The 129600-nt window shown below is 48.7% G+C and overlaps 1 protein-coding gene, 2 long non-coding RNA genes and 1 other non-coding gene across 7 annotated transcripts; all 4 read left to right on the top strand.

The window, feature by feature from the left end:
- The first annotated feature begins 18139 nt into the window (after nucleotides 1-18139).
- LOC106026490 (uncharacterized) lies at nucleotides 18140-37141 on the top strand. Its single transcript, XR_001200122.2, has 3 exons — nucleotides 18140-18613; nucleotides 20071-27029; nucleotides 37018-37141. It is a non-coding gene; the product is annotated as an uncharacterized LOC106026490 (long non-coding RNA).
- LOC111755464 (small Cajal body-specific RNA 16) lies at nucleotides 18652-18838 on the top strand. The gene has a single exon (XR_002790023.1). It is a non-coding gene; the product is annotated as a small Cajal body-specific RNA 16 (non-coding RNA).
- A 978-nt stretch (nucleotides 37142-38119) lies between the features above and the next one.
- LOC106026476 (uncharacterized) lies at nucleotides 38120-39837 on the top strand. Its single transcript, XR_001200103.3, has 3 exons — nucleotides 38120-39358; nucleotides 39501-39569; nucleotides 39658-39837. It is a non-coding gene; the product is annotated as an uncharacterized LOC106026476 (long non-coding RNA).
- Nucleotides 39838-56073: 16236 nt separating this feature from the next.
- Nucleotides 56074-116690, top strand: Sec14l1 (SEC14 like lipid binding 1). 4 transcript variants are annotated; one of them, XM_063242344.1, is made up of 19 exons: nucleotides 56079-56351; nucleotides 58332-58424; nucleotides 85382-85531; nucleotides 85647-85778; nucleotides 86772-86900; nucleotides 87638-87872; nucleotides 89333-89442; nucleotides 92094-92283; nucleotides 94053-94141; nucleotides 95265-95335; nucleotides 95783-95954; nucleotides 96265-96399; nucleotides 98706-98840; nucleotides 101942-102193; nucleotides 102911-103089; nucleotides 103452-103553; nucleotides 114671-114721; nucleotides 115486-115558; nucleotides 116274-116366. In XM_063242344.1, exons 2-19 carry the CDS (start codon nucleotides 58362-58364, stop codon nucleotides 116349-116351), a joined length of 2346 nt encoding a protein of 781 aa, XP_063098414.1. In that variant the 5' UTR covers nucleotides 56079-56351; nucleotides 58332-58361; the 3' UTR covers nucleotides 116352-116366. The 4 variants fall into 4 exon arrangements, with proteins under 4 accessions (XP_063098412.1, XP_063098414.1, XP_003464824.2 ...); XM_063242342.1 differs by lacking the exon at nucleotides 115486-115558 and having other exon boundaries at nucleotides 56074-56351; nucleotides 116274-116690; XM_063242343.1 differs by lacking the exons at nucleotides 56079-56351; nucleotides 115486-115558 and adding an exon at nucleotides 56897-56917 and having other exon boundaries at nucleotides 116274-116690.
- The last annotated feature ends 12910 nt before the right edge of the window (nucleotides 116691-129600 follow it).

The raw sequence follows: 129600 nt of genomic DNA on the forward strand, positions 1-129600 counted from the left end.
GGTTGGCTGAGACCCTGACCCACACCTGAGTCAGTTCTTCAGTGGGATCAGAAGGGGGCGCAGGGAGTACTGGAGAGGCTCAGGGAGCACCTGCTTTCTCTAAAGAGAACCAGTCTGACCAGGGTCCTCTGCAGCCGGAGCTCCTCAGTCTTCCTAGCTTACAAGAAGCCTACCAGCTCTCCTGGTCAGGCTTCCACCTCTCACTCCCTGCTCAGCTTCGCCTCACCGCACCAATCCCCACCCTGTCCAGCGGCCCCCTGAGTGGTTTTTCTCTCCCCCTTCTGCCTGGGCCGCCTAGCTTCCCCTTTGCCTTTCCCCTGAGCAATGGTCCCGGTTTTTTGTTGCTGCTGTTGTTGGGTTGTTTTTGTTTGGTTTGGTTTTTGAGATAAGTGGTTAAGTTGCCCATTCTGGGCTCAAACATGCAATCCTCCTGCCTCAGTCTCCCAGACTGCGGGGTTACAGGACTGTTGTCCCCATGCTCGGCTCCCCTTCCTTTCTTAGGACCTGGCTCAGGAATCACCTCTCGCCCTCTCTCCCTTCTCTCTGACCTCTGCCCACCCTGGGCCCACCCTGAGCACAACCCCACGGGGTCTCCTGCATATTGCATTATGGTTGCCCTGCTCTTCCCAACCAGGTCTGGGAATCCTGGAAAATGAGGATTGTGTTTATGTCACAAGTGTCTGAGGAATAAAGGATTAAATCACAAAGAACTTTGCACGGACCCTCGGCCTTTGATTCAGAATCCTCTCTGCACCCACCTCCTTCCCGTCCCCCCACAAATCCTGTGAGTTACCAAATTCTCTTCATTCTTCCTTCTAAGTGGCTCCCCTTGAAATTTATTTTTTGTACTTTTCCATTTTAATTCACAATATACATCCTTAATATTCAAAATGTTCCTGGTTTCCAAGAGAGACATATTTTCATGTCCTGAAAATAATGTGCATGTTACAGTACGAATAAAAATAAACTTATCCACCGACAGAATGTTCGCCATGGTTATGCCTGCCTATTCTCATACACATTTAACTTTGTGTACAAAATATATCTCATCTTCAGCCACTTTGTTGAAGTTATGGATGTTGTTAGCAGTAGGTGATGTTTAGTTGTATTAAATAGAGCTCATTTCTTCATGTCCAAGTGGGAAAACATGCACACACATACACAGGCATAAAAACGAATTCGTAAGGGCAGTAACACAAATGTTTCAGGCTACCATTAAATAGCTCCAAAATCCTTTCTCTCCTACTCCTGCTAAGCCCTTGGCTAAAAGTATTGCCTTCTCTTTACCAGTGTGGAGAGCAGATGGGGCAGACAGAGATGGAGAAGACCCTCAAAGGCCACTCAGCCAGGAAAGCGAAGCTCCACCACGATGTGAGGCTGGCTGGCTTTCAGATGGTCCCATCCTTCTGTGGGGAGGGCTAGGGCCTCAGACCGGTCTTCAGATCCATCTGGGTTTCAAGATCAAGACACACCTCTGCAAGAGGAGAAGAAAAATGCTCTTTGCACATGAAAATGAGAGGAAGAAATTCTGCGCCCCTGTTCTGGGGCTTTCTTCTGAGCACTCTTGACTTTGACCTGGAGAATGAGTTCATCTCCTCCAAACTGTGTCTGAAAGGCTGGAAGAAACATTTCTCCCTAGAGCAGGTGTGTCCAAGCCTGTTGCCCTGGTCAGCTAGTGATACGACCGACCACATGAGATCAGAAACTTTTCACGTGATTATGTGGTTTTCAGAGGCCTTTTCCGTGACTTGCTGTGTGGTGCTTCCTGGTGGGGCTCTGTGTGTGGGGCTAACACCCCTTCCTGCACCCGATTAAACTTGGGCTTGTTGTATTCTTTGTAAATAACTGACCAGGTGTGGTGGCGCACACTTGTAATCTCAGCACTCAGGAGGCTGAGCCAGGAGAATCGTTGTAGGTCTGAGGCCAGCTTGGGCTGCCTAGCAAGTTCAAGGCCAGTCTGAACTATATAGCAAGACCCTGTCTTAAAAAAATTTTTTAGTAAGTTAAAATAGTTTCAAAAGGAGCTAAGCATGGTGGTACACTCCAATAATCCCAAAACTGTGGGAGGCTGGCTGAGGCCAGAGGATTGCAAATTTGAACCCAATGTGAGCCAGGTAGCAATTTAGTGACACCACCTCAAAATTTTTTAAAAAGGGGAGAGGAAATGGCCCTAGCTTCAGGCTTCACTACTGAAAAAACAGGAGAGTTGGGGTTTTTACTCACATACTCCAACTATATTACATACTTCGTATGTAATCTAAGACAGTTCAGGCCAGGCAAAAGTGAAAAGGCTGGGTGCCCGTGCCTTGGAGGCCAGGCGTTGGGACTTTGGCAAACCTGAAAGGTGTACAGAAGGAAATAAAGGAGACCTTGGTCCCTATGACGAGCGTCGGTGACTGAGCCCACCTCCAGGCTTGCACATGTAGATGAGACACGATCCCTGCCCGTGAGGATCTGACGTGTAAATCATAAAAAAGTAACCCTGACACAATACTCTGAAAATGAAATTAGTGTGCACACACACACCCATTGCTCCACCCCTGTCCCCAGAGTGAGTGTCACAGAATACCGGAAATGTTGGAAAGTCACGCAACAGCAAGAAAAGGTTCAAGTTGGTCTCCCATGGTGCATTTCAAGGTGAGGACCCCGGGGGGGTGGGTAGTGAAGGGCTGGTGCCACCGAGGTGTCCAGACCTTTATTGCCGCTCAGTGCCCTGCAACAGAGGCTTGGTGCCAGGGCAGCCCTGTTAGAGGGGTGGGGAGTTCAGGAGGTGTGGCCATCAGGTACCTGGGGACACCCTGGCCAGAGATGAGGGTTCTGCTCCACCCCACACGCCCCACCTCCCACCCCGCCCCCACAGGCCCTTGCCACACACCCAGAGTGACAGGGCCAGGCAGACTGGGCACCAGGATGGGCCTTCACACCCTGTAAGCTGGTCCTCTGGTGCTTGTCCGCAGGACGGAAAGCTGACCACTGTGGTCAGTACCTCTTGGCTCCTCTCCTGAGCTGTGTTTTCAGTTCCGTAACCCAGGGAGATCACAACTGAAACCTTGTGACCTGAAGTCAGGCAGCTGGGCCAGGATATAGTTCAGTGGTGCAGAGCCTGCCTGCCAAGTGCAAGGTCCTGAGTTCCATTCCTGGTACTCAAAAAAAAAATAAAACATGAAGCCAGGCAGCTGCAGGTTCTCCTCACTGGGGGAAGCCTCAGGAAAAACAAACAAAACAAATCACCAGCCTAAGCGGGACCTGTGGGGCTCCCTGCAAACAGCTTTTACTCTCCATACTCTCTTTCCCTTCTTTCCTCCCCTGGAGGAGGACGAGAAGGTGCTGTGAAAGCAGCCACAGCACCTGCCCACCCACACAGGGCAGCTAGGGGTGGGGGCAGCGGGAGACAGCAGCCCCGTCTCTGAGGTGTGCTGAGCAGTCCCAGACCCAGGAACACACGTAAAATGGTTTTAGGCTGTGCTTTCTCTAATCAACACCTTCAGCCACACTGTCAAATTTCACTTCCCACCACCAGCTACATCTCAGGCCATCCCACTGTTCTTTTCTGATCATTTGCAGTGATTAGAAAACCCCCAGTTTCCGGCCACAGCTTCCCAGATAATGCAAAGCTCAGGGGAGGGGGCGTAAGGAGGCTCCAGCTCTGCACAAGCCCAGGAGCAGCTAGCGCCCTGGTGTGGTGCCATCTTCCCAGGAGATACCTACTCTGGAGATGGTCTCCGTGGACACTGCAGATCAGTCCTCCTCCCTGATGTTTCCTGCGGTGACATTCAAACTCGGGGCAGCTTTGTGACTGAGGACACCGTCAGGGAGGGATGTACTCATTTCCCGTCAGGTTCCACCAGGGTCCGAGCCTTTATAGATCACAGACAGTGATGCATTAGCTTATGGGGGCTGGAGGTCCAGATCCGGAGCCCACGTCTGGTGAGAGCCTCCTGGCTGAGTCAGTGCATGGTAGGATGGAAGGGCCCAGCTGCGGGCAGCTTGCCTTCCATGAGAGCCAATGCCCAAGATGTCACCATCAGTCTGCTTGTCAGGGTGGAGCCCTGACTGCCTCACGGGCTCTGTAAGGTGCTCTGATTTTATACTGTTACAGTGACAATTACCCTGCATGAGTTCAGGAGGCAGCGAACACTGAAACCACTGCAGTGTCCCTCACGTGAGGGCTCCTGTGACTCCTGCCTCTCCCCTGGGCCTTGGCCATTCACACGGAGTGGCAGGAAGCCACGAGGACCCAGTGCCTTTCGTCACTCTGTGCCCAGCTGTCATCTGCTGCCCCAGCCACGTTCCTGCCCTCTCCCTGCTCCAGGGGTCAGGCAGACGCAGGTCCTATGCTCACATAGGTGCTGTCCTCCGAGAGCTCACCATACCCCGTGGGGATACCTGCTCTGCTCCTATCTGCTCCAGAGGCAGGAACCTCAGCTGGGAGTGGCTGCTGGCCCTGCCCGCCTGCACCCCGGTGTTTAAAAGCCACTGTCCTCAGCAGCACAATTTGTAATCGCCAGATCTTGGAAACAACCTAAGTGTCCATCAACTGAGGAATGGATAAAAAAGTTGTGGTATTTTTATGCAATGGAGTACTACTCAGCCTAAAGAATGATCACATTGAGATATTTATAAATAAATGGGCGCAGCTTGAGACCATACTCATAAGTGAAATAAATCAAACTCATCAGTATAAATTACTGAATAGTTTCCTTAGTATAAGAAATGGTAAGAATATATAAAAGTATATGTTAATCATGATTCCCCATTGTATTGCTTTGAAACCTTATAATGTTTTCATTCATTAATTGGAATGGTTTTATTCTGAGTTGTTTGATTTTATTGTCTGTGATGGTATGAACAGTTACTGTGAAGAAAACAAGACATCATATTAGCTAGTGCTGATTTAATATCTTATTTTGAAGTCTCATCAAGCTTTTGTTCTTCTGTCTCCATTGGTTTATCATGTTGTATCTTGTTGGATTTTATTATATATGATAGTATAAACAAAAACTTTTATAGACAAGGAGATTATACAGAAACCATTGTTCATTTTCTGTTAGTTGATTCTAAATACCCTGTAATACTGTCATTCTCTTGAATGGTTTTACTCTGTCTTAATATGTTTGATGCTGTAGTATACAAAGGTATACTCAAATATTTCAAGGAAGGACACACTATGGTAACTACTGTTATGTCAGGCTATCTTGTGGTGAAACACTATGTTGCTTAAATTGTTCTGTTCTAACCTGAAAAAGAAAAAACAAGAGCCACTGTCCTCAGGAGCCCCTTTGTGTAGAGGGGCTCCCTTTCCCTCTGCTGGGATACTGTAGAATCCACACTCAGGACCCTTACAGACAACTCATTTATGTTAGTTGACCATGCAAGAAAAATCCCACAGTCTCCTCCATCTCCTCCATCTTACAATGAGAAAGTTGAGATTTAGGGGCGATAAGTGATGAATCCAAGATAGCACAGTCAGGAGTGTGCATGGGTTAGCCTAGAAAGGTGCCCCCACAGTGTGGGATAGGCCCACGGGTGCCAGGGCCATCCCCGCCTACTACCTCTTTTCTCCAGCCCTTGAGCTGAGGATGCTCCTGGGTCTGTTGTTAAAGAGAGGTCTATTTAGTGGCAAAGGAGGATTTCGTATGTGAAATTCCAGCACCTGCCCATGTGTAGAGCTTCCAGGGGCCAGGCGCGCAGCCACCTCTGCACTGGCCTGGAGCTGTGTACACTTCCGGCCCTCTCCCGGAGTGGACGGCCTTCTGCTGCCATTGAGTCTTCTCACGGTCCTGCGGGGCAGCTGGGACTGTCGCCAGCCTGTGTGGGAAGGGGGAGGTCAGGTCAGTTCCATCTTCAGTGTTCTGGGACAGCAGCTGCCCAGGGCATTGTCTGGTGACAGATGGAGAAAGTGAATGAGAGATGAATACATGATGTCACGGAAGGCCAGTTCACGGTCACTGCCTCCCATGTCCGAAGGGCAAGAATTAACCACTCTGATACCACGAGAGAGTAAAGAATTGAGCCAAGTACAGTGGTGCACACCTGCAATCCCAGCACTCTGGGGGGCTGAGACAGGAGGATGGCCAGGTGACTCTCCATCTGTTAGACATTAGATATGCCAACTCTGTGTTCTCTAAAACTGAAGAATGAATTTTAAGAAACAACAGAGGTTAAGAGTAGGAAATGTTTGAGAGATAGAGAGCTCCTAAGTAACAAGAAAGGACCCCAAAAATGGATTGCCAGGGGCTCTTTTATAGAGGAAGTTTTATAGAGCAAAATCACACAGTGGGTTCAATGTGGGATAAAACTTTGTTCAATTAACAGGATTATAAATTCAGGGCCAGGGATTAGCTCAGGGGCACAGTGCCTGCCTGACAAGCTGAGGTTATGAGTTCAATCCCTGGTGCCGAAAGAAAAATCACAAATTTAGCTGCTTAGGTAATATTGACCCAGAGAGGAAGGGGGGCCACATAGCAAGCATATGTGGGAAAAACAAGGACCTTTATTGTTATCTCTCAGGGAGGCAGGGAAGCCTGGTCATTTTGTCTCTGTCTCAAAGTCTGGCCATCAACAAATGTGCTTCTGGCCACAGTTGTATGTTTTTTTGTCCTCTGTACTGACTCCCCCAGGGCCGTCCCTGTCTGACTGCCTAGAATATTTCTATGTAATTTAGCTGTCTATAATATCAGCACTCTGGGAGGCTGAGGCAGGAAGATGGTAAATTTGAGTCCAGCCTGGGCTACTTAGTGACTTAGCAAGACCCTGTCTCAAAATAAAAATTTAAAACACCTGGGAAGGTAGTGCAACGCAAAAGATCTTGCTGACCACAGCAGGGGCCCAGGGCTGGAACCCAGGACTGTCCCACCGGCAAGGCTGTGAGCTTACCCTTCTGTAGCCTGACTTCCAGGCTGGGGAAACTTTTAGGTACAAGAAAAAAAAAGAGGACTGGGGATTTAACTCAGTAGCACAATGCCTGCCTGGTAAGTGTGAGGTCCTGAGTTCGATTTCTGACACACACACACACACACACCAATAAAGAATAAAAAAAAAAAGATTATGTATTATGGTACCTAACTTCTCCACCCAGGAGAAGCAGGAGGCAGTCCCATTCAATATTTTTGAACAGGCTGGGGATTTAGCTCAGCGGCATAAGCGCCTGCCTTGCAAGCAGCCAGTCATGAGTTTGATCCCTGGTACCGATAAAAAGGAAAAAGACAATATATATATATATATATATATATATATATATATATATATACACATACATATTTTTTTTTGAACAGCTAACATACAAACCAGCATGACCTCAGCCTGGGCATGCTCAGGACTGCTCTGTCTAAGCTGTGAGAGCATCTTTTTCCATATAGATGTGTACAAATTCTCCCAATAAATGCCTCTTGCTTTCTTTGTCCAAGGAGATACTGCTTTGAAAATTATCTGTTAGTACTTTCATTCCTTGCTGCAAGTAATAAGCTTATCTTTATTCTTTTTTTTTTTTTTTTTTTTTTTTTTTTTTTTCTCTTTCCTTTTTACCGGTACCGGGGATTGAACTCACGACTGCCTGCTTGCAAGTCAGGCGCTTATGCCGCTGAGCTAAATCCCCAGCCCCTTATCTTTATTAAAGAAAGAAAGACAGACAGACAGACAGAAAGATAGATTCCCTTCAATCACCCAGCAGGCATTTTCAGAGCCAGCTTCTAGCAGAATCGGGTCTAAGCAAGTCCTGTGGGACCCGAAGCCCTTGCCAACGTGCAGGAGAAGACAGGAGAACACAAGCTTATCCTTCCCCTCCGCTGGGCTTCTATCACAGCAAGGGCCGAGCCCTCTGCAGCGCCCACTGGTGGTGAGATCCGAAGCCTCCCACGAGCAGCAGTGGCATTCTTGTGCAGGCTGAGGAGGCTTGAGAGGGCCAGGGAGAAGAGGATGAATAAAACCCAGCCTTCCAGGAGCTCCCCGAGCCCTTGCAGAGGCTCCACAACGCAGGAAATTCAGACACTCGCCGAGGAACCGACAGGCACAAGCAAGAAGTCATGGAACACCTGCGTGCTACTCACTCTGCGGCTGCTGCGCCTAGAGAAAGAAGGAAACAGGAAAGCGGCGAATCACCGCGGTGCTGACATGTTGTAGGATGCGGTGGGGTTGGAGTCGATTTTCCTTCCAGGCTCCGCTGAAAATCCAGAAGCTGAGAACCAGTGGACGCAGCGTCTTTGAACAATCACGTCAGAAACCTTGTACTTGATGACTTCTCTCCTGAATGACGCTCCAAATGAAAGCAAAATTTTCTGGGCAAATGTCTTTGCTGACATAACTAAAGGAACAAAAGTTACCACTCGATGAGAACATATCTGTGCGGGTACAAAGCTGTGTAGACACTGAACCTTCCTATGAAGCAGGGATAACGGGGCGCTGCCACCCAGGAGAAGCAGGGACAGAGACAGAAAGGTTTGGTGACTTCCGAAGGCATCCCACTGGCTTGAAACTGGGTCAGGCTAAGTCCACACCGCTATGTTTCATTGGTTACACGGCCTCCCAGAAGAGTAGATTAAAATACTTCATCTCCAAGTGGACATCACCTGGCCAGTCATGGTGCTGTCAGATGTTCTTTGCAAGATTAAAAAGTCCTCCCAGTTCTGAGCGCCCCACTGGGTGGACTCACTTCCACAGCAGGCCGGAGAGGAGGTCAATCCCCGTGTGCCCTGGTTACTGGGGTGCCACTGGACTCCGGGCCCCGCTGTGACCCCACCCCTGCCCCAGCTCTCCCACTCTTTCTCTCTCCAACATTTTTTATGAATATTTTCAAATGTGCAGTAAACTTGAGGAAACTCTGCCAGGAACCCCATAAACCCACCACCTAGATTCTATCCTATCCCATTTGCTTTATCACATAAAGAAAACTCCTTATCTCTGATGTCTTTCAAAGAACATTGCTGTCACCCTTTTATATCCTCTGCATAATCCAGCACACCTATAATTAGCTAGAGCTCTACATCTGTTTACATTTTTGCAGGTAAAATTTGCATGCAGCAATTTACTCAGCTCCCAAGTGTTCATTTACTGAGTTTTGCAAGTGCATACAGTGTGTGCCCTAAATCTCTTCCACCATATTGTGACCGTCACCCAGAAAGTTCCACCAAGTCCCACTCCATCTCCACTTCCAGACACAAATGAGGAGTCATAGATGCACCTGGTGGTGAGATCCATGGCCTCACTGTATACGCCATGGTCTGGAAACATTCGTGTGCTAACACACAGGGCTGCTTCTGCAGAGACAGCAGTAGGAGACATTGGGGCTTTTTGCCAATTCTGTCGAGTGGGGCTTTGCTGTCGAGGTGGAGGAGGCTGGGATTTCTTCTACCAGGGACATCATAAGAGTTCTACAGAACTCTATGTCATTTGGGGCCTCCTTAGGCCAGGGGACCAGTGGGGAATGAAGGATTCACCACTCACGGATCTACCACGAGGTGCTACAGTCACCACCACCCCGTGTGGCCAGGAGGGAACAGTATGTGTGGAAACCGAGGATCGGCTCAAACACTTCTAGATGTTTATGTTCCCCGAAGGATGGTGCCCTGGCAATTTCAAGAGCCACAGCCCAGTGAGAGTAAGGTGAGAAGCATTTACATCTCCTGTCCGTGCAAGGCTGAGCTAAGAAATGCACCTGCACCATCCCGGATGCCAGAGGGGAGCCAGAGAAATCCGGAGAGCCCTGGAGGACAGATCTGCCCTGGGAACCAGCTGCACCACAGGGAGGACAGCCTTTTCTCCCAGCCCAGCACTGCCAGGTCTCCTCGGCAATGCAGCTGACCACAGCTCAAAGGGAGTGTGATGAACTAGACAACAAGGAGCAAGATGACTGGGTGGCCATGACACGTGCAGCCAGTGTCTGACACTTCGGCCCCAGCCCAGGCCTCAGCTCCAGCCCTCTCTGGCACCGAGCTGTCTTCTGACGATGCACCCCCCAGCTCTGAGACCAGCTTCCCATCTGTGGGCAGCTGTGGACTGGATGTTCTCTGGGGTCCCACACACTATACACACAATTGGCTTAGAACGCTTTTCGCCTACAGTGGGTTTATGAAGACGCCATCCCATCATGATCTGAGCAGCTGGACTAGATACAAATAATAAGCTGGGTGTGGTGGTGCACCCCTGTAAGCCCTGCACTCGGGAGGCTGAGGCACGAGGATGATTGCAAGTTCAAGACCAGCTTAGGCTACAAAGTGAGCTCAAGGCCAGCCTGAACTGCAAGGTGAGACCCTGTCTCCAAAGGACAAAATAATAATAAGAAGAAGAACCCATGGAACTAATGGAAATCTGAATTCAAAAAATAAGTTCCCATGATTTGTTTGTTCATTTACTTTTCTTTCTTTTTTGTCTTTTGTCTTTTTATCGGTACCGGGAATCGAACTCATGACTGCCTGCTTGCAAGGCAGGCACTTAGGCCACTGAGCTAAATCCCCAGCCCCCTGTTCATTTACTTTTCTAGTATAGGGGACTGAACCCAGAGCCTCCACACTAAGCTACATCCCAGTCTTCTTACATGTTTCCTTTTGAGACTGGCTCTCACTAAATCACTAAGTTGCCCAAGCTAGGCAATCTTCCTGCTTCAGCCTCCTAGGGTGCTGAGATTCAAAGTGTTGGCCACCATGCCAGGTTTAAGTGCATAGTTATAATAATGAGTTGAAGTTAAGTATTTGCAGTAAAACTTACAAAAGCTATGCCACACATGTAGAGAACATGAAACAGCTTTTATTATTTTGGAGACAGTCTCACCATGAACTCACTATGGCTGACCTGCCTCAGATTTGCAGAGATCCTCCTGCCTCAGCTTCCCATATGCTGGAATTACAGATTGCCCCACCACATCTGGCATGAAATAGCTTTTTTGAAAGGCATAAATGGAGAGAGACTCCATGTATATGCACGGGAAGGAACACTCAAGATAAATACATGTCATGTCCCCCAAAGTAATGTAAATATTCAAGGCAGTTCCGATCAAAATCCCAACAGAATTTTTCATGAAACTTTACAAGATGATGATAAAATTCATAAAGTAAGGTGAAAGACCAAAATGAGGAAGACATTTTGAAAATTCAGAATAATAAAAGGCATCCATGAACAACGCCAGACCAGCGGGTGGGTGCTGGCATCTTGCCTTGGGGTACCCTAGCCCCCCCAGCTTTATGGAGTGAAGTCAGGAGGGTGGTGCCTGGCTTTCAGGACCAACCCAGGCCCTACTGACCGGGTCCACTTCATGGTCACCGCTCTATCCTGACAGCACACACGACCGTAGGTTGGTTGCTGTTCACACCACCAAGTAATCCTTCAGAATGGAAAAGAAAGTGTGCCAGAAAGAGACCAAGAAAACTGCTCACATTTTTGAAGGGAAAAAGGAAATGAAAGAAGACGGCTGTGTAGCAGGGTAGAGAGCTTGGAGCAGACTGGGGACCAAGCCACAGTGCTCTTGGCCTGGAGAGAGCAGAGTGATCTGTTGTTGTTTTGTTGTTGCTGTTGGTGGTGGTGGTGGCCGTGGTGTTTCTGGCACAGGGTCTCTAGGCCCTGAACTCTCTAAGTAGCCCAAACTGGTCATGAGCTCATAGGGATCCTCCTGCGTCAGCCTCCTACTTGAATTACAGGTATGAATCACCATGCCCAGCTCTTGTGTGACATTCAAGAAGTGAATTTGGAAGCCGTTAGATGGAGGCCACTCCAGAACCTTTCCTTCCTAAGCAGGCAAACTGAGTGCAACTCACTGGAATGACAGAACTTAACCCTAACCAATCAGAACCCATCCCTAGCTACCATAGCACTTTGACCAATCAGGTGTTTTATCAGGTTTCCCCAGCACCTTCTGAGGTTTCTCCCACGCACTCTTGTGGGAGCCCTGACCCACTCACAGTTTGGCATTGACTGACTCATAGCTCAGCGTTGACTGACAAACTCCTGAAAGTGTTTCCACGCCCGAGTTCGTGCTTTGGCAGCGAGTAGGGCGCTGAGTATGTTGAGCTGGGTGGTGGCCGGTGGCTTTAAAAGCTCATCAGACAGGGGCTGGGGATTTAGCTCAGCGGCATAAGTGCCTGCCTTGCAACCAGGCAGTCGTGAGTTCGATCCCTGGTACCGATAAAAAGGAAAAAGGCAAAAAAAAAAAAAAAAGCTCATCAGAGACACTGACCGGATGCCTGCCCTTTACCCCGTGACACCGCACCAGGTGCGGGACACAGACATGGCTTCATCCAGCCGGTGGGTGAGCGCTGCCCTGCCCAACCCTGACTGCACCTCCAGGCAGTGGTGGAGCCATGATGGGTGGGCTCAGGGCCCAGGGCTCAGGGAAGAGCACCCTGCTCTCCCTGGCTCACAGTTCTCACCTGGAATTTGAAAATACTACTCTCCATATAAAGTGAACATAAGAGCCTGGGGATGTGGCTCCATGATAAAGCACCTGCTTAACATGCACGGGGCCCTGGGTTCTATCCCCAGGGCCACAAAATGGAAAAATAAAATCAAATGAACATGTATAGATGATTTTTTCCAATTTGTTAATTAATGGGGCAACCGTAAGTTTTGTTGCTGTTTTGAGACAGGACCTTGCCAAGTTAGATCAGACTGGCCTTGAGTTCACTTTGTACCCAAGGCTGGCCTCAAACTTGTGGCAATTCCCCTGTCTCAGCCTCCCAAATGCTGAGATTATGGCTGTGCACCATCACACCTGGCTAAGATGGTAAGACCAGTCGACAGGAGAACTTGAAAATCAGCAGAATCTGAACTTGAAATGAGCCAGAATCCCAGTACTTGGGAGGCTGAGGCAGGAAGATCGTTACAAGCTCAAGGCCAGCACTGGCTACAAAGTGAGATCAAGGCTAGACGGAACCACATAGCAAGACAGTCTCAAAAAAAAAATCAGCAATATATACAATCAGGAATGCCACAGTGAATTTGACAATAGAATGCATTTGGCCAGTGCCCTACAGGGCCATAAAATGTCATGTTTAATGCCACTGTGTCTAAAGGGTAGAGACCAATTGCATGTGGGCAGGGAAGAACCTATTTGCATTGTAATGGACATGAATTATTTCAGTGTTTTACTATTTAATTTCCCTGCTATCTGAGGTGCCATAATAGCTTAGCTGAGAGAAAGACCATCAAAGGTCCAGACTTCCATAGGAACAGGTAACCCCGAACCCCAGCCCCTGTGCAGCCTCTCCTGACAGGAGCCATCCTGGTCTGCCCACACCTGCAGGACCAGCTAAGACATCTCTCATCCTGCACGCAGTCACCCAGGGGGCATATATACTTCCTGCTCCAAGCCAACTCCAGGCCCAAAAACTTAGAATTCCTGGGTATGGTGCTGGGCTTCAGCTGCCTTTCAAATTCCTGTTAATTCCTGCTCTAAGGACTGGGTATTAGGTCACTTTCCATTGCTATACAAATACTTGAGGCTGTTTCCTTGTAAGGAAAAGTTCAGTTGCAGAGGTTCAGGAGGGTGGCACTAACATCTGCTTGGCTCTGTTTAGGGCTTTGTGGCACCACGATGGCAGGGGCCCGTGTAAGAACAAACAGCAGGCAGGGCTGGAAGAGGGTCTGGGGGAGATGCCAGGCTCCCTTGTGATGACCCATCCTTGTGGGAACTAACACAGGTCCTGTGAGAACTACATTGATCCCTCCCAAGGCCAAGGGTAGTGCTTCCAGGCCCCAAACACCTTTCGGCAGGTACCACCTCTTAAAGGCTCTGCCACCTTCCAGCACTGACCCGTGGCTTCCAGCACTTGGACCTTTAGGTGCAACCCAACCCAAGCCATAGCAACAAGCAAGTGAGAGCTACGGGCTGGCTGCCAGCCCTCTGCTCCTGGCTCTTGCCACCTCTTCTTCCTCTTGGCTCTGCCCTCTTCCGATTCCAAAACTTCCCTGCTACTTCCCAGAAGAAGATGCCCAGGTCAGCTCCCCTTCCAAAGGCTCCTCCTCCTCTGGCATCTTTTTTTTTTTTTTTTTTTTTTTTTTTTTTATCGGTACTGGGGATCGAACTCATGACTGCCTGCTTGCAAGGCAGGTGCTTATGCCACTGAGCTAAGTCCCCAGCCCCTATCCTCTGGCATCTTTTAAAAGCTTGAACCCACAGTCTGAGGGCAACAGAAGAGAAGTCTGTTGTCCTCAGAAAATGGGATCTGGGCTGTCCCATAGCGTGACAGTAATCAGAGGCCCCCTAAAGTGCCCAGCTAAATAAATAGCTTTGATAGCCAAGAGCCAGCTGCTAACCAGACCCTTGTAACCCAGTGTGGGCAGGCTTTGGTGTACGTGCAGGGTCCTTCTCACAGGAAGTGTAATGGACCATGTCTCTTCTCAGCTACAGATGTGACTCAGCCTGGGAAGTCCCTCCCCAGGCCTCCCCCGGTCAGCCCTGGGGAAGTGGACTCAGCAGACAGGAAGTGGTCTCGGCTTTTACTGGAACTGGCCCATTTTCCTGAGAGACCTAGTAAACCAGAAGTTGGGGAGAGATGTGGGTTAGGGACTAGGAAGCAACGCTGAGGTGGGCTTGACCACTATGATGACCTTAAGGATATCACTGGGCCCAGCAGATGTGGTGGCAGTTGAGGGGCGGGCAGTTTAAAATCGGGTTTCTTGTTTGCAGTGACCTCAAGCAAACCACTTAAGCTTTTCTGAATCTGTAAAACCCAAGCACAGAAGACCTAGTTTCTAGGGCTCCATCAAAAGGAAGGCGGGGCCACGAGCATGAAAGGAAGGAGCCCGAGGTGAGCAGGCGACACCCTCCCTTCCCTTCCTCCCTCCCTTTATCTGTCAAGAACTTAGGACATGTTGGCTCCTCAGCAAAAGCAAGACATTCAGAGCCACTTGGAGGGTGACAGGAATTTGCAGGGGCCCCCCTGGGCCACCCTGAACTACTCAGCTAACAGGGGATAGGAGTTTCATTAAGATGAGTAAAAATCGCTCTGCTGGCTGCAAAGCGGCCCCCCAGCCCCCCAACCTCCCCGGTGAGGAGGCGGCTACTCCTCTTCACGGGCTTGTCCAAAATGTGTCCCCTCACAGTGCATCTGCAATCAGGTGCAGGCTCCTGCTGAGCAGCTGGTCCCTGCAAAGTCCCTGCCCCGGGTGTGAATGAGCTCGGAGGCAACACTTTGAAGACAAAGGCACACACAGACACAGCACCCTTCAGGGGCCAGCATTCCCAGGTCCTTGCCCTCCGACCCTCCAAACTCCAGGGCACCGCATCTGTAGCAGAGACACTGTCATCTCCGCAGCCACTCCCCCTTCTTGGACAGAAGGACACCCACAAAGCCAGATTCCTAGATTTGTTCCTGTGTCCTGACCAAGAAACTCAGAGGAACTGGATCACTCTGTGACCGGCCAGCTGCGTGTATCCCTAGGCTTAACCTAAGTCCCAGTTTTGGGCAGGTTGTTGACTGAAACACTGAAAGATCATTCAGGTTGTTAAACACAGAGGAGCCAGCCCTGGCTCTGAGCCATATCCCTGAAGCTCATACAAACTCCGCCTTCCAGTCCTCCATTACGGGCATCTTTCTGGACCTCACTGTGTAAGTCCCCAGTAAATGCCAAGGACACATCACCCTGGCATGCAGTGCTCCTTTCTTTGGAATCGCAATGGCCCCATCTTGGGTCGGCTTGGGACACTCCCCTGTTGGAACTCCCTTATAGTTATTTTGGGGGTGACTCTAGACAAAGTTAAAAGGCCATACTTGTGCTGGGGTGCAGCTCAGCAGTAGAGTGATGGCCTAGAATGCAAGAGGTTTGGGGTCTGGTCCCCAGTACTGCAATAAATAAATGCATAAATAAGAAGCCACATTTCGGGGCTGGGGATTTAGCTCAGCGGCATAAGTGCCTGCCTTGCAAGCAGGCAGTCCTGAGTTCGATACCTGGTACCGATAAAAAGGAAAAAGACCAAAAAAAAAAAAAAAAGTAAGAAGCCACATTTGCCAAACTCCCCTGTAGCTGAGTGTGACAAACCAAGGTGTTGGCAGGGCTGGTCTCTTTCAGAAGTTCCAAGTTTTAAAAGACATCTGTTTTACTTATTTTCTAGCATAGACGCCATCTGCAGTCCTCAGCTTGTTCCTGTCCTCCAGCTTCAAAGCCAGTGCTCGGCGTCTGCAATCTGCCGTCTTTCTGTTTCACCCCTCACATCTCTGTCCCTGACTCTCTCTCTCTTCTAAGATCCCTGTGATGGCACTGAGCCCACCTGGATGACCCACGGTCACCTCCCATCTCGATGTCCTTAACACCACATCTGCAAACCTCTTTCCTGTGAGGTTGTATCAGCAGATTCCCAGGATTTAGGGTGTGCATACATCTCCAGTGACCATTATCTGCCCAATACAGCACATTTTTTTCTTCCCAGAACTGTAATACTGGCACATCTGTCCCTCCTGACTTTGCAGACAAAGACAACAAATAAACCTCTGGCCATGGGACTCTCCTGATATCAGCATGAGCAAACTCCGCTCAGGGATGCCTGACCCCTCAGGGACATGTGCCAGATCTCCCCCAAGGGCTGTCACTACACTCTCGGGCTGCAGCTTAGCAAGAATCCGGCTGAGGATGAGCTGAAGGGCTCCCAATCCTCAATCCCTCCCCAATTCTGGAGATTCTCCTGTGTACCCCCAGGTGCAGGGCAAAGTTCTGACTGCAAATCTCGTTTTCTCAATGAGGCTGAGGATGGTCACAGTGCCCCGTGTGTAGAGAGAGCGGTCCCACTCAACAAGGACCAGAAATGCTCACGGGAAGATGGACAACAGCCTTGCACCACTGTGTATCTGTAATCTCAGCTATTCAGGAGGCTGAGGCAAGATGATCACAAGTTCGAGCCCAGTCTGGGCAGTTTACAAGACTGTCTGAAAATAAAATTTCAAAAGGGCTAAGGATGTGTCTCCAAGATGGAGCACTGGCTTAGCACGTGGGAGACTCTGGGTTCTACCCCCAACACTGAAAAAATAAAAATTAAAAAACGAGATGTGTAACAAATCACCCTAGGTGGTAAACAATGCATCAGACAAGAATAATAGAGAACTGGGTGTAATCCCAGCCCTCCAGAGACTGAGACAGGAGGATCTCCATGAGTTCAAGGCTGGCATGAACATAGAGAGGTTCTGTCTCAACAAAACAAAACCAACAAAGGAACGAGAGAATTGACGCCGAAGAGGAAGCCATCACCAAACCTGAACTGCAAGGACACGGTCTCCACAGAAGGAAAAATACGTGAGAAAAAGACGGCCAGAATGGGATCTACATGGGGACGAAGGTGACCACTCAGGCCATCAGAAGCACAAGGCAGGGGAACCCTCGCTCCAGAGAGCCTTGAGTGCCAAGTAAGTGCAGAAACTACACGCGGGGTGAGACACATCAGGACAAAGGTGCAGAACGGCCTGCGGGGGCTATGGGTTGTATGTGCATATTTGTGTGTGTGCGTGCGTGCATGCGAGTGTGTGTGTGTGAGCTCTTCTAACATATCTCTCCACGGTACTGAACTCCTTGGGATCGATCTGACTTTTCTCTCTGATGAAGTAGAAACATAGAAAGGAAAAGCGGTCGTTTAGACTCTGGTCTGGGGCTCACACCGAGGACTATGCGATGAAACCCGACCAAAGGAGCCTTGGTTGGTTTCTGACCGGACCCGCGATCCGTGCCACCGCCCAGAGCCACCACCAGGGGGCACGCGTGGACCGTGGAGCAAATGCCTCTAACGTCGCCTGCCCAGGACACCTTCCCGTCTTCTGGTGGTCAAGCGGCAAAGCACGGCGTGGTGACAGAGGCCTGTGGTCTCAGCATTCGGGAGGTTGAGGCAGGAGGATCTTGAAGTTCGCGCCCAGCCAGGGCAACTTAACCATTTAGTGAGATCCGATCTCAGGGTGGGGGTGGGGGGGAATGGGTTCTGGAGATGTAGCTTAGTGCAAAGGCCCTGAGTTCCATCCTGGCCCCCCAACAAAAGAAAGAACGAAAGAAGAAAAGAAACAGGATGTCTCTTCTTGAGGGCTCTCCCCTCTAGTCGGGACTTTCGTTCCCTATCACCCTAGCTCGTCAGCTCGCCGTCCGTGGCCCCTTTAAGACGGCCTTGGAGGACCCAGATTTAAAGCGAGGGACTCTCTAGCTGCTGTCTCTATGGTGACTCGTCACTTCCGGTGAGGTGCGTTTTCCAAGCGGCTCCCGCCGGGGGTGAGGGGCGGGGTGTTCGGCGAATTTGGACACGCGGTTGATCCGGTCCAAGAGGAAACGTGCTCTCGCCTTCCGCTGGCTGCCGACCCTGGCCATCGCGATGGGTGATCCAGGTGGCTCAGCAGAGGCTGCAGCAGTAACCAGCGGCCCTTTGGTCCGGACAGGAACGTCTGCGGCCCCTCGCTTATCAGCTGGGGTCGGACGGAGGATACGGAGGGATTGGGCCACACGCAGCCGCCGAAATCGGCCCGAAGGATGGCGAGAGGGCGCGGGGCCTGCAGAAGAGCGCTGCGTTGCCCTCTGGCGGGTTTTCTGGATCCTGTAAGCAACCAGTGAAGCTGTCCTTTTACGACACCTTTTATTACTCTCTTCCCAGGGTCGCGAAGCAAACGGAAGATGCCTCCTGCTCCTTGGATGGGTTTTCCAGGTGACCCCGGTTTGGATGACCTAGGTATGTCCAGCCAGGGATCAGTGCCCTCAGGTGGGTGGATGGTCCGGGGAAAGGCTCCTGTGTGACTGACCCCGCCCCGTGGTGGGTGCAGCCTCGTACCAGGCAGCCCCACCCTGACCTAAAGTAAATTCCCAGCGGAAGTTTTCCCTGGGTTTTGAATTTGCAGTAACAGGTGTGAACATTCTAGCAGCAGTTTGATGATCATGTATGATACTGCAAACAGGACCTGCCCTGAGAGAAGAAAAACCTTTTGAATCTGACAGCAAAGAGTTTCCAATTCTGTAAAGAGTATTGATGTCATTTGCATCCATCAAATGCTGATGATTTTGGTCAGGCACCACACCCCGTTGTTGGGGATACAGATGTAAATAAAACAGTCACAGCGTTCATTCTCAGGGAACAGTAGTTCCAATGGAGACACAAGGTTAAGTGGTCACATGTAAAAGGATTAAGTCAAGCCGAGGTGAGTGCTCTGAAAGAAAGCACAGTACTGTAAGATCCATGTCACAAAGAGCCTGGTGGAAATTGGAAAGCTTTCCTGAGAAGACCCTTAAGCTGGATTCTGATGGATGTATAGGAAGTCGCTGGGAAAACAGGAAACAGAGTGTGTGAAGACCCTGTGGCTAGCAAGTGGGGCTGGTGGAGGAATTGAAGGAAACCGTTGTAACCCAGAAGGCAAGCCGGAGAATAGTATAAAATAAAGCCAGAAAGTGGCTGCCCACCTCCTACCCAGGCCCTTTGTGGACACAGGCAGAGACTGCTCCAATTCTGACAGAATCCTAGTAACAATTTCTCCTTAGTAACCAGCATTTGTCTTCTTGGCCATAGTGGACAGCCTGCTCCTTCATGAAGCATCATTCCTTCCCTGGCTGTCCACTTTATTGTCAACACACAGATTGAGACATCACATCCTCAGCCAACTCAACTACCTACAGTGGCCACCTTCTATGACAGACAGCTTGGGAGGGATGTTAATGTGGTCATCACTGTAGCTCAGTAGTAGAATCTGTGGTCAGCATAGGCAAGGCCCTGAGTTCAATCTCCTGACATCAAAAAAGAAAAGAATATACAGGTGTAATGGTGCTGGCCTTTAATTCTGGCTACTCAGGAGGCAGAGGCAGGCTAGTCACAGGTTTGAGGCTGGCCTAGGCAACTTAGCAATACCCTGTCCCAAATAAAATTTTTAAAAATACTGGGAATGTTGCATAACGTCAGAGCAAGCACAGAGACCTGGGTTCAGGCCCCAGTGTCATGAAACGGGGAGGGAGCCATCAGTGAATCCTGTAAAATGACAAGAAGGTACATTTCAAACAGGACCCATCACAGGGCTTCTTGCACATCACAGTGTGGTTGAGGTGAATTTCCAGCTCGGGAGAGTATTCCGCGGTGCTGAGTCTTCAGTGTTCAGACTTGGTAACAGGAGAAAGACTGATGAGGTGTACTTTGTTTGTTTGCAGGTCAGTTTCCTGGAAGATTAGTGCTGTGCTGCATGAAAATCTGGTTTCATTTCTGCTGGTTATGTGTCATTGTTTCGGCTTAGGGCCTTCCAGGTTGGTTGGTTGGTGGCGTCTTTCCTCGAGACACAGGGTCTTATGTAGTCCAGGCCCGCTTTGAGCTCATCATGCAGCCCGGGCTCGCCTCAGACCCACAGTGGCCCTCTTGTCTCAGAGCTGAGATTGCAGCGTGCAGCGCTGCGCCCAGCTTGCTTTAATGCTTCACCACATACTTTTGCTGGAGGGCTGTGTTAAGTGCATATAAATAAACTTGGTCCAACCCCAAGGTTTGTGCAATCTGATTCCTAAGCCGTGTGGCTTCCACTGCTGAGATACACACACAGCACCAGCTGTTTTGGAGAGTGACTTAGCCACCCACAGTGTAGGCCCTGAAGGCACTCTGTGTCTTTAGGGAACGTGAACTGTTGGGAGATGGCAGTGCGTAGGGGCAGATGGCCAGGATCTTGGGACAACCCATAGGGGTGCCCCCATGTTTCTGGGTGATTTTAATGTTTCCCTTCCGATAACAGCGGCCAGGAAATGACTGTTCCTCTCCACCTGGTCCTGCTATGCTGTAGGGTGGTCACTGACAGCTGCCCCTACTTACTTGGGTGCATTTCTGACCTCACGGAGCCTTGAGCTTCAGCCCGCTGGCCATGCACCCAGTGTCACCAGGTGACTGCTGCAGGACTAAGCCATTCCCTCCCCTGGGGACCTTCGGGCTGTGGTTCTTTGGTGGTCACTCTGTGCTGCCTTTGTGCTGTCCCCATCTCTTAGTCCCTATGCACCCCTCAGCAAGAGGGGTCCTCAGCAAGAGCAGAGCCACTGTCACACCCCGTTTTGCACACATCTGAGGGAATATTATTGTCATCATGACTAGGGACACGGCATCAGAATGCCCAGTCCTTTATGTAAATAAAGCAGATGTCTCTGGCTGCGTGTGGTGCAGGTTATACCACTTCGGGCCATGGGTGTGTCACTGTTGGCCAGGGACAGTAGAATGAGAAGGTCACCTGGGTTTCTGGCCTTACTATGTGTGTGCGCGAGGTACCTGCCTGTCCTCGCCCAGCTCTACCCCAGGCAGGGACGCTGAGTACCACTGAGGTCAGCCTTGGTGGGTTTGACAGTTGTCCACAGCCAGGACCTTTGTAGAGAGGAGGCCTGGCCCCTGAGGAGGCGCAGAGCATAGCATTCAGTTGGTGCAGAGAGGACTTTGCCCAGGCCTTAGGCCTGGCTTGGTTAGTTCTTTATCACATGCCTTAAGAGTCCACGCCTGTTGGAGGCTGGTTTTTATGGTTGGTTGTTTTTTTGTCTTTTTGACACACAGTCTCGCTATGCAGTTCAGGCTGGCCTCAAACTCACAAAGATCCTCCTGCCTCAGCCTCCCAATTGCCGGGATTACAGGAGTGCACCACCACACCCAGCTGGAGGCTGTTTCAAATTGAGCCATCAGCACCCACCGTTTCTACAGGGGTTTCAGGCGCACGGCCCAGGACTCATCTGCTGTGAGCCTTTTGGCAAATCACTCCCCACTGGGGGCCTCGGTTCAGTAAAGTTGGGTCAGTGGCAGTGCAGAGGACTCCCACCGACGGGCACTTCTGAGGGCGTGGTGAGGGATCCCATGAAACACCGAGATGGGCCCTGGGCCTGCGTGTATCCTAGGCACCATGTTCTGGGTGTGACGTTCATTATTTCAGTCTGTGAGATTCTCTGGGTGCTGCAGTTGGCAAAGTCCGAGGGTCTTCACAGACACCATTGTCCCCTGAGCCACCAAAACCAGTCACCATGCTGGAGCTGCTACAGGCTGCTGGGTCTTGCCCTCGGGTACAGTGAGCAGTTACCCCAGCCTGTGCCTGCCGGGCTAGAGGAAGAATGCATGACAATTGCCTAAATCACCTCAGTGTCAAATGTGGTATGAAAAACAGCATCACTGGTATTTCTGGACAAGACCTCTGAGGGCCAGGTCAGGACTCCCCATCCTGCTTGGGATGTTTTTCCTATGTGCAGAGCCTTGGCTCCGGTGCAGCTGCCCTGGGCACTGCCAGGTCCGCCCTTGGGGCACCTGAGTCCTCGTGTAGCTGTGGGCCCCTGTGCCAAGGTCCCTGAGGAGCTCTCAAAGTTGTCGTTTAGTGGTTTAGTTTCAGTAGGACCTTGACTGGGTGTCCGACCTTTTGGCTGGCCTGAGCTGCAGTGAGTTAAGGGGAATTGTCTTAGGCTGCATATAAGACATGATTAATGTACATAAGCAACAAATCTTCCTTTTTAGAAATAGTCTTACTGCATTTTTTACTTAAATTTTTTATTTTTGCTTTTTTTTTTTTTTTGGTACTGGGTATCGAACTCACAACCTCACACTTACCAGGCAAGCGCTTGAGCCACTGAGCTAAATCCCCAGCCCCTTGTTTACATTTTTTTTTTTTTTTTGTCTTTTTCATTTTTATGGGTACCAGGGATCAAACTCACGACTGCCTGCTTGGAAGGCAGGCGCTTATGCCGCTGAGCTAAATCCCCAGCCCCTGTTTACATTTTATAAAAGGACAAGGGCTGGGGGTTATAGCTTAGCAGCACAGCGCCTACCTGGCAAGTGTGAGATTGAGTTTGATTCCTGGTACCAAAAAAGGGCAAGCACCCATGGGCCACTGGAGGCCACCCCTACAGTCAGAGGTCCCAGAGCAAGTGGTGACTGATTGCAGCCCTAAGAATCCTCACAGGATGCAGATCGAGGGTCCAGAGCCCAGCCGTTCCTTACTGTCAGTCCCAGTGTCCTGAGTCCTCCAGTTGGGCAGGGGCATCCCAGGGTGGAAGAGCACCTGCATCCTTGTCCTCTTAGCTCTGCTGAAGTTGTACTGAGGTGACTTGGTACCTGTGACACTGTGACAACTGCTTCATTGATTCTCCCACACGGTAATGGGCTCTGCCTGGCGTCCCCGGGGTAATGGGGGACACCCACACTGCTCAGGAACTCTAGGAATGCTCTCCACCTGTCCCCTGCTTGGCTCCTGCTCCTTCCCCAGGGCCTAGGCACAGTGACAGTGACTTGTGTGCTCTAGAGAACACACGCATGTTTGAAGTTGGCTGCAGTGTGTCTGTCTGGTTGGTGACTTTGTTCCTCTGGATTATGAGATGATGATCAAACTCACGACTTAGTTTGCCAAGCAGGCGCTTACACCACTGAGCTAAATTCCCTGCCCAAGAGTCCCATCTTTTAAAGGAAATAGCACCTTCTGTGGTGAGAATTGATCATGAAATCTGAGGGTGTTTGTACGTGTTAAGATCACTGCAGGGCACCAACGCGTGTATCAGAGGAAGTGTAAAAAGGAACTGCAGCACTCGGGAGATTGAGGCAGGAGGGTCACTGGACTACGAAGCGAGTTCCAGGCTGCCTGAACTGTATAGTGAGACCCTGTCTCCAGAAGACAAAGAAAGAAAAAAGGAACTACAGCATGGTTCCAAATAGGAGTTTGAGCTTTTCCCTTTGTCCACTAGAGGATGTAACCTTCCACCACACTGCTTTTTGGTAACCTGCTAGACAGTGTGCCTTTGATATTTTTTTTTGCTTGAAAAAAAAAAAAAGAAATTCAAGACCTTTTTTCACCAGAAAGTTCTGCAGCAGATTCATCTGCAGGGTGGGGCTGCTGAGGAATCCGGCAGCAGGTTCCAGTTGTGCTCAGCTCCTGGGAAGTGCGCACCAGATCAAGAAACAGCCGTAGCCAGTCTGGGCACAGGCACTTTGGGACAAGAGCACGTTCTATTTCATCGCTGGGCAGGGCCCCTCCTGACTGGTGCCTTAGTCACCAGAGGGTTTTCCTGCTGAGGAATCCGGGACTGTACATAGCAGCATGTGAAGTCCCCGCCTGCGGGCTAAGGCTGCAGTGTCTCCGGCTGAGAAGGGCGCTCCTATCTGAAACTGCAAGGTGCATATCTGGATGAGCAAAGTTCACACAGAGCCTCCAGCCACTGACTTCCCATTAGGAAGGTGCTGTTGAATAAGCAAGCAAGTAAGGACGCTCTGTCTTTTTTGGAGCCGGGCTCAGCTTTCTGGTGGATCAAACAAGTGTTTCATTGAGCCCTCATTGCTGGCCGCTCAGATGACAGACTGAGCAAAATAGCCATGCTGGCTGCCCTCAAGAAGGAACCACTGTTCCTGCACAGAAAAGACACAAAGGAAGTCAGAATGTGGAGGAAAGGAAAGCAAGCAGGCTGGGAGGAGCAGTTTCAGATAGCGTGACCAGCCAACACCCAGGGAGGCGACCTGCAGCACGATTGTAAAGTCAGGAAACAAGGCTTAAGACACAGAGGAAGGACACTGCAGAGGGGCAGCCCGTGCACTGGGCCATCGACACAGAGGGCTTTGGCGGGTGTTGGGGACAGTGGTAGGGTACTGAGTGGGTCCTGGGTCCTTCCATGGAAGACATGACCTCTGGGCGGGGTTGGAGCCCCTACTCCTGAGAAGCGGGACGTGGGAAACGGCTTGTGCATGTGACAGGGGACATTCCCGGGACAGCTGATGCCGCATCCCAGCCTCGGCCTTAGTACTGTGTCCACGAAGCCAGAGCCCCCATCTCCCTCGTAGAGGGCAGCCTGTGTCTTGTCACCATCTTGTCCATTTCTACCTTGAAGGCAGCCCTTGCAATGGGAACACTGCACACTTCGTTTTTCTTTTCTTTTCTTTTTTTTTTTTTTTTTTTGTCTTTTTCGTTTTTATCGGTACCAGGGATCGAACTCAGGACCGCCTGCTTGCAAGGCAGGTGCTTATGCCGCTGAGCTAAATCCCCAGCCCCACACACTTCGTTTTTCAACAAAGAATAGATTTGTTTCACTGAAGGCATTATTTAAATTGCCAACAGAAAAACTATAAATAGTGTGTTCTATAATCTTCATAAGGGGAAGCCTGTGTGAGCTCTACATGGTTCACAGAAAGCAGTTATTTGTTCTGTTTATCTTCCGAGATCAACTGTGCAGCTATGGCAGGAAACTAGTTCTGTTATTGCAAATGTACTTAAAGTAGATCTGAGTTAGTCCTTGGGAGGTCGCTTGTCTCCAGACAGTTGGCTGTGGACAGTTATGTAATAGTTACATAACGCGCTCAGACCTCAGCTACTGCCGGCAAAGCCTCTCCACTATCGCACTAAGTCAGCACAAGACTCCTGTAAACCCCTTCTTACCCAAACGAAGGCCTGGATTTTCAGCATTAGCTCCTAGAGGGTCACTTGGTTAGCAGGGCTGTTCCTGTCCCTTGGCTTTCTCAGGTCAGATCTGTGACAAGAACCTACAGGAAAGGGCTGGAGATTTAGCACGGTGACAAAAGTGTCTGCCTGGCAAGTGCAAAATCTTGAGTTTGATCCTTGGTATCAAAAAAAAAAACAAAAAAAAAAAAACCCTGCAGGAAAACTTGGGGGATTTTTTTGGATTGAACCCATGGCCTTCACACTGAGCTATAGCCCCAGCTCTTTTTAAATTTTGACACAGGGAGCCAGGCATAGTGACACACACCTGTAATCCCAGCACTCTGGAGGCTGAGGCAGGAGGACTGTTGTGAGTTCAAGACCCACCTGGGCTACCTAGTGAGTTCAAGGTTAGGCTGAACTGTATTGTGAGACCCTGCCTCAAAACCCAAAAAATTTTTTAAAATTTCTGAGTCAGGGTCTGAGCTGGGCTTGAACTTAAGTTATGCTTCAGCCTCTCTGAGTGCTGAGATGACAGACAGATACAGACTGTACCACAATGTCAGCAGTTGTCATCTTACATGGAAAAGCTACGGGCAAGGGGTTGGGGATTTAGCTTGGTGGTATAAGTGCCTGCCTTGCAAGCGCGTGGTCGTGAGTTTGATCCCTGGTACTGGTAAAAAAAAAAGAAAAACTATGGGCAGAGGCTGGTTTCAGGCGCCACCACCGCTGGACCCTCTTCACCCTTCTGCAAGTTAACAGGGAAGATAAGGAGAGCCCAGAGTGAAATACAGGCTTTATTTCCCCGGACTCGCCATGTGCTTTGTTCCTGATTTTTTCCCAGCAGCTCCTTCTGACCTTGTGAAGGGCCCATTGGCCGGCCGCCTTTTGACTCATCCTGGCCCTCGCCTGCAGACTTCCTCTCTGGTGGCTTCAGACCTGGCTCCCCGGCCAGCCTGCCTCTGCTCCCCCACGCTTCGAGGACACCAACCGCAGCCCCCCACCACCACCACGGCCCCTTTCTGTTGAAATTGACTTTCAGAGTTCACTTGTGATGCAGGCTCAGGGCTTTACCCACCGCCCCCGCAGCAGCGCACCTTTTCTGGAGTCCCTCCCTCCTATCCCCTTTGTCACTTTGCTTTTTCCTTTGGCTTTGAGCTCTTGCTGACTCCTTCCCACACTTCCCAGTGGCCTCACAGCAAGGCCAGTCACATTAAGTAATCTGTCCCAGTGTTTTAAGAAGTGCATGGAAAGTTTTCCACAGTTTCACTATGAGTATAAGGGGAACTGCCCTAGCACACCAAGTCCCAGGTTCATTTTATTAAAGTTTGAAACAGGATTTCACAAAGTTAGCTAGACTGGATTCCAACTCAAAATCCTCCTGCTTCAGCCTCCCAATGTATGGGATTACAGGCACGCACCATTACACCAGCCAGGCCAGTCTTTTGCAGTGCCTTATTTGGACCAGGCAGAGCCACTGCCTGAGTTAAACCTCTGCCTAGGAGGTCCATCTTGTGTTTCGGGTCTACTGCGCAGAGGAATCTGAGATTCCTTGTTAGTCAGGTTGGGTTAGTGCCTGAAAGGATCTATTTCTCACAGTCTCCCAGGACAGTCTCACTGAAGGCAGCCCTGTGGCTTTGGACAGGTTGGACACCAGCCGTCCTGACCACTGGTCTACTGAGGTGCACATAGACGCAGTTCCCCATGCCAGTCACAGTTCCTGGTTCTCTGCTCCCCAGGGCTTGTGTCCTGCGCAAGGTAAGTCTGAGGGTTCTTGTTCACACGGATGCAGGGAGGAACATCAGAGACCTGCTCTCTGTTTAGTAAGATGAGGCAGTGTTAGGAGAAATACAATTAACAGCAAAATTTCCCAACTCAGGAAGCCCTCCCTAGAGGTCAATGAGAAGAAACAGTCTTACTGAGTAAGCATCCAGCTAAAAGGTGAGGCAACCTGCTGAAAAGATTGTGAAGACATAAAGGAATCTCCCTCTTATGTGCCCGGGCAGGTGGGCAGGACGCTCAGTGGGTCTCACCTTGCAGTCAGGTTGAGCCCATCTCTGAGTGCCGGCAGTTCAAAGAGAGGGTTCTGGGGTTCTGGAGGAAATGTTCCTGATGGGCGAGTCTGAGAGACTTATTTAGCCACTAACGCAGACCTGTGATCTCAGCACTCTGGGAGGCTAGACAGGAGGATTGCAGATTCAAGCCCAACCTGGTCTATTTAGTAGCTTAGCAAAAATCTGTCTCAAAACCCTTAAAACAGCTGGTGATGTAGCTCAGGATGAAGGCTTTGGGTTCAATCCCAAGTATGGCAAAATAACAACAACAACAAGATTTATAAACATCTGGAAAGAACTCAGAATTTTTGAAAGGAAAGAGTTGGTCATATTCCTGCTACTCTACGGGAAATTCTGCTGGAGTCTTTCTGCTTATCCTCACATGGTATGATTTCAATAGCAGTTAACCTCTGTCTGGGCCTCAGAAACAGTCCTGTCCTAGCCCTTCCTGACTGACTACCTTTTGACACTGTGTTCCCAGACACCATGAAGTGGTCAGGAGCCGCTGCTGGCCTGGCTGCCGGAAGTGAGGCCTGTGTCGCTGTGACTGGGTGGTTTCTCATGGGAAGTACAGTCCTTCCTGATGTGACACTGCCGGCACAAACAAGATGACAGATTAGATGTGTCTAATTTTATCCCGGGAGGAAGGAGGACAGCTGTCATGGAGCCTCTGCAGGAGCTGCTTCACCAAGAATGGTGGGCTTCAGAGAGGCCCTCCAGCAGGGCCTGAGTCGCCACCCCAGCAGAGGTGCTGAGGTGGCACCAACTATGAGTTGGATTTTATCCAATTGCAACAGACTGTAATACTCTTACTTAAAGTTCTGAGTTAGTTTTGCTCCTCCAGGGCAGGGTGGGAAACCCTAATTACCAAATCTGAGTGTCCATGTCCTCACTTGTGATATGGACTGCACACACCTTCTGCAGTGGTCAGGAGATCTCAGAAAGACAGAATGTGTAGTGCTTACCAAAGGGCATGAGGTGGGCCTCCATAAAGGCTAGAAGCAGGCCAGGAATATAGCTCTGTGGCACAGTGCTCATGTGCAAGGTCCTGAGTTCTATTCCTATTAGTCAGAAAAGCTAGAAGCAAAGGGTTGGGGTGAGACTCAGTGGAAGAATATGTGCCTAGCATGTGGGAGGCCCTGGGGTCCATCCCCAGCACCAACACAAGAAAGAAACATTTCTACTAAAAACAAAAACAAAAACCTCCCCTTTTTTGCTTTTTTTTTTCTTTTTCCCTCCTTGGTACCAGGGATCGAATTCATGACCTCACGCCTGCCAGGCAGGTGCTTATGCCACTGAGCTAAATCCCCAGCCCCATCCTCCCCTTTTTTTGAGACAGGGTCTCCATATGTATAGTTCAAGTTGGCCTGAAACCCATAATGATATTCCTGCCTCAGCCTCATTAAGGTTGGGATTACTGATGTGCACCACCATTCCTGGTTTAAAAAGGACACTTTTGGGCAGGGGATTTAGCTCAGCACTCTAAACACCTGCCTGGCAAGGACAAGATCCTGAGTTTGATCCCGGGCACCAAAAAAAAAAAAAAAAAAAAAAAGATTAAAAAGGACACTTTTATCTGTCTGATTTACACAGGAAGGGACTAGGAAGGAGGGTCCAAGAGTTCAGTGGATGGGACTGGGGATTTAGCTCAGGTGCGCGGTTGTGAGTTTGATCCCCAGCACCAGAAAAAAAAAAAAGAAAAGGAAGGAGAAAGCAAAAAAGTGCTTCTTCAAAATAACTTTTAGATACCTCGTCAGCACAGGGCTGTCAAATGTACACAAATAAAAGCACAGGGCATGTGGCTTAATTTGAAATTTGGGTGAACAGTGAATGATGATTTGAACTCATGACCACATGCTTGCCATGCAGGTCCTTACACCACTGAGCTAAATCCCCAGCCCCTGAATAATTCTTGTAGTAATAAGTAAGTCTTAAATACTGCATGTGGCATGCCTATACAAAAAACCACATATTTGAGCTGGGTGTAGTGGCACAGGAGGAGGCTCAGGAGGCTCAGGAGGCTGAGGCAGGAGGATCATGCCAATTTGAGACCAGTCTAGGCTACAAAGTGAGGGCCAGGGGTTTGGCTCAGCAGTACAAGCACCTGCCTGGTCAGTGTGAGATATAAGTTTGACCTCCAGTACTAAAAAAAAAAAAAAATAGCTCAAGGCCAACCTGAACTGCATAGTGAGACCCTGTCTCAAAACAACAACAACAACAACAAATATATATATATATATAATTCAAAATACAACTGTTTGTCTTCCTGTTTCATCTTCCTTAACTCTAATTTAGTGGCACCAAAGTGATCTTTCAAGGTTTCCAGGGCAGGATTGCCTTTGGCATCCCTGCCAGGCCAAGACAGCTCAATATGCTGCTCCCCTGAACAGAAAGGGGCACCCCTATTGCACTTTACCTGCGCCCCAGCTCCTGGAAAGGAGCAGTGGTGGAGAAACAGCCCCACCCTTTCCGGGCTTTAGAAATCCATTCCATGAGCCCCCCAGACGCCCTGGGTGCTGGCTTGCTTAGAACCTTCCAGATTCCCACTCCTGGTCTCTAAGTGACCTGAGCAACCACTGTCCCCAGGGACCCTGGCCCAGCCTCGGTGTGGGCAGTACACAGTCCCTCCAAGGGGCCCTCCCAGGAAACAGGCGTGCTCCCACCCACCTCCCTTCACCCATTCTGGGGCACCAGCTTCGCCCAGCCCTGCTCACCCCTCAAATCCCTCAAGTTTGCAAGGTTATTGTGTGGCAATCCTGCCCCCTCCCCACCCTCTCTGTCTTCCTCTCCCTCCCTCTCTGCTCCTTGTCCCTCTTCATTTCTCTGAAGGTCAGACAAGGTCAGCTTGGGTGTGGTGACCTGAAGTTTTAGCAGGGTGACTTATACAGAAGCTCCAACACATCAGGGCCTCCTGCTGAGTTTCTAGTTAACAGCAGGAAAACCAGCCTCCCCTACTCATCAGGTGGCATCTCCTTTGTGTGCTTTGGAATTTTCAGTCTCAAGAAGGCTCCAGGCAATGCTGACCATTGTGTATCCCTGCATCCCTGGTGCCCCGCAGGGGGCCCTAGTTTGCATGCAGTGTTTGTGAAAGAGACAGTAAACAGAGGCCTGTGACATTGGGGAGTCCTGCTCATGGCTGAACTAAAGCCAAGCCAGCTAAAACCAAGGGCTCAGAGAGGTCACGGCTTGCAAACCTTTGGTGCCCGGTAGGCTGGTAGTCATCAGACTGATGGGCTGAGGGCAGAACTCAGGCGAAGTGTTTGCTTAGCATGCAGGAAGCCCAAAGCACCATAAATGCATAAATTATGCTGACCACTCTTTTCATCATATATTTCCCATTCTTCTGTATTTTACAGAACATTCCAAAGGGTGAAAGGGGGTGAGGTTACAGTAAAAGAGTATCATCTTCTCTGTCAGACAGGAAACTTTTAAGTCACTGGGAACCTGCAAATTAAACTGACAAAAAACAGATTAGCTAGAGAAAAGACCAAGTTTTTTATTCAGTTACACAAGCATTCATAAAAAAAAGTGATTCTATGTATGCAACAAATGTGGAAAAAAAAAGTGATTCATGAAATGCTTAGAATTTGGGGCTTGTATAGTCCACCTTAGTAAAGGAGGGGGACTTTTTTATTTCTTTTTTGTCTTTTTTGGGACAGGGTTTTTCTATGCAGTTTAGGCTGGCCTTGTAGCCTAGGCTGGTCTCGAACTTGCAACGATCCTCCTGCCTCAGCCTCCCGAGTGCGGGGATTACAGGCGTGAGCCACCACGACTGGCGAGGTGCGGGACTTTTTAACATGGCAGCTATTTCAGTTTGTGACAGTATCTGTCTCAGTGATTTCTTATCCTGCTGAGTCCAGTGATAAGTGATAGAAGTAAAACTTCTAAAACATTGCAAGGAAGGACTTAGGACCCTTGGACTCGGGAGATTCTTTTTTAGGCAGATAAAGGGAATTTAAAGAAGAAATGAAAAGGAGAAAAAGATTTCCTTTGCCTTATTCCGGATACCTTTTCATCCTCCATCTACTTTTTCCCTTTTATTTTATTTATTTATTTATTTTATTTTATTTTCTAAATTTCTTTGGGGCCGGGATTAGCACTCAGGGCCTTGTGCATACTCCACTGAGCTACACCCCTGGCCTTTAAAAATAAAAACAAGCTAATTTTGCTATGAATCAAGGAAATTACCCTGGACTTCCCTTCCTCCAGGGAAGGGGAAGTTGAAAAGTCTTTGGGTCTCCTCCCACTGTACCTTTACCTCGTCCCCTCTGTCCCTCCCCGTCCCCCTTCCTGTCCGTGCTTGCCCGTGGCCCACGGCAGGCCGCCATGTGTGTGGGCAGCAGTGACACCTGGGTCACTTGAAGGAGGTCACCTGTCTCCTAAGGCGTGTAATTCACCACCTAGGAGGTAGCTTCTGTGCTGGAGGAAGCAGCTGATCCCCAGAAGCATTTCAATGACTGCAAATTCCAGGGCAGGATGGAGAATCTTATTTATTCTTATTTATTCAGCCAGGCACCTCAGACCCACGGGGGACAGCACAAGCTGCCCACAGGAAACAGCTTCCGCCTGAGCACCAATTTACCTTCTTTTCATCTCGTCCTCGGAGCAGACTGCTTATCTCTACTTGGTAGATAGGGACACTGGGAAGGAGCCAATAGATGCTAGGCTTTGCACAGGGAAACTCTCTGGATCTAAGTAAAAAGTCACAATGCCTGCCTGGCAAACACTAGGTCATGAGTTCAATTCCCGGTACCAAAAAAATAAATAAAAGGGCCTGGGATTTAGCTCAGTGGCCTAAGCACCTGCCTGGCAAGCACAAGGTCGTGAGTTTGATCCCTGATACCAAATAAAAAATAAATAAATAGAAATAAAAAGAAGCCGGGTGTGGTGGTGCATGTCTGTAATCTTAGCACTCGGGAGGCTGAGGCAGGAGGATCACTGCAAATTTAGGACCAGCCTAGGCTACAAAGTGAGCTCAAATCCAGCCCAAACTGCATAGTGAGGCTGTCTCAAAAAAAAAAAAAAAAAAATTACACAAGGACTCCATACCTATAATCTCAGCTATTCTGGAGGCTGACACAGCAGGATTGTGAGTCTGAGACCATCCTGGACAATTTACCAAGACACTGTCTTAAAATGAAACATAAAACAGGCTGGTTACATAGTTTAGTGGTTAGAGGACCCCTGAGTTCATTCCTAGTGCCACACACGTACACATACCACACACGTGCATGTGAGTGCATGAATGTCGCTGTCCTGTGATTTTAAATGAACAAAAAGTGTAGGGGCTGGGGGCTGGGGATTTAGCTCAGTGGCATAAGCACCTGCCAAGCAGGCAGTCATGAGTTCGATCCCTGATACCGATAAAAAAGAAAAAGACAAAAAAAAAAGTGTACAAATATTAAAACTATTTTAGGTACAAACTGTCTAAATGTCCATTTGTGGTTTTCCCAGTTAATGAAGACATGGAAGGAGAGGAGATTGAGAAGGACCAACAAGCAGGAAAGAAACAGAGACATGTGCAGTCCAGATCAGAAGACACACAGGGGTCAGGGAGACACCCAGTGGGGAAGAGGCCAGCCCTGGCTTTCCCGCTCAAGAGAGCCTGGCCTTATTTTACAGTGCAGCTCCGGCTCAGCTGGTTTTCAAGCTCTCCTGGGAGCATATCAATGGTGTCAGCAACACCTAACGCGACTTCAGGAGTGCACTCAGTCTCCTGGTTGCAGGCCACAGTTACTGAACATGATGGTTTGGCGTTGACATTTATGTCACAGTTTGAGGCCACCTCTACCATGCACACATGCTATCAGATATATGTGCATATGCCTATTGGGTGTGTAACAGGAAACTAAATGCATTTTTAAAAAAAATTTTTTGGCCAGTACTTAGCATTGGACCCCTGGCCTTTGCACTAAGCTGTGTCCCCAGCCTCTTTATTATTATTACTATTTGGGACAAGATCTCACTAATTAAGCACCCAGGCTGAGCTGGAACTTCCCATGCCTCAGCCTCCCAGAGTGTAGACATGCCAGGCTCAATAAAATCTTCTGGTGATAAAGAGTGGGCACTGGCTGAGCTTTTCTGCTGGTTGCGTCTAGAGCCGTCCTTTCCTGGGTTAAACCAGGCAGCCACAACCCCCTGCCCGCAGGAGGGAAGCCCTGATTATGGGAGCCAGTACTACAGATAGTGCAGTCTCCTGGAGATGATAGGAGCCAGAGCTCCCTCTCTGTTCCTCCACATAGGGACCAGTGGCATGAACCAGAAGGACAAGGCATTTTCGTATTCCAGATGCACTGCTCATCTCAATCCTGCTATAACTGTGCTCGCCCCAGGGAAAAATTCTGCCGGCTCGGTAGGAATTGCCTCCCTCCAAAAGAAAATGAACTCAGATGAACCATTCAAACATGCATTTGCTCTTCGCTTCCTGAACCTTTTATGTCATTTATTTTGTTTTTGGTGCTGGGATCGAACTCGGGGCCTTGTGTGTGCTCATACGTCCTACCACAGAGCCCCACCGCCATCCCAGCTGTCTCCTTTGTGCCCAGCTGTGGGATAGACACAGCTCCCCGTACTCTGAAAGGAACACAGTCCCTGAGTTCTCAGCGCCTCCTCGTTTCCACCCTCACACAGATCCAGCCCCACGCCAGTTTACAGGGTGTCAACTGCAACCCTGCTTAAAGGCCTGAGATGGTAATAGCATAATACTCCTGCTTTTAGAAAGTGAGGTCACAATTTTTTGGAATACACTGCATCCCCTGGGCTTTGTAATTTCGGTCTTTCCGTACAAACAACACAATAGTTGGAACTAGCTTCAGGCCAACAGCTCAGCAGCTCGCTATTGTCCTGTTACCCAGAATAGAGAGTGCCCTTGTTTACTTGGCTTTCAATGGAGGAACATCCTTTATCTTCCTCGGAATGCATAAAACTTCCTGTTGCAGAACTCGAAGCCTTGAGTGGTGACTTTTCCTTCTGGAACAATCTGGCCAGTTGACCGAGTGCTGGGAGCTCTGGAGAGGAAATGCTTTCCAGGTTGCCAGGTTTCGGAGAACAGGAAGCCACCGCTGTTGTGGCCCTGTAAGAAAACAGTCATCTCCCAGAGTGGGATTCCTCTGTCCCCTTGAGGCCCAACAATTGGTTGTGGAAGTGGCCCTGGGAACAGACACTTGCCAGGGTAACAGTGGCACTCGGAGAGCCGGAGAGCCGGCAGGGGATGTCACAGATCTTTAGCCCTGGCAGATGTCTGCTGTGGAAAACAGAAGCCTGATGCATCCTGGACATTTAATTCTCAAAATAGCCAAAACTTGGAAGCAACCGAAGCCAATCAATGAAGGAAATTATGGTCTAGCAGTACAGTGGAAAAATGCTTACTATATTTTGATGAGGGGAAAAATGGGTTTCAATACACTGTATGATTCTACTTTACAAAGTGCAAAGTCAGGTGACAGGGAGAGATGGCAGAAAAGTGTTTCTTTGGAGGAGAGATCTGCAGGCTAGAAAGGGGCAGGAGATGTTGAACACTCTTTATATTGTTCCACAAGGCAGTTAATGGGTTTGTGTGTATAGAAATACACCTAAAATGTGTGCCATCAGTGTCATTTATAAAGAAGAAAACACTGTGTACATATTGTGTGGTTTCCTTTACAAAGTTTTAGAACAAGCGTGGTGTGGTTATGCGCGCCTGTAATCCCAACACGGGAGTCTGAGGCTGGAGGATCACTGAGAGTTCCAGGCCAGCCTGGGCTACAAAGTGAGTTCAAGGTCAGCCTGAACTGCATAAGGAAACCCTGTCTCAAAAAAAAAAAAGTATAAGAATAGGAAAGCTAGGCTACAACTTTATTTACTTAGACCCGCCTCACCTTGTGGTTTTGTGCGATAAAATCCTAGGAAAGACAGAGTCCCTGGCAACACACTTGGGATCCCTTCTGTCTCTCTCTCAGACAGAAGCTTTCTTTCTCTCAGTAAATACGTTCTGCTCTTAACCTCTGTTGATCCTAAAATTCATTTTTCGATTTTAGAAAACACGAACTTGTTCTGGACATAGTAGGTCAGGAGTTTCACCCCCCTGTATCACTTTCATGACATTCTTTTAAAAAGTATTATGTATCCTATGGTTCGGAGTTTATGTTGGAAGTATATATGCAAAGAGAAAAGACCTAGATGGGTACCTGTGTTCATGTCCTAAGGCTGCCATAAAAAATACCACTCAGGGGCTCCAAACCGCACACGTGCTATTTTGCAGGAGTCTGATTGGGTCTCACCGATGTGTGACCAGGCTTGACTACCCTTGGCCTGCCTAGCAAATCTAGGCGAATCTCTTTTAAAGTTGAAAGGGTTTTGGCCCAGACAGGACACTGTAGCCAGGAAAGCCTCAACCGGAAGCAGGAAGCCCCATCTCCCCCGCCCCTAGGAAGTTACCTGTGACGCCATCTTCCCCCTTAGGTTCCACCCCAAACCCAGGCTGCTTACATGCCATCCATGCCACGTGGCCCCCGGAGAGATCGCTGGATGCCAGCGGTGGCGGGTGCCGGTCATCTCTCTCCGTCTTCTCAGAATAAAGGCCACTTTTTGTTTTATACTTCTCATCTTTTGGAAATAATCCTATCAAAAGTTAGCTGAGGGGCAACCCTAACTCACCTGCAACCTTGGCTTCCTTTTCCTTGTGCTCTAACTTACTCACAAGTTTAAGTTTTAGGATGTGTTATAGTAAGACGCTAAAAATTAAAATAATTGATCAAAAGATAATTAACAAAAATAGTTACTTAAAAAGATAGTTATTAGTAATATTGTCATTCTGTACTGAGCTCATTACCCTAGTAACCAAGCACCAACCACATAGTTATAAATTAACTGACCACGTTGTTCTGCTGTTCTGTAATGTGTCATCCCCCCCACCTTAGTGATCTGTGTGCAATGTCAACTTTTGTTCCCCTTGTAAGAGACAAATGATGCCGTGTCAACCATTGTTCCCTTTATGAGAGACAAATGTTCCTGGAATTGGCAGACAAAGGGCTATGAATTGGCTAACCACCCACTGTGAGATGCCTCTGACCTCAAGCAAAGGGGAACAAAGCCCACCTTATTTCTGTTTCTTATCACTATGTACTTAATGATCAATGAGCTAATCATAAATGAACTATAAAAACCAGTCAAAACTCTAACTCAGTTGCACAGCTTTGCAAATTCCACCTGCACTGTGTCGCTGGGCCAGCTAAATAAAAGCGCTTCTTTTAAAAAAGACGTCTTGCCCCGTTTGTCATCTTGGGGTCTTGCCCTGTTTTTCATCATGGGGCCCTGTTTTTTGAGTAGAGTACAACAGGATGCAGACATCTTTATAAAGTGGTCCATAAAAATTATCAGAGGTCACTGTTTGAGACTGAACTCCCACAGCGGGCCCACACAGATTAGACTAAACACCAAAATGGAGTCCCCTCCTACCAAATTTCACCTCAGCAAGCCAAAGCCCAGTTCTTGTCTGACCTGAAAAGTCAGAAGAATGAGAGACAGCAAATTTTTTCCTCAAAGGTCACCTGACCAAACAGTGGAGTTCCCGCTGCCTTTCTGACTTAGTCCTTATAAAAAGTAACCCAAAGTATCTTGATGTTAGTTATTCTTTTACAAGCCTCTTTGTCCCTGCCTTAAAACAATAGTAACTTTGAAATGGCTGATACACCTTTTTTCTTTTTTTGAGACAGGGTCTTGCTATGCAGTTCGGGCTGACTTTGAACTCACTATGTAGTTGAGCCTGGCCTTGAATTTGTGGTGATTCTCCTGCTTCAGCCTCCCAAATGCTGGGATTACAGGTTTGTGTCACCATGCCCTGTGCCTTCTTTTACCTTTTCACTTTTTGCAAGTGGGTGGATTGACCTTGGGGGCTTAGCCTTGCAAGGCAAGTACTCTCCCTTGCACTGAGCTGCATCCCCACCCTTTACACATTATTTTCTGTTGTTTTTTTATCTTTAGACATGGGTCTCATTAAATCATTAAGTTGTCTAGGCTGGTTTGAATTTCCAGTTCTCCTGCTTCAGCTTCCTGGAGTGCTGAGATTACAGACCTGAACTGCCATACCTAGCTTGCTTCTGGTTTTAGTCCTGCTTTCTTTAGCCTTTCTCTGTCTGTTATAAAACTGAATTTTTTGTTCGCTTGTTCCGTTTGATGGAGTAAAAGGTCGCTGGAGTCTAAAACCACGAAATGAAGCCTGCTGACATTGGTAAACTGGAATTTTTGTCCTTGGAAAGGGGAAGTTACTCTGCACACTGCCAACAGGGGCCCTATATAAGGCTCAGAATTATCCTTTCTAAACTCTAACATTTTCCACTATCCCTGTTTACTTTTGGTATCGGGGATCCAACTATGACCTCATGCTTGCCAAGCAGGCACTTATGCCACTGAGCTAAACCCCCGGCCCGTCTTTTTTTCTTATCTGTATTTGTAAACACATTTCCAGAAATACACATGTTCTTTTTGAGGTGGGAAAAGTTAAACCTCAGTTGACTATTCATTTATTTATTTTGGGTTTTCGTTTCTTTTTAAAATTTTATTTACTTATTTATTTATTCATTTATTTTTGAGATGGGAGCAGTATACCATTCAGGCTGGCCTCGAAGTAGCTCTGGATGGCCTCAGATTGGCAGCAATCCTACTGCCTTAATGTCCCAAGTGTTGGGATCACAGGTGTGGCCCTCTGGGCCTGGCTGAGGACACCTTTGTACACTGTGTTCATGTACCACTCAGTACGTCTCTGAGCAGCTGACAAAGGACCTGGGATATGTTTAGCATTCTTTTTTTTTTTTTTTTTTTTTTTTTTTGAGAGAGTCTTACTATGCAGTTCAGCATGGACTTGAGCTCACTTTATAGCCCAGGCTGGTCTTAAATGGAAATAATCCTCCTGCCTCAGCCTCCTGAGTTCTGGGATTATAAGCACGCCCAGCAATTATGTTTAACATTTAAAAAGCCCTTTAGGCTGAGGCAGGAGGATCATGGTAAATTTGAGGCCACTCTGGGGCACATAGTAAGATCCTGTTTCAAACAACAACTACATATCCTTCAAAGGAAAAGAAAATCCCTGTAGGGCATATGGATAGCTCTCTGTAAAGCCCCTGGTCTATCCTCACACTCCGAAAGCTAAAAATATATAAATTAGAAACCTTTTGCTTTCAGCAAATCACCTGTTACCTCCACCCTTGGAAATGTGCTTTTTTCAGGAATGTAGTCATTTTGTCCAGAAAAGCATGTTTCCTGCTTCCATTTTTCAAATGTTGAAGTTTTAAATTTTGCAGTAAAAGAATGCTTTACTATAGAACATGAAAGCAAATGAGTTTCGCTTTGAGAATAAATATTGGTAATTTGTAGGTAATGTCTCTGAGTCCCTCTGTGACACCAAGGAAGGTCCCTTGGGGCGTCTCTGAGAAGTGAGCCCCACCTCAGGCCACAGGTCTCCAGAGCCTGGCACTTCACCCTTGAGGTTCACCCTCTTGCTTGTATATGTGGTGGGACATAGGCTGAATGCAACCTCAAACACATCTGCTGCCGCAGACTGGATAAAGAAGTGGCACGGGGGCTGGGGATTTTGCTCAGCAGCATAAGTGCCTGCCTTGCAAGCAGGCAGTCCTGAGTTCGATCCGTGGTACCAATAAAAAAAAGAAAAAGACAAAAAAAAAGAAGTGGCACGTAGCCAGCCAGGCGTGGTGGCACATGCTGGTAATCTCAGCTGCCCAGGAGGCTGAGGCAGGAGGATGTGAGTTCCAGGCCAGCTCGGGCTACGTAGTGGGTTAAAGGCCACTCTGCACTACATAGCAAGACCCTGTCTCAACAACCCAAACATCAAAAAAAAAAAAAAAAAAAAGAATTGGAGATATAGCTCAGTGGTAGAGCCCTTGCCTAGGGTGTGTGAGGTTGTGGATTCAGTCCACAGCACCAAACTTTTTTTGAAGGAGGCGAAGAAACACTTGCCACGTTGAGTGCCTCTCACTGGTAACTCACCCTGAACACTGCTGAGCCTGGCTGAGTTTTCAGTCTTCAGGACAAGCAATGCAGGTTAGGAGGGGGATAGCTCCTGCCTCCCCGGTGTGTCATGTGTGTGTGTGTGTGTGTGTGTGTGTGTGTGTGTGTGTGTGTGTGTGACGCATCTTGTTGCTTTCCCCTGGTGTGGGAGCTGCACGTTTTATCCTGCTCTCAGGCCTCAAAGACTCCCCAGGCATCGCCTCTGTCTCGCAGAGCCAACTCCGGCTGCTAAACGCAGGTGCAGGTAAGGATCTGCACAGGGCACCTGCGGAAAGGAGCTGCCAGTGCCCTGCGTGGAGCTCTAGAAGTGTCCACCTGTCCCTTCCCTCCAGGCATAGACTTCAGACAAACCATTCGGGCCACAAGAAGCAGGAACCCGAGTCTCCTCGAAGTTCCTGCTCTCAGAGCTGCTTTATTCCTGTCTTCAGTCATCCATTTCGAAAACCAGCCCCGCTTCCGGTGCTTTCCTGGGCTTCGCTGTCCACTGGTTACAAATAAAACTGCTAACTACAGATGTGGGTTTTTTCCTTTACAAACCCCAGCCGGCGTCGGTGGCTGTGGGTTTTGTTCAGAGCTGGGGCTCTTTTAGTTGATCCTTGGCGACTGAGCTGGGGAAGGGCGCTCAAATCCATGGCTACGCTGCTCCAGGCCCTCTTAGGGCTCAGAACTCGGTTCTCAGCTATGCAGGGGCTGCGGAGGGGTCTCAGGGGTTTTCTTCCTGGCTTCTACTTCCTGCTGGTGCAGCCTACCTCCAAGAAAGGGGACTTTTCCGCACTGGCGGCCCTGGGAGTTACTGAAACAGAGCAGAGTGTTCCCTTGCTTTCAAAACACGGGGAACAAATCTGTTTCCTACATGGAAAGGAACAAAGTCAGCACTGAAAGAGGTCGTGGGAGATGTTTTCCAAGTGCCTCTGAGTACTTGGCATGAGGAAGCAAGAATACTCATATTTAAAATACTCCTTTTTGTCAAGGCTGACTTGAAGTCGGTTCATTGTTTGGTAAAGAAAAGAGCAAGGAATGAAGAGCTTTTTAAACATTACAAAAATTCACATTAGGGCCTGAGGTGTAGCTCAGGGGTAGAACACTTGTCTAGTACATGTGCGGCACTGGATCTGGCCCAGGCATTGCAAAATAAAAAAGCAAGATGCGTATCAGTGTAAGCAGTTAAGCCAGTTGTGGTAGGGCAGCATGCCTGTAATTCCAGCACTCAGGAGGCTGAGGCAGGAAGATCTAGAACACCATGTGTTTGAGACCAGCCTGGGATACAGAGCAAATTCAAGGTTAAGCTGAACTATAGAGCAAGATGCTGTCTGGAAAAATAAATCAATAAATAAATGAAAGAAAGAAAGAAATTGATGTACTCAAGGAAGTCCTAAGTAAGGCAGAACTCTGAGACCTGCAAGAGTGGCCTGAGCCAAACCCAGCCCTGATCTTACATCTGGGTAACACAGAGAAGGGCTGAGCCAGGAGGGATAGCGGGGGCCCAGGAGGACAGGGGCCAGGCTGGAAGGCTCTCCAGGGAAGAGGCCTGAAGCTGAATTCTAGGGACAGGCCTGGGCTCAGGGTGTGTTCAGTGGGATCTCAGAGTTTGCTACCTCCTCCCTCCTTCTCTCTCTTTCCTTTTCTCTCTGAGACAGAGTCTCTCTATGTAGCTCAGGCTGTCAACATCCTCTTGCCTCAGCCTGCCATGTGCTGAGATTACAGGGATACTTATATTTTCTTTTCTTTTTTTTTTTTTGAGGGTTAAGCCTAGGTCTTTCATACTGGACTATACCTTAGCCATTTTGTTTGGTCTTATTTTTATTTTGGGATGAGGTCTTGCTAAATTGGTAAGACATCAAGTCTGGGTTTGAACTTTTGTCTTTTTTAGACAGGGTCTCACTATGCAGTTCAGGCTGGCTTGGAGCTCACATTGTAGCCCAGGCTGGCCTCAAACTCACAATTCTCCTACCTCAGCTGGGGTTACAGGTATGGACTTGCCAAATCCAGCTTCATCTGTTTTCATATTATGCTTGCAGACGTGACAATTAACAGACCAAAAACCAACCAACCAACCAACCAACCAAAAAACACATGCTAAAAATTTAAGACTTTTCATTTAAATTTCACGGTGTTCGTTGTTTTTGTGGTGCTGTGGATGAAACCCAGGGTTTGCACATGCTGGGCAAACTCTCCCACACTGAGCTACACCCTCAACCCTGTGCAAGGACATTCTTAAATCAATAACAGGATGCTCAAACAATCTTGGAACTTCGCCAAAAGGCTTTTCCACAACCTTTTTCTCGGATCCCCTTTTCTCACAGGAGCCATCCCGCAGGATACTCAATGACTGGCATCCTGGCCTCTTGGCCTGCTGTAGATGGGAGTGGGGGCTGAGGCTGTGGGTGGGAGGATTTGGGGGCCAACACCCATCTTTATACAACTGGATCTGAAGCCTTTTGATTCGCTGTGGCCAGCTTTGGGTGGCCAGCGGGTTCTTTGGGGTGCGGGCTGCTCAAGCCAGCTGAGTGTAGAGCTATACTTTGTGGGTGCATGGCAAACGACCAGTCGACCAACTGGGCTTTCATCAAGGAACTGCTGGAGAAGACCTGTCTCTCTTGACCCCAACCATCTCCTGTGGGAAGGAATATCCAGTCAGGATAAGGGAGAAGACAGGCTTTTGTTACAGGGGCATTGGGGGACAAGGTTACTTTGGGGACATTTAGGTCTCTGAGACCTCCCCATTCTCACCTGTTAGATGGCTGAATGATTTGGCCTTTTATGACGGACCGTGGTGGACCACAGCACCCTAAGTACAGGACTGGCCTGACAGATGGCCAACCTCCTTGCACAAGGCAGGCACTGGAGCCCCTCTGAAGCCAGCACTAGGGGCAAGAGCCTTGGAGGCCAGCCGCATTTCATCTGACTCACTTCAGGGCTGACTTGACGGCAGGAATCATTTGTTTTTTCCAAGCTGGACCCACTGAGCAGGCCGTGCCAGTGCCCTGGGGCTGGGGACAGGGGCACCCACAGCCACCGAGCTGCTCACAGCTCTTTGGAGGTGGGGGCAATGCTGCTTTTTCCTGTTCTCCTTCCCCCCCAAGCCCTCATACTAGGCAGTCTCTCAAGATGGTCTGAGATTTCCTGGTTTTATCTACCATCTTCTCAAAAACTCACACCCAGCCATGTGCCCTCTGAGAGTGAAAGAGGCACTGCTAACAATGATACTCAGTCTGCAGGCGTAAACCAAGACTGTCTCAGGACAGCCAGGCTGTGTGTCACTCACCCTAATTATAAGGCATGGAGAGAGAGAGGAAGGAATGTGCCTCATTAATGCAGCCTCTAACCTCCACCCAGCATAAGGCTGTCCTCTGAGCCTCACACATCCCCGATGACAATAGACACTTTTCTGTTATGTAATGCACTCCTGGGCGTCACCAAGTCCCAAGGTAACCCAAGAACAAAGCATGCCAAGCTGCCTATCCAGGAATGCCATGTAACATAAGGACAGTCCCTTCCCCCAAGAATGTGCTTCTCTGAAGTCAAGGTTATAATTCTGCCTCCTTCCCGTAATTGTGTTCATGTGCATGCAGGCACGGCCGCACCTTGAAGCTCCTATCTATATTTAGCGCCTCTTAGCATTGCACGCCTAGACAGTATTTCTTTTATTATTATGTAGGGAGCGCAAACTTTGACTGGCAAGGAACTCCCAGGGGGCGTAAAATGGGCAAGAAATAACAGGCACATTCCAGTAACCATCCACCATCCTCAGCAAGAGGAAGACAGCCCCGGCCTTGCTGGCTTCCCAGATCTACAGAGCTGGTGTAACATCCAGAAAAGCAAATGTAGCTGGTGTAACATCCAGAAAAGCAAATGTAGCAAATGTAACATCCAGCGATGCACACGTAGCCTAGAGAGGATCATCCTGAGGCCCCCTGTCCTCAGGAGCCCAGCTTAGTGCCTGTAGAGGACACCTGCTGCTTTCAGGGGTGGGGAGGGAGGGTGAGTTTTCAATCACAGCTCTTGGTCAGCACTAAATCAAGCTGACAGTCAGCTGAGAACAAAGGAAGAGAAGCTGGAATCCCCGGGCTGAGGGGGAGGATAGGAGCGCTCTGTCAGGAGAAGAAGCAAACTTCTTCCATCCACCTACAGTAGAAAAGAATGTGTAGGTGACAGGATAATTTACGCCCTGAGGAATTCAAACTGTCATCACGCATAGCCACAGGTAACTGACAGTGTCTTTATCCCTAAGCAGAAGGCCACAGTGTAGCGATGCTAAGAGGCCCTTTCACTCCAGCAGCTCACAGTTCCGTTAGGTACCCATGCCTGCTGACTTGCACTTACGCCTGCTCACAAAAGCTGTGGTTGTTAAAAAGTTAGAGCCTTTCTAGACCCCTCCTGCTCCCGTGCTAGGGAAAAGGCAACCACTTAGAAGCTCAGGGAGCAACTTCAGGAATCTGGCCTTGGGCTGAGCCTCCATCTGGATTTGTCCTTCCTAAGAATTTCTTCGAATGTACTGGACACCATTTGCCTCATCTGTTTTGTTGTCTGGGAGGTTATCGATCGGTGATTAAAGATAGCAAGCATCTTCCTAACATGTGAAACTAGAAGGATCCATGAAACAGGTACCCGGGGAGTGGACCGTCCAGTCGCCTCACTGAGCTCGTCCTGTGCCGTCTCTGACGGATGAGGAAGGAGGATACAGCTGCATGGCAGGCACTGTCATAGCTAGGAGGCACCCACAGTCTTAGGCTGTACCCACTTCTCTTTCTTCCCAGTGCTGGGAATCAAACACACACCAGGAAATTGTTGTACCACTGGGCCACCTGTGCAGTCCCTGCCCCAGAGTTCTTGGGCCTTCTTGCCTGGATCTGATTATAAGTCTCACTTTACCCCGTGGTAACAGGAAACCTGCACGAGTTCAGAAGTGTGATTTAGTGTCAACTGATCACAGGTTCCTGTGGAAGACTGTCTCAGAACTGACTGTGGAGGGGGCTGCAGGGACAGGGCATCTGGGGTGCTGGCGTGGATGGCCACACATGGTTTGGCCCCGGGGCAGAGCTGAAGCAGCCACCTCCTGGCTTGTCATCTCTCCAGGGGCACCAGGTGTGACAGGCCATGTCGGGTGTCCCAGAAGCCTGCCTCAGGTCTGTATTTCCAGCCAGTTCTGTGGGCTCTGTACCCCTTTTCAAACTCCTGTTGGCTTGAGTTAGCCAAAGTGAAGTGGATTCTGCTGTCAGCAACTAGGAACCCCTGGCTAAAATAAAGCAAAGGCAACAGAAAACAGGAAGAGACATCAGAAACCGGCAGATAAGTCCAGAAAGAGCCGAAGGCAGTCAGCAGATATTTCTGAGTACATGTCACCTCTCTCACAACTCTGAGGCTTCATTACATATTCCCATTTTACAGACGAGGAAATCAGCCCCGAATCATTAAGGGGGCTGCAGAGAGCCTAAGACTGCATTCCCCACTACCCTTCCTCCTGATCCTTCCCACTGTGAGAGCCCAGGCATTAAAGTGGGCTGAGTAATGCCACCATTTCCTCATCTGAGCCCAGAAGGTTCGAGCATTCACCAGAAGAAGCAGACCGTACCTTAGAAAGCGCCAACACTCAGGAGGCCCCTACGAAGAAGATGTGATTGTAGGAACTGTGTACTTACGGTAACACTCTCTTTGACTTTCTTTTAAACAAATAGTAGGTGTGCTGCTTTTGTAGCCATGTATTATTCTGGTGCCACCAAGCTGCCTTGTGTAGGAGAGATGGGAAGGCAAGAAGATGAATTGTGGCTGGGATTGCATGGTGGGCCGACACGTGATTGTTATTTTCTCCTTGGCATTTCCGCATGAAACATGTTTCTAAAATCAGCACGTGCATGTGTTCCTTTCAGCTACAAGCAAAAGAACCCCTGGTACTGAGCTGCTCAACAGGGGTACTAAAGAGTTCACAGGCCGGGAGTCCAGTGCAGAAGAAGGCTCCAGGCACGGCAGGAGCCACAAGGTCACCAGAGACCCGCTTTGTTCTCCTCTCCCTCTGCTCTCTGCAACCTCCGCCTCTCTTGGAGGGTGCAGCATGGCCGTGGCAGTCCCAGAATCAGAACTGTTATGAATCTCAGAACAATTGTCAGATGGGCAAATGATGGAACATGCAAGAGTCACACAGGTCATTGCCGTTTGCCATTTAAAGAGTGTATGAGCGAAGTGAATTCAGCTGCCCTACAGGGGCTCTCTGGGAATTTTTAAGACCATCTCAAGGGATGACCAGTCCTGGGAATCGAACCTAGACCTTAACCCTGAGCTATATCTCAGGCTTGCTTGCTTTTTCTTTTTTTGTCTTTTTCGTTTTTATCGGTACCAGGGATCGAACTCACGACTGCCTGCTTGCAACGAGGTGCTTATGCCGCTGAGCTAAATCCCCAGCCCCACTTCTTGCTTTTTTCTTCTTTCTTTCTTTATAAATTTTGAGACAGAGTCTTCCAAAGTTGCCCAGGCTGGGCTTGAATTTGAGAGCCTCCTACCTTAGCTTCCCTGAGCACTGGGATTACAGGTGTGTGCATCACCACACCCAGCTTCAAATATATTCTTGTTTGCCTGTACACTGGAGAGTGCAGCCATCCAAAGAGTCATTTGGATTTGACGCTGGGTCTTTCTGAGCAGGACGACATCTGCTTCCTGTCATATCTTATATGGTTACAGGAGATGGGATTTTCACCATGATGAACAGATCTTGAAACTAGGGAGCTAGAAGAAGCTATGACACCAACAAAACCAGAAAAAAAAAGCGGAGTCAGCCAGGCTTGTGATGCATGCCTGTAATCCCAGCACTTGGAGGATCGATGTGAGTTCAAGGCCAGCCTGAACTGCGTAGCAAAACCTTGTCTCAAAAAGACAAATAAATGCTTAAATAAATAAAAATGGAGTTAAACAGAAAGAAATGAATGCATTGGAAACACCCTGTATGCTCTAGAGACAGAGCAATAGGTTCAAATCCTCCACCCTGGACATAATTTACCTTTTCTATGCCTTGGTGTTTTCGTCTACGAAATGGGCTACTATGAGGATCATGCAGTGGGCCTGATACCTCTGGTACACAGTGGGAACAGTTATTTTTGTTCTTGTGGGAGCTTCTAATCTGTAGGAGCTGCTAATCTGTAACTAAATTAAATGGGGAATTGCATTTGGATGTCACATGGGAGGAGTGTAAGTGTTCTGAATTATTAGTAGGGGTGAAACATTCATACCTCCTCGTGCCTCAGTGTCCCTAGGTGTGCAATAGTTCAGCATCCTAACAGTGGGTTTCCTGCCTGGTCTCCTGAACACTAAGAGGCCGGTCCTTTATAAAAGAAAGGAGATCCAGCGCTGGGTGGTGGTGGCAGCGGGCAGCGGGGTGTGAGTGTATGTGTGTCATTGAAGTGGGAGAATAACAAGTTCAAGCCCAATCTGGGCAACTTAATGACTTAGCAAAGCCTTGTCTCCAAAAATCAAAAGGGCTGGGATGTAGCTCTGTATGAGTGCTCTGGGTTTAGTCTGGGTTTAGTAAGAGAGATAGATAGATAGAGAGAGAGAGAGAGAGAGAGAGAGAGAGAGAGAGAGAGAAGAGAGAAGAGAGAAGAAGAGGGAAGTGGGAAGAGGAAGAGGGAAGAGGGACAAGGCAAGAGAGATTTGGCACAGGGAGACAAGGAAGAAGGCAGGAGAGACTGCAGTGATGTGGCCACAAGCCAAGGAACACCTGCCACCACCAGAAGCTGGACAGGGCTCCTTCTCTGAGGGAGTTGTGATAGAGTGCATTTCTATTGCTATATGCCATCCATCTTGGCATTTGTTACAGAAGCTGTAGGGAGCCAATGCCCCAACTATGGGTACTTACTGAGCTTTGAAGGGTGAAGGCTCCTGTTCTCTGCCATAGGGAACTTTCAGAGAGGGTCCTCATATACTCAGGGTACAGAGGAAGGTCACGTGAGTCTGGCTTTTGCGTCAGTGTGGTTACACATTTCTGGGGAGCAGGGAAGCGCCTGACTCCTGCATGTCCTGCAGGAAGCTGGAGGCTGTGCAGTGCCATGAGCCCAGCACCTGACCAGAGCCTGTCATGGGAAGCAGGGCCAATGGGCACCTTTAGGTCGTGTTATCTGTTTACATTTTAGCATTTTAAGGTTGTGTGTACTGTCTGACCTTCAAGGCTCACAGACTATGGTGTCACACTAATCAAGAAAACTGGTTCCTATCACAGCCCTTGGGGCCCTGGAAATCCAGGCAGCAAGTAATTAGTGGAAGACAGTTTACTAAGAAAGTCCCCGGTAGCTTGTCAGCCTCTCCATATCAAGAGCTGAACATATGAAGGTTGGTCTTTTAGTTATATCTTCCCATTGGTCTTTTAAACAATTTTTAAGTCATTTTTCCGTTTGGGGAAGACATAAGATAGGGAAAGGACTTATCTAAATATAGAAGATAGTAACCAACCAGAAGGGTAGGCAGGATGATAATAATAATCTCTGCACACAGAACTCTCCGGAGGCAGAGCTGAAGGATGCTCGACTGTGGGAGGTATTTACAAAATGTTTTCATAAACATTTTCTTATCCGAGATTAACAACCTGGTGAAACGTTTCCTGACACCAAATTCCATCAAATTCCAATAAATTTTTTTTTTTTTTTGCCTGTGGAAGAGAAAAACTCTAAACGCTGCTGGGGGACTGGGACAGGAGATGGAATTGTTGGCGAGTTGTGAAATGAGCCAATATGCACCTCCTGGTAGGAAGAACCTTCAAGGGCAGAGTCATGGACGCCTGCCTGTAGGCCCCCAAACAAGGAATGGAGCTGAAACTGGAGGGCATTTGGGGTCTGAGTTGTCCTCTCTTTCATCCAGGTGAAGCAGGAGGGTGCTGGCCTCTGATGGCCTTGTGTATGTGCCCTGGTGGTCCAATCTCTGTCCACAGTACTGAAGGTGGCCCTCATAGTCAGGCTTGGGAGATAGCGTTCACTAATCAAATTCAGATTATTCTGCTCCCCCTCCCCGTGCAGTACTGGAGATTGAACCTAAGACCTTTGTACCCTGCTACATGCCCGGCCTTTTTAAAACTGTTTCTTGGAGGTACTGGGAATTGAACTCAGGACCTTGCACTTGTGAGGCAGGCACTGTGCCACTAAGCCATATCCCTGGCCCAAATCTTTTGTTTTGAGACAGGTCTTGCTGCGTTGCTGAGTTGCCCAGACTGGGCTGAAATGTGTAATTCTCTTGTCTCAGCTTCCCAGGCTGCTGCAATTGCAGAATTATGCTACCATGCCCAGCGGGATGCTGCTTTTTATTCCTCCCTGTCCTCCTTGGGTTTTTTTGTTTTATTTATTTATTTACTTATTATCCTCCCTGTCCTCCTTGTTTATGTAGCTTTCAGTCTGTCCCTTATCAGTGCTTCATTCTTTCCTGGAGGTCCATTAAAAACAGCAAGCCCAGCTCCACCTCCAGCCATGTGACCAGCAGCAGGCCAGCCTGGTCTCCTGTTGGATTCCCATCCCTAAGTCCCTATCAGCATGCAAAAAAAGCATGACACAGTGCACCAGGGGGCACAAAGTGAGAACTCCACATTATAACACAAAGCACCAGCCAAACCGACCAAGGCTGGGGTTGGCTATTTTCAATTCCCAGAGCTGGAAGCTAAAAAGTTTTGGGTTTTCCTTTGTTAGCTTAAATCTCATCAGATGCACAGTGTACCTCCCACTGCAGAATTTCTCTGCCTAAGTCAAGCCGCTTCCCCAGGCTTGCTGTCCTTGTTCAGTGACGCGCTATACAAAGAGCTGGCTAAAGGTGGGGGGGGGGGGGAGCAAGAACGTCATGCCTAGGGGTGCTTCGAGACCCGTGGAATGCGCTCAGAAAAAAGGCTTAATTGAAGGCTCTTTCAGTTCAAACCAACCGATATTTAATCTTTAATCGTTTTTTTTTTTTTTTTTTTTTTTTTTTGGTACTGGGAATCAAACTCAGGGCCTCACGCTTGCCAGGCAGGCGCTGTGCCCCTGAGCTATATCCAAGGTCCCTTTAGTGGGATTCATTTTTTTTTTTCCGGTGCTGGGGATCAAACTCACGACCTCACATTTGCAACCGAGCAGGTGCTTATGCCGCTGAGCTAAATCCCTGGCTTTTCTTTCTTTTTTTTTTTTAATCGGGACTAGGGATCGAACTCATGACCGTTTGCTTGCAAGACAGGTGCTTATGCCGCTGAGCTAAATCCCCAGCAACTTAAACCCCTGGCTTTAGTGAGATTCTTAAAAATACCATGTTCTATGACAAATAGAAGGAAATAAATGGATGGCTATAGTCTCAGTACTCAGACAACTTACAATATTGCAGAAGAGACAGACCCCGTGCTTACATAGTCCACTTTAAGGCGACATACCATATAACGGAAGTGGAAGTGCATGGACCAGGGGGAAGAGGAGGAAGAGAAAGCTTCAGGGAGCAGGGGTGTGCGCTGCTCCAGAACCTGACATCTTGGATTTTAACTGTTTGTGTGTGCTATATTGTAGGCTGGTTACCTTTGGAAAAATTTGCTTTTATTTTAGCTTTGCACTGTAGGGGATCAAATCTAGGGTATCCTGCATGCTAGGTAAGGGCTCTACCACTGAGCTACATACCCAGCCCAGGTACCTGTTCTCCTCCCATGTTATCTTCCAGTACTCTGGTGCTCACCACGGTGTCTGAATGAGGCAAGGTGTTAACTCAATGCTGATTGAATTAAAAAACGAATGAATACGTGAACAAAATTGAATGGAGATGAAAATAAAATCATTCTGGACAATGCATGGGTGGGGACAAGATTTATAGAGGAACAGCTGGCTTTGAAGCTCAAATTTCATTCATCAGTCAGTATTGTTTGGAGCAAGACAGTGAGTTCATTTTTTTGTGTTTTTGAGAGAGAATTCTGCTGGTACTTTTAGATAGGGAGAATATCGGACTTATAGGAAGTTTTGTCTCTCTCTACACTGAAGTGAAGTATGTTAGAAATATCTGAAGCTGGGTGACAATGCTTGCAGAGATGGCTTCTTGGCCCCAGGTTTTCCCAGTGTGGGAATGACGCACTGTACTAGCTCAAGGCCACTGGAATACTGCCAGGGCTCAATTAAGAAATTGTGCCTGTAGGGTAACCTACATTTTCAGTACTTTTCCAGTCTAAAAACCTTGCCAGATGGCCCATGTCAGGAGACTGTGTCATGTTTTGCAAGGCTGCTTTTAACTTCTCTACAACCAAGAGAGGAAATGTTCTCTTCCAGAAGCGGGCTGTGCCAGTTTATCTAAATAGTTGACCCAAGTCTTTGCATCACTCAAAGGAAAGTTCAGCCTTGTGTCCTGTTCTTTAGCTGTGGTGGTCAAGAAGATGGGCCGGAGGCTGACACTGTAGTGAGACCATCACTCACTTCCATCATCTATCCTGTGGTGACCCTAACCCTAATGCTCAGGTGCCCCGACTTCCCAGATTGTCCTCTAAATGACCTCACCATTGCACTAAGAGCAATGGGCAAGAAGTGACTGAGAACCCAGTAATAATGTCCCCAACATTATCAGCCCTGTTGGGAAAGATGTCACCTGCCTTAGTGCTTCCTGTTCTGTCATGCTGGTATTCTGTTCTCTCATGCTGGTGTCCATCCTGATGTCAACCAGAGATGACATCAAATAGATGACAATTTCTGATTCAGGCTGCTTACAGGTGACTCAGCTCAGCATCCCACAGGAGCCAGAGTATCTTGCTGTGAATATTGGAACCTAGGGAATCCTTGGTCTCTGCGCACAGATACCTGATAAGTAGGGGCTTTTCAGAGTATCCACCAGGACTTCCATCTGCCAGGTCAGAGTTGGCAGTAGGCTGATAAAGAATTAATCAATAAAATGCTGGTCAAGCTAGGAGAATCACAAATGTGAGCTAGCTAGGGCAATTTAGAGACTTAGTAAAACCCTGTCTAAAAAGGAAGTGGGGGGGTATAGCTCTGTGCAGAGATCCTGGATTTAATCTGTATGTGCAAATAAATAAATAGATAAATGTACTGATTAAGGTATGCGTATACTCAAAATATTTGGGAATCCTCTCCTAGTAATGTGACCAGCAAGGGAATGGGTGGGGGCAGCCCAGTCACAGGGGAAAGCACGGTTCTCTTCTCTCTGCTGCTGGGCTGCTCACCCACTCAGCCTGTACTCCCTCTGCCTGGTACCTGACGAATTCACAGGTTTGGTGGAGGGAGCTGCACAGCATTGATTTCACTCTTTTCATTTCCGGATGACATGATGAGCCCAGGAATGGAGGCAGGAGCAGTACTGCTTGAGCAACCCTTGCAACCCACAGAAATTCTTAGGCTGCTGCTGCTTCTCTTTGTAAGAAGGCTGCATTCCATCCTATTGACTGAGTCTTCACCCCATCTTCCTGGTGTCCATTCCTTCCTCAACCTTCTGTGGTCTGTTTACTGCTCCTGAATCCTGGTAAGTCTGTACACACACACACACACACACACACACACACACACACACACACACAGACACACACACACACACAGACACACACACACACACACACACACTGCCTCCAAAGAAGCAATCTTCAAAGCAGGTTTGACCTTCACCCTTTCTTTTCTTCTTTCTTTCTTTCTTTCTTTCTTTTTTTTGGTACCAGGGATTGAACTCACAACTATGTGCTTACCAGGCAAGTGCTTGAGCCACTGAGTTAAATCCTCAGCTTCTCCCTTTCTTTCTTTCTTTTTTGTCTTTTTCCTTTTTATTGGTACCAGGGATCGAACCCACGACTGTCTGCTTGCAAGGCAGGCGCTTATACCGCTGAGCTAAATCCCCAGCCCCTCTCCCTTTATTTCTATGACCTAACTCAAGGTAGACGATACTAGCAAAGTAGCAAGACAGAAAGAGTTTCCAATAATTAGTTCCCATGAATGAAAACTCGTTATGTTCCCAGTAATGAGACACCTGCACCACTAAGGTATCAGGACTGTGGTCTAAGACTTCCTGTGCAACTTTTTAATCCAGAATTCTTGTTCAGGGAGATTAGTTCATAAACCCATAGTTCAATCCTACTTTGTTTCAGGAAATCCACAAAAAAGAATTTATTTCAACCAAGATTGCTCATCTTGGGAAATAACCCCCCACCCAGACTGATAGATTGCTCTCCTGGGCAAAGAGCTCACTTATCAAGTAGCTGATTACTTAATTACTTATCATGACTCAAGATCTCATTGTATCCTCCACGCCTGAACCATTAAATAGCAAGCTTGGCCCCATCCTTTGAGATCCCAGCAGCGATGGACCTGCCTTGGACTCTGGAGCCACAACAGCCAAATCCGGAAAGAACTGCTTAGACCCTAGGCTCTGACATACCAAGAGTGTCCTCACCTGGGCTTTGGTTTAGTAGGTTGCTCTGGTTACAGTTACAGGTTACGGCAGTTGACAGTGATCATGGGAGTGCTTTACCAGCCCTGGACCTCGTTCACATCAAAGGGACTTAAACTTCTATTTTGTCACTTTTACTTTGGGATTTGGTCACTGGCAGTCAAACCTGACCCCAACACACCTCCCTCTACCTCCATCTGTGCCACAGCCAACCTTATGACTCACAGTGGCTGGCCCATAGTGAGAGCTTCTTGCACACGTGTGAAAAGCGTGAAGACTGGGTGTCTTCATGTAACTCGGGCACACTGATCTGTAGAAATTCTTATAGATGTTGGATACCAGCCTGATCAAACTGACTTGAAAACAATCAAACAGAAGCCATGAGTGTAGTTCAGTGGTAGATCAACTACTGAGCATGCTTGAAGCCTGGGTTCATTGTCTAGCATCACCACCATCACTATCACAAAAAAAAAAAAAAAAAAAGAGGAATCATAAGGTACACATCTAAGTTGGGTGTGGTGGCACACACTGTAATTCCAGCACTTGGGAGGCTGAGGCAGGAGGATCATTGTGAGCCTGAGGCCAGCATGGGCTACAAAGTGAGCTCAAGCCAGCCTGAATTGCATAGTGTCTCAAAAAAACAAAACAAAACAAAAAACAAATAAATAAATGGAAATTGGTTCATATATTTTAGAGCTATAGCTATTTTTTAAGACTTTTTATAAAATATCTTTTGTAATTATAGTTTAGTTTTTTACTCTGATAGTGATAAACTGTATCTTTTGTTCAAAACTTTTTTGCATGAATAATTTTTTGGATGGATAATTTCAAGGATATTCAAAAGTGGATGGAATAATATAATGAACTGTTATCAACTTGTAGCAAATCTTGGTTCATGTATACTTTTGTATTTCTTTCTCCATCTGAATTATTTTGAAGATAATCTCATGCATCATTTGTTGGAGAGCACTGAAGCTGAGTACACATGCAGGGCTGTGGTGTGGCGTGGGCCTGATTGAACTGAGAATGAGGAGACCCTTCAGGGGGCAAGACAGGCCACAGCTGAGGCCCCTGGAGACTTTCTAGATAGTTTTCCTTATTAGCATCGTCTGTTGCTCTGAGGGGTCCTTGAGCCCCTCCCAAGGTCCTACTCAGATTTCCTCCATCGTCCACTCAGCTCCTTGCTTGTTCTGATTAAATACGGGCTGCCCAGGGTCAGTCACCTGGCCGGCTAGTAGAGTTATGAGCTCTGCCGAGGATTTCACTCCTCTGCAGCCCTAAAGACCATGCCGTGTGTCTCATTCTTTGAGCCTTCGCCGTGCACCCATTTGGGGGATTGGAAGTCTAGGTATAGACCCTAACAATTATATCATTTTATCCCAAAATATTTCATTATGTGTGCCTGAAACAAAAAGCTGGTTTAATTTTTTTTCTTGGTGGTGCTAGGGATCAAATATCTCTAATTAAAGCTAGTTGGAGCTATATACATCTATGTATCTTTAAGGAATACTGAATATAATTCTATTATCTAAGAATCAATAATTTCTTTTTTTTTATCAGTATCAGGGATTGAACTCACGACTGCAGGCTTGCAAGGCAGGCGCTTATGCTGCTGAGCTAAATCCCCAGCCTCAATAATAATTTCTTAATACAACTGTTTGTTCAAATAATGCTTAAATTAGCCTATCCAAAGATATTTTTACTAAGCCAGACGTGAGGCTCCATTCCAGTAATTCTTGGGCTCTGAGAAGGTGAGGCAGGAGGATCACAAGTTTGGGTCCTGCCTGGATTATTTAGCAAGACCCTGTCTGGGGAAAAAAAAGAAAAGAGAAAAAAAGGTTATGTATATAGCCTTGTGTGAAGACTCTGGATTCGATCCCCAGCATCAATTTTTTTTTTTTTTTTTTTTTTTTTTTTTTTTTTTTTTTTGGTGTTGTGGCTCGAACTCTCGATCTTCTGCTTGCCAGGCAGGTGCTTACACCACTGAACTAAATCCCTGGCCCTCATATATGTTTCAAAAAAACGTTTTTACTATTTTATTTCTTCAAATCGAGATGGAAATAAAGTTCATATATTTCAATTGACTGATAAGTGTTTTTCTTTAAAGTTTGAAAGATCATGTGTCATAATGTATGGCTCAATAAATCTTCCATTTTTTTTTTATTATTTGTTTGAGGGCACTTTTTAGATTGTTTTCCACGGTGTCATTTAGCTTGTACCTTTATTTTCTATTTCCTGTTAACATGTGACTGTGTCTAAAAGAGACTTAGTGGAGATGCATTTTGGCAAGCCCATTTCACTGCGAGGTTTTTTGTTGTTCCAGGGATCAGATTCACAACCTCACACTTTCTAGGCAGGCGCTAATGCTGCTGAGCTAAATCCCCAGCCCACAAGCCCATTTCAACGAATGCTGTTTTTTCAAGGCTACCAGGAGGCTCATCTTACGTGAGCTGTGTCTTTTTCAAAGCATCTTTTGAAGGTGGATGTGACTTGCACACAGGCAAAAGTCAGTCAGACTAAGTTTAGTAAATGAAGGTGATCAAGCTGGAAAATGACGGTTTGAGTTGAAAAACAAGATGCGATCAAGTAATGAATGATTTGCTTGTGTGGCTGGTAAACAGGCCCTGAAAGGAAATTCCAAAACAGTTCCAAAACTGTTGTATGCAATGGTCTGCCTCAAACATACAGCCACCCCGAGTGACTCATGTGAATGGAACAACAGTGACACTGACGGGGAAACTGTATGTTGGTCACGGAAACAGCTTCGCCGTGTGGGTGGAGGTGCCAGGTGTCCCTTCTATGGACCCCTGGATGTCTCAATATGTGAAGTGACACAGGCTTTTTCAATGGAGCCAGGACTGATGCTCTTTTGCTGAAACGCGAAACTCCACAGCAGCTCATTGAAGACTCACGCTTCCTGTCTCCGTGCCACCGCACAGCCTCGGTCTACAATAGCTGTCCCGATGGCTGACTGAGATCGGTGCAGTCTTCCCCTTCACCCTGGTCTTTGCTTCCTCTCCATCCCCCTGCGAGTCTGTGGTCAGTGCACGTCAACAAAAAATGAGGAAGCTCAGGGGGACGCTCCTGAGGCAGAAGAGTCCCGGGCAGCAGCGGAGCGGGGGAGCTGAGGTACTCGGTGGGCTCTCGAACTTCCCTGTCCCAGCTCTCCCGCCAGCACCTCAGCTCTTTGTGCCTCGTCCCCCCCCCTCGCGCTTGGTACCCGCGAGCCCGCCCTCTCGCTAATGCCCCGCCCCATGACGCGCGCAACTGGGAGGAGCCACGGGGCCGCCTGCCGGTCCTCTGGCTGGAGCCTAGGTGGCTCGGAGCAGACCTCCTCCAGCACTTCTCCCTTGCCCTCTGGAGATGCGCCTGCGCAGTTCAGGTCCAACCATGTTGTTACTCCTTCCCTCCCTAGCAACCGCCCCCCCTCCCGCTTCCACCTACTCTGCCGCGTCTGCGCACGCGCGCTCCTTCCGGCGCTCGGCCCCGCCCTCCCCGTCACCGTAACAACCATTCCAGCCCTCTCCGCGCCCCTCTTTGCTCCAGTCCTAGCACCCCTCCCCCGAGCCGGCGGTTTAGTGGCGGCCGCCGAACGGCGGAACGGCGAGGACACCGCGGAGCCGCCGCCATGAGCGCCCCCCACCGCCCCGAGTCCCCGGCTCGGCCTTTCTGACACGAGGTAGGCGCGCATCGCCGCGGCGGGCTCCGAACGCGCCCCCGGCCCCGCCCGCCGGCCCCGCGCCCCCCGCGCGGCCCCCGCATTCTCCTGGCCTCCTGGCCGGGCTTTGCGGCCCCGAGCGCGAGCCGGAGCGGGCCTCGCACCCCACCCCGCCCTGCCGGGCCCCCACTCCTTGGCGCCCGCCCCTAGCCGCGGGAATAGTTGGGGTCGGCGGCAAGCCCCGGCCCACCTCTGCCGCGATCGGCCGCTTGGAACCCCTCCGGAGCCCCAGAGCCTGAGGGAAGGGGGCCACCGGGTCCTGTGCTTGCTAGATGTTGAAGTAGGACAGCCCTGGTTCTGGATGCCACTCGGTCTTGGTCACTCCGGATGCCCGCGCAGGGTGTTTACTTGAACCTGAGCATCCTAAGCTGGGAACTGGCCGGGGTTCAGAGAAGTGGTGAATTAGCAGGTTCTTCTATGTAGTCGCTTTGGGCTCCGCCACGCAGTGGAATCCGGAATGGATGTTACAGTTTCTTCAGCGAGCATCACGCGTTCTCGCATTCTCTTCCTACTCCTGTCTGTACCCGGTAATCATCCTCTTATCTAGCAGCTGCCTTAAAATTAATTTCCCAGTTAAAATTTAAAAATCTTACTAGGTTCCCACTTTGTACCAGCATTTTGTACCGTTGGCAAAAGTAAACACAACCTGGTCCCTGCGCACCAGGACGTGTAAGTCCCAGAATCAAGATTAATGTAGGTTTCCTTCTAGTCGAGTTGGGAGGACAGCTTGGAGTTTCGCCGAGATTTTCATTCACCATGTTAGAGCTGGCCGCGTTTCAAGATCCACAGTTCCAAACCTTGGTTTTCACAGACGGCATTAGGGAAGAAAAGTGGTTTGCTCCAAGTCGCTCTGTTATTCCTTAGTCGTTTTCTGACTGGAATAGTTTGTTTTCCAGCATAACCTGCACCTTCCCGAGAGGTATAGAGAAAGTTCCAGATCCGTTTAAAGTAAACATCGTGGAAATGCAGTAGTACAGATTAGCAGTTTTGTGAAATAAAATACATCGTCATCATTTCTTTTTTAGTTTTTTACAGCTATGCTTTGGGATCTTTGAGGATATTCACTTTTGTACTTTTGAATATCCTCTCGCCATATTCAGCATAGAATAACACTCTTAATGATTAACCTCAGCAGAACAGGTAGGCTCACTGGATTTAATTTGTTCCTGTTTTTTTTTGTTTTTTTGTGTTTGTCTTTCTTCCTCATTTTTAAATAAACAAGAGTCCCAGATAACTCCAAACACCACTGTGCCTTTTCAGAAGAATCCACGTAGGCTGGCTCTGGAGAGTGATTATGTAGTTTCAGTAGCGATTCTGTGCATGTAGGAGTGGGGGCAATGGCTGACTTAACAACCGTCACTGCTGGCAGAGGCCTGAGAATACAGGGCCCCCCTTTATCCTAGGTGCTTGGCCCCCCTGCCATTTGAAGACAGTCTCTGGTATTGTAGTCTACGAAGAAAACAAGAAACAACAGTTCCCTTTAAAGCTAGCTTTCAAGACAAATTTCCATAATTTGAGACAACAGTAATTTTTTTCCCCTCTAACTTTCATTTTTGTGTATTTTCCAGAGCTAATATCTGAATGTGTTATCTTTTTAAATTTGACTCTTAGTATGAATTCTTCATGAGAAAGTGATTAGGATAATAGAACCCTAAAAGCACTTTATTGCTGGACAGTGTCAAATCATTTAGCCCACTTGAGCGGACCAGGGCTGCTGTGAGGCGGGTGGAGTTTGCTTTCCCTCATGGAACGTGGGCTTCTTGCCTGGTTTTTAGTTGGTTTACCAACTCCCCTTGCGCCTGTGTATTTGCGTATCTCTTGATTTTGGTTTTGTGTGGTGCATTGTGGGCCTGTTTCACTCTAGAAGATGGTGATGTGTAATGCAGGTTTAATTTTTTTCCTGTATCTTGCTTATTGGTCACGTATGTTTATGTTTTGCAGGTGTGAGAGGGTTGCTGTTGTACTGCAATCATGGTGCAGAAATACCAGTCACCCGTGAGGGTGTATAAACACCCCTTTGAATTAATTATGGCTGTAAGTACTCTATGTATTTTGCTTTACTCTCTGGCTTCTTATTTTTTTCAGTATTAGACTTTAATTATCTGTAAACTTACATTCATTGTCTCCATTCACTGAATTCTGTTCTTATGCTTATAAACTGTATCTAGACTATGTAACACATTTTTATTTTTTAATTAATTGATTTTTTTGGTGGTACTGGGGATTGAACTCATGACCTTGTGCTTGCCAAACAGGCACTTGTGCTGCTGAGCTAAATCCCTGGTCCTGTAACACATTTTAAAAATACAAAACCTCTGAAAATCAAAATCTGCACTTTTTAAAAAAAGTGCACATCAGAGTAATGTGTGGATTTGTGTTAATTCTCCTTTTGAAAACACAGAAGTGGGATTATGACTAAATACTTCTTGTGAATTTTGCTGGTTTTCTTTGGTTTTTTGAGACAAGGTTTCACTTTGTAGTGCAGGCTGACCATGAACTCAGGATGTCCAAACTGGCCTTGAACTCTGGGCTATCCTCCTGCCTTGACCTTCCAAATCTTGGGATTAAAAGGCATGCACCACACCTGGCTTACCGTTTTTCTTTGTTAAAGTAACAAAGGGATGTGAAGTGTGTTTCTTGCTTCTGCTGCTAGTTTGAAGGGGAGCTTTGGGCATAGGTGGGTGTCTCAGGTGTTTTCAATTACTTTTAAATCCCTATAGAATATTCTTCCCCTTTTGTGTTATTAAGGAACTATCTGTCTGTCTGTCTATCGTTTCTAAATCAAATTTAGTGGTTCAGGTTCATTGTTGATCTTCTGGAGAAATTTGATTCCCATCTTGTCCAATTTGGTTTGCAGCTAGAATCATGGAAAGAATTTAAGTTTCTGAACTGAGGCACCACCATACATGTGATTCATACAGGAAAAATGCATCTATTGTGAACATGCATATTATTAGACAGAACACATACCTGTGTTACTAGTGCTAAGACTGGGAGCAGAGCATGAGCAGCCTGGTAAGAACTCGTGCTCTGTGCCTTTGTCCCCACCCTGTCCAAGCTGTTGCTCACCATGACAGTGTGTCCCCAGCCCTTATCTTCACCCTCTCCAAGTGAGCCCTGATCTTGTGTTTCAGCGTCAAAGATGACTCGTGCCTGTTTCCGTTCTTTATATAAATGGAAACTCAGGTGTTTTGGATCTGGCTGCTTCTGCTTAGTATTATGTTTATGAGATTTGTCTAGATCAATGAAGTCTTGAAAACCAAAATAATGGGCTGGAGATGTAGCTCAGTGGCTCAGTGCTGGCCTAGCATGCACAGCACTTTTTAGCATCACAAGAAAAAAAAATTCAAATCCTGTCAAGGTAACAAAGGGACGTTCAGTTACTTTTAAGATCGAAGTATAATTTTATACAGTGAAATACAGTTATTAACTGCACACTGTCAACTTTTTTTTTTTTTGTCTTTTTCATTTTTTTTATCAGTACTGGGGATCGAACTCACGACTGCCTGCTTGCAAGGCAGGTGCTTATGCCGCTGAGCTAAATCCCCCCCCCCCCGGTCAACTTTTAACAAGAGTCACCCATGCCTTTAAGACAGAGCATGTTTTCATCCTTTGGCCAGAAGGTTTCTTAACCCCTTCCCTGTGACCTGTGAGCCGTGTTTGTGTGTGGGATACGGACATTTCTTAAAAACAGGTCTGCCTTGCCTTTCAGTAGGGGTGTGCAGTGTTCTATGTAGTAACTTTTATCAGAAGGGTGGTTTCCTATCTGCATTTTGCCCTGTGTGGATTTGGCTTTGGCCATGTGCAGCCAGTTTGAAAGGGGGTTTGTTAGTGGTGACACATGTGGTTGATAGGAATCACGCAGAAGTGGAGAAATTCCAGCTGGGACAGGCTGCAGCCTGGCAGTGGAGGGTGGTGGTTCCTGGCAGTTCTGGGGCTCCTGCAGCAGCTGTCCCTGGGACTTCACCCAGCAGGGCCTGTCGCACTCCATAAGCAGAGCCTTTTTGTCCTGCCACCAACTGGTTTCTCTGTTCACTTGAGTTTCCCCTCCCCTGTGGCTTTAGCTCATGTGCTTTCTCAGCTGGCCGGAACCCTTCTGGCTCTAGTTCAACTTTGTGGCATTTCTTGTGTTCTCAGTTTCTAGGTGACCTGTTCTGGTCATGTTTCCTAGTTGACATGTGGGAGAGCTTCGTTCTGGCTCACTTCTTCCCCTGGACCTGGTGAGGGCCTGGAGGACTCTCTGAGGGGCTTGCCTGACCTTTGTTTATTTTTGCAGGCTGTGGGGAGGGGGTGAAGAAGTGTCCTATAGGGCAGAGGGGCAGGTGACCTGTGAAGCAGAGCATCTTGTCTGCCTGCTGTGGAGGGTCTGACACAAGGATCCGGCTGGCCGTGGTTTCCAAAACCTTACATATGATTTGAAAATCAGGAGGTGTCCTAATAATTCACAAACTGGTCTCTTATCCCCACACTAGGTTTAACAGGGAGGCGTTTTGATTGTGTAATGTTCAGCACTTCCTTATTTCTTTTACTGTGTTTGAAACTGAAGTTTGCATTGCCAATTCTGTGCGCTAACTACAAAAGAATGCAAAATTCAGATTGTGAACTGACCCTGGTCTTATAAAATTAAGCCGTTTGCAAATTGCTTTTTAAGTAGTGTTAATTTTTTCTTAAATTGTTGGAAAATATTTTTAACCTGAAACTGAAATATGTTACCTTCTCCTTCCAAAACTAGAGTGTTTGTGAAGCAGTTACGATTTTTGAATGATGTAATTTGTCACCCCCCCCCCCTTTTTTCCTTTTTTTGGGGAGTATCAGGAGTCAAACTCAGGACCTTGTGCTTGTCAGGCAAGCACTGTGCTGCCGAACTATATCCCTGGCCCTGGCCCTTTTTCTGAAGGTAATTGTGTGGTGTAACATCCTTACTGCTTCACTTTTTTTTCTCATTGAGAAAAAACAATAGTGTATTAGAATTACTCTGAAATGTCCTTTATAGTTCATTACTCACTGTGAAGAAGTACACAGTTAAGGTGAGGGCAAAACTGTAGGTTTTAAAAAATTTATCATTATTATTTTTTTGGTACCAAGAATCAAACTCTGGGCCTTGTGCTTGCCAGGCATGAGCTATGGCCTTGACTGAAGTATTTGTGACAACCTCAAAAGGGTGCTTCAGTGATTCCCAGGGCATTGCACAGTCTAAAGGAGTGTCTGGCAGGTTGTAGGCATGCAGTAATGGGCAGGTGCGTGTGAGTCCTAATTTATGTGAGTTCTAATGGGTGACAGGTGGGGAGAAAATGAACTGACCCAACTTAATGCTCTTTTTGGTATTTATTTTTGGTCTTTCTGAGACAGGGTCTTGCTGTGCGTTTCAGGCTGGCCTTGAGCTCACTTTATAGCCCAGGCTGGCCTCAGACTTGCAATGATTCTCCTGGCTCAGCCTCTTGAGTGCTGAGATTACAAGAGTGCGCCGCCATACTTGGCTTTTTTTTAACAAAAATTTAATTATAATTTAGGATTGACAGAAAATTATTTAGATAGAAAGCGCCTAATGTGACTAGTTAGAGTCAAACACGTGAATTGCATCTCGAAGGATTTGATGCAGATTTACTGTTTGTTTTGGAATCAGTAGTGTTAAAAGTCATATTCTCATTAACTCATTTGAATTAATGAATGGTATTTAAGCAAGCAAAACTGAAGGGGAGGTTTCTAGCAGGTGTCTGCAGGATTTCAGGGTAATCCTTTAGTTAGATATTGGCACAGAAGAAGAAAGCTAGGCGGCAGTGAGTAGGAGAAATTGCTGAGCTCAACCCTGCTTTGAGGGTTGAAGCATCTGAGACCGAGGAGGTAAAACTTGCACTTTTTTTTTTCTGTGGTACCAGGGATTGAGCTTACAACCTTGTGCTTGCCAGGCAGGTGCTTATGGAAACCCTGCACATTTAGTGGCAGAGATTTGATTAAGTTTAGTGTTGTTTTTATCACCCTGTGCACCTTTTCCCCCCCTGGTAATGTGTATCCTGAAGCATTTTATGAAGGCTCTTGTCCATAGATATCTTTAAATCTTTTTTTGTTTTTTGGTACCGGGGATTGAACTCATGACCTTGTGCTTGCCAGGCAGGCACCTGTGCCACTGAGCTAAACCTCTGGCCCATCTCTAAATCTTGTAGCATCAGCCAGATGTATTTCATTTCCCATAGCTGCTTTTCCTGGCTTGTGGGGAGGAGAAATGAATCCAAAAAGGCCACTCCAACTGATTATGCCTTTAAACCGTTTATGGTCTCCCTGGGCTCTGGGGTGTGCTCCGCAGATTGGGAGCTTAGAGTTGGAAACGTACCTCCTAGTTGCTTGGTTGGAGTGTTTTATCCTGAAATTTCTAGGGTAAAATACAGGTTTGAAAGCTCAGGCACTTGAAACTTAGAGTGCAGCCCTTTCTTCCCGTTAAGGGTTCCCTGGCAGAGAATGATTGAAGGGAAGGCCTGAGAGCCCTCCCTGGCTGATCTTTTTTCTGCTGGGAGCAGCTGTCACTTTGGTAGGTTGGACACATGGTAGAAGAGGTGCTTGTGGTTTCTGTGTGTCATAGACCTCGAATCCTTGTCCTTTTCCTTTCGTGTCCAGGCCTTTCATGAACCTCGTGCCTTCCTTCCCTACCTGGCCCATCCCCGAGTCCCTGTTCTCTCAGTCTTGATGTCTCCCAAACCCCTTCTTCCTCCCTGTCCCCGTTGGGTCTGTGTAGCCCGAGGCCGTCTCTCAGCAGTTACCTGTTAGTTTCCTCCCCGCATCACTGGACCTCAGGTCTGCACCCCAAAGCAGCGTGTGCACTCTCCACTCTGCGGAGGTGGTTTCCTCCTGCCTGGCCTCTCACCTCTGCACCGTTTTCCCTTTTCTGCAGGGCCCTGCCTGCCTCTGTTGTGCCTGCCTGTTGCACAGTATTCCATAGATGGTGTTCCGTGCTGTCCTGGGCTGCCCAGCCTTCCCTTTGTACTCCCGTTCCTCAGATGGTTGCCTTTCCCCATCTGCCTCTCCAGCTCTTGTTCCTTTTGCCTGCCCCACTTCCTGACAGCTTTGCAGGCGTGCCTCATGTTTCTTCTCTTCCCTTTGGTGTGCTCCTGGTTTTTAGTGCTGGGATGGAACCAGGACCTCACACATGCTGGCGAGCGTGCTGCCGCAGAGTTCCACCTAGTGCCTGACGTGTTCTTGATGGTGTGGCAGTATTAGGAATTTAGGGCTGCAGTTATGCTTGGTTTTCTATTTTAGGTCCTCAGTGTTATTCTGCAACTGTTTTTCCTGTTTCTCCAGGCAGTGGATTGATCCTTAAAGTGTTGATACTAAGTACATAGGTAGGCAGATGTGTGTGATCAGTAGATTTCTGTTTTTCACATGGACTTTGAGTATAAGGTCTTTGTGTTCATTTGGGGTTTTTTGGGGGGTGATACCGGCGATGGAACTCATGACCTTGCACTTGCGTGGCAGGCACTTGTGCTGCTGAGCTACCCACCCCCCCCAGCTATAAGGTCGTTCTAAGTGGAAGCTTAGATGTGAAAAGTAACCGCAGTCCAGATTTCAGGCAAGAAGTGTTTCCATGGAAGACAAGTAACATGCTTTGCTGTTTGGGTTAGTCAGTGCCTCCTCAGAGGGCAAGGCCCTTTTGTGATGAAGTTGTTGATTTTTTAATGTTCTTCATAAATTATGCAAAGCCTTACTGACAAACACTAAGAGGCATTTAAGAGGTATGTTTTTCCAGGTTGAATAACTGAAACACCTATTTGGCAGCTTAGTTGTTATTAAGTGGCATAGTAAACAAAACTTGCAGTTTGCTCTCTTTGTCCTCTGTTGCATTTTGTTTTCTGTTTCTTTAGGCTCTTCCTTTTTCCATTTGGGTCTCATGTCCTCCCACTGAGGGCAGACAGAGAGAGGAGGAGAAAGGAGAAAGAATCTGCTCAGAAACAAGGGCAAATCTGGGCCTGGCTCCAACTAATTCCATCCGCTGGTAACTAGGCCAGTGACTGGCCAGGCTATGAGGAAGTGATAGAGTGAAACACACTCCATGCATGAAGGCAGGTGAGGCAGGGCCTGAGCACGTCCTCCCTGTGCCTCTGTGTCGTCCTGCCCTTTCCTCACCTCCTAATCCCAGGTGCAGGGAGTGCCTTTGTATGTAGCAGAGACTCTGCTGAGAGTGCATGCATGTTTAAGATGAGGTGGGCATTTATTTAGCTCTTGCTTCACCCGTGCCAATTTCATCTGTAAAACACATACAGAGGGCTGGGGATTTAGCTCAGCAGCATCAACTTCTGCCTGGCAAGTAGGAGGTTTTGAGTTCAGTCACTGCAACCAAAAACAAACAAACAAACCCAAAAAACAGATAAGGAGACCGGTAGTCTTCCTTATGGTAGCCTGAGGTGAGCTTGCTCTTCTTGAAGTCCACTCTGATTTTATGCTGTGAGCCACTGATATGCAGAAGGTGCTTGGGATGGGGTGCAGAGGCCTGAGACTGGTGCTCCCCATACAGCTGTGTCCAGATGGCTTTCGTCGGCTAGTTGGGTGCTGGAACCATCCTGTGTTCCCTTGTCTTAGTCTGCGTGGTGGACCACTGTCCTCTCCTGCTGTTCGTTCTCCCGTCCTCCCTTCCTGAAAATACTTTGAGCTTTGTGTTCCTTTCTCCTCCTCCCACTCAAGTCCCATGTGTACCAGATTCTCAGCATGCTGTAGTTAGCATGAAATATCTTTATTCTACCTTAATTTTGTCAAAGGGCATCTTCCTCTCATTTTAAATTTCATCTCTGTGCCTTTCTGTATTTCTGTCTCTGGTTGGTGGTTAGGCGTGGTACCAAAATACACCTCTTTTGGCTGGGGGTGTAGCTGAGTGGTAGACCACTTGCTTGGTGTGAGGGAAGCCCTGAGTGTGACCCTCACTGCTGCAGGATGGAGAGAGAGAGACAGAGACAGAGAGAGAGAGAGAGAGAGAGAGAGAGAGAGCACGCTTTTTCTTTTATTGAGCTATTAACTACAGTAGACTTTTTTTTTGAGGCAAAACTCAGTAGGTTGGAAGGACTTTTTCAAACACAACCCCATGTTATTATCACACATAATAAAGATATTAATAATTCTTTATCTAATAACATACCTTTGTTAGTATTTTCTCATTTGTCTTCAGTCTTTGTTTGTATAAGTTATTTAGATCTTCGCATGGAGTAAAATCATTTGCATTTATTTGCTCAGCTTGTTTCTTAAGTCTGTTTTTCTCCACCATTCTCCTTCCCTTTGTTTCTTTTTCTACTATCGATTTGTTAGAGGAACTGGAACATTTGTCTTGTGCGCTCACCTCAAGCTTTTGCTGACTTAGTTGTTTCTTCCCGCTAATGGAGGAGAAGCCCAGGCCTCAGTGTAGCCAATTCATCACTGGTTCTATTTAAACACCAGCGGGGGTGGGGGTGGAGTGGGGGGGTGGGTCCTGACATGGTGGTGGTTAAAACTAGCTATTTCTCTTTTGTTCCCATGATGGTTTGAGGTAATTTTGCAAAGAAGATGCAAAATATCTTTTCCCAAATTAAAGTGGGAGACCCATTCTTTTTAGGGCGCCTTTTTAACCCACTGACTTGGACCACCTACTGTATTTCATCCAGAGAGGAGTGAGGTATTGGCAGGTTTCTGTGTAGTGTATGCCTCAGGTGCTGGCAGAAGTGTGGCCCAGGGCTGATGAGTAGCTGGTGTATTGTAATGGGCTGAGTTCTCCAGTCGTGCTGGTCGGTCCCTAACCCTTATTGGAGCTCTGAGTGGGAATGTTGAGCAGTGCAGGGCAGGATATTCCCATGGAGAAATCTGTAGGGACAGAGTAAGTTGGGGTCTATTACAGTCAACTTACTTTCTCTCTCTGTCTCTGTCTGCCTGCCTCTCTCTCTCTCTCTCTCTCTCTCTCTCTCTCTCTCTCTCTCTCTCGGTTTTTAGCTTGTAGAAGACTGACATAGTTCTAGTGGAATTTACTATTAATTAAATGCCTGTAATGGCCAGGAAACAAGATACACAGCTGGGGTCCTTAACAGCAAACTCTCTTAAATATCATAAAACAAAGTGTATGTCACCTTGTGATTGTCTTTGAAAGGTGCATTTTGATGTTAGGAATACTAGCCTTTTTGTTGTTACAAAGAAAAGTCTGACCAGATGTAGTCCTGGCTGTTGTCCATAACTGATAGTCCTAATAGCTGTTGCCAGTTAGAATTCCCTAATCCTAGGAATTCAAGGCTGCTCTAGGCAACAGGAGACACCCACCTCAAAAAACAAAAAAGAAAAAAAAAAGAATGTGTCTGCATATTGCATAAACTTGTACTGCCCTGTTTGCACAAGAAGATTTGAGTTACTGGTAAGGCACCATTTATACATGTCTTACATATTTGGGGTTTTGTTTTGTTTTTGGTACAAAGGATTGAACTCAGGACCTTGCACTTGCCAAGTAGGTACTTACGTTGCTGAGCTAAACTCCGGACCCATGTGTTATATATTTGATAGATGGCTTCATCCTTAGCTTTCTTCCTCTTGCATCTCTGGATCTCTGGTCCACTCCTTGTGATCTTCGTAGCTTTTTTTTCATCGTCTTATAACCTTGTCCTCAAGTAAAGATGGATTCTTTTCTTTCTCTCTAATTTTACTGTTGGGGACTTCCCATTGTATATTTTGTATTTTATGGCTATAATAGGCATTTAAGAAGTAGTTAATGCTGTTTCAGAAATAGTATCAAGTTTGCTTTCCCCTGATGGCTCTTTCTGGACAGCCTCATTTAAATGTGTGCCTTCAGCTCTCACTTGAGAAATCAGGTACAACAAAACCTTACTCAGTCTAGATGCTTCTCAGGAGCTTCTAGACCTCACCTTCTAGCTGTGTCCATTTGACTCTTCCAAGGGAGATTTAGTACCTCGGACACAGAATTTGCCTGCTCCTGCTGAATGGATCACACACACACCCACACACCCACACACCCACACACACACACACACACACACACACACACACACACGAAAACCAAATCCGTGAAATACCCCACTCCAAGCCCTCTGGGTTTCTGTTTGACGTCATGCACATGCACTTTACCTTTGTACTGGGAACCTCGCTCTGGCAGCCAGATGAGCAGACTAGAGAAGTGTCTGCTCTAGGGGCTCCGGCTCTGCTCCTCTAGTCTTGGTGGCTTCGCCCCTGATTCCAAATCCTAACCTCATCTCTGTCCAGCAAGATCTGCGAATTGTAGCTGAGCACTCCGCTCACTAGTGTAGTGTAAACTTGCGAAGTGGTGGTGCGCTGCCTGAAAGACGAGTTTCCTGTTCTTTAGCCTGGTTCCAGAGTGCTTCCCCATTGACCTGCTGTCCTTCTCTGCAGCCTCATCCCCATAATCACTAGCAGGGCTGTATTTGATTTGTTCTGCTTTTTTGTGTACATATGTGCTTGCACTTTTCAAGCATACCATGTTTTCATGGCTTGGCGCCTGCCTGCCAAGTACTTCTCCTCCTCCTCCTCCCCTGACTGGGCCAGGTGCTGCTGCTCCTGCTCAGAGGCCCCTTCGCTGTGCTCCGAGGCTGTGGCGGCCTCCTCGCGGGTCACTGCGCTTTCCTGTGTTGCCTTCTCTCTGCTGGAAGGGTCTTGGGTGTGAATCAAAGCACCTTGCTTCTTATCCTGAATGTGCATGAAGCTCTCAGAAATAGATTTGTCTGAAGAATAAGTGAGTCTTGGAACTCCTGCCTCTGTGTCCTACATTACTTAGTCTGTGACAGTCTTGACTAGCGGTTCTGCTGACATGTTCTTTGATTAGACTTATGCACTACTTGGATCATGTTTCAGAAATTGCATATCATGCTTTGGGAGTAGAATAGAGATCGTGTTAAGTGGACTGCAACTTAATGCTTGTAATTAGTATGGCTGCCTAAAGAACATGTCCAGCATTGTGGTGTGTGTGTGTGTGTGTGTGTGTGTGTTTTTTTTTAACAGTACTGGGAATTGAACCCAGTGTTTTAACTCCGTAAGACGGTTTTGCTGTGTTGACTATGTTGAGTTCAGACTTGCCTGCCATAGTTCAGACTCCCAGAGTGCTGGGATTACTGGCCTGTGCCATCATGCCTGACCTGACTTGGTGACCTTCTTTCCCAGTGATGAATACAGAGGATATCAGAATGACCATTTCTACACTTCTGCTGCAGAGCATAAAGTTTATTTGAAGTAAAGTTCTTGAGTCTGATAGAATGATAATTTTCTAAGATTTATCCAAGTTTAAACCTGAGAAGTTGGCTATTAAGTGATTCTTTTTGCTTAGTAAGTTATTCTGTGACTTGAGGTAGTCCAATCATAAAATAAATATTTCTTTGCTTCTTCCTATTTTAATACCTGTGTATATATTAAAAACCAAGGCCAGAACTAAACGCTACCAGGTATATATATATTAAAAAATAAATTGATTTAGGCTGGGGATTTAGCTCAGCAGCATAAGCGCCTGCCTTGCAAGCAGGCAGTCGTGAGTTCAATCCCTGGTACTGATAAAAAGAAAAGAGACAAAAAAAAAAATTGATTTAGGTAATTGTTGGTGCATTGAAGGATTTATACTACTAATATTTAGAAAGCTCTTCTCCAAGTACCTGTCTTTATTTCAGTTTTGTTTTTCTTTGTGAAACAAAGTCTCACTATGTAGCCCAGGTTGGACTCGACCTCACAGTAATCCTCCTGCCTCAGCCTCCTGAGTGTTGGGATTACAGAAGTGTGCCACCATGCCTGGCTTTTTTTTTTTTTTTTAGTGCTTGGGTGGAACCCAAAGCATCATGCATGCTAGGCAAGCACTTTATACTTTTTCACTGGGCTGTTTCTTCAGCCCTGTTTAAAATTTTCTAACACAGATTTAGTTTAGAATGCAAATTTTAACTATTCTAAGTTTTGCTTCTTTACCAAATCGGAATTTCCTTTCCTTCCTGCTTCTGTGCCTCTTTTCTTCCTTTCTTCTCTTTCTTCCATCATCCTTCTCTCCCTACTGAGGGGGCAAACCCACAGCTTTTTGAACATCAGTTGAGTGCTCTACTGATGTTCCAGCCTTTTTTGTGATTTGAATAATAAATGCTTCAAGGTTCCTGGTGGGTATAATACCACTTGTATAATAGTAATTTAATAACTAGGATAGGATACTTTTCTGATAGATTAAACTAACTTCTATTGTCAGCCTTGTGACTCCATGGAGCTTTTTTTCTGGTTCGTGAAGCCAGATAATATTTCCATAGCTCATTGGATTCTTTTATGTGGGCAAACACATGGCGTTTTTAAAAAGCTGACAGCTGCAATTCCCTGAACACCAAATGCTTTTCTAAGTCCATGAATTTATCTTTCACAGATAAATGCAGAGCTCATCTAACTCCAGCTTGATTTGAAGAAATATGCAAAACTATTTTTTGTCTGAGATATATTTACGATCAGTTTGTTCTTTATTAGATCAAACATTTTATGAGTTGAGAATGGTTTTTGAAAGTCATGGCCTAGGGCTGAGGATATGGCTCAGCAGCATTAGCGCCTGCCTAGCAAGCACAAGGTCTTGAGTTTGATTCCTGTATAAAACACACACACAAAAGAAACAAAGAAAGTCATGGCCTGTTTTGGATCTCATTAGATGTTTTTCATCATCATACAGTTGTTTTCAATACTAACTAAAACACATGAAAAACAGAGAAGAAAAGTTTCTCATAACAGTGTGCATAGTCTTGTTCGTGTAGGACTCAGGTAAGCAATTGAGGTACACGAAGTATTTGACATTCAAAGTGATTGACAGAGATCAGTATAAAGGTCTCTTTAAAGACATGTGCACCTGTCTTTTCTAACTGGTACCCTTTAGTTCTCTAACAGGAATTGACCCGTGTTGTATTTTTATTTTGATAGCAGCAACAGCAACCAAGAAAACAAACGGCCCCAGGTCTTCTGGCTTCCATCATGTTTATGGCTGAGCCTTAGCAGATAGCAGTGCTTTGCTTCATGTTTTGTTTTGTGGCTCCCAGATGATGTTGTTTTAATTTTTGAAAGCAAATACGAAAAAGAATGGAGGTAGAATTGTGTGTGATGAGTGTGATTATTATGATGTGTTGCGCCAAGTATAGCCCAGGTTGCTTCACAGGCTGTGCACTGTACAGATGAAGATTTAAATAGAGAAAAGTGGTGGGAGCAGTGAGTCATTAGCCAGCTTCTCTGGAGCAGCCCTGCCCACTGCCAGGCAGCTGTGCCCTGCCACTCAACTCCATGGTGCTGAAGGAGAAGGTCGTCGGCGCCCAGCTTAGCTTCCCCTTTAAATGTATCATTAGATGGTGTCTCCTCCTGTTTTTTATTTTTATGATGAGGTCTTTCAGGGCTCTTTACATTGCCCCAGCTGGCCCAGAACTGGGCGCAGGTAGTCCAGCTGCCTCAGCCTCCCGAGACACTGCTACCTGCCTTCACTTTGCCTAGCTTGTTTGCACCTGTGTAAGTAACATAAAAATAACCAATCAACACCAAAGGTTCACGAAAACCTTTTTCTCTTAAAAGTGTTTTTACATTACCCCAGTTTGATAAGTGATTTTGGAGTCACAGAGGTTTTTGTGTACTTCAATCCAAATCACCCAGGTTCTTAAATTGAGTTTTATTTGATACCCAACCTGTGATGGAAACCACCAGAGATGGAAAGAGGAAGGGGAATAAACGTTAGCCGACCTGTGTTAAGTGGGAGCAGTTTGTTGGCGTAACTGTTTTCAAATATGCATGAGGAGCTCTTCTGACACTAGATGGACTCTGAGGAGTCCCCAGAGAGGAGATGGGGACTCAGCTCCTCCCAGGCTAGGGTATAGGTTCATTGACTTACAACACAGAAAGGATTCACAGGTGTATCAGTGTGAGACCTTAGAAAGGGTTAGGAGGCAGAGTTTAGTGCACACTCGGATAGAGTGTGAGGCCTCGAGAGAGGTACGTTTTGGTCTGGGCCTGAGGGCCTCAAGACATGTGGGATGTGTGTTCCTAATGTCTGTTGGTACCGCCTGGTGGGCTAGGTTAGGATGGAAGCCATTTCCCGGTCTGGAAGGTTAGAGTGTGCTGCAGACTTCTTGTGCTGCTTCCCTGAGGTTAGAGGTCAGGAAGGAAGAGGGCAGCTCACAGGTGCAGAGCATGGACCGGTTTCACAGTACAGCTCAGCTTAGGCACCTCTGAGTCACTCCCTTTCACAGACACGAGGGGATCTCGCTCCTCGAACATGAGTAGATGGGAACAGATCGGCGCAGTGCCCCACATACCTGCAGCCATTACCACAGCCGCGCTGCTGTGTGTTTTGTGTGTTGTGGTGGTGGACAGTGGCACAGTACAGTTGGGAATGTACTGTACTTGTGTGTGTGTGTGGTTTTTCATGCTTTATGATGTCTGTCTGTGTCGGGTGTAAGAGACTATGTTGGATTTATGACTTACAAATGTTCTCCTGGAACCAAACTTGTCCATTGGTCAGGAACTCACTGTACTTGCTCATTGGGTCTTTAACACTCTAAGAGGTTTTTTAAGTTTCCTGGAAGACAAAATTTGTGTCCTAAAAGCTGCAGTTTTTCTTAAGCGTGCAATTTTAAAATTATAGTTGCCCTTGTCTTCTGTCTACCTATTTCTTCTGTGGAAAGTGCAGTGAAGCTGGAGGTGAGCGTCTGTTGGCAGTCACTTTAATTTCGGTCTCTGTGACAGGTAAGACGGAAGAGGACAGTAGGTGTGGCAGTGCTCTAGCTGCTGCTGGATGCAACATGTCTGCAGGCATTCACACGTGGCATTCACACTGTGTGCTTCAGCTGTAGTCAACAGACGGGGAGAGATTAAAGAAAATCTGTAGTCTCCCCATCTTGTTTTCTTTCTCATTCTAGAATGCTTTATAAATGATGGTTCTCAGCTTTAAAAATGTAAAACTTTTAAGGCAGTTTAGTTTGAGACTCTTAGTCACGTACCAGGGAGGCAGAGAGCCGAATGTTGCTGGGGTGGCCAGTCTGTGAGCAGAGCACCAGTCTGCCACCTGGGGTCCTGTCATTTCCTGGGTGCTGAGCACAGCTCCTTCTGCTGTGCTTGTTCTGTAGCGTGCAGTGCTCTACACTCAGAGTGCCTGGTCTGATGAGGGAGAAGATGACGTTCCAGCAAGGGGATCCTGGGCCACTGAGGCCACCTTTTGCAAAACACCTAATATACAGAAGGTCTAAGGACAATAGATAGCATTTGAGGAATGCTTAATATCTCACTAAGCTGTTCATAATTAACTTTGTGGGTAGGCTCTTCTTTTGTCCCCCTTTACAAATTTGGCAACTGAGGTTTAAGGTGCTTGCCACAGGACCATGCCTGGTTGGTGAGAGCTGACTGCATGCATGCTGCAGCCTGGAGCAGGCCCGTGCCAGCTGCCGACTGCCGATGCCCTCCTCAGCATTTCCAGACAGTGGGCCTGCAGCAGGCAGACACATGCTCCGTAATCCCCTGGGGCCACTTTGCAGTGCGTTTCCCTCCCTCTAACCTCTTGCCCCTCTGAAGTGTCTGGTCTGATCTGGTTCCCTGCCGCGCAGTAAGAAGGTCACCGCAGGTTCTCAGTCTTTGTGTTCTCCTGAACTGGAGGCCAAAGCTTCTCGGCAGTGCAGCTGGGATTTCAGTCAAGGTCCATGGAGAGGGCAGGCTCTAATTTACTCTTTTTTTTTTGGTCTTTTTCATTTTTATCGGTACCAGGGATCGAACTCACGACTGCCTGCTTGCAAGGCAGGCGCTTATGCCGCTGAGCTAAATCCCCAGCCCCTCTAATTTACTCTTAAATTGACAGTGCTGAGAAGACACTTGGCCAGCTCAGTTGTCTGCAGGGTAATTGTCTGGGTGAGGATGGGAATGGTGGGAGGGGTTGGATGGAAAGCCGGTAAGATAATGGGTTTAAGATAGTGTGAGCTAGATAGGCATGGCAGCAGTGGCACACCCGTGTACTCCCAGCTCCTCCAGAGCTGAGGTCCGAGGATTGTGAGTGCCAGGGCAGCCTAGTGATTGGTGAGGCCCTGTCTCGGAAAACGCTATGGACTGGGGATGTAACTCAGCACTGGAGCTCTGGCCTAGCATGTGTGAGGCTTGGTACAGTACCACCCTCCAGAAAACATAAGGCCATAGAGCTGGGTGTGCTTGTGGTACACAATTGTGCAGGATGGCCCCAGAAGGCTTTTGTCCGGAGAACAGTAGATGACTCCCCTTGGAGCAGTGGGAGTTGACATTTATCTGGGCCACCATGGAGCCCAGCAATTGTGCTCCTGACATGAATTCTTTCTCTTCCCGCTAGATTGTGTTTCTTCCTTCTGTGGCAAGTGTTTCCATTCGCATCAGCCTAATTCAGGGCTACTTGCAACCGGAAACCATTTTGGAGAACATTTTGTTAACCCCCCTTTTTTGTTTTCTGAAAACTCTTCCCAGGTTGCTTCAATGCTGTTTACATTCAGGGCCATATTTTCTGCTTCTAGCAATGGAATATATAGTGTAGCTAATCAGTGAAGTAGCCAACTCATTGCTTGTGTTCCCTGTGTTCGTGTTATAAAGGTAATATTTTGGTCTCAGCGCCTAAATTGAAATCATTTTCCTATCTTCTGTTGGCCTTTTCCTTACAGAAGGAAAGAGATCCATATGCTGTTATTTATACTTAACTCATTTAAAAAAAATCGTTGGTTGGCTAATTCTTTATCTTATTTTATTTTGAAGCAGAGGCTCTCTAGGTTGCCCAGGCTGGGCTTGAATTTGTTATCCTCTTGCTTTAGCTTCCTGAGTAGCTGCGGTTACAGGCATGGGCCACCAGGTCTGGTTTATAGTTGTCTAATTATAAACTTAAAACTACTGGTTTCCAATAGAGCTCTATGAGATTTACATCTTATGTTTTTAGCGTCATGAAATAGTAATTGTCATTTTAGTTTGGTGAACACATGGATTTTATTGGTGCATTTCCAAAGTATAGTAGGAAAACTAAATGCTAATGAAAAGCTTAGAGGTGTGCCAGGTGTGGTGGTGCACTCCTGTAATCCCATCACTCAAGGGGCTGAGACAGGAGGATTGTTGCAAGTTTGAGACCAGCCTGGGATACAGAGTGAGCTTGAGATCAGCCTGAACTGCATAGTGAGACCCCCATCTCAAAAAGATAAAAACAGAAAAGCTTAGTAGTGTGTGTGTATATATGTGTTTTGTTTTTGAGACAGAGACTCACTATGTAGTCCAGGCTGGTCTTAAACTCACTGTGTACACCTTGCTGGCACTGAAGTCTTCCTGTCTCAGCCTCCATGCCCAGCAATAGGTGTTTTTAAGCTATTTGCGCTACATGGCCTCTCTCTTGTTCAGAGCTCAGCTGGCTCCTGGTCTGTTGGACTGGCAGTGTCTTTACTGTCTCCTCTGTGCTTTCTGCCCTAGAGGAGCTGGCGTAGAGCAGACACAGCTATGTGTGTGGAGTGTTGTGCGTGTTCTGTCAGGGCTGGCTGAGTACTTTAACTTTACCCCTTGAACTGTGCTACGTGTTAGAGACAAAGATACTGAAGCTCCGTGAGCTCAGCTCTCCCCAGCGCGTTGTTGGTGGTGTGACCAGTATGGGAAACCCAGTCTTTCCCTAGCATGTGCTCTGAAATCAAGTGCTCCCTGGCTGCAGGGGGCAGACCCATTCAGAGCCCGGCCAGCTTCAGAGTTTTCATTTTAAAATGAGGAAAAACCCTCATTTCGTAGAAAGATTATACCTATAAATGCATCCATCTATGAGAATTATGTTGCATAATTATGGTGTAATGGACTCTCAGGAATACCACGTTGGTTTGGTAATCTCTCTTCTGACTTGTTTCTTGTCCTCAGGAATGCTGTTCACGGGGGCCCCTCATCCTGCAGTTATGCACCTGCTTTCCGTTCTGTTTTCGTTTTAACATGAATCAATCAGGTTTTACCTTTGGCCAAATTATTGCTTGATGCCTTTCCCTGCTCCCCCCTTCTTTCCTTCCTCCCTTCCTCCCTTCCTTCCTTCCTTCTACTGAGAATTAAATGCAGGGCCTTTGCACTGAGCGTCTCCAACCCTTTTCATCTTTGAAGGCCTAGGTTACTAAAACGTTGAGTGGTCTCAAACTTCAGCTCTTGCCTCATGGCCCAGAGTCCTGGGATTTCAGGTGTGCACCACCACATCCAGCTTTTCCATGTGTGGTAGATTTAACGTTTTAGAGAAATGTTAGGTTCATAGACAATTCAGAGATAGTATAGAGTTTTCATGTAATTCATTTTTTTCCTCTTACAATTTCCCCTATTTTAACATTTTGTGTGGTGTGTTTGTCAAAGTGATGAGCCAATATTAATAACATTATTTTAAACTGAACAGTAAAAGTAGTTTAAAAATAGTTTTCTTTTTGTACTGGGTATGCATGTGGGTTTTGACAGATGTACAGTGTCGTTAGCATTGCATAACCTTATAAATAATCATAGTTATTGAAGAATAAAACATTTTTTCTTAAATTGAAATGTATTTTTTCAAATGTCACAAAGTTATTAGGACACAGTACTTTACAAGATGTTTGGAACGAATAAAACAGTTGCTGCATCTCTGAGGGTGCTGTGAACCTTCTGACTGGAGCCCCATGTGACAGTGCCGAAGGATACTGGACCCATAAGAGCCGCTCGGAAATGTCTGGACTGATTTCTTTCCAGATGGTGAAATCCTTAGAGCAGGGAGCTCCCAGGCTGACATTGAGACCGCAGGCCTGGGGTTTTCAGAAATAGAGCAGACACTTAAAACTATTGTGAGCCCTATTTTCCTAATAGAAATTCACTTGCAGAAGATGCAGTTAATCAAGCACACCAGATAATCCTTTGAATTTTATTTCAAAGTTTGGTAATGTCCGGTCAGTCTTTTAGTATTAATAGAAATTTCCTAGTGGTCGTGCCTGACAATTCTTGAAGAACAATATAAGTACTTCAAGGTGAGATTTGTTGAAGCAGGGTTTCAGCTGTGCAGGTAATGGCTGCTTACCAGCCTAGTGAGGTGAGGAGGAGTCCTCTGCTGTGGCTTTACCTGGGTCAGCCTGGAGCATTTTATCCAAGGTGAGACTGAGAGAGCATCCTGTTATAGCCAAGTGAAACTTGCTAATCTTTTAGAAGATTTAGGTGGTTATTTTTCTTTGAGCATAATTCTTTGTTTTCATGCACATTTTGTGCGTATGCCCATGGTTCAGCTGCTTGGGACTGTGAAACTCTGCTGAACACAGTGGAGTATTGATGCACACTGAATTACACCCTGAGAGCGTGGATCAGGGTGGCAGGACGCTGTCCTGCGTGCGGACACACCCGCTTTCCCTGGGAGTGGGAGTGTGCGGGGCGGCAGAGCCCACGCCGCGGCTGTGTGGGTGTCCCCTGTTCTCTGCAGGCGCTGGCCTGGCCTGCTGCTTCTTGTGCCCACCTCTCTGTTTCTTTGCTCTTTGTTTTGTTTTAGGACCCAAAGGGCCAGTAAATATGTGGAAGAACATCTCAAAGTGGCTAGAATGGTATTATAGCAGTTATTTATGCTTGTAGGAGGAGACTGTCAGTGATTTAGGTTTGAGGTCTTCCCTGCCTTGCCTGTCAGGGCTGTGAGAACACTGCCCTCCTACATGGAGTCCTGCACGGAGTGGGGATCGCACTGTGTTTTAGGAAGAGTCCAGGAGAAATGTGTCGTGTGATAGTGTTTTTTAGAGTTGTTGTTGTTTGACACTAAAAATGCCTTACCATGGATGAACTGGGTTGATGACCCCTCTATGGAGCCAAAATGTTCTGGTGAGGAGGGTTTGCTGGGGCTGGAACCCAGGGCCTCATGCGAGCTGAGCCACATGCCCAGTTCCAGAGCGGACACTTGCATAGGTGAGGCCTTTTAACTTGGAGGGAGGGTCCATTGGTGCTGTGTTAACTGCTGTTGCCTGCTAACCCAGTCATGTGGCAGTGTGTGAGGGAAGGTGGACAGGGCAGACTCACTGGACGCAGCCACCTTGCCGGGAAGTTTGAGTATTGTAGCAGAAATGTAGAAATTTCTTTCTCTTGTCCACTAGCGCAGAGACACTGTGTTAGAACTGTTGTGCAGCTGGGAATGTAAATCGTTGCCTGCCTCGCCTGTGGACATCCGGGGTTTGATCCCCAGCCACACAAAGCAGCCGTAGCAGAGGAATGGGCATGGGAACAGGATGACCAGCATCTTGGTGCGTAGCGTCCCCTTAGTCTCACCAAGGCCTCCTGTTCCTCTGTGGGAAACACCAAAGTGGCTCCTTTGTAAGGTAAAACTGGTTTGTGCCACTGTGAAATGGAGTGGGCTCTGGGAAGGAGAGATGGAGAAAGAATGTGCTCCTGGCCAGAATGCCTAAAGTGCCGGGAATTGCAGACATTTCCGACATGACGTGTGAGCGCACATTTTCCACCTGTGTCTCGCCTGTGCGGGTCCCTTCCGCGGTACTCGGATCACTGCACCGCTTTACCCTATGCATACTTGCTAGCGGAGCGTGCCCTGCTCAGGAGTTCTCAGGAGCTCATCCACCATGAAGTCCTTGGGAGCCAGTCCTTCAACCTGACAGCCCCACAGGCTGATTTCAGGGTTCAGTCTTAGTATTTCAGGCCGTCTTACCTCTGATTTTAAAAGGGTTGTCAGTATCATGGAATTTGAGATCTTCTAAGTTCATAATATAAACTTAACATGTGTGATCGTAGAGGAAATGACTTGGAGTGTATCAGATTTTTATGTGTTTCTTTAATTTCAAAATAGCACTCATTTTTCATTGGTTCTCCCCACTAGACATCCCAGAGCTGGTTCAGCTCTCACTGCCCGGCAGAGTCCTGCGGCTTCCAGGGCTGCCCGAGAGCCAGCTGGTCTGGGAAAGGCTGCTGTGGTGGGGCTTGCAGGAAGTATTTGGATGCATAAAATGAGTGTGCTGTAACTGGATCATAACTTTTCTTCTTTTTTTTGTCTTTTTGAGACAGGTCTCACTATGCAGTTCAGGCTGGCCTTGAGCTCACTTTGTAGCCCAGGCTGGTCTCGAACTCACAACGATCCTCCTGCCTCAGCCTCCCAAGTGCTGGGATTACAGGCATGAGCCACCATGCCCAGCCAATGATTTTTTTTTTGGTCTTTTTTGAGACAGGGTCTCTCTATGCAGTTCAGGCTGGCCTTGAGCTCACTTTGTAGCCCAGGCTGGTCTCGAAATGGCAACGGTCCTCCCACCTCAGCCTCCCTCCAGTGCTGGGATTACAGGCGTGAGCCACCAAGCCCAGCCATAGCTTTTCTTTAAAAGAGCTCAAATTTTATGAGCTTTAGTTTCTATTAATACTTTATTAATTGTGAATTCAAGTATTCACTACTAGCATAGTTGTTTGAAACTTCAGTTTATCAGGGAGCTGAACAAAAGTGTCAGTAGTTTCTCCTACTGGCCTTCTGTCAGGGAACAAGAGGTAGGGCCTCAGCGTCCTCTGGGGCCTGACCTGTGGTGTCCTTCTCAGGGTCTTAGCTGTTGTTCCTCTGCTCTGGGTTGCACAGTAGAAATGACACGGAAAGCTGCTCGCATCCCCTGGTGCGATCAGCCTGCCTCTGAGTGAGCCGTTGTCTCAGCCAGCTCTGGAAGGCCTCTCTGGAGTTGTCTGAGTTCTGCTCCCTTGTCTTTGCTGTTGCTCCTCCTAAAGGGCCTCCTTTGCTCTGAGCTCCTTCTCTCTCTCTCTCTCTCTTTTTTAACTTTCTTGGTGTTGGGGATCGAACTCATGACCTCGCACTTGCCAGGGAGGTGCTTATGCCGCTGAGCTAAATCCCCAGCCCTGAGCTCTTTCTGCTGATGTCTCTCTTGATGGCCCTATATACATGTGCTTTCTCAGAAGAACCTGTTAAAACCAGTCCAGCCAGAAGTGGTTTTCCCATGGCTTAACCCCGGTTAGCACCAACACATGGAGTTCATGTGTGTCTGTCAGTCACTTTTCCCACTGTCGGCTCCTTTTACTGTGACTTCTCTGATTAGAACGTGTTCCTGTGTCTACACAGCACTGTTCCGTTCCTGGGGTCCTTCCCATGGGCTTGCCTGTGACTCTTCCCTGATGATCAGTGAATCATAGAACTTGACGTTTGAAGGACTAGGGTCAATTTTCCACACTTTTTCTTTTCTTTTGTTTGCTTTTTTTTTTTTTTTTTTCTGTTTTTGAGACAGTCTCCTTCTATAGCACAGGCTATCCTTGAACTCATGACCATCCTCCCATCCTCTGCCTCTTGAGTGCTGCGATAAATGCCCAGTGGGTTTGTCACATTTGCTTAATTTGTTGAACATTAGTTTTTGTGTGCCCTGGTAATTACTAAAAAGAGATTCGAGGCCTAGTTTTGTCACGGCTGATTCTTAGCAGGGTAAAATGCGATCTGCTTAAAAGTGGGTTTGGTGGCTATGTCTAGTGCCACAGACTGGCTCAGCTGTATGGAAGACAGCTGGCTGGCCTTGCTGGCTAAGTTGGGGATGAGCATGGTTCAGTTTAAAGTTGGTCCTTTAAATGAAGTTCCTTGGCAGAATGCAGCATCCAGCTCATTAATTCTCAAGCTGAAACGCCTTCACTAAAATACGGTTTTATTTAGCACAGTGGTAGCTTTTAATATGTCAAAATTGCATTCAAAAGTTGGTTTAAAAAACTGAAAATACTGTTGCCAGGCTTCCAACTGTAAGCTCAGAAATCTCTGAACGGGGAAGAGCAGTGGGTGTAGGAAGCTGTTTACCCAGAAAGCAGCTTTCCTCCCTGGGCAGGCTGATAAGGCCTTTGGTTTTTATTATTGAAACAATTGTTGTGTTAGGCAGTAAACAAGTGATTACAGTAGTTTTCTCTTATAAAAGTAAGTTTTCTTTTAAAATGGAGACACCGAAGTATATTCTTTCTGCAGGGGTTCATTTTGTTTTAGCCTGTCTTGATGCTGCTTCTGTGAGTGTTTTGGGTGTGTTAGGGAACGATTGGATCATATCACAGAGTTTTCAAACTGTTAAAGCCCTGGGAATTGCTGCTGCTCTTTTGGCAGTGCCCTGAGCCTGGGAAACATTGAAAAGCGAGGTTCTCCTGTGCAGAGATCCAAACGAGAAGCCTGCTGTTGTGTTCTCGGGCTCACAGAGTCTTACGAGCCCAGAGTGCTTCCTGTGAATACCCTCACTGCCGCCTCCCTTGGGGGCTGCTGGCTCTCTTCTGCAACCTAGGAGCTAGAGCTGGGGACAGAGCTGGAAGAAGGCGGCTGCCCTTGTCCGGCCCACCTGGGCTGATTCATCTCTGTGCAAAATGTGGTGTGTTTTATTTAATCTGTTACATGCTAAAGACAGTGAAAGCTGTAGGCGGTTCTCTTGATTTGTAGTACTTTTTATTTCACATGGGGACTTCTTTTTCTTAAGCTTCTATTTTCCAAAGTTGGGGAAATACCCTGGTAGAAAAAGGCAGTGAACATCTGTACACATTTCACTTAGATAAACACGTCTCCTTTCTCGCGCTCATGCTGTCTCTGTTTCTCTCTCTCTCTCTCTCTCTCTCACACACACACACACACACACACACACATACACACACACGCATGCACACACACACTTTTTTAAGTAGAAGCATTGGAAAGCAAGTTGCGTATATTGTGCACTTTATCCCTAAATACTGAAGTGTGTTCTTTCACATAATTGGGATCAGTATCCCACCCAAGAAATTTTACACCAATAGGGTGATACGTTACTGTTCAATAAACAACACGTGGTCCCCTTGCTTTGTTCCATGTAAAAAACTAATGGATCATTGGTTTGAGTAGCCCTGTCTCTTAGATTCGAGACATTTTCAAGCTTTTTCCCCCATCTTTTAAGACTCTGACCTTTTCTCTCCTCCTCTTCCCCCTCCCTCTTCCTGTTTCTGTTCTTGCAAGGCTGCACGGGTCATGTGTGTCTCAGTTGCCCCCTGTCAGGTTGTCGGACTGTCGTATCATTGGTCCTTTGTCCAGTCATTTGGTTTGGGAGGTGCCTGCTCAACCCTTCCATCGTAGAGGGACCATGGCCTCTTTGTAATTAGTGGTCTGCAGGATGGCAGCCTGCGAGAGTGGCACAGCCTCTTCTGATCACCTTTGAGTGGTGCCCATTGATGATTCTTGCTTACATCAATTCCTATACAATGTAACTGAAAAGTGGTGATTTTTCTTTCTCTTTGTCTTTGAGACAGGGTCGCACTATTCAGTTTAGGGCCTTGAACTCACAATGGTCCTCCTGCCTCACCCTCCCGAATACTGAGATTACAAGCATGTGCTACCATGCCTGGCTGTAAAAATGGTGATTTTTAAATTCTGTTGTTCCTTTTGTGTTTATTAAATGACATTTGAGTACAACACTCAGAGCCTCAGGAGAGGTTTCCCACATCCAGCCACAGGGCTTAGTACTTATTGTTTCCTCCTGAACTCAAACTGTGTGTGTGCAGCAGGGGCCAGTCTTAGTGCTGGCTGCAGGGTGACTGAGCTCCTCCATCCAATTCTTGTGCTAGGGCTTTCTTTTTTTTTGTACCGGGATCGAACTCACAACCTCATGCTTGCTGGGCAGGCGCTCATGCTGCTATGCTAAATCCGGCTTTCTTTGGCTGGGTCTTACAGCGCTTGTGCAGTTGTCCTGAAAGACCCCTGTGTGTGTGTGGGCGGGGTGGGGGGGAGCTTGAGCAGTTGAAGCTCAGCCCCTCCATCTTGCAAAACTAGCACGTCAGTCAGGAGGCCTACCTCACTACAGTTCCCAAGGGTCATTATCGCTGCCCTCTTGTGGTCATAAAAAAACAGCCACTTTACTCCCTGGCAACCACCGAGTTGGTTCTGCTTCTCTGATTTTGTCTTTTCAAGAATATTTCAGCAGAAATCTGGTTGCTGCCTGGAACCCTAGCTGAGAATCTGAGTCAGGAGGGTGTCAGGTTCAAGTGCAGGCTGGGCAGTGTGACACATGGGCAGATAGCTCAGTTCAAAGATCCTGGGTTCAGACCATAGCACTGACAAAAAGGAAACAGAATGTTTTTGTAGACCAGAATCGTGTGATCCCAGCACTCTGGAAGCTAAGGCAGGAAGATTTTGCGAATTTGAGGCCAGCCTGGGCTACATAGCAGGTTCAAGGCCAGCTTTGGCTACATAGTCAGATCTTGTCTTAGAAAAGTCAACAACAAAACAAAAAGCCTTCATACATGTAATTACCTAGTATGTAGTTGTTTGGGCTGTTTTTGCCCAGAGTAATACTCTGGAGAGATTCATCCAAGTTGTGCAATAGTTCTTTTTCTTTTTTATTTGAGGCAGTTTCAAGTGTAGTTCAGGCTGACCTTGAATCCATTATATAAGCTAGGCTGGTCTTTAATAAGAGAGCAATCTTCCTGCCTCAGCCTTCAAAGCCTTGGGTTACAGGCATGTGCTCCCATGCCTAGCCGTGGTTCATTTTTTTTCATCAGTGAGTAGTGTTCTGTGGTGGGGATGGACCACGGTTTAGTCATTTTCTCGTTATTTCCATATTGGGGTTATCTGTGATGAGTAGGGCTGCTGTAAACAGCTGCGTGCTGGCTTCTGTGTGAACATTCTGGGGTTGATCCCCAGGAGTGCCCTTGCTGGGTTCTGTGCTGATGCTGTGTTTCAGGGGTTTCCCCCATATACCTACGCTTTAATTGGGAAGGTAAGTGAATTACGTGTGTGTGTGTGTGTGTGTGTGTGTGTGTGTGTACAAGATAGGTATGTATGTTGTGTTTATTTTCTGTCTTGAAACCAACCAAAATTTTAGTTTTATTGTGCTACTTCACTATGATTTCTTTTTTTTTTTTTTTGTCTTTTTCTTTTTTATCGGTACCGGGGATCGAACTCATGACTGCCTGCTTGCAAGGCAGGCGCTTATGCCACTGAGCTAAATCCCCAGCCCTCACTATGATTTCTTAACATGAAGCCAGAAATATTAATAAGGTGCATTTTGCTGCTCCTCTAATCTCAGTCTGTGAAAAGTCAGGCCGTACGTTCTCCAGTGCCAGATCTTTGCATACATGTCCTCTTCTTGTAGATCCTGGTATCCCTCAAGGTTTCCCCAAGGCACACCATCAGGGAGGCTTCTGGAACCCACCCTTGGTGCCAGAATGCCACGTGTACTCTAAGTGTATTTCTGAGTGACACGCTACTATTTTCTCAATTTTTCTAGAAGGAGAAAAGTCTTCTGTCCTTCCCTTGGGTCCTTGTTAATCATTAAAAGCATATGCGTACAAATGCCCTGTGCCCAGCTGTTGCAGAGTGTATGTGCCGCTTTATATGTCTGTGATAATCTAATCGGCAGAGTCTGAGCGACCCTGTTTCTCCTCCCATTACCAGTGTCTGCTGTTACTCTGTCTCTTAACATGTGGACAGGTCCATGTGATACTTCCTCTTGGTTTGAATTTGCATTTCTCTAATAGCTAATTTCTCAAACGGCCATTCCCTTTACATACTTACTTGCCATCTGCATATGGTGAAATGTCCTGTCCTGTCCTTTTGTGCATTTTCAAGTTGGATTTAACAGTTGAATTTTTTTAAAGATCTAAAGTATATCATAAAAATTCACTATCTTAACCTTTTTCTCTCCCTCGTTTATAATTTTTATTTTGATGCTGCGGCTTGAGCCCAGGACCTTAGACATAATCATAACCACTCCAGTGCTGCCAACTATACAGTGTTAACTGTTTTCTGTGCATGCGGGGTGTCAACCAGTGTGGTTTGTGACTATTTTCTCCCAGTATGCTTTTCATTCTTTAACAGAGACTTTAGCGAAGTAAACGTTTTTAGTTTTGTGACATTTTATCTGTTCCTTGTCTGGATTTGAATTTTGGTATGAGGACTAAGGATTCTTCGCTTAGTTATAGAAGTAAAAATTTTCCTGCCTTTTTTTTTTTTTTTAAAGTTTTATAGCTGTGGTAGTGCACTGCGGTAGTGCACCTGTAATCCTAGCACTCAGGAGGCTGAGGCAGGAAGATTGCTGCAAAGTTTGAGGCCAGTCTGGGCTACAAAGTGAGTTCAAGGCCAGCCTGAACTACATAGTGAAACCCTATCTCAAAAAAATAAATAGTTAATAAAAAAGGTTTATAGTTTGTGTGTTACACTTAAGTGAATGATCCAGTCTAGGTTAATTTTTTTTTTTTTTTTTGCCTGATAAGAGGTTTGGGTCAAGGTTTTCGTTTTGTGTTTGGCCTGGCCACCTTTTCTTCATTGTATTCTTTTAGACCTTTGTAAGGAATCTTTTGTGCAAGCAGGGGATGTGGCTGAAATAGAGCATGTTCTCAGTGTGTGCAGGGCACTGGGTTCAATCCCCAGTACCAAAAAGGGAAAAAAATCAGGTGGGGGTGCTTGCTTGAGTCAGTTTCTAGATGTTCTGGGTTCTAGTCAGTTGATTTATAGCAATGCCATGCAATGTAGCAATGTGTAGTGAGCCTTAGTACTTACAATAGTGAGTTTCCCAGGGTTTTTTTTTTTTTTTTTTTTTTTTGTCTTTTTGAGAAAGGGTATCACAATGCAGTTGAGGCTGACCTTGAGCTTACATTGTAGCCCAGGCTGTTCTCAAACTCACAACCATCCTCCTGCCTCAGCCTCCCAAGTGCTGGGATTCCAGGTGTGCACCACCACACCCAGCTAGCCAGTTTGTTCTTTTAAAAATCAAGCTATTCTAGTTCCTTTGTTTTCCGTGCAAATTTTAAAATAATTGTACTTTTAATGACAGAAGATTTTTCTTGGGATTTTGGTAGGAATTATGTTCAGCATGTGTATGTGTGTGGACAGAATTGGCGTCTTTTGAAATTGCCAATGACACAGAGTGTCTGTTCCTTTTGAATGAAAGCTACAGATTTAAGGCACAGTTGCGATGCAGCCTGTCGCAGCCTGTCGGCATCTGTTGAGAAATGTTTTTATTCTGTTAGCAGTGATAGATTAGCAGGTTGGGGCCTCACTCACCTTCTCTTTTTTGCTTTCTTTCTTTCTTTCTTTCTTTTTTTTTTTTTTTTTTGGTATTTGTTTGCTTTTTGACCCATAGGCCTATGAAAGGAGGTTCCCTACATGTCCTTTGATTCCAATGTTCGTGGACAGTGACACTGTGAATGAATTTAAGAGTGACGATGGGGCCATCCACGTCATTGAGAGGCGCTGCAAACTGGATATAGATGCACCCAGGCTGCTGAAGAAGGTAACTGGGAAGAGCATGGGAGTAGGTCGTGCTCCCCCAGGCACATGAATCTGTACTCAGGCTTCTGTGCAGCTGGATATTACTAAGAAGCCCCTTCTCTGTTTCCTTCTTAAAGATTGCAGGCGTTGATTACGTTTACTTTGTCCAGAAAAACTCACTGAATTCTCGGGAACGTACTCTGCACATTGAGGCCCACAATGAAACGTTTTCTAACCGGGTCATCATTAATGAGCACTGCTGCTACTCTGTGAGTACTGGGCCTGGGCAGAGGCTGGCGGGCACAGTGGCTGCAGCTGCTGGGCTGCGCTGACCTCTGTGGTAAACAGTGCGTCTCTCTGTTGGAGAGGGCAGTTCTTCACCAGATCCCGTCACTCCGTTTTGACTGGTGGGTTCAGCAGGGTAGCAGGCTTGCTTTACCGGAGAATTGTGGATTGCTTTGTTGTGACAGTTAAGTCAGCCAAGTGTTACTTGGATTTCTTTTTTAAATCTGACTTCTAATGCTTTAGAAATGTATTTTGAAAGGCCAACATGCTGTGTCTCTAGGACTAGAACTCATCTTACCACCAGTGTCTCCTCAGTGACTAGAGTAACCTGCTAGGTCTCTGTGTCTGCCTTTACCTGAACCTGACGCCACCCATTTAGAGTTTGTGTCAGTTGGTGTCACTTCTCAGCTCAGTGCCCTGTGGCCTCTCCCTAGTCCTCACGGTCTTTATAGCTGCTGCTGAGGTCCGAGTTCTGTTCTGCTCACGTCCCTGCTGCCCCTACTTCATTGTGCCAAACCGCCGCCTCCTTGTTCCCTGGACACAGGCTTGCTCCCCTGAGGACTCTGTCTCTCCCTCCGTCAGCCTTTGCTCCAGTCTCCCTTTCCAGTAAAGCCAGCCTTGTCCCCTTCGGAATGGTACAGCCTGCTGTGATTCCCACCGCCAGTCCTCTCACGTGCTCCAGCCCCACCCCCTTTCCATACTCACCTTTTGTGATGGTGGCCAATGTCTGCCTCCCCATTAGACTATCCGTGGCACAAGGCAGGGTCTGCGTTCCTAGTGAAGAGAGCTGCTTCCTGTGTGGAGGGAGGGAGTGAATCTCTGGAGAGTGTCTTAGGGTTATGATTGGGACTTTTTAGGGATTTTGAATTCCTCCGTGTGATTTTTCCATCTGCTCTCTCATGATAGTAGCATCATTAGTCGGGTACTTGAGGCGCAGACATGGCTGTGTGAGGGCGTGCCTTTTTCTGTACCTGCAGGTTCATCCTGAGAATGAAGACTGGACCTGTTTCGAGCAGTCTGCAAGTTTAGATATCAAGTCCTTCTTCGGTTTTGAAAGTACAGTGGAAAAAATCGCAATGAAACAGTATACGAGCAACATTAAAAAAGTGAGTCTCTTGGGATTTTATGGCAGGAGGGGGCAAGAGTTTCTCCAGGAAGATCATCTGAGTCAGCTGTCTTTTGGAAAGTTGGGAATGAGTCAGTCAGGGCTGCCCAGCCATTTCCAAAGAGGAAGCGCTTTGATCCCTGCCCCTGCCTCTTCCCGACATGAGGGTCACTGGTGGCATTAGGGAGGCACAGGGAGGTGGCTCCAAGCCCCAGCATTCTGCGCTCAGCCTTGCTGGGTGCAGCTGAGGTGGGAGCGGGGCACAGCCGCCATCTGCGGGGCTCCCTTCTCCCATCCAGGTTTATCATATGCACCCCCCCCAGGTGGTTCACGGCCTATCAGTGTGGGATGATGGGCTGCCTTCAGGACAACCCTTTGATTTTCAAAGCCTTACATTTGAATTTGGATTGGGCCATAAAACATGTCGAATAGACACATGTATGGTAAATCAGGGTTTTAAATTAGCCATATGAAAATGCGCTTACTGTGTCTTAAAGCTTTGGAGGAAGGAAAGTAAAATAATTAAGAAAAACAAAACGGCCCTACCATGAAACCTGTCATGGTTTTTTTTTCCCCTCAGCCGCTCTGGGACATGAGCCCAAAGCCTCAGGCTGGCAAAGCTGGTGCTCTGCTGCAGAGCCCCGTGCCTAGCTGCCAGTATTGGGCAGTGTGCTCTGAACCCGTGAGTGGTGAGAGCCGAATGCTGATTGTATGCTCACCCTCATGCTTTCTTCTAAGGGGAAAGAAATCATCGAATACTACCTTCGTCAGCTAGAAGAAGAAGGCATCACCTTCGTGCCCCGCTGGACGCCTCCTTCCCTTGGGCCCTCTTCAGAGCCAGTGTCTGCGAGCAAGACTCAGGCAGCGTCCTCAGCTGTCGTCCCCCCAGATACTGGCCTCAAGGAGGGGCTGAGCAGTGAGGCCCTCAGCAGCCCCGCCGCAGTGTCTGAGCCCATGGCGGGAACCCCTGACGGTGGGTCTGAGAGCTTCTTTGTTCTCCAGCAGGACACAGGTCCTTTAGGGTCATCTCCTCCCCCCATTGCCTGTCTTTGCTTCCTTGGGACAGTGGATGCCATATGGACAAAAGGCCACCTCTTGTTTCTTTCTAGGTTCCTTGTCTTCAGCTTATATAACATACACATTTATTTTTTGTTAGATTTCTTTGTATAAGCAGGAAAGGTTATTTCTAGTTAATCTTTCATTGAGATTAGAAAATGTTTTACATGTATATTAGCCAAAAGTACCTTCAGTAAACTTAAAACAATCCTTTCAGTATAGAAGTCCGTCATCGTTAAACTCTTTGTTCACTTACTGTGTGCCAGGTAACATCAAGAGCACGTGATGCGTGTTTATTTGGTAGCAGGTCCTTTTAGGAGGGAATGTGTAAGCTCCTCATCCTTACATTTGGGTACAGAGAGGTCGTGGGACCCACATAGCCAGTGAGTGGCAGGACTGGATTGTGCCCAGGAGGTCTGGTTCAAGCACAAATCTTTCATTTTTATTATAATGTCCCATTATAAAGACTTCAGAAAACATGGGAAAATAAGAAAACAAATTCTGCCACTTGGAAATTTTGTTAAAATAGTGGCGGTTAATTTTTGTGTTCTCTCTGTAACTATACTGTGCTGTTTTTCTCTGCTTTCTGTAGTTTACCGTTAACTTGGGGCGGTTGGGAGGTTTTATTTTTCACCATGTGAAGTTTTCTTTGTTGTATTTATTTTCCTGCCTTATCCTTCCATTTTATGTTACTTTATTGTGGTAAGATTTCTTGTGTTCTTGAACATAAGTAACTTTTTTTTTTTTTTTTTTTTTTTTTTTGTCTTTTTCGTTTTTATCGGTACCGGGGATCAAACTCACGACTGCCTGCTTGCAAGGCAGACGCTTTATGCCGCTGAGCTAAACCTCCAGCCCCGAACACAAGTAACTTTTTGCACTACTGAGCACTTAACCTGGGGAGCATTGAGCTACATTGACAGCTCTTTTTAAAACATTTTTTAAAAATTTTTGAGATAGGGCCTTGCTAAGTGGCCCACACTGGCCTTGAACTTGTGATCCTCCTGCCTCAGCCTTGGGAATAGCTAAGATTTATAGGCATACACCACTGTGCCCACTTTGGCTGTTTAAGATAGATTTAGATGCATTTGTAGTACCTGTTCTAACCATCATTCCATCACAGATGGTATTATTATTGCAGACAGTGGTAATGAGGGGAAGGTGGTTGAGTCAGAAAGCTTACCTTGGTTTATCAATTTATCAGTTTCTTGGCCTCAGCATCTGTCAGGCTCTCAAGGGCAGCTGCTTGAAGCCTGGCTCACGCAGTATCCCCTCCCTCCTGTCCTCCGAGACCACTCGGTGACTGCACTGAGCAGGATTCTGTGAGCCGAAGATCCAGAGCTCTGCATTGTAAGTAATGCTGTGTGATGTACATTCCAGACAAACTAGATGCAGACTACATCAAAAGATACCTGGGCGATCTGACTCCACTTCAAGAGAGCTGCCTTATCAGACTTCGCCAGTGGCTCCAGGAGACCCACAAAGGCAAGGTGAGTGTCAGGCTCCAGGTACGACAGTGATGTCTGTGTGGAACCCTGGAATCTCTCAGCCGTTCCTGGTTACCAGGAGGGGTGACTGTTCCTGCCGCTGCAGTGAGGCATGTCCCTTCCCACCTGAAGGTCATGGCGTCTGTGGCCTTGGAGTCCTCTTAGCTGTTACGATGCTCTCCCTTGTGTAAGCAGCTGTAGCTTTTTCAGCTTTACTGAGAATGGTCTAGCTGAGAAATAGATGTGAAGTTCAAAAAATGTTACCTTCAGGTATTCAGACATTTTAATTTTAAGATAGTTTGGAAGGGATTCAGAGAGTTTTCAGAGAGTAGGAGTATTTGAGCTTTAATTTGAGGTCTTAGGTGAGATTGTAGCCTTGAAAGAAGTGAAGTCTGTAAGGAAATCCTTACACAGCATGCAGAGGCTTGCTAGTGTGTCTCGCTCGCTGTAGGTGGGGTCCAGTCCAGGAAGGCTGGGTGTCCAGGCAGCTCGGCAGTCCTGAGAACCGCTAGGGTGGTGGTCAGGAACCGGCTGCTGAGTGCCACTGAACTTGTGGTCGGCACTGTTCTCAGCCCTTCACTGAAATCTTCTAAAACTTATAGCCCTGGAGGTGAGTGCTGCTGTATCCCCTCTGCTTGGAGGCACAGAGAAGTTAAGAAGTTTCCCTGAGGTCCTCCAGCTAGAGAGTGGTGGGGTTGTGATTTGAACCCAGCACCATGTCCTTAGTCACTCCTGTGCCTGGGTTCCTCTGAGACCCCACGCTTTGAGCTGTGTTGCTAGGAGTGGCAGAGTGAGCAGGCTCCTGTTCCTCTCACTTCCTGGCAGCCTGTGGTAGAGACGGTCTTGGTCTTGTTCCTCAGGGCCCAGCCTGCCGATGGATGGTAGCGGAATCTAGAAAGGGTTCAGTGCGTCAGCAGCGTGGCCACACCATCCAGACCAGCATGCCTCGTAGTCTGTAATAAGTTGGACCCCGGTATAAGATCTAAGGAAGCAAGAGACTGAAATTTGGGGAGCAAAGGCTTTATTAGACCAGGCCTGGTGATGAGTCTTCGGGAGCCAATTTGGAGACTGCGTGCCAGAGACTGAAGGGAGGACTTTAAAAAGAGGCTGGGGGGCTGGGGATTTAGCTCAGCGGCATAAGCACCTGCCTTGCAAGCAGGCAGTCGTGTGTTCGATCCCCGCTACCAATAAAAAGGAAAAAGACCAAAAAAAAAAAAAAAAAACAACACATAAACATAAAAAGAGGCTGGAGGAAAAGGGGGCGGGGGACAAAAAAACCTGCAGAGCCATCAAACTTGTTGACCCGAATCTGGAAACTGTATAGCTGTCCACTTAGTTCTGACAACCTCGGGAGCCTTTGGCGTCTTTTGAGTTACTCCCATCCTGCAGATAAGAATTATCTGCAATAGCATTTGGAGAAGCTGAAACTCAAGCCTTCACAAGGATTTGGAACTTAACCCTTTTGGTGCATTAGGGTTAAGCCACAATATTTTCCTGTAATTTCTCTGAAGCTAAGGCACATTTTATGACAGACCACCACCGGGTCAGGAAGAGGCCACCAGAAACCCCAAATCTTTATGGCCTAGCCTAGATAGATAGGTAAGCGGAGAGGGGAGGCAATAAGGCACCATACAGAACAGAAAACGGCGGTTATGTTTTTCTTTCTTTCTGGGAGGGGGATCAAGGTCAGGTAAGGGTTATGCTAATAAGCAAATCTCCCTGCACACAAGCAAGTTACTTCAAACAAATGTAAATTAGAGGGCCAGCCTAGTTTTCTTTAGCTCTTTAGCGGACAACAGAGGCGCCTAACAGTGATTAACAACCCTTGTTAGCTCGTTTTAGCACCACTTCTGTTATGTAGAGGGCAACAATGGTTATCATATCAATTAGGTAAGGTTTTACAGTTCTTTACAGAGGAGAGCGTTGCTTGACATATCAATTAGGGCATCGAAAGGGAAAAGGAAAACACATCCATAAGCCGTGTTTCAGGTTTTGTTATAATACACGTATAACGAAGCTATTTTCTTAGAGTACAACATAGTCCAACATAGTCCTTAAACCGAGTGCAGCACAATACAGAAGAGAGCTTCCATCCTAACAGCTCATCCCTGGAGCAGTGCACAGGGCTAGGAAATTAGCCTCTGCTTTGCTTTGCTGAAACTAAAGGGAATACTGTAAAGATTATTTACACTAATAAAGCTGGTTCTCTCTCTTTTCTTTTTTTTTTTTTTCTTTTTGTCCTTTTGAGACAGGGTCTCACCATGTAATTCAGGCTGGCCTTAAGCTCACTTTGTAGCCCAGGCTGGTCTCGAAAATGCAATGATCCTCCTGCTTCAACCTCTTGAGTGCTGGGATTACAGGGTGCACCACCATGCTTGGCTAATAACGCTGGTTTTCTAAAGCATCAGGGAAGATTTTTTTCTGGGAATAGATGTTTTTTATTTTGATAGTGCTGGGGATTTCACGCAGGGCTTTGTGCATTGCTAAGCAAGCACTCTCAGCTTCAGAATCCACTCATTTTACAGTGAAACAGTGCAGCTCACTGCTGAGAAGAGGTGGGAGCTGTGGAGTTTTATTCCCTTAGCAACTTGGTATTTTCCCTTGACAACTCTGAACATTTCACACTGCTTAGAAGCACCTTCTCCTCTTCCTAGATCCCAAAGGATGAACATATTCTTCGGTTCTTACGGGCTCGGGATTTTAATATTGACAAAGCCAGGGAGATCATGTGTCAGTCATTAACTTGGCGAAAGCAACACCAGGTGGACTACATCCTGGACACCTGGACCCCGCCACAGGTCCTTCAGGATTACTACGCCGGAGGCTGGCATCACCATGACAAAGGTAGGGTAAACCTGACATCTCCGTGCCTCTGTCATTGTCTGTCTTGGGAGTCACTGAATACCCTGAGATCTCCTGCCATAAAATGGGTGTGAGGCTGATGAGTGCTAGCCTCCTAACTGAGGACTTGAAGCTGTCCCCAGTGAATCATCTGGTGAGAGGTTTCTTGGGGGTGGCCAGCAAGGGGTTGTAATGCTTCACTTCCTCTTTTAGGATTTACTTCACCCTGAGGCAAATGACTTTGCTCCTTTCTTAGTTCAGTGGAGTCTTGTTGGACCAATTAAACCAAAACCTTAGAAGGTAATTTTTTCAGTGACACTGTTAATAGAGGAGTTTCAGTAGCTTAACCTTCACAACTGGAGCAAAATGTCCAGCCAGGTTTCTGTATCACAACCATGCAGAACACAGTTCTGCTCTGGAGAGTATACAGGCGTAGATTGAGGAAGGCACCAAAGATGAAGGTGTTCAGAGATCAGCTGTATACATTATGTACCAGGCCACCTTGCGAGAGTGCTTGCCCTCCCATGGGGTCCCTCTCCTTGTGCTTCACGGCTCGATGGGGCAGAGAGGATCTCATGTACAGAAAAGAGGTGCCCTCTTTTGTGTCTGAACAAGTCATTTCAAAATGGAGTGGCTCTGACTTGTCTAGCTTCCCTGTCTTACATGATTGCATTTCTCCAGATTAATTGTAACTTTATTAATTTTTATTAGAAACCTAGAATTTATATTTATTCTATCTCCTGATCCAGTCTTCAGAAGATTAGAAAGTTTGGTAGTGAAATGTTGACAGGTGTCTTACTAAATGTCAGAAGAAACTTTTTGTAAATTTGCTTTTCTGTAAGATTTGGAAGCACAGAAAACATTTTGCTTTGTGTAAATGAAGCTAAGGCCAGATCATCCTCAGAAGTGAGACTCACCAGGTGGCAGGCCACCTGGAAAGAAGCTGGGTGTTGGTCCCCCACCAGAATGGATCTGCTGCCCTGTTTATCTCTCTGCAGCTCCCTGAGGCAGGAGACTAGAGAACACTGCCTGGGGGGACAGGGTCTGTCCTTTTTTTTTTGGTCTTTTTGAGACAGGATCTCGCTATGCAGTTCAGACTGGCCTTGAGCTCACTTTGTAGCCCAGGCTGAACTCGAAACAATCCTCCTGCCTCAGCCTCTCAAGTGTTGGGATTACAGGCATGTGCCACCATGCCTGGCTAAGAACATTTTCACTTATTTTGGTTCTTAGTAAAAATTGAGGAAAACTAGTAAAAATTGAGGAAAACAGTAAAAATTGAGGAAAACTTTTAAAAAGTCTTGATATTAACTTTTTAGTAACCTGTGAAGTAACAATCTTTTAACTAAGGAAAGCCATTTTCAAAGAGTTCTGTATTCATGAAGAGCATGTGAGCAGCCCCTCCCCTGCCGCTAGGCATTCAGCGCGGGCTCAGCACCCAGCAACTTTGGGCCCCACAGGGAGGTGGCGCTGTGGCCAGGCGAGGCTCCCCTCTCCCAGCAGGTCTGCAGGCTCCCGCCCTCCCCAGTGGCCTGTTTTTCTTTCCATATTTTGTTGGAGGCAAGTGCTAGACACTCACCCATGTGGAAACCAGTTGCTGCCTGTCAGCGTAGCAGAGAGCGTCTGGCTCACCCGCAGCACGAAGGAGCAGGGGGAGCTCTGCCATGCTCCCCACATGGGAGCTGGGCCCACAGCCTCACAGGCAGCAGCAGGCACTCCCCTGCCTCAGTGGGGGGGGGGTGCTGATAACAGCTTTTCTCGCTCCTCCCCTGCAGACGGGCGGCCACTCTATGTGCTCAGGCTCGGGCAGATGGACACCAAAGGCCTGGTGAGGGCCCTCGGAGAGGAAGCACTGCTGCGATATGTGAGTTTTCTCTGGGTACTGGGCGCAGGCCAGCTTGGCCTCCTGTTCTCTGCCAGCAGGACTGTGACCCCACGAGGGGTTGCTGTGACAAGCCGGCCCTCTTGCAGTGAGAAAGGAAAATCTACTGATCTATATATAAAAATTTAGAAGGCACAGAAGTTATAAAACTGTCTTCCGACACTGTGGAAGACTCAGTGAAGCAGTGTGTCTAGTCGAGATGTCTGCTGGGAATTCTGTTTGAGCTTCCATGTCCCATACCTGGAGTCTGACCCTCTGGAGAGACTGCTTTCTCCTGGCACTCTCCCTGGATGCCAAGGGTCTCTTCTCTAGTCGCTGACCTGTTGCTCCAGACTTGAGGCCACCCCGTGCCTTCCCCAGGCTTTTCTGTGCAGCCTCCATCACTGCACCGCAGTGGAGTTCTGTACCCAGAGAAGAATCCACTCTTGAAAAACAGACATGTAAACGGACACATCCACAACCCCACTCCTGGAACGGCCGTTGTTGGTGCTTTGAGCTGTCTTCTGTTAGGTTTCTGTCTCCCCCCGCCCCAGCACTGTGTGTGTATGCACATGTGCACACTCAGATTTGAAGACAGGGAGTTCTTGCACAAGGAGGCCTTGTCACTGTCACTGTGAATGAAAGGCCTCTCTAGAGCCTCACTCAGGCTGTCCCCACACTGCCCTTCTCAGGCGGTGCTCTGGGCCAGGGTGTCCCATATTTCACTCCTCCCTCTTGCCCTCCCAAAGCGTCTGTTCTCAAGGCTCGGAGCTGGAGTCTCATTCTCTGGTCACCTGGGGACTCCCTGAGCTGACAGAGCTTCTGTGCCAAGTTGCAGTGTTTTCTTCTGAGAGTAAGCTTGTCTTCCATGGCAGTGATGCCTGGCGAGTGACGGTTCCCTTGGTGTGCACGCGCCCCCCACCCCCCATCTGCTGTATGAGTGCCCTGTGCTCTCACAGCTGACCACACCTTCTGAGGCCAACCCTGGCCTAGCTTTGTTTATTTTTTCATTTTTATTTTTGGTAATGGGGATTGAACTCAACCTCGCGCTCACCAGGCAAGTGCTTGAGCTGCGGAGCTAAGTCCTGGCGCACCCCAGCCTGTCTTTACGGTTCTTTCTGTGCAGGTACTATCTATAAATGAGGAGGGGCTGAGGCGGTGTGAAGAAAACACAAAAGTCTTTGGTCGGCCAATCAGGTAGGTAGAAGGTTTTGCTTTTTCCTTTCAGCTTATTAAGGATATGAATTAAATGTTTCCAGTTGATGTTTTAAACCAATCTGGTAATTCCCCATTTTCTGAGGTGTTCTAAGGCGAATTAAATGCCAGACATGCACCTGTGGACAGCGGGTTGGGTTAGCAGGTGAGGACAGGGTTTGTGCCTCACTCACTGGCCACTGAGCACCCCGAGGGGCTCTGCTGGCTGGCAGGGAGCATCAATCGCTTTGCTAGTTCAGGACTGGTCCTGTCACATGGAGTCCAAGTGTTCTGTACAAGTCTATATAAACAGAGCTCAGAGCACTGTGATTACACTGGGATGAATTTGGAAACGGCTATAAATGACTTTTATAAAATCAAAAGAAAAAATACAGGCTACTGCTTGCCAGGATGCTGTCTGTTGAATAAGACACATCTCCACACCCCTAGCTCCTGGACCTGCCTGGTGGACCTTGAAGGTTTGAACATGCGCCACCTGTGGAGACCCGGTGTCAAGGCCCTGCTGCGCATCATCGAGGTGGTGGAGGCCAACTACCCGGAGACGCTGGGCCGCCTCCTCATCCTCCGGGCTCCCCGGGTCTTCCCTGTCCTCTGGACGCTGGTGGGTTTGATGCTGTTCTGCAATGACCGTTAGCCATTTGGAAATTAGATACTCGTGTGTCTACATGGCCATACTTACGACCATAGCTCTTAACTAGTTAGGAAAAAACAAAACAAATGTGCAACGACATGAAAATTTTCAATTTTAAAGCAAGAAATGAAGCTCAATTGTCTTTGTCTCCTAATGCTGTGCAAGTAGACTTTATAGGAAAAGTGCATTAAATCCAAACCCCACACACATAGTGCCATAATTTTGATCTTTAAAAGTCAGCAGCAAAGCATGTTAACAATTTTTTTCTGATTGATTTCAGGTTAGTCCATTCATTGATGACAATACCAGAAGGAAATTCCTCATTTATGCAGGAAATGACTACCAGGGTCCAGGCGGCTTGCTTGATTACATCGATAAAGAGATTATTCCAGATTTCCTGAGTGGGGAGTGCATGGTGTGTATCAGGCGGGGAGTCGCATGTTCCAACATTTGGGGAACTGATTTACACACTAGTTTGCACAACTTTTACTTTGAGTTACCTGTGTTAGTTTTTATTTTCTTGTCGGTGACCTGTGTCCCAGGGTTGAACGGAGTGGGCTACTCCGGTAATGTTGACGGCATGCAGTCTTTGTGAGTTACGCACTAAGTGAGTGCGCCTGGAGTCCGAGTATAGCTTGCTTTGCTCCGGAGCCCAGGCGAGCCACTGAACGTGTGAGCTGCACTCCGTTCCAACCCTGCACAGTGCACTGGGGACTGATCCAGGGCTCAGCTTCTCCCTTGACAGTACATGAGCCAGGATAACATTTTTAAAGTGGGAAGTGGGAAGAGCCTGGTTCTCTTTTCTGAAAGTCTGAGGTTCTAAGACAATGAGAGGCTGGGTATTAAGAAACTGAGGCTCTGGGTCACCAGCCAAAGGCCTGCTCCCCCAGACTGTTGTACGGTGAGGCAGAAGCAGAGAGGCTGGGACGGGGAGGCTTTGCCACCCGCGCACAGCTGCCCCTGTGAGGCAGGAGATGGGCGGGATGGGGGGCGGTCCAGCGCGTGCGTCAGAGGCGGCTGCCACCTGCCCTTCGGCCTCAAGTTCCCCTTGGAGGTGTTCACACGCTGGATCTGACTTGTTTCATTGCTCCAGCTAAGGAATTGGATTTCTAGGGCAATCTTGCTAAAAGGTTAAGGGGTTTAGAAAATGTAAGATTTTAACTCTCAGTTTACCAGTTCTGCTTTAAAGAAATTGCAGTCATAATTGCAAGGTAGAGCAAAGAACAAGTAAATTACAGGACTCTTAATTTAGCAAGTACCTCTGAGATTAAACCAGGGGGCCAAGTTGGTTGAAACACAAACTGCTCTTCTTGGACAAGCTAGTTGCCCTGGGAGGGCAACGGTGGTGTGTCACTCAGCCTTCCTCAGAGGCCTGTGCTGCTGCCCTGCGCTGGACTAGTCAGCCCGCTGTCCCTGTGCTGCCCTCCGCAGGCGACCTCTGTGCAGCTCCCCAGCAGGTCTGCTTTCCTGTGGCCCAAGGGAATTGAACTGAGGAGTGCTGTCATTGTCAGGACTGTCAGGACGTTTTCCCATTCCTGCTGTACTGGGAGCCCAGGACCTGCTGTTTGTTTTTTATGAACTCGAGCATGAAGTCATTGAATCAAGGTTAATTAGGAATTTATTATACATAGAAATTCTAATTCAACTTAGCCTATTTCAAATTTATTGACTGATTGATTGGTTGATTGTCTTTTTGAAACAGGGTCTTTTTGTGGTTCAGGCTGGCCTTGGGCTCACTTTGTAGCCCAGGCTGTTTTCAAACTTAAAACAATTGGGCTGCCTCAGCCGCCCAAGTGCTGGGATTACAGGAGTGCGCCATCACACCTGGCTCTTCAAATAAATTTAAAATTGTCCTTTATTAATTTTTAGATTATATCATAGGTCAGTTATTTGACCTGAGTTACATGTGAAGCTTTAATCACTGGCCATATGTGTGTGTATATGTATGTGTGTGTATATATATATCTGTATATAAAAAACTGGTACTCAAACTCAGGACCTAGCACTTGCCAGGCTGGCGCTGTGCTACTGAGCTGTATCCCTGGCCCTTGGTTATGTATCTTTTATTTTTGGTCTTTTTGAGACAGAGTCTTGCTACGCAGTTCGGGCTGGCCTGGAGTTCACTTTGTAGCCCAGGCTGGTCTCAAACTTGCTACAATCCTTCTGCCTCAGCCTCCTGCATGCTAGGATTATAGTCATGTGCCAGCCTGCCTGCCTGATTATTTATCTGGAGCATAATTTCTCTTTCCTTTTTCACCTCTGGTGCCAAGGATCGAACCTAGGGGCTCGCGCATAGGCATGCACCCTACTTCAGAGCCACATACCCAGCCCCAGTGATTCCTCATAAAAATAATTCCTGTAGTTGTTGGATATAAAACTCTTTCCTTCACATGTTCCTTTGTAGCACAATGTAAATTCCTTTAATTCTCCTACAAAATGGCCTTAGTGATTGAGTCCAGTACTTTGTGCATATTAGCATGAGTTCTGTGGTAAGCCATTTTCAACTTATCCTCATTTATTCAAAATAAAACACATGTACTTAAGTGGTTTTTAAAGTGTCTTGCTAGGCAGTACAGAATATTGTATTGTATGCCCTTGCTAGCGTTTTCCATTTCTGAGCTGCTTCCGGGAGCCAAATGCTGGGGTGCGGTGCTGCCCAGCTGCACTGTGTTCAGAGGCGGACTATTGGCAGAGCATTCACCGCTGTGTTTGCATTTCCAGTGTGAAGTGCCAGAGGGCGGCCTGGTTCCCAAGTCTCTGTATAGGACTGCAGAGGAGCTAGAAAACGAAGACCTGAAGCTCTGGACCGAAACCATCTACCAGTCTGCGAGCGTGTTCAAGGGTGCCCCGCATGAGGTATTCTGCGAGGGCCCCCCCTCCCCAGGGCTGTCCCACCCAGCAGCCGGCCTGCTCTCCAGCCTGTGCATTTAGGTTTAGACCCAGGTGATGTAGTGTGGTAAATGTTGATGTGGAAGAGCAAGGGTCTGTCAGAGTGGAACAGAAATCACTGTGTTCAGTCACAGAGTGCCTTGAAGGCAGCTTGGTCTCGTGATTTCTGTTTTACCCTTGACACGGATACAAAGAGCACATCTTTCCATGCGGGAAGGTTGTATTCATCTCCATAGCTCAGTTTAGAAACAGTGCTGGTACAGAGTGTCTTTTGCTGGTTTTCTTTTGACGGGGCTCTGGCTGTGTGTATCTCCTGAGGGACTGCTGACTTCTGTCCATCTTGAGGATTGAGGAGAAGTGAGCACAACTCTGCTCTGTCTTCTTGCAGTCACACTGTGGTGTGGAGATGAGAGCATTCCTGGTGACATCATCACGTGTCTGTCGTTTCGCGTTGTGTGTGACCTGAGGTGTGAGGACCACAGTGGCCTCCTTCCCTGAGCTCAAGGGCAGGCTCATGGCTGCTGGCCGCTGGCGCCAGCATCAGTGCCTTGCACGGAGGAGGCATTCACAGCGCAGTGCTGTTTCGACCCACAGTGGTGGCCAAGACCCGACCCTGACTGCTTCTGCCAGGCCCCTGGTGCAGCCACCTGCTGCCCCCCATTGCTGGTGTCTTTCTGCACAGCTGACTCTGCATTGGGGGTACTTGGCTGGGCAGCACTGCCGCTATGGGTTGAACTGCGAACACGTATTTGAGTTGCCTTCCTCAAGGATCTCCTAGGGAGAGTGAAATTTACGTAACTGTCCTGAGAATCCTTCTATTAATTTCTTTTTAGGTGAAAACCGGCAGGGAAGAACAGTTGTTTGTGACTAGATAACCATCAGTCTTGTGTGTTACAAGAGCTTAGCAGTGTAGCCTGCCTCCTGTGAATTACAGGGCACCGTAAACCCCGGAGCAGGAGAAGGAAAAAGACTTGAGCCACTTCTTGGGGAATGAGGAAAGCACAAATGTCACCGTGTGACAGCTGAAGGAAGCCTGACATCAGTGTCCCCATTGTGCAGAGGGGCAGAGGTCTTAGGAAGAACCTGCCCCTTGGGAGCTGCTTGGCTGAAAGCACTCAGTGCCACACACAGTGCCGCCTGAGAGGCCTGCCGTGCCTTGCTGACTGCTGCTAGGGGCTGGGGTGTCTGCGCAGCTGGCTGGCGCAGAAGGGCGGGGTGGGGCGGAGGCCAGTGAGCCCAGAGCTCTGCCCAGCACCTGCTGCCGCGTCTTCCCTGGGAATCTTTGGGAGCTGTGGCTTTGATCATGCTGCTGGGAAGCCTTGTGTTGCTCAGGGTGAAATCCTGGTTGGGTTGGCACTCAGCACCAGGTGCCTCCCCTCCCTTCTGCCCCCAGCTGTGGCTTGTCACTTCCTTCCTTCCAGTCAGATTTTATGGGTACATTTTAGGTATAATAATGATCATGTTCAGTTTTCTTCCCCTGGTACCAGGCATTGAATTTACGACCTTGTGCTTGCCAGGCAGGCACTTGTGCCACTGAGCTAAGTCCCTGGTCCAGTGATCACATTCATCATGTAGAATTTGTACCTCTAGATGACATAACTTGATTTTTTTTCTCATTCCCCTACCATTTCTTCAATCCTTTCTTCCTTCCCCAGTTAAAAAAGCTTTATTTCCATTTTTTGCTTTCCTTTTCTTTCCCCCTCCCTGATTTTTTACTATTTCACAGTACTTATTATACATTTTGGTCCTTCTTTACACTTGGTTTTTCGCACCAGAGAAACAAAGTGATATTTGCACACTTGTGTGTCAGGTTTATTTCACTTAACAGTGAAATAAGGTCTCAGAATGCATCCATTTACCTAGAAATGTCTCGAGTTTGTCCTTTGTGGCATAGTAGTATTGCTCCATTGTATTCAAAAACAAAAACAAAAAACCATGTTTATCCATCCACCAGTTGATGAGCATTTAGGCTGTTTCCACGATTTGGTTATTTCCGATTGTGCCGTGCTATATACATGAGACTGCGTGGATTGCAGTGGTCTGATGTTTTTAATTCTTTTGGGAAGATACCAAGATGGGAGTAGTGGGGGTGAACGGGACCTCCAATCCTAGATTTTTGAGGAATCTCCACATTAATTTCCATAGTAGTTGCACCAGTTTACACTCTCACCAACAATGGAGAAGAGTTCCTTTTCCCCACAGCCCCTCCAGCATTTGTTGTTGGTCGATTTCCTGATACTAGCCGTGCTTTCTGGGGAGAGATGGAATCTGTGGTGTTTTAATTTGCATCTCTTGAATAACCAGTGATCTTGAACACTTTTTCATATATTTGCCATTTCTGTTTCTCCATCTGAGAAGTGCCTGTGCATTTCAGATGCCTGTTTTTGGATTGGGTTTTTAAATTTGGGGTTTTTTTGAGTTCCTTATATCTAGGTAGTGATCCTTTGAGGAACAGCTGGCAGACATTTTACTCACACTGTGGGCTGTCTCTTCCCTCTGTTGGTGGTTTCTCTTGCTGTGCAAAAGCTTTCCAATAGAAGGAGATCCTGGCTTTTGGCTGGCTCACCCCTTTCTGCCCGCCCGGCCAGTCTGCTGCTGCTCCCTTAGGCAGTTGGCAGTGCTCCCGCCCAGCTTGTGTCCAGCACGCGGCCTCACCACCTCTGCCTGTCTCACCTTGCCTCATCTCTGCAGGGTTGCTGCTGTCCTCCTGCTCAGAGCAGGCCACCCAGTCTCTGTGTGCAGGCCCCAGGGCTTCTGTCGGGTCGGGAAACCCCATTGCTTAGAATGCCGGCTGAGGTGATGCAGGCTGAGCGGGGCCACGAGGGGTGCTGATCACAGAAAGCGCAGAGCTTGATGTGTGCGTGACACAGCAAGAACTGCTCTTAGAAGCAGGAAGAGCCGGTGGCGCTCGGCTGTTTGGGTGACCTGGGTGAAGAGAAGAGAGTCACTTGCCGCGATCCACGCCATCCCCACCCCACACACAGGTCTGGGCTGTGAAGTGCCTGCGAAACAGCCTGGCGTCTGCGGCCGGGCCCGGCCTGGCCAGCTGATTGCTCTCTGCTCTGCAGATTCTCATCCAGATCGTGGAGGCCTCTTCAGTGATCACTTGGGATTTTGATGTGTGCAAAGGGGACATTGTCTTTAACATCTATCACTCCAAGAGGTCGCCACAGCCGCCGAAAAAGGACTCGCTGGGTGCCCACAGCATCGCCTCTCCAGGCGGGAACAACGTGCAGCTCATAGACAGGCTCTGGCAGCTGGGCCGCGACTACAGCATGGTGGAGTCGCCGCTCATCTGTAAGGAAGGCGAGAGCGTGCAGGTAGGGCCTGCTGCTGGGTGCAGCGGGGCTGTGCTGTTTGGTCAGCAGGCGTCTCCCCACGCCCCTGGCTCCTGGAGGTGTTGCCTAGTTACTGGGGTGAGAGACCTGGGAAGCTGGGTGAGTCTTGGAGAGAAAGACTCAGGCCTCACAGGGCTGAGGCAGAACTCAGCATTTGCTGAGGTGCGTGAATCTAGACAGCGTGCGACAGGGAGGAGAGGAGTTCCATGTGCACGTAGCTCGGTCCCAGGTGACGTGTGTGAGACCCACTTTGCCTGTTCCTCTGGAAAGAGTGGCCCTGCACAGATGCAGCGGGGTGAGCATTGTGGTGCCTATGTCCTAGTAGGTGGCTGTGTAAAGTGCTGTGCACTCGTGTCTCATGTCCTGGCCTCTGTCTTGAGTGCTTGTGCCCAGCCTGGCTGCCCTCCGCTGCCTCTGGCCTTCATAGCAGCATGGGACCTGGCGTGTTTCTTCCTGGCCTTTGTCCTGAGCCAAAAGCTACAAGCTGTGGGGCCTTGCAGGTGATAGGGACATAGTGCTCCTGTGGCTTCCAGCATATGGAAGGACACTATCAGATCACTTCCTGATAATGAAAGCCACAGGTCTGTAACCAGGTGGACATGGTCACGGGCGAGACTCAGAGATTGCTCCCATGATCCTCGCAGACCATTTTAAGATGGGGACTGGGCAAGAGGTGCTCACCCGCCTTCCTTGTTCTAGGGCTCACATGTGACCAGGTGGCCGGGCTTCTACATCCTGCAGTGGAAGTTCCACAGCATGCCAGCGTGTGCGGCCACCAACCTGCCACGGGTGGATGACGTGCTGGCCTCGCTGCAGGTCTCCTCTCACAAGTGCAAAGTGATGTACTACACCGAAGTGATCGGGTCCGAGGATTTCAGGTACTGTAGTAGGTGCCCAGCTTACAAGACAGAGCAAGAAGTGACATCGGAGGCTTGGGGCCCTGGCTCTGATCAACAGGGATAGCAAATTGTGGGGGCACTGGAGGAGCAGCTTTGGGCTCGCTCATTGGCTTTGGCCTTGCACTGTCGTGGGAAAGTATCAGAGGGATGGAACTGACTTCACCTTTGGTTAGCACGCGTTGTCGCCCCTGGAGGGTATAGGAAGCTGTGTCCTGCAGTGGGACAGTCGCGGTCCATCTCCACTTGTAAGTGGGGATGAGGAACAGAGCAGGGTGGTGTGGGTAGGCAGGTGGCTCATGGCCGGGTCCTTACACCTCGTCCCACCCCTGTGCTGTTTGCAGAGGTTCCATGACCAGCCTGGAGTCCAGCCACAGTGGGTTCTCCCAGCTGAGCGCCGCCACCACTTCCTCCAGCCAGTCTCACTCCAGCTCCATGATTTCCAGGTAGTGCTGCGAAGCCTGTGCCTAGCGGTCAGAGGGGACAGCCGCGCCTGCTGGACAGCCCGCCGTGCTCTGCCTGCCTGCCTGCCTGCCGGCCTGCTGGCCACCGCAGGCAGCGTTGTGCAGACTCCTCTCGCCCTCTAGATAGCAGAGGCTCTCCAGGTGGTAAATGTAGTCATTTGATCCCAAAACTATCTTGACAGGAAGTTTTAACTCTAACCCTCATGTTAACTCAATAGCCATAGATTTTGTATACAACGTGCACAGAATCAAACCAGAGCACAAGGGCTCTCCTGAAAGACAAGTAGTTTATATGCTGGTTAAAAGATCGACTTCATCTCAGATGATGCAAAAAATTTTTCCAACAAACACCTTGCCCACTAGTGAGTGACTTACTCTGATGCCCTGCAGAGACGAGCCCACCTTCTCCCTTGGGACGGAAGCCTCGGCTGCCACCCTGAGCTGCATTGCAGTCCTCTCAGCTCCCTGTTAGCGTGGTCGGTGGGTTCGTGGCAATCCCCAGGTTCCTTTCTTCTGAGGACTCGGGCAGCCCTAGCTGGTCTACCTGCTGCTCCTGAGTGGGCACTGGTGCCTCAGGAGGGGCTGCCGGGAGCTCCCCATGACTCCAAGAGAACACCACCATCATTAAACATTGCTCTTCCTCGTTCCCACATCTTGTAGTATTTTCCAAACAGCACTCTTCTGTCTGTGGACCTGGGTGGGGCGCTCTCCTTCCCTCTGGGTGCTGCTCTCCTGCAGGGAGGCCTCTGCCCACTGCTCATCTTCCTCCTCTGCCTGCCAGCCGCTCACCTCCTTGGCCTGGCCAATTCCCGGCCGCTCTAGGAGGGCATCTTGGGAACAGTGTGCTGTGTTGGCTGTTTCTGATCTGCGGGCACCGTGCTTGTTAGCGACCTGGAAGGGTCCCACAGTGCCTCGTGGCTGGCGGAGCCCCTGCTGCTTTGCAGGTGTGCGTGTGTGTGTGTGAGCGTGTGGCAGGAGGGTAGAAGTGTAGTTCAAAGGCCGGGAGTTTAGCTCAACGGCGTGCCTGCTTGGCAAACTCGAGATCATTGAGCTTGATCCCTGGTACCAAAAAAAAAAAGAAATGCAGTTTAAGTGACAAGGGAGTCTTCATAGAAGCCAGCCAGACTATGAAAGGATTTTCCCCTTGTGTATTCTCTTCACCTGCCAGTGACAGAGCCTGCTGTGTCCTGTGCAGGTCTTCATTTTTTTTCCTAGCATTTTACAGGACGAGCAGATTATTTACAAATCTGTCCAGAAGTTGCATAGGGCTGCTCTCCATGTGCATAGCAGGAGCGTCCAGAAATGTGTGCCAAAGCCTGCAGGGACATCACAGTGAGCACCTCACTCCTAGAGTGCGTGGTCTTGGCTGCTCCGAGGCATCAGATGGGTGGGTGGCCATGTGACTGGAGAGGTCCGTGGAGCGTACCCATGCCACAGGTGTCTGGTGTGTGTGGGGAGAGACTGCGCAGCCCTGTGTCAGTCAGCTGAACCCCTCTGGCTCCCTGTACCCTGAGACACAGGCAGGCCTGCCCCGCCCGCCTCGCTGCATGGTTCTCATACAGAGCACGCGCCCATCGGCCCCAAAGCCTTGCTTCTAGAAAGCACGGCAGGGCCGGCTTGCACGGCTGCTCTGCTTCTGCTAGCGCTTCCCATCCCCAGGTTCTGAGGACCTGAAGATGGTCCCTTCTCTCTGTCTCTCTGTCTCTGTCTCTCCTCTCCCTGTCCTCTGTCTCAGATGGCGATTTTGCTGACAGCTGCCAAGAAAATGCTTCACTCAACAGTCCACATGTGCCCAGAGATGTTTCTAGAACTCTTTGAATTGCAGCCATGTCCCCACCCTATGCTGAAGATCTGTCCTTTATAAGTTGATTCGGAAGTGGCACTGTTTACCCCCAAAGAACTGAGGCATCTTTAAGAGTTCAAAGCACACGACCACACAGATGCTTGCAGGGTCCCTGAGGAATGCGCCACCTTGTCCTTGCAGGAGCTGCAGGACGTGTGTGACCTGATCTTGTAGTCCGCCGTGTCTTTTGTGTCCTGCCACTTTTTAAAAGATGCTGCTGTCCTTCCCCTTTTTCAGTACTAACGATTCTTTTGGTTTTCCCTCCTAATACTAGCATCTTAATTCACTTTCCTTCCTAAATTCAACATTTGTATATCAAATTCTGTAAATGTTTTGTAAGCATATTACCTCGCTCTTGGTAATATAATACTGATAGTCTTTAAAAGATTTTTTTATTGTTACCAATAATAAATGTGAACTGTTTAAAGAGCAGTGTTTTTTTTCCCTTTCTATGAAAATGTCCCATAAAAAGTTTGAAATTGATAGGAGACTGCAGAGACTGTGGGACCAAGGGTCCTGCTGAGGCCAGAGAACAGGCCGTGGCCGCGCAGGCACTGTCCGGCTGTGCAGGTCATGATTAGGGCTGTGGGTCCTTCCCGCACAGTGCGTGGGCCTAACTCAGCTGGATCAAATAGGAGTGCGCTGCCCTGATACCAACACAATGTTCCTGTAATGACAAAATGGCTTACGTTAAGCACAGCGCTGCCGCAGATAAAATCGTCAGCTGTGGGCCCACCACAGCCTGGGTGCCTTGTCCAGCTTCTCTGTACCTGGGGCCTGCAGCAGCAGAGCCCCCAGGCTCAGTGGGGTGGGCATCACTGGCTTTCAGGGTACAGAGACTGGCAGCTCTTCCCACTGGAGACTGAGGTCACTCACTGTTCTTGTTGAGATCTGGCCTTTGTAGGGCACAGCCAAGGGGTCCAGCCAGCACGAGTGGAAAGCAGAAGATGCCTGCGTGAGTCCAGGTCGGGGGTTCCCTGCCTTGGCAACACCCAGACACTGCCTGCTGCGGAAGCGGGGCAGTTCCTGTGCTCTGCTGTTCCTGCGATGGCCAGGTCAGGCCTGTCTCTCCAGCCTCTGCTGGTGGTCACATTCTCCCGGCAGAGCTGGAGGCCTCCCGAGTATCCCTGACCAGCAGCCCAGCTCTTCTGTCTTCAGAAGTTGGCCACCTTGAAACAGTGACTTGAATGACACCGTGCTTCCCACTGGACCATCAAACCTTGCGTGTGGTCACTCGTGGCAGAGTGTAAACCTCAGGTCGCCTTCCAGCTCAGTCAGGAGGTGGTGTTTTCACTAAAGTGGTCAGGAACCAGTGATGCATGTTGCCTGGAAATTGACGGTTTGGAGAGCCAGGGTTCTCATGGTAGCTTTTCCACACAAGGGCCAGGGACGCCATGCTGAAGCCTGTCGACTGCTGAACCTATGCTTCAAAGTGGCAAATGGCTTGTGTTTCGTTTACTACCACAATGCTAATATCCTGTGAAGAGGGCTGGGAGTGTAGCTCAGTGGTAGAGTGCTTGCCTAGCATGCACAAGACCCTGAGGTCAGTCCCTACTACCACCCAAAGAAGTCCTGTGACATCGCTGATAGGATCTCCCCAGGACCCCCAAACAGGCATAGTTTCCAGGGAAAAGCAGAGGTCGAATACTGAAATGTCAGAAGAATGGGCGGTGTGGCCCAGGGTCCGCGTGGGGAGCTCCCCACCTAGTGTGCGCTCAGCAGAAGACCCCAGAGCCAGGCAGCCCAGGTGCCCCACCTTGCACGCCCACCTCCCATTGCCAAAGCACCCCACCCCCCTGCTGAGGCACACACCCCCAGGGCGACAGTAGGGGGAGCCCCAAGCCAGAGACATGCCCCTGAGCCTCTTCATTCTGAAATCTTACACTTCTGCATAAAAACTGGTGTAGAAATAGAAAAGTCCGGTCCATACAAAGCCACAGAGAAGCACAAGCAGGTAACACCCCTGCGATGCAGAGCAGACCTGCTGACAGGTAATGGCTGGCTTCAAGCAAGGCATGGTGGCACCACCTAATCCAGGCTACTTCACAGGCTGAGGCAGTCTGGGCAGTTCAAGAAGACCTCACCTTAAAACGAAAAGCCAAGGTATTTTAGAATCAAGGGAGTTGGGCTGGGGATATAGGCAAGTGCAAGGTCCTGAGTTCAATTTCTGGTATAAAAAGCGGGGAGGAGACTTGAAAAAATGAGCCATAAAAAGCATAAGTGAGAATTAGAAAAACTCAGAAATGAGATGACAGAACTCCAAAACTGGAAACCAATTCAAAACTCATTTCAGAAATTAAGACTTAAGGAATCAAAACCCCCCAAAAGAGCAGATAATGCCAAGTGAAAAATGGGGCTTCTGTAAATCACAAGGAGAGAGAAAAAAAGACTGTCAGTATTGAAGATGGACCAAACTGTGTGGTGGTGCATACCTATAATCCCGGCAGTCTGGGAGACTGAGGCAGGAGCATTGCGGGTTCCAGTGCAATCTGGGCAACTTAGATCCTGTTTTAAATACAAAAAAAAAAAAAAAAAGAAGAAAAAGAAGAAAAATGGGATGTATCTCAGTGTGAGGGACCTAGGTTTAGTCCCCAGTATCACACACGCAAAAATACCAAGAAGATCAAACATGGATAATACTGCAGGAGCAGTGACCTGAGAATGACTGAAATCGGGAAAGATTCTGGTAAAGGAACTGAATTTTTTAAAAAATCAGTTGGAGCGGCTACAGAGGGAAAAGGAACCTTTCAAGGACAGAAATTTTAGGCCAGTAGCAAATGGAATAATTACAATTTGTCAACAAAAGACCAAGCGTTTTATATCCAGCAAAACTGATTGGAAGGGACCCTGGTGGCACTGCCGGGATGCCTGGACTCAGGCAGTGTCCCTCCCCCAGTGCTCCCTGGGACTTTCAAGCTGGCTGAAGAGGTCTCAGAAGGAAAAGGACATACCCCTGACGGCAGGTGTGGGAGGAGCATGTTCCATGGAGGCATGGGCTTGTGCCATCTGCCTTGGGTGGTTCCTGTGTCTTTGGTATAGTAAAAAGATACAGTGTTGTTTTGGAGTGTGTGTGTGTGTGTGTGTGTGTGTGTGTGTGTGTGTGAGAGAGAGAGAGAGAGAGAGAGAGAGAGAGGGAGAGAGGGAGAGAGGGAGAGAGAAGAGAGAATTAGTTTGCCTTGGAGGGGGTACTGGTCGCTGTTTACCTGGGCCACTTTCCGTCCTGTTCCCAGGTGCTCACAGGAGCTCAAATGCACCGCGTGTGCTGTGGCCAGGCTGGGGACTGATGCACAGTCAGCTGCCCATGACCCAGTGGTCCCCTGGTGCAAGGGCCTGAGTGGCCGGCAGCCTGAAGGGCCCGTGTGTAGTGCTCCTCCCTGGTGGGCTCTTCCTCAACTCACCAGTGTCCTCTCTCCTCAGCTTCTGGCTTCAGAGGGGCATGAAAGCCCATCTAGGTGTCACCCTGGTTTGAGCTTGGGATACCCTCAAAGGCCTGTATGACAGGCTCTGTCCCCAGGGTGGCACTGCTGGGAGGTGGTGGAACCTTTCAGAGGCAAGACCAGGAGGATGCATTAGGTCATGGGCAGGTGCCCTGCAAGGGGGTAGTGGGACCCCCTGGCCATGGACGGATGGTGTAGCTCTATGGCTCCAAGACACGATTATGCTGCCCCACCACAGGGCCTGAGGTACTGGATCAGAACCAACCAAACTGTAAGCCCAAATAAACCTTTCCTCTTTATAAGTTAAACTACCTCAGATATTTCGTTAGAGTGATGTGAAGCTGCCTGACCTGGGGGAGGGGCGACCTGTTTCTGGGTGAATTCAACTGTACATCCACAGACCGAGTGAAGCAAGGTCCCGCCCTGATAATGGAGGCCCATCTGGACAGAGGTCAACAGAATTCTGCCTGACTTCCTCAGACTGGGATGCCAGATGTTTCCTCCCCTTTGGACTTGATCTTTTGGCTCTTCTGGGTCCCAGGAAAGCCCATTAACATCAGTCTCAGCTAAGCCCTACTCTCCTCTGACTTATCAGCCCAGTAACCGCCAAGCCATCTCCAGCCTACGCAGTAGTCACGTGTCACAGCTTTCTGGTCAGCCAGACGCTGCAGACAGGATGGTGGTCCTACAGGCCCAGAACGGAGTGGAAAGAGTCCTGTGACCGAGTGCTTAACCCGAGCTGAGCATGTGCGGGCCCATCTCCGGCACCACCCGTGTGAGCCGCCTGGACACCAGCGGCGGCCCAGCTCAGCACGTTTGCGATGCTGGGGGAACGAGCCTGGTTTCGGGTAAGGATGGCGCACACCATTAGGTACGGGGCGCGGTACCTGACTGTGGTAATAGGTGACGTTCCTGGCTTATGTTTTACCTTTTGTTGTTAGTTCAGAGCACCCTTCTGCTTAACTAAAAATAATTGCTGTACAACAGTTGTGCCAGCAGCAGCATGTGCACGCGTGCGGACCCTGTCTCTTCACCTAGGCCTTGTGTGTAGTGCACCGCGTTGCTCATGCCCGGGTCACCTGCCAGGTCAGTTTCCATCTGGAAGGGGCGTGTGAGTGTGTCCACATACTGTGCCTCCCTGAAACTAAGACAGGGTCTTATTGTAAGGATTGCTCCAACAAAGATGCACTAGGGCTTGTTTTCAGGGGATGTCTTAATTTTTTCCATGTATAAAGTTCTACATTTATTCATGTACAACAATCTACATTTATTCAAATACAGTCCTGTCCTCTTCTGGAACCCTATCAAAGCTTCCCAGACGCCAAATTCCAGGCTGGATTTCTCGCATCTCCATTTCCTGTGGAACCACTGGCCGGGCTCTCTCATCCAGCCACAGAGCTCTCTCTTCTCATCCCTGCAGTCTGAGCGTACTGTGTTGGTGACAGAGTCAGCAGGGGTTTTATACCATGAATTCTCTGCCCTAGTTGTGACTTCCTGCAGGCTGGCTTCACTAGGTCCATGTTAAATCAAGACTCAACCGAAGACTTAGGAGACAGGAACGGCAACAAAAATTAAGACAGCTAAGAATGAGTCTCCATGCAGAAGCTACAAAACCTGCAGGTGCCAAAATTCTTTATTTCATACAAAGGCACTAAGTGCGTGATTAGAGCACATAGCGTGTTGATTTATGAAGATTTGGAGTACACACCACTGCCTTGGTTCACTGTGGAGTACACACATTCACACGCTGTCTGTGCTCGGATTGGTCATTTGGCAATAAGTTCATCAGTTTCCATGGATGTCCACCTCTAGTTCAAGGTGCTTGCTTGTGTTTTACAACTACTTAATTATAACTTACATTTTACATTATCATTTAAGTATTAATGTCAATAATATTTATTCATATTTAATTATACTTTAGTAATGTTTTATAATTCAATGTGTCTGTCGTGTATTGCAGTGAATTACAGGATGCATCCGCCTGGCCCATGCTCTTAACTGAGGCTTATTTTGGGGGTAGGGCTTATATTAGGAGTGCTATGAAATATGCTTATTTTCCAGGTAGGCCTTAATTTTGGGGAACTGCAATATGCACTTACACATCATGTTGGTACCATTTCTGTGGAGACCCTAACACAAGAGGTGTGCACTCATGTCCTGGAATTGCAAAGCCTTTGATTGTTACAGAAAACAAAATGTTCGAGGTGGGGGGGTTGGGTTCCCCCATCCGAAGGCTACTCCTGGTGGGACAGAACTCTAAAACTGGAACAGTGGGACAGTGAAATCCAGCAGCTTGACTGGAAGAACTCCCTGGACTGCACCGGTGACTCCTTCCTCCTTCCGGCCAGGAGAAGATGTTGCCCTCAGGGATGAGGGTGCTTCTTGGCACAGGATAGGTGAAGAGCCCTTGCCACTTATCCAGGCACAGTGAGGGCAGAGATGGAAGCTCCCTGCGGTGCCTTGGGAAGCTGGGTTGTTAGGACGTGGCCAACTCAGGGGTTGCTGGGGCCCTAAGTACCACCCAGGATACTAAGATCAGATGCCCTGACCCGATCCAGGCCTCCACAGAGGACACAGGCCAGTGAAGGTGAATTGTAGGGACATGTGCCATTTTGAGGGTGTTGGATCCCCAGATACCACTGCAGCTCTGTAGAAAGCACAGCCCGATGGGACTCACACAGCTCTGGGCCTGACCTGTGCGTACCTGTGGGGTGGCCCCCTGGGGAATGAGATCCCAGGGAGCATCTAGGGCAGGGGGGCAGCGATCCCCGTGGAGCCAAACCACTGAGGGAGAGGCCCACAGAGCAACCTGAGACGGAAAAGCAAGATGGTTTTATGAAATGTTCTCTTCCCTGCTCAGGACAGGACATGAGATGCCCATAAGGCGGGGAACTAAACTGTCACCAGGCTGCCCTCCAGCCCAGGAGCCCGTGGGGAGCAGAGGTCTGATTGCTTGCTGGGGTGAGCACCATCCTGGAACCAGGGTAGGGTGAAGAGTGGGTGTTGGGCCTGGTGGCCTCCTCAGCCTCTCCTTTCTGCTAGACCAGGCTCTCTCAAGGTGAGCGGCGCATAGTGGAGAACACTGACCACTAGGACGGGATCTCGTGGCTCTGCCTCTGTCTGGGGCCCAGGAAAGCCTGGCACAGGAAGGGTACCCACGCTGCCTATGGAGCCGTAGCTCCCCGAGTGCCTGACTGCTGGGCTCCAGGCACCCCATCTTCCAGCGCCTCTTCCGTTAAAATGTGGCGAGGAGCCTGGCAGGAGGAGCCTCGGAAGCTAGTCTGGAGTCTGATGTGCTCGGTGTTAGCAGGACTGCTTTTAACTTACGATTTTAAAGCAAAACACTTTCCTGGACCCTGAAAGAATCATAGGCCCTGGTAGGAAAGAAGCAGGGATAGACAGGTACAGGACCCCACAGCCACCCAGGAGGGAAAGAGAGGGACCCCTGGGCCCTATAGGACTACCTCAGGCAAGGTGAGGTGCAGAGATGGGAGGCCTGTCCTCTGGCCTCCACCCACCCACCACCTGGGATGTGGGGGGAGCATGGGGTGCAGCATGTTCCTCCTTGAAGGGCTCAGCTGCTGGCCTGAGGCCTCTCCCTGCTCAGGTCTTGGTGATTGCTCCCCCGAGGGCCATGTTGGCACAGCGCTGTGTCCACCAGAGGAGCAGAGACCCGGCTGCTTCTAGGAGACCTGTGCCGAGGGAGGAGGCTCGAGGGCTTCAGGGAGACAGGCCTCTGCCTCCCACACACTGCCTGTGGGCAGGGGGCTGCGCCCAGGATGTCCAGCTCTTGTTCTCTGCCCTGGAGGAGGCGCTGGCGAAGGTGTCCCTTGGAGGGCTCACGTGAGTCCTCAAGTGACACCCCTTGAGGTTCTGCCCATGTCCATCTGCCATGCCTGGGCCTCTTCCTGGTTGACCTGCTTCTGCCTCCAGGGACCCCAACACCACCCAAGGGCCCCAGCCTGAGGAGGGCACAGGGGAGCAGGGTGTGAGGAGAGGTTGTCTAGAGAGGCTGGGGTGGGCCTGGCAGAGTGGCATTAGGACGGGTGCCTGGTGCTCATGGCCCTCTCTGCCGGCCCCGACCCACAGGTGCCAAGGGCAGACTGCCGAGCAGTGCGGCTGCCCTGTTGCCTGTGTGTACCCACCAGAACCTGTGGAATCATTCCGAGGTTCACCCTGGGCTCTGGGCTGCCCTGTTGTTGTTTATTGTTTGTTTTGTTTGCATTTCTTCCCTCTAGTATAGGAGATTGAACCCAGGGCTTTTGCACTGAGCGCCATCCCTATACCTTTTCGGTTCTTTCCTAGTCGCTGATTTGCCTATGCCAGGCTGGAATTTAAAGTCCTCCTGTCTTAGCGTCGCAGAAGTGCTGAGATTACGAGGCGTGTGTTACCACAGCCAGCCAGCTGCTCTGCTTGAACCGCCGTTCTGAGAGTGCTGAGAGCTGGGCGACTGTTCTGACGGGTGGATTAATTGCCCCTCTGTTGACTCTGGGGGTCTAGAGCTCTCCGAGGAACCTGGGCTGACCTGAAGCCTGAAGGTGCCTCGTGCCTTGTGGAAGGATTTGTGCATGGGCAGCTTTGGCTGCTGGGAGGCCGCTGCCGCCCAGCCCCAGCCACACCGCCTGGCCTTCGCCCCTGTGTCCTTGTGCCTGGAGTGCCAGGCCCTTCTATGGAGGGGCCCAGGAAGCTCTTCCATCACGACCTGGGGGGGCCAGGGGCAAGTGTCTCCTTGTGTCCCTCTCTGCCCTGCACCAGCTTCTATGTGCCCTGTGAGTTCTGTGACACTGACTTGTCCAGCTGGCAGTCACAGGCTGAAGGCTCCTTGGGGAGAGGGCTGAGGCCAGGGCACCCCGCTGCTCCAGCCCCACGTGCCTAGTCTGTCCAGGCAGGCTGTCAGGACAATCCCCCACACCCCCTCACATCCTCCTTGGAACCCCACCTGGCACCCATTGCCTCGGGTGCCCAGCTCCTACTCCATTACATAGACAGAGAGACTGAGGCCTGAGGGTTGGGAAATGTGCCTGCGGCCTCAGCTGAGACCCCTGGACTGCTGATGGGGTTTTATATCCCACTGGTACCCTGAAGTCCTGCTTCCTCTAGACTCTGGCAGGGTTGGCCTCAGCTGAGAGGCCATTGCCAGCTCCCTGGCAGCCCCAGTGTCACCTGTCCCAACCAACCCCAGGGCCTCAAGTGTCTCACTGCCTCCAGCTCCATAAAATGGATTCCCTTCAGCTTCCAAATGCCTAGCATGCCCTGTCCGTCATCCTGTGTGTCTTTGCTGGGCTCCTACCATGGGCACTGAGCATGTGAGCTGGTGAATAGCAGCCCAGGCTCCTGCCTCCAGGAGCAGGATGGATGGGCCCACAGGGAAGGGGTAGGTGCTTGTGGGTGTGGGGCAGGCACTGGCCATACCCCGCACCCTCTGCTTGACCCAGGTTGTCGGTGTCTACACTAGGACCAGCCCTCTCTCTCTTCCCTAGCATTTAGCAAGCTGGAGCCAGCAGAGGTCCTGGCCTACTCTGGGAGATGGCACCCTGCCCTGCTCGAGCAGGGAGTGTAGGAACAGGGGGTATAGGCCAGGCCCCTGCAAGCTGCCACAGGTCTGCCTGCTGGATCAAGGTGGAGGCTGCTGGGATTGCATCTGCCTTAGCTGGCTGCTGGCTGGAGCAGAGGCCGTGGAGGGGCACTGGGTACAGGGAGACAGCCTGGGCTGAGGGGCATGTGACAAGAAGCTCAGGGGTCGTGAGAATGGGCAGCAGATGGGGCACCATGGGGGCCCCAGGGGAATCACAGCCAGTGAGGGCTTTTTCTACTTACAGAAGAAGCCTGACACGGAGGAGACAATGCCCTCCAGGGCCAAGGCTGACAAGGTAAGTGACCTGAGTGTGACCTGGGTGCTGATGTCCTCAGGAGCACAACTGGCTGACCTGCTGCTGGAGGAGCTGTGTCCCCATCCGTGGGCCTGGGTGGGGCACCGCCTGTCCTGGTGAGCTGATTTTTTGGTTCCTGGGCGTCCTCTAGGGTGGCCCAGATTCCTGCTGTGGGGTACCCTCCTGTCCAGTGCCCAGCCTTGGGGCTCTGCTGACACTTGCCAAGGCAACAGGAAAATGGGCAGCTCTGGCTTGCTACCTTTTCAAGAAAATGTCCAGGGGAGAAAAAGGCCCCTGAACTGTCAACCCAGAGGCATTTGCTGCCCCAGCTAAGTGGACTTCTCTAGAGGGAAAGGGGTGTAGGGGGACCTGGGTTTGGCAGCAAGTAGAACAAGTCTGAATTATGCAGAAGAGCAAGGTGGGTAACCCACTGTAATTTGGGGTGTGATCCTCTATTATTGTGGAATTTGACTTTGCATCCAAAGGACTTCGCTAAATAAGACTTAGCTGAGTCTAAAAGCTGCATCCCAAGTACTCAGATGGCAGTGGCCATTTATGACAGGGACCCAAATCTTCGCTGAAAAGCCAGAGCAGAGTCCATGTGAGCACAAGTTTGCTTGTTAACATCACGCTGGTTTAATTCATTTTTCTTTAAATGCAAAAACTAAGCAGTGGAATCAGATTTTAGAAGCATGAAAGAAAAGACTTACATTTATTTTAAATGTTTTGTTCACTTGTTTGTTTTTTGGTTTTCGTGGTGCCAGGGATGAAACCCAGGCCTTGTGCAAACCAGGCAAGCGCTCACCACTGAGCTATACTCCCAGTCTCTACACTGAGGTTTGTGCTGAGATCATCGTGCCCATGAATTAGTTTTCCCCAGTTTTGCAAGATTTTGGTTTACCAGGCCAGGGATAGAGCTCAGTGGTACAGCACCTACCAGGCATGAGAGGGGTCGTGAGTGTGATCCCCGGTACCAAAATAAATAAATAAAAAGAATTACAGTTCACCATACGGTTGGCCAGGCTACTGTCATTGGTACAACCTGTCAGTTTTATTCTGATTTCCCCAGTTCACTTGTGCCCATGCGTGCGGTGCACATTCAGTTCCATGCAGTCCTATCACCTGCGTGTCCCCACCGTGGTCACAGCACCACTGGAGCCCCTCATGGTCCCAAGCAGTGCACCCCACCTGCTCTGCTCCTCTGAAAGCCCTGGCAACCACTCTTCTCTGTTTCTAGAGTTTAGTGTTTCATAAACACAAGTAGAATCTCACGCACATATGAGGGTGAATTTTTTGTCTTCTGGACTGGGCTCAGAGAGGCCCACATGGCTGGAAGATCAGATTTTCTGGGTATGTCTGAGTTTTTCCAGAAGAGATTAACATGTGAATGAGGTGATGGAATAGAGAAAATTTTTCTCTCTCCCAACACTGGCGTCCTCCAATCAAGAGCTGAGGGCGAAGGAAGGGCCAATTAGTTATCTCTCTGTCTCTGTCTCTGTCTCTGTCTCTGTCTCTGTCTCTCTAAGGTAGGATGTTCATCTTCTGTTCTCAGGCATGCGAGCTCCTGGCTCTTGGGCTCCTGGACTCAGACCAGATCTTCCACCATCTCCTCCTGGCTCTCATCCTCTGACCTTGGACTGGGATTGACCCTCCTGGTCCTCCAAGCTCACGAACCCCAGGCCTGGTTCTCCATAATCATGAACCAATCTCTCATAAATCTCTCCTTGTCTCTAGCTCACTGGTTGTGTTTCTCTGGAGAACCCTGACTAATAGAATATGCAACTTTACAAAAGTAGCTTTCTCCCTACTCTGCAAATTCCCTAGAGGAATCTCCAGGGACTCTTGAGAGTCAGTGGCTCATGCCTGGTTATTGCCAGGTCTTCGGTTTGCAGTATGGATGGACCCCCATCCACGGAAGGATTCCTGAAGTGCCTGCAGTTTTGATTATAATAAAAGAAGCTGCTATGAACACTGGTGTGTGAATTTTTGCGTGACCATGTGCTCCAGCCCATACAATGCTGGGTCATATGGTCACTACCTGCTGCATTCTGTGACACGTGGCCAGCTGCTTTACAGAGTGGCTGTCTGCTGTCACAGTCCCACACACAGCGTGGCAGCGATTCTAGGTATCAACATCCTTGCCCGTGTTTCCTTTTAGCTATTCTGCTAGATGTGTTGGAATTTCTCCTTGGTTTGCATTCCCCTAACGATGCATGGTGCTGGACATCTTTCCATATATATATATTTTTTTTTCACCATCTGTAGATTCTTTTTGGTGAAATGTGTATTCATATCTTTGCCCATTTCCTAACTAGATTTGAACTGTTGAATCAGGAGTTCTTTATACACTCTGGACTTCGTCCTTTGTCAGATACTTGTCTTGTGACTCATCTGATTTTAGTAAAAAGATGTGCTCCTTCTGGATCCACGCTGAAAGACTAAGGGTATAACTTCTTCATGCACCTTCCTCTTAAAATTCTTGGGTGATGGTAGCACACGGTCCCACTGTGTCCCAGGGGACTGGTTCCAGGACCTGCTGTGGACCCTGAAGCCCACACATGCTCAGCTTCCCTGTATTCAGTGACACGAGTCAGGCTTGGTGGCACACGGTGTAGACCCATCTCTGGGAAACCTGGAGCGGGAGAATCGTCAGTGCTTAGGAGTCCAAACCCAATTCGGACAATACACCAAGACTCATCTAAAAAAAGAAAAGTGCATAGTATTTGCTCAGAACCTGTGCACATCCAACCCTGCAGGCACCCTCAATCCCCTGCAGATGAGGATCGTGCTGAATACGATGCCAAGGCTTTGCAAATGGTTGCTCCCCTCTACTGATTACAGAATGAAAGGGAAGCAGGGTCTGTGTGTGTTCAGTACAGACCCGGGTGAGTTTTCCCACCTGTTTGCACCCCAGGTGGTTGGGTCTGCAGATGCGGTGGGCTGGCCGTCTGTGTTCACACAGTCCTTTACATTTCGGGTGAACCCGTGCTGTGAAACGAGCACTCAGGAGAATCACAGGTTGAGCTCCTCGGCTTCAAGTGAGAACACAGAGTCTCGCTGTGCAGACCGAGTGCCTCCCTCCCTGCGTCTCATCTCCGGGAACTCGAGTTCCGTCTCCTCCTCCCTTCCCCATCTCTCTCTTTCCCTATAATTAATTCTTATCCTAGGAAAACACAGGCTCAATGTGAACATCTCAGACAACAGAAAGGGGGGAAATAGATGCCAGCGTCTCCTCCCCCGGCTCCCCAGCATGCCTGCGCTCGGTGCCGGTGCCTGTCCAGACAACCGCCTTGGCGACCTTTCCAGCCTTGTGGAAGCGTCTCTGCATGTGACGAGGTCTTTGTTCGGAGCTCGCCCAGCTGCCCTTGCTTTGTCTCCTCCATGGGGCTCTGAGGTCTTCCTGTGTGGCTGTCATGGGTCCTTGTTGTCCCTCAGGGCCACCCCTCCTTTGTCCAGTTCTCTGCCTGCTCCTCGTCCCAACCCAAATGCCCTCTTCCCTAGGGAAGTGCCCCTTGGCTTCCTGGGGTGCAAACATTTCCCCACTTCACCCAGTTCTCCACTTGTCCGGTCAGTGTTTATTGAGGGTCTGCTCTGTGCAGGGCAGGCCAGGATGGGGGCACAGTACCCAGCTGGCAAGGGAAACGTGGCCCTGTGGGGCCTGCATTCCAGCTCTGGGTGACAGACTGCAGCAAGCCAGGCCACCACGCTGTGTGTGGCGGTCTTCACCGTCATCTCCAGCCCTAAGTGCACCGACTTTCTGTGTGCTGGACTTGGATGACAAGCTCACTTCTGCACTCCTCTGCCCAGGGCAGGGGCAGAGCCGGGGTGACCCTAAAGAGGAGGTGGGGAAAGACAGGAGGCCTTCAGCCTCCAGCTTCCCAGGCCCCGGCCGCACCACACTGCAGCGTCCCCCAGGGAGCACATCTGCCAGGCCACACTCCGGCCTGCTGAAGGCTGGCCCTGCTGTGGCCCTGGGGTGGGGGTACCCTCAGACGTGCCCCTCCTTGGAGACTCAGAGCTCTCACAGCAGCTGCTGTGAGCCCGGAGCCTTCAGCCAGGCCGGCGTTCCAGGCCTGGCTCTAACACAGCCACCTCTCTGCAAGAGCTCCTGGCCTGGAGCCAGTGAACCTGGGCAGCAGCTTCCTCTACTGACCTTACTTCTGACTGACAGGAAGCAGGGTCCTCTGCCCGCCTGTTGGCAGTAGGTGCTGAGAAGAGACTGAGACGGGAACTGTAGGAAGGGGTAAGGGTGGAAGCAAGGCATGGCATCTGCAACAGAAAAGGCCTTGTGAAGATGGCCGTGGAGCCAGCCTAACAAATTTCCCAGGGAACATTCTAGAAAGAGAAAGAGGAGCCAACGTGCCTGGGATATAGCTCAGCCTGCCTGGCAAGTACGAAGTCACGTGTCTGATTCCTGGTACCAGGAAAAAAAAAAAAAAAAAGAAAGCCAAGGCCATATGATAGGCATGTGTTTAGTGTGTCCAAGACACAACACCTAGCCAAGTGTGATGCTGCATGCCTGTAAAATCTCAACCACCCAGGAAGCCGAGGCAAGTTTGAAGCCAGCCTGGGCAACTTAGTGAGACCCCCATCTCAAAATAAAGAAGCACAAAAAAGGGCTAGTAGTAGCTCAGTGCTCCCTGGGTAATCTATACTATCTATATAGAGCCCTTTCCGGGTCCTCACCACAGTCCTACAAGCTTATATTTGGTTTGTTTGTTTGTTTTGGTTTTTTTTTTGGTCTTTTTCATTTTTATCAGTACTGGGGATCGAACTCACGACTGCCTGCTTGCAAGGCATGTGCTTATGCCGCTGAGCTAAATCCCCAGCCCCCACAAGTTTATATTTGTAATGCTATGGGAAACTTTTTGGAATTCTAGCAAGTTAGTTCCAATCTACCACTATCAGTATGGTGCATGGCAAGAATAAAGGCATTTTTATAGTTGTGGGGAGCCCAGGGGTCCTAAGTCCAGCTAGAGTGCAGGCTAGCTAGAACAAAAGGCTGGACCCAGGGCCAAACCCAGGTTTTTTAAATTCTCAATGAGGGGAGCGGCTGGGGGGCAGTTGATGAGTGACTGGTGGTGGTGGGGGACACATGACTGCTGTGAGCAGGAGGAGGGAGGAGCCTGAAGTCGCCTCTGAAACACACAGAGAGAGGGGGTGCAGCAGGGGTCATCTGCATAACACACTGTGAGATAGCACCTCGTGCTCTGGGGTCCGTGTGTCAGCTCTGATGTGTACTCTTTCATGCCCCTTATCTCAAGACAGTGTGGTGTGTGGCTCTCCCTCCCACCTGACACACATGTGTTTTGGGAGCTACGGGGCTGGGGCAACGCTGCCCTGTCCCCTTGCCTCAAAGACTACACGTCAGCACCTCTGCTAGACCAATTCGCGTTGCTTACAGACGATTGTGGGGAGAAGGAAAAGTCCCAACCAGCTCTGTACCTGTCAGCACATGAAACAGGGCCAGGTTTAGCCAAGATGGAGATAACTGCTCTTCTTTCAAGGAGAATCCTCCAGGTGGTCCTCCATAGTCACCACAATCAGTGTGGGGTAAACAAGCAGAGAAATTAACCATCACCAGCCATGCCAGCCTATACTGTGAGCAGCACCAACCCTGCCACAGAGCACGAGCATCGAGAACAAGTGCCCATCCGGGTCGAGAGCCTTAGGGGCAGGTGTGTACCTCAGCCTTCCCCTCTGCTGGCTTTGTGGTCCCGGAGGCCATGAGGTGAGAGGGCCGAAGCTTGAGCCTGGACCCCTGTGGTCACCACAGAGCGATCCTGCCACCAGCAAACCCTGACTCCCACGGGCTTTAGCCAAGGAGAGATAGAGCTGTGCTGATGACACCTTGGAGAAGCCAGGGCTTAGTCATCGCCACTGCAAAGACAGCTCATCCTGCCAGACGCAGGGACAGGCCAGAGGCACGTGTGGGAGGGAGCTCCTGCCGGGCTTATGGTGCTTGGTGGAGGCGCTGCCTTCTTGGCTTGAACCCTGGACAAGATGGGAAGCAGCTGTCTCTTCTCTGCTGCTCGGCTTTACCCTCGCCCCACTCCCCATACGTACTTGAAGAAATATTTAATCTTTATGAGGTCAGATTTATCATCTGTTCCTTAATAGCTTCTGGATTTTATTCTTTTCCTGCAGATCGAGCCCAGGCTTCCACACTGAGCTACATCCCTTTGCCTGTTTAAATCGTGAGACAGGGTTCTGCTGAGCTCTGCATCACCCGGGCTGGCTTGAACTTGCAGCCCTGCCTTGGTCTCCCTGAGGACTGGGGTTCCAGGTGCGCACCACTATACCTAGCCTTGGTTTCATTCCTCTGAAAGGGACTTCCTGTTAAATTATCCTTCATTCACTGTTTTACGTCTAAGTCTCTGGTGCATGTGGTGCTTGTCTCTGTAAGAGGAGTGAGGCAGAGACTTCAGTCAGTCCTGCATGGCTTCCTGGATCCAGTGACTGTAAAAAGTTCATTTGCAGTTCTTTGAAACCCTCTTGAGAGATCCTTTTGGGACTGATCCTGGGTCCAGGATAGGAAGCAGAAGCAAATGCCAGCAGGCCACAGGGTGGGCCAGGCCTACTGGGCAGCTGTCTGTGGACAGTCACACGATTAGAAAGCACATTGAAATCCTACAGAGGAAAAAGAAAGAAAGAAAGAAAGAAAGAAAGAAAGAAAGAAAGAAAGAAAGAAATCCTACAGAGATACTCAGCGGTTCCCCAGTGGGAAGCAGTTTCTGGCTCCCTGCAGTAGATGGCGCCCTGCTGCCCTCACATGCATGTGTTGAAGTCTTTTTCAAGGTACTGAGCCTGGGCCAGGCTTCCAGGGCTCTGCAGGCCCTGGCGTCAGCGCCCCTGTGTCAGCATCTACTCAGCTGAGATGTGCTGCCAAGGAATGAGCCAGCTGTCTTCCGAGAACAAGTGATTTATTTTTATTGCCTCATTGTTAAACACTTCAGTGTGCTGCCCAAGAGCTGTGTGGTTTGGATAATCACAAGAGAAGATGTAAACTGGAGAGAAGTGGGGTGTGTGCTGCTGATGGTTTTCAGGAGGACCAGCCAGCCCTGTGGCTCGTGTGCACAGTCCAGGCTGTCTCTGGAGGGATGGGTGCTGAGAGGCAAGCAGAGAATTAAGAATTAAAAAAAATAGAAAGGAAGAAGTACACAGGTTTGTATTCAAAGAAAAGAATATTGATTTCCCAGTCTCTTAAAATTATAGTCAACGTTCTTATTTGTCAGCTTTCCCATTGCTTGGCTACAACTTTGAGACCTGTGAAAGGAGGAGAGGCTTAATGTTGTTTATGGTTTCAGGAGACTCAGTTCATGGTCAGCTGGGCTCCACGGCAGAGACCTTACGGCCTGGTGAGCAAAGCTGCTTAGTTCTTAGTGCCTGGAGGACAGTGCCAGAGAGGAGCAGGGCCCAAGATCAGACATAGGCCCTAAGGTCATACTTCCACAGCCCATCCAGACATACCCAGAAGTGTGTTTTCTTCCTGCCCTGAGTGACTCCCAAGGCCAAGCAAGCCAACGTCACCTTTACTGCCACAACGTCTCTCAAGTGCAAGGGGCATCATAGTTTTAGCTGATTGGAGCACCTGTCTGTCCCCAGGTGATCCAGGAAATGAATAAGGTAAATAAATTGTGGAAAGAGGGCGGGGCCAGGACTTGGGGACCATGACACTGTGGGGAGTGTGTCAAGGCCCAGCCTGCTGCTCCATTTTGATCCCCTGATTTCCCAGTGCTCAGCAGCATATGCCTGAGGCTTGGCCCAGCAAGAGGACGCTTCCAGGGAGTCCCTTTAGAATGTCCCCAGCTTGCCCTGCAGGGCAGCAGGAACAGTGGTGAACATGGCTGGGTACTTCTAGTCCTCACGTTAAGATCTGGCAGAAGTCTTGGTATCATCAACTTGGCATGGCCTGAGTTTCCCCTGGGGCTTCAAACTGCAGCCCTGCTGACATACTGGGCAGCTTCATTCTCTTGGCAGGGTCTGTCGTGTGCAGTTAGGACGGTGAGCCAGGAGGATCCCCCAGTTGTGGCAAGCCACCACACTCCCAGGCATTGCTCAGTGTCCCGGGGTGGGGGCCAAAACTGCTCCCAGCTGAGAATCATGATCTAATCCAACACAGACTCAGAGAGGAAGCCAGTAACAGTGAGTACAGGGCTGAGGCCCTGGGGCTTGTCCTCTGGCTCCATTGCTCCCAGACTGGTGCTCTGACCTCTGTGAACACAGCAGGCATTGTGATGGGCGATTTTTAACCAAAGATGCAGCTCCGACCCATCTAAAATCCAAGTATCCCGCAGAAATTTAACCAAAGTCTTTCTTCTTGGCCAGACCCAGAGGACTCGACCTCCAGGGCCTTCTCAGAGCAGATTCCTGTGCAGTTAGGATGGTCAGCTAGGAGGACGCAGGAGGATCCCCCTCCATGCCTTCCAAATCAGGAACCCAGACCAGGACCCAGACAATGATGGCCCCTCCAGATGGCACCAGGGTTGGCTCTCATTCCTTCGCTCCGCTCCCGGGAGTCCTCCTCAGTCTTTCATGGGTAAATACCAGCCTCGAACATGTGAGTCCCAGGAACTGCACGACTGGAGCTGACTGGGTCAACACTGCCCAGTGTGTGTGTGTTTCTGGGGGTCAGAAATAAGCCTAAGGATTAAGTTAGTACATAGTAGGAAGGGTCCATTAATTCACTGGTTTTTTATCAGCCTCTATTTCCAGCCTTTTCTTCTGCTTCCCTTCGGGGTGCATCTCACAGAGCCCCATGGGATTCTGTTTCTCCCAGCTCCACGCATGGCCCCATAAGGGTTGAGTTCTGCTGATTGCCATGAGCCAGGTGTGACCTTGGAGACCTCCCACACTTCCCTGATCTCTGTTGTTCTCTGGACACAGTGAGCTTACATGGGGACAGGGCTCAGCCCCAGCTGGGGAGTGTTCACAGCGGGCCGTGAGGCCGTGAGCACAGGTGCTGATGGCTGGGGGCTGACTCCAGGCTCTTCCAGTCACGTGCTCAAGGCCCAGTCTTCCCCAGACCTGGTCCCAATGGCTCCACTGCAGCTGGGACCCTTGAGCCACTCCCCTGATTGGCTCCAGCCAGCTGGGTGTCATCACAGACAGCCTGCTGCTGCGGCTCCTTGGGGGGCCTTGAGGACAGGGGCAGAAAGCCAGATGGGGCGCAGCAGAGAGGCTTCCTCCATCCAGGGGTCGGGACCATCCTAAGGGTCACCAGAGCCCCCGAGTTGGCCACCCCCACAGCTGGGCAGCCGCCCACCCACCTGACTAGGCCCTCTTCCCAGAACCCTTGGTGACCACCTAGGACCTGGCAGTGCTGAGAACCCAGCCCTGCCTCAGGGGCGGGATTTGGTGGTCCTATATTTTGGGCACCCTCTTGTTATTGGGGGTCACAAGGGAGCAGTTTCCAGGTCCTCTGTATCCTGTGTAGAGAACTGAGAGATTACTCAGGAAGAGTGGCAAAAGGGAGATTTATTAAAAGCCAAAGTACACTCCACGGGGAAGGAGCAGGCCAGGAAGATGGGTTCCCAGCCCCGTGGGGGGTACCAGTTCTCTGGGGTCCTGGGATTATGAAGAGAGGGAGATCTGGAGACTGAAGGGGCCCAGCAGGGAACCTGACTCTGCTGTCCTGTGGGGAGGAGAGCTTTTTTTTTTTTTTTTTTTTTTTTGTATTTTTCTTTTTTATCGGTACCGGGGATCGAACTCACGACTGTCTCCTTGCAAGGCAGGCCCTTATGCCGCTTAGCTAAATCCCCAGCCCCTGGGAGGAGAGCTTTTGACCAAACTAATCTATAGCTATCTATCTATCTATCTATCTATCTATCTATCTATCTATCTGGATATGTCATGCATCCAAAGCCCACAGGAGTAGGGCGGTAGGGTAGCCGAGGCACAGGACCTCAGAGCCTACAGGAGCACCCAGGGAGGCTGCTTTTGGGTTTTTAGCCTCTGGAAATGCACCAGTTACTATGAGTTGTTTTGAGTCACTAAATTGGTGGTAATTTGCTATCATTGCCATAGGAAATGAATACACTAACTTAAAAGCAAAAGGGTGGTGAATGTGGACATATAAGCACACATCTATACAGGCGGGAGGCCTGGACTCAGGCAGGAAGAGAAGCAGGCCTCAGAAGGATCTAGACTGTAGACCCAAAAGCTTCTGCTTTTCAGAGGTCTGCTCTGTGCCACACTTGGCTTTGTTCTCTTCACTCGAAGCTGGCTGGCTTCTGCAGCTCCAGCCTGCCTCGTAGGCTATGGCCAGTGCCCACCTGAACTGCTCAGTGTCAGCACCTGCAGGGACTCAGAGTTTTCCCTGTTCAGTGCCACAAGCCTGGGCTAGGGATCCTGATGAGCTGAGCTTGGGTCAGGTGTTCTTGCTTCGTTCAGGTGCAGGAGGCTAAGTGGACAAGTGTGGGTGCCAGGTCTCCCTCTCACTGGCACAGCCCTGCAGGGGCAGAGGGGACCAGCTGGGCTAATCTCTACTGCTGAGATCCTGGAACCATCCTCAGGGCATGTTCTGTATTTATACGTGTCAGGCTACCACTCCCTGGAGACATGGCTGGGGCTGGATCTTCCTCTGGGCCCACCTGAGGGTGAGATGGAGAATCTGCTGGAGGACCCCCTCATTTGTAAGGTCAAAGTCCCCCACATATAGGGAGCAGAAGCAGAGGCCTTGACAGGGAGCTTGATAAAGGTGTCCGCCCCCGCCAGCTCCTATCCCAGGCTGACCTCGGGTTGGGTATAGACACCAGGCTCCCACATGGGTGTCCCTAAGAGGTGACGTGTCTCCAAACAGCTCACTGTGCGGAGGCCCAGCTCTTTCTCAGCCACTGCTGAGGGTATGAAGCAAGCTGGGGGTGAGGATGGGGTCAAGCATGGGCAGGAGAAAGCCACCTGCTCCCCAGCCTGTGGCCACATAGGTGCTGCTCACGGGTATGCCCAGCAGCTGGCTGGGCCCAATCGTGGCCTGCCCTGCATCCCCCTTGTGGTCACTCTGCCCACAGCGCAGCTCCGAAGAGAAGCAAGATGAATGGGGTTTACTTTGCAGCTTTGCGAGGAAAGGGCAGGTTTGAGGGTGCTGGTGGGGGCAGAGGAAGCTCCTTGAGGACTATTTCTCTCCATGGAGCCCCATGCATATGCCTCCCCTTCCCCTGTCATGATTTAGATCTAAAATGTCCCCCAAAGCCTCATAGGTTCAGAGCTGGACTCATCTGCGGATCAGTCTCTGGTGGGTTCAGAGCTGAATGCCGTTAGAGTTGGGGTCCCAGGTCTTCCGACCTCTGACAAGGACATGTCCCTTGTGAAATCCCAACCCCTCACATAAGAGTGACACACTGCTGTCTGTAGTGACCTCGTGTTTATTCTTTACAATGTGTCCTCTCTAGCTGAGCCCTTCTCGGAATATGTGTGTGATTTTAGTAAAAGGTTTTTTTTTTTTTATTGTTTTGTCTTTAACTATCCTGGAGAACCCCAAACACATGAAAAAGAATGAAAAGTAGCATCTGAAAAGCCCGCAGATCCTCCACTCAGGGACAGTTGCCAACATTTCTCTGTATTTGCTTCATCTGGTTTGTTTCTAAATTATTTTTGAAAAATTACTGTCTTTGTGACATCTTCCCCCAAATATTTTTGGATTTTTCTTACATAACACCGTCTTATGTAATGGCAATCACATCAGCACAGCTAAGTTAACGCTACTTCCTGAGCGCCACTGAGTAGCCATGCATGTTCAGATGTGCCTGGCTGTCCCCACACATCCTTTATTTCATGCACGGAGTGGCCATACACCTCTTATGCGTCCTTGCCCGTCTTGTGGTTTGGAGGTGTCTGAGTGTCCCACAGGGTTCCAGTTCTGGACTTGGCCCCCGTGTCCTGGGACTTTAACCATCTGGCCTTATTGAGGTGATCAGATCACTGGTGATGCGCTGGGAAGGATTCAGGCTGGTCACCCGATGAGCCAGCCCTCAACAGGCCACCCACATGCATGGCCCCTTCTGCGCATGGTTGGTTCCCTTTCTGATTCTCTGGGCTACTGTGACAAAGTCAGAGGTCCCCTGCTGGGACACCTGTGCCACACGCTCCAGACTCTTCAGACACCAGGACAGTGAGCCAAGTAAACATCCCTGGTAGTTACCCTGCTGAAGTGGCTGTCACAGCAACCCCCGAGGGACCGGGACAGCCCGTGACCTTCTGCTTCTGTGCCCTTGACTGTGGAAGGGGCTGGGTGGTGAAGCCCAGGGCAGCAAAGCTTCTGATCGGTTTTCTCCTGCCTTCGCTCATGGCATTGTTTGGGATGGCCAGAAAGGACAAGTGACACAAGTGACATCAAAGCCAAGTCCAATTAGGACCAGGTTAGACTTTTGGGTCAGAATGTTAGAGGCCACCAGGAAGCACGGCAGGATTCTTGGGGACTCCCAGGTTGGTCACTGGACCTCCCCTCCACTGGGGATCATCAAGCTATCTAGGGGGACACTGGCAGAGGGTGAACACCTAGTTCCCTGCCAGTCTGTCACCAGTGCCCACTGGTGGAAGTGACTGTGTCCCTCATGGTTATAAAACAGTGATTTCCTGACACCCCGTTTGTCCTGTGGGTGGTGCCTGGCTTCCTTCCAGGCAGCAAACTTCCTCTGCGGGCACGCTGTTATCCTCGGACGCAGCTCCCATGCCAGGGCCAGCCGGGCACCTAATCCGTCTCCTTTTCTCCTTTCAGATGGCAAGAGACAAGTCAGGTTCTGTTAGTTTCGTCTTTTTCTTTTTGTCAGTGCTCAGGGTGTCATCAGTTTGGCCAGGGGACCATCTTTTATCTGGTTGCTGCCTCTCCTGACAGGACCCTCTCAGTCTCTGAAAGTTCCTTTGCTAGCCTGGCCACAGTGATACAGCCTCCAATCCCAGCAACATAGGAGTCAGAGCAGCAGGCTGACAAGTTTGAATCCAGCACAGACACTGTAGCAATGCAGGAGGACTCTGTCTCACAATCAAATATTAAAAAGGGTTGGGATGTAGTGCAGTGCAAAGGCCCTGGGTCAAATCCCTTAGTATTGCAAGGAAGGCAAGACGCAGAAGCAGGAAGAGGAAGAAGAGAAAAAATAAGACAGCTTCTTTATTTCTGGTGCAATACAATGCCTCCAGGCCACCTTTGCCTTCCGGTCACTAGGGCTGGAGTCAGCTTTCTCCAAGCAGCTCTGATGCCCTGTGGTCGCCCGTCTTAGAGACCAAGACCTGAGTGCTGGTGTCACTGTCCTCTGGCTCTGGCCCCACTATTACCCCCGAGTCTTCATCGCTGAGTTTCCTTTTTGACCAGGATCTGGCTGCGTCACACAGGAGGCGCTTCTTCCTGGATCAGACCTGCAGGGTCTGGGCAGCTGGCTGAGGTCTGAGTTCCGGGGACCACACGTAGCGGGGACCCAGAGTTTGGAAGGGCGGGAACTGTGTAGCCGAAGGGCACACAGGAGACGCTGGGCCTTCTGTGTCCTTTCACCTGTAAGCAGAGCTTGTCCCTTGTCACACCAGCAGAGCTGCGTGAGGCTCAGGCCTGCGCCGCTGGCAGCCAGCCCACCCTGTCCAGCCCACCACGTTGGTTTCCCCAGGGTGATGCATGCGCAGGCACATCTGCTTCCGCTCCAAGTGCAAAGAAGCGACCCAGAGCCATGTAGCTGTGACTCAGGATCCAAACGCACAAGGCTCCTGAGAGGCACGGACATCTCAGAAACCAGGCAGGCTGCTCGCCCCCTGCTAAGAGGCCCAGAACCCCAGTGCTCTGCTGGAAGCATGAGGTCCTGAGTTTGATTCCTGAACCTACTCCAAAATAGGAAACAGAAAAATTATGCATTGGAAATTTTTGTATTATAATCTAAGAATATTATTAGGGTGATAAAAATGAATTTATATCAGAATATGAAAATAGTTAAAAAAACCAAACAAAATTTGGTGATCTATGGGCTGAGCTTCTGGTGGTAAGGATGAGGGTAGCTGGGAAAGATGGGGGCTCAGCCATGAGTTTGGGATACAGCAACTAGAGCCAGGGGAGAGTGTAGGGTCTAGCAGGGAGGGTAGATGTGGTCAACATCAGAAAGCACAGAGGAAGGGGGTGTTGTGCACGTGGTGGTGGGGGTGTTCTCAGTTCATCGCTGTAAAGTTCAGGCCAAAGGGGTGCGGGTAGCTCAGGGCACAGCATGTCACAGGGAACAGAGCAAGGGTCCAAATTGAGCCACCATCCTGGGCCATGATTTTCTATGTGTGAGACCTTGGCAGTGAAGTTTATAGAAGCTTGTGTCTCTCCTCTGCACCGTGAAGGCAATAGTGCTGACTGCCCAGCACACACAGGGGAGGTGGCCACTCCCTGGACTTTTGAAAGAATTTGTGTGTGGGCAGCTTACAGATGCCAGTGCTGTCCTTTTGCTTAGCGTCCTGCAGGCCCTCTGCCCTGCCTCCCTTTCCTCAAGAGCAAGCCAGGCTGATCTGCCCCCCAGGGCCTTTGCATATGCCATCTCTCTGCCTGCAGTATTCTTCCCCAGCTCAAGGTATAGCTGCTCCTTTTCTGCTTAAAGGACACTGCCCACCTGGACACTCTGGAATGGTGTCTTCTCCAACAGACTTGAGCCCCATGAATGTAGCAACCTTAAGCGCTGCGGTCGAACAGTGAGCTAAGGAATCCAGAGTCAGTGCATGGGCTTCGGGCAGCTCCAGACATACCCTGTACACACTGCTGTCCTGTATGCTGTCACTGAACACTGACAGTGACTTCTGAGGGCAGGACTGGAGAGGCCCCCCACAGCCCATGGGCACTGCAGGAGGTGTTGGCCCTGATGTGGGGCCCCAAGGACAGGTGTGGCACAGGCACTGCCTCTCCCTGGGTTTCCGGGATGAGGAAAGAA

This window comes from Cavia porcellus, unplaced genomic scaffold (assembly GCF_034190915.1).
Source record: "Cavia porcellus strain 051 isolate PalLab524CR breed Dunkin Hartley unplaced genomic scaffold, mCavPor4.1 scaffold_32, whole genome shotgun sequence".
In the NCBI taxonomy this organism is placed as follows: Eukaryota; Metazoa; Chordata; class Mammalia; order Rodentia; family Caviidae; genus Cavia; species Cavia porcellus.

Excerpts from the sequence above, each read along its gene's own strand:
- Sec14l1 (XM_063242342.1), top strand. The coding sequence starts at position 58,362 with ATGGTGCAGAAATACCAGTCACCCGTGAGGGTGTATAAACACCCCTTT. Across the intron at positions 58,425-85,381 it reads CCTTTGAATTAATTATGGCT|GCCTATGAAAGGAGGTTCCC; the intron begins GTAAGTACTCTA and ends TTTGACCCATAG. Across the intron at positions 95,955-96,264 it reads TCCCTGTCCTCTGGACGCTG|GTTAGTCCATTCATTGATGA; the intron begins GTGGGTTTGATG and ends GATTGATTTCAG.